The 144,179-nt window shown below is 37.0% G+C and overlaps 1 protein-coding gene and 1 long non-coding RNA gene across 3 annotated transcripts; one reads left to right on the top strand and one right to left on the bottom strand.

The window, feature by feature from the left end:
- Window positions 1-29,617: 29,617 nt before the first annotated feature.
- LOC131410670 (uncharacterized) lies at window positions 29,618-78,651 on the bottom strand. 2 transcript variants are annotated; one of them, XR_009221383.1, is made up of 6 exons: window positions 78,465-78,651; window positions 60,415-60,691; window positions 43,536-43,679; window positions 32,064-32,233; window positions 30,889-31,281; window positions 29,618-30,716 (listed from the first exon to the last, which is right to left on the bottom strand). It is a non-coding gene; the product is annotated as an uncharacterized LOC131410670 (long non-coding RNA). The 2 variants fall into 2 exon arrangements; XR_009221384.1 differs by lacking the exon at window positions 78,465-78,651 and adding an exon at window positions 67,759-68,180.
- Window positions 78,652-79,064: 413 nt separating this feature from the next.
- Window positions 79,065-140,420, top strand: ACTR3 (actin related protein 3). Its single transcript, XM_058548844.1, has 12 exons — window positions 79,065-79,233; window positions 102,837-102,892; window positions 106,230-106,354; window positions 109,885-109,995; window positions 113,465-113,560; window positions 114,953-115,060; window positions 122,199-122,342; window positions 124,127-124,300; window positions 134,153-134,245; window positions 134,431-134,556; window positions 137,975-138,058; window positions 139,187-140,420. Exons 1-12 carry the CDS (start codon window positions 79,190-79,192, stop codon window positions 139,280-139,282), a joined length of 1,257 nt encoding a protein of 418 aa, XP_058404827.1. The 5' UTR covers window positions 79,065-79,189; the 3' UTR covers window positions 139,283-140,420.
- Window positions 140,421-144,179: the final 3,759 nt, after the last annotated feature.

Below are 144,179 nucleotides of genomic sequence, written 5' to 3'. Positions count from 1 at the left end.
AAGATCTTCAACCACAGGAAATGATACAGATACTCAATATTTCTGCCTGAGAATGATAGTCCTTCCCATCCAAAATTTTATTTGCTCCTTCTTTAACATAACTCCCATCAGAAGCCACAATAAATATAGGTTTCATTTTGTTTTGTTTTTTTATAATTTTATTTATTTATTTTTCCCCCAAAGCCCCAGTAGATAGTTGTATGTCATAGTTGCACATCCTTCTAGTTGCTGTATGTGGGACGCGGCCTCAGCACGGCTGGAGAAGCGGTGCCTCGGTGCGCGCCCGGGATCTGAACCCGGGCCGCCGGCAGCGGAGCACGCACTCTTAACCACTAAGCCACGGGGCCTGCCCCACATAGGTTTCATTTTGAAATACATATTTGCAAAATAATTTTGAACAACAGCAGTGATTTGTGGTTGTCTCTTTTCACAAAACCTGAACAGGTCAGCTTACATTTTAAGTGTTTTATACTTTATATGTCTATAACTGTTACTTATAAGGTTCTCTAAGAACTTGGGAGCACGAGGATCTTTTTGGCTTTAGAAAACAATCATTTTGTATTTCAAGTGAAAGAGTAGAGCAGAAATAATGATCATTAACCAACCCCCAAAAGTGTATCTGGAGCAGCTCATTCTCCACATAACTCAAACCAAACTGTAATGTAAATATTTCCAATTTTCTGTATATTATGATGTTTTGACATCTTAAAAACCCTTTCTGACTGGGGAGAGATTGCCCTTCCCTGGGCTAGCCGGTTCTTAGAGATAGAAAGGGCCCAGCTGAGACCATGTCTTTGATATGCAAACTAACCAATTCAGAGCCATACCTTCTCTATCTGGCCTGTGCACCCCAGGAGGCAATATTCCTCTGCCTTACTCATCCCAGGGCCAGGTGACAGGCAACTGGGGACCATCCCTATAGCTTAGAGACCACCAAAATTGTTCAAATTAGCCAGTCCTACGTGTTTACCCTGCCCTGTCTTGCCTTTCCCATGGAAACCCCAATCAAGGCCATGGCCTAAACCTTCCCCTCCCTCTCGACTTCTGCCTCTTAATCACCCTGGTGGCTTTCTCATGTGGCCCTACGTGGCGAGCTATGTCTCCTGTCTCTATGACTTATGAGTAAAATAAACTTCGTTTTTTTTCCTGGGCCTCTCTTCTGTCTCCTCTTGTGTCCACACCTGACTGACCGTCTCATAAAAGAATACAAACATCACTCCCCTAAAAAGAAAAAGAGGGTACCCCGGCCCTTGATATAGAGGTCTAACTCTTTAGAATGGCAAACAAAGCCCTTCAACATTTTACTTTTTTTGCCCTATAAACTTGTTTCTTACCATATCCAAACAGCCACCCACCCAGGGACTTCAAACAAATTGCAATGTCCTAAACACGAATGCTAATTCTTTTAGGTCTTCTGCTCTCCCAGCCCTATATCCCTGGCCCAACTGGGGAAATCTCAATCCTTCTTTCTCTATTAAGCCCTCAGACACTATCTATCCCCTCTTCTCTTCCCTTCCTCCAGCTGCTCCTACTTCTGTAAAGACCTGTATTACAGCCTTGCTAACATTGTATTGCAATTCTTTGTTTACCATATGGAGGTTAAGAATTGCACCTTCAGGATTGGCCCCGTGGCCTAGTGGTTAAGTCTGGCACACTCTGCTTTGACGGCCCTGGTTCAGGTCCCAGGCGCAGACCTATACCACTTGTTGGTGGCCATGCTGTGGCGGCGACCCACAAACAAAATAGAGGAAGACTGGCACAGATGTTAGCTCAGGGCCAATCTTCCTCAAGCAAAAAGAGGAAGATTGGCAATGGATGTTAGCTCAGGGCAAATTTTCCTCAGCAAAAAAAAAAAAAGAACTGCATCTTTGTATATCAGAACCTAGCAGACAAGTCTTCAGTAAATGTTTATGGATCTAAAGGATAGTCAGCATTTGAGCTACAAAAGGTCTTCAGCATGCACCCAAATAGGGATATTATTAGCTCATCTATGCATTTACTGAGTGCCTGTTATGAGCCAATCAAGGTCCTAGGTCTTGAAACTAAAGCAGTGGAAAATAAACAAACAAACAAACAAAAAAAACAGATAAAAATCCTTACCTTTATGGTGCTTACATGGGAGTGGGGAAAGACAGCTAATAAATAAGTGCAATATATAGTTAAATGGTGATATGTGCTATGGAAAAATATAAAGCAGGGAAGATAAATAGGGTGTTTTAGAGAGAGAGTTACAATTTTAAACAAAATGGTCAAGTTAGATTAACACATAAGTATTGGTTAATAACCAAAAATTAGACAGTGAAGCATTTAATAGTGTATTCTCTGGGTTCTCCATTATATTCTGAAGAAACTCTGTACAAAATCTATTTGGAAAAAAGTTTATGAGAAATATTTCCATAAGAAATAAGGATATATTCCCAAGGCATAACCTTAGGAATATTAAAAAAAAATTTAGTACTACCACAAACACTAAGGAATGCTCGTGATTCTACTAACATTACAAAAATAAATGGAATACTGTGAATAATTTTATGCCAACAAAATAGAAAGCCTACATGAAATAGACAAATTCCTAGAAAGACACAAACCACTGAAACTCATTCAAGAAGAAATAGAAAATTGAAATAGACCTATAACAAATAAAAAAATTGAGTAAGTAATCAAAAATCTACAAACAAAGAAAAGCCCAGACCCAGACAACTTCACTGGTGGATTCTACCAAACATTTAAAGAATTAATGCCAATTCTTCACTAACTCTTCCAAAGAGAGAAGACGAAGGGCCACTGACCAATTTATTCTATGGAGCTAGTATTACCTGATCCTAAAACCAGACAAAGAAATCACAAGGAAAAAAAACTACAGACCAATATCCCTTAAAAACACAGACAAAAATCTTCAACAAATTATTAGTAAACTGAATACAGTAAATTATGAAAAGGATTGTACACTATGATCAGGTGCTATTTATTCCAGCAAGGCAAGGTTGGTTCAATACAAGAAAATCAATCAATGTAATATCCCTTAAAAGCAAAGGACAAAAACCATATGATCATCTCAATCAGCGCAGAAAAATTATTTGGTAAAATCTAGTACCCTTTCATTATGAGAATACTCAACAATCTAGTAATAGAGAGGACATCCTCAACTTGAAAAAGGGCATTCATGAAAAGAATATGGCTAATATGACACTTAGTGGTGAAAGACTGAAAAATGTTCTCCTAGGTCAGCAACCAGACAAGGATGTCCACTCTGGCCTCTTCTAGGCAACCTTGTACTAGAGATTCTAGCCAGGGCAATTAGGCAAGAAAATGAAATTAAAAGCATTCTGAATGGAAAGGAAGAAGTAAAATTATCTCTTCTTGCAGATGATGCTATCTGTAGAAAATCCTATGGAATCCACAAAAACACTATTAGAGCTAATAAACAAGTTCAGAAAGGTTGCAAAATACAGGATCAAGATATGAAAATTAGTTGTGTTTCTATACACCAGAAATGAACAATCTGAAAATGAAATTTAAAAAACAATTCCATTTATCAAAAAGACAAGAAATAAAAACTGTTTGAGAAGATTTGGAGAAAAGGAAATCCTTGTACACTATTGGTGGGAATGTAAATTGGTGCAGCCACTCCATAGTGCATGGAAACCGGTATGGTTGTTCCTCAAAAGATTAAAAATAGAACTACCATATGATTCAGCTATTCTACTTCTAGGTAATTATCCAAAGAATAAAAAAACACTAATTCAAAAAGATATATGCATGCCTATGTTCATTGCAGCATTATTTACAATAGCCAAGATATGGAAACAACCTAAGTATCCATCGATAGATGAATGGTTAAAGAATATTATTTATATATATATATATATATATATATATATATATATATATATATACACGCACAAGGGACTACTACTTAGCTATAAAAAAGAAGAAATCTTGCCATTTGTGGATGGACCTTGAGGGTATTATGCTAAGTGAAACAATTCAGATGGAGAAAGACAAATACTGTACGATTTCACTTACATATGGAATCTAAAAAACAAAACAAAGAAACAAACAAAGCAAAATAAAAACAAACTCATAGATACAGAGAACATATTGGTATTTTCCAGAGGAGAAGGGAGTTGGGGAGTGAGTGAAATGGGTGAAGGGGGTCAATTGTGTGGTGATGGATGGTAACTAGACTTATGGTGGTGATCACTTTTTAGTGAATACAAATATTGAGTTATAATGTTGTGCACTTGAAACTTATATAATGTTATATACCCATTTTACCTCAATTAAAAAAAAAGCAAACAATTCCATTTACAATAGCATCAAAAAGAATAAAGTTCTTAAGAATAAATTTAACAAAGGAAGTGCACAACTTACACACTGAACACTACAAAACATTGTTGAAAGAAATTAAAGCAGACCTAAATAAATGGAAAGTAATACCATGTTCATGGATTGGAAGACTTAATATTGTTAAGAGGGCAATACTTCCCAAACTCATGTACAGATTTCAACACAATCTTTATCAACATTTCCACTGCCTTTTTTGCAGAGTTTGTATGGAAATTTAAGGGACACGATAGCCAAAACAATCTTGAAAAATAAGAACAAAGTTGGAGAACTCATACATCTCAATTTCAAAATTTAGTACAAAGCTACAGTAATAAGACAATATGGTACTGGCATAAAGATAGACATATAAATCAATGGAATGGAATTGAGAGTTCAAAAATAAACCCTCACATTTACAGTCATCTATCTATGGTGAATTGATTTTTGACAAGGGTGCCAAGACAGTTCACTGGGGGAAAATTTAGTCTTTCAAAAAATGGTGATGAGACAACTAGATATCTATATCTAAAAGAATAAAGTTGGTTGCCATATACAAAATTTAACTCAAAATAGGTTGAAGCAAATGTAAGAAGCAAATGTAAGAAGCAAAGCTACTAAACTCTTAGAAGAAAACATAGGCTTAAATCTTCATGACCTTTGATTAGGCACTGGTTTCTTAGATATGACATCTAAAGCACAAGCAACCAAAGAAAATATAGGTAACTTGGACCTCATCAAAATTAAAAACTTCTGTCCTTCAAAGGACACTATCAAGAATGTGATCAGACCATCCACTTCAAAAGAAACCCATTAACAGAGGCTGGCCCATGGCCTAGTGGTTAAGTTTGGCATGCTCTGCTTCAGCAACCTGGGTTCAGTTCCTGGGCATGAACCTACACCACTCGTCGGTGGCCATGCTGTGGTGGCAACCCACACGTGAAATAGAGGAAGATTGACACAGATGTCAGGTCAGGGCAAATCTTCCTCAAGCAAAAAGAGGAAGACTGGCAACAGATGTTAGCTTAGGGTGAATCTTGCTCACCAAAAAAAAAAAAAAAGAAACCCACTAGCTTTTATTCCCCATTTCCTCCAAAACCTCCAGCCCCTAGGTAACCATTAATCTACATTTTTTTTCTCTATGGATTTGCCTATTTAGGGCATTTCATGTAAATGGAATCATACAATATGTGATCTTTCATGGCTTCTTGAACCACAAAACTTGCTTCTTGAACTTAGCATAATGTTTTTAAGTTTCATCCATATTATAGCATAAATTAGTATTTCATCCATTTTTATTACCAAATAATATTCCACTGTGTTGCCATATCACATTTATCAGATGATTTGGGTTGTTTCCACCTTTTGGCTAATATGAATAATGCTGCTATGAATATTTCCTTATGAGGTTTTCCCTGGACACATGTTTTCACTTTTCTTGGGTCTATACCTAGGAGTAGAATTTCTGGGTTAAAAGGCAACTCTTTTAAAGAACTTCCAGACTGTTTTCCAAAGAAGCAGCACCATTTTATATTCTCACCAGCAGTATATAAGTGTTCCAATTTCTCCACATCTTCGCTGACACTTGTTATTATCTGCGTTTTTTTTAATTATAGCCACCCTGGTGGGTGTGAAGTTACCACTCACATGGTTTTGATTTGTATTTTCCTGATGTTGACAATCCCTTCATATGCTTATTGGACATATGTATATCTTTTTTGGAAAAATGTTTATTCAAATCCTTTGCCCATTTTTAAGTTGATTTGTCATTTTACTATTGAGTTGTCAGAATTCTTTATATATTCTAGATACATGTCCCTTACCCAATATATATTTTACTCTTGTTCTGTGAATTGTCTTTTTATTTTCTTTGTGGTGTCTTTTGAAGCATAACTTTTAAAAATTTGAGGGGCCAGCCCAGTGGCATAGTGGTTAAGTTCGGCATGCTCCATTTCAGCAGCCCAGGGTTCGCAGGTTCGGATCCCAGGCGCAGACCTATACCACTCATCAAGCCATGCTGTGGCATCAACCCACATGCAAAATAGAGGAAGAATGGCACAGATGTTAGCTCAGGGCCAGTCTTCCTCACCAAAATAAAAACATTTAAATCCAATTTATTTAATTATTCTCTTGTTTCTTGTGTTTTAGGTGTTTGTCCAGAGAAACCATTGCCTAATCCAAGGACATAAAGATTTATGTCTATGTGTTCTTCTACGAGTTTGATAATTTTACTTCTTAAATTTAGGTTTTTGACCTATTCTGAGTTAATCTTTATATAAGGTGTAGGTGGTGGTCCAACTTCATTCTTTTGCATGTGGATAGTCATTGGTCCCAGCACCTAGGACAGCATTTATGATGTTTGGCTTTCTGTTGATTATTTGGTGGACTGTATGCCTCTCTGTTGGTCAAGGGTCATAATTTCTCTTTGAATCTCCTGAAAGTATGTAGAGCAGTGTTTTTTCCATTCTAAAGGGTCATGACATTAACTTAGTGACTCATAACCAGTACTTTTAAAAAAATGAAATAGTATAGGAAAATATCGGATGGTTCAACGGTAATTAGGGCAGACTGTCTTTTGAGCAAACTTAGTTTTAGTCTGACGTCTGTGTGTGAGTGTGTGTGTGTGTGCAAACATGCCTGCATGTGCATATGTAGGTGTACTGGGTTGAAATTGAAAGTGTATTTCTTACATTTTATAGTTTGTAAACCTACAATAAGTTTGAAAGACATAGATCTGGAACACAGTGTCTCCCTCAAAATAGGTAATAAATGAAAAAAAAAATAAAAGAACTATCAAAGGCTGCTTTCTGTTTGCCTTTAGGTGTTTTGCCTTTCTTAGGAATGCACTTGTTGGATCAAGGCAGCTGGAGTTCCAGATATCAGGAGTCCCAGTTTCCTCATCTTCTAAGTTTAGAGCAGAGTAAACACTCCTGTGCCTCTCTAGCAGCAGGTGATCAGGAAGATAAGAAAATGCCAACTCTCAATAGGGACATTGTCTCTCCTCTGGCTGCTTGACAAGTGTAATTCCAGTTTTAGATAGGCAGTCTGAATCAAAGACTTGGCTTCTTTGATTTGTAGGACGAATCTAGTCAATCTTCTCCCTCTGGACATAGCCTTCCAACAACAATGAACCTCCCCTAAGACGAGCAGCCCTTAAATTAGTAAAGGAACAATGAGAAACCATTTAAAGTAAATAGTAAGTATAATCATAAATATAGAAGGCCCTAGGGAAATTAAAAAATATATATATTGGATCCTATTTAACAAGTGACATTTGATACAAGAAAAATTTTAAAATTAATAGTTGCTGAGTCTGTAGTATAAATCACAAGACTTAATATGTTAGTTAAGATATATGCTAATATAATCTGTGGCATCAAATATAGATTAAGTGCACCATATCTTAGTACTCCATCCACTAAATCTTTAAGAATCTTGAATCAGAGCTAATATTCAGAAAGTAAAGCAAAGCAGAAGTCACTATCCAAAAGGTTCAATTAGCAGGAGAAAAACTTTTAGAGTGGTTTAGAGACTTGCCCAAGGTTACACACTTCACCAGTAGAGAGCAAAGCTGAAAGTAGAACCCAGCCCTCCTGACTCCTCTTCCAGTGCTCCTTCTATTTTGCTGTTCTCTCTATCTTTCCTTAAATTCATCTGAAGCGTCTTTAATGAGATCTCAGTTATTGAATCATCATTCAATCACTAAAAATGATCTTAATTCCTACTATGTGTCAGGCAGTCTTCTATGACAAAGTCCCTGCCTTTGTGAAGCTCACTTTTAGTTGAGCAACAGAAAATAAATTAATAGTGAAGTTTCTGCAAAGATTATTACAATAATGTAGCATGACTTTAGTTCTTTGGTTAATAGGAATTTATGAAAGTGATTACATCTTTCTAAATAAAAAATATAAAACTGCATGGAGTATTGAAACCAGGCGCCAACTTGCTTTAACTATACTCAGTTAGTTGTCTATTTGCAAAAGTAGTTAGAAAATGCATTACTAAAACCCAGCCTATAGATAATATCTCTCATGCCTGTGTCACCACGGTAACAGGTGCTTGAGTTTTTGAGGGACTGTGAATTGACTCCTTGCCCAGTTCAGGCTGGTTAAGACCACCAACCCATCAACTGGGCCTGTGCAGATGACTGCTAGGTGACCATTTGACCTCAAGGAGCTGAAAACTTCACCCTCAGATCATGGTAATGCTGCCATTTTGTGAACATGTGTGAAGGATCAGAATTGGCCATGCCAAAATGTGTCTCTTTGCTGTGCCTTGATTATTTTTAAGAATAAAAGACGCTAAAAGAAACTTTGACCTTCCCCCCTAACTGCCTAAAAGAATTTAAGATAAAAGCCTTGTCCCCAGGAGAGGCCACCACCATAGATAACTCTGGGTATTGGCAGACTGGGATGGTCCTTGCTAAGCCCATTCTTATCTACGAAACATTTCCTTTTCCATTTCCATGTGAATTGCTTTCCTCCCCTTTGAAGCCCCAAACCACTGCCCCCAACATCTTCCTTTGTCTTTAGCTAAAGATGATCTCTAAGGTGACAGCTTTGGCCATTGTGGTGAATTACTCAGCTTTCCTGGGTTTCTCCTATGTATATGTATACATGATATAAAGCTTTGTTTGATTTTCTCCTGTTATTCTGTCTTGAGTCAATTTAATTCACGCCCCAGACAGAAGGACCTAGAGGGTAGAGGAATTCTCTTCCTCCCCTACGCATGCATCCTATAAAGAGCCATGAAGCTTGACTATGTTTGCACGGGTCATCAATTACCTCACTTCTCCTTACCTCCAATCATCTATTCCCATTTCTGACCACCGCACTCCTTTATCCCATAAATATCCCTAATCCCCATTTTTCTGGGAGGCAGATTTGAGACTGGTTCCCCCATCTCCTCATTTGGCTGCCTTGTGAATTAAACACTTTCTCTGCTACAAACTCATCATCTTGGTGATCGACATGATCATGTGGCGGGCAAAATGAACCTGGTTTGGTAACGTTATGAAAGTCTCAATTCCAGCTCAACTCACCTTCCTCCATTCCAGGTGTTTAACCATACCCAAAGATTGGAAAACATTGAAAAGATGTAGTTTCTTCCCTGCCCTGGGGTTACTCTGTCTCCCTGAATTGAAAGATTTAGGGAAGGAAATTACATCATAGACCATGGAATGCCTCAGGGCAGCTTGAGCCAAATTGCCTCTGTTCAAGATGAGTAGATTTACCTTGTTTTTAACCCTAAAAAAAAAAAGATGTGCAGAAAAAGAAACTATTTATTTCATTTTACAATCAACAATATCAACAACTCCTAGGAAAAGGGAAAATAATGGTTAGAGATACTGCTGTTTAAAGACGTGGTAAGTAGCTCCCCTTAGAAAAAGACTCTGAGCAATTTCAATTGATGTAGAAAAGTTCAAACATGAAAAGAAACAAGCAAACAAAACAAGTTAAACAGCTTCTCCAGTCTTGAACATTTTCAGAGTTAAAGTGGTTTACTCTGTTTGTCCCAGCACCACCTCAGTGAAGTGGGGTTGCCTTCCTAAAAGGCAGATGAGTGACCTAGGAACCAAGAAGCAGATCAAAACTTAAAGTTGGAAGACCATGATCACAGAAACAGAGAGCTACCTACCTTTCTAGAGGGCTGAAATAACAGAGTGGAATGTGGTAAATATTTTAGACTCAATTGGTTAGCAAAAATCTTGGAACAGACAGAGAAAAAAATCTTCATTCCAGCCCTAAATCCAAAGATATTCCTTTGGACACAAGTTACTTAAATTTGCCAAGCATGAGATTTTTCATTTACAAAATGGAAATGATAATAATATCTGCTTCATAGATAATGGAGTAACACACATTGTTGAGTACACAGGTACTTAACACAGTACCTGGCACAGCAGTAAACAATCAATAACTTTTATCATTAGCAATCACATCAGCAGCAATAATAAAACAAATTCACAGTAGGGGAGTTGGATCATCCAAGCCGCTGGAGAGCCATGCTAGGAATGGCGCCTGGAAACCTCATGTAACTCAAAACACGTGCAAGACATCCAGACAGAGTTTTCTCTTAAGAATAAATGTAACACAAGAAATAACAGTCTCAGCACACATAAACCTAGGCCATCACAATGCTTTCCTTATATCAAATTTACTCTTTAATGCACAACAAACAATATTTAGTGTGGGGAATTCACATTATTTCAACATGTGTGCATAAAGTGAAATTATAATAATAGTTTTCACTGTTCACTGTTTCAAATTTGCTAATTCAAATTAGTGTGAAATATAACTGCACTGTTTATCCAAAGTCTGCTCAATATCAGAGAGAGGTTATTATAAGAAATGAGTCATAGGGGAGTATATTGTAGGATTTCAAGATATATACTCTAAATAGAGAGATAAACAGTAGGACTGTAAATCTTGAAACGTCTAGAATTTAAATTATTGGAATTTCTTTTACAACTGTGAAGCCTATAAAAAGATAAATTTTATCTGCAAAGAAACCTACAGAGGAATGTGAAATGATGACAAACTACCACCCCCCACTCCCAAGACACTTGCTGTGATGCAAGACAACACAAAATCCTACCAACTGCATGGGCAAAAGCCAATTTTCTAATAAAGATTTATGATTGTGCCTGCAAGATTTGGATTCATGTGCTTCCATTTCCGCCTCATGGAGTTAGACAAAGCCCTACCAGGGAACCTGGTTTCCAGATTCCACTCTGAAAGCCAGGCCTTTAATCACATACTTATTCAAAGATCATACAGAGTGATATAGCTTTACTGCCACAATTCTGATGTCAGAAACTGGAAAAGAGAGTTTTAGTTTTGTTTTTGGTTTTTATAAGGAGGAGGGATTTCTTTTAGCTTATGATTCAGGCTTAAACCTTCAGTTTTTCCCATTTCAGCTTTCAAAATGGGATGTAAACACATAATTCACATGGCGGTGAATTATATTCATGGGATAAGATCCTAAAAACCTCACATAATTCAAAACTTGCATAATTCTAGACAGATTATTCCTGCAGAAGAATCAATATATAGTCATACATCAGTTAACGTCAGGGATACGTTCTGAGAAAGGCATCATCAGGCAATTTTGTCATTGTGCGAACATCATAGAGTGTACTTACATAAAACCTAGGCGATATAGGCTACTACTCCTCTAGGCTATATGGTACTAATCTTATGGGACCACCATTATGCATGCAGTTTGTCGCTGACCAAAACTTTATATGGCGCATGACTGCAATGTAAGAAATAGCATTCTCAGAATACATAAGGCCATAACATAATAGAGAATTTCTTAGAGCAAATTTCTAAATGCTTTCTTTAAACAATAAAATTTTTATTTATAAATAATTTTCGATTTACAGGAAGTTTTGCAAAGATGGTATACAGAGTTTCCATATACCCTTTACCAAGTTTCCCTACTGTTAACATCTAATATTACCATGGTACATTTGTGAAAACTAAGAAACCAACATGGGTACTATTAACTGAATGCAGGATTTTAATTGGATTTCACTAGTTTTTCCATCAGTGCTCCTTTTGTTGTTCCAGAATCCAATCTAATTTTAAGTAATTTTTAGTTTTGGAAGGATTCACATTATTTGAAATTTGTGCAAACTAATAACATTTTTATATCATGCTCTTTCACATCTATGAACTTTAATTTAGTATGAAATATGACTGCACTGTTTATCCAAAGACTTTCCATAGGGATTAACACAAGGATGGCTGAAGAATTAATCTACTGTAGTAGTCCAGGCCAGTGTTGTTCGAATTGGAATGGTGAGGAGAAGGGAGGGAGTGAATTTTGTAGTGAGTTTCAGCTGAAGATTTCATTTGAAGAAAATCACTAGTAAGAAAATCCAGGGAAAATATTAGAATAATTTAAGGAATGCTAAAAACAAACAAACGAACAAGCCAAAAACTGGAATGGTTATGTTATAAGAAACACTCAGAAAATTGCCTAGTCAGGCACCATTTTTCATATAAATAGTTTAAACTTTTTACTGCAAAAAGCATACAAGCAAACAATGTAGCCACATATATTGCAAAATATTCCCCATTTGCTGTTACTATTATTAAAATATAAAGAACCCTTACAAATTAATAGAAAATTTGCATTTTTAAAGAATGCAAATTAAGGGGCCAGCCCGGTGGCGCAGCGGTTAATTGAGTGCGCTCCACTTCCGCGGCCCGCGCTTCACAGGTTCGGATCCCCGGCGCGCACTGATGCGCTGCTTGTCACGCCATGCTGTGGTGGCGTGCCATATAAAGTAGAGGAAGATGGGCACGGATGTTAGCCCAGGGCCAATCTTCCTCTGCAAAAAAGAGGAGGATTGGCATCGGATGTTAGCTCAGGGCTGATCTTCCTCCCAAAAAAAAAAAAGAATGCAAATTAAACTGCAACATATATTTTTTAACATCAACCTGGTGATGATAATGCACAGTGTGTGTTAATGTGCAAAGAATAATTCACTCTCATACAGTGCTAATGGGAGTCAAACTTGAAACAACTTTTTATATGGCAACTCGGCAATATATGTGTTCAGTTACCTATTGCTGACTAATAAACCATTCCAAACTGTGGTGGCTTAAATCCACAACAATGTATTATTTCTCACATTTCTGTGAGTTGGCTAAGTGGTCTTACTTTGCATATATTGTTGTCCGGGGCCACTCATGCAGGGGCACTCAACTGTGAGCTCAGCCAGGGATAGAATGCCCAAGGTTTACTTGCTTCTCTACATGGCCTTTCTTTCCACCTGGCCTTTTATCATTCAGGAGCCTAGCCTAAGGATCCTTCATGTCAACTGGATTCCATGAAAGCAAAAACGGAAGCTGACAGACCTCTGAAGAACTAGGTCTGGAAGTGGTGGTATGAGGGATCTCCATGAGAGCCAATAATGCATATCTCTTCCCAACTCCGTGTTCGGTGATATCACATTGGTAGCTTGAAATCAGCCGTGGTGGGAGTATTTACACCACAGAAAATGGCAAATGCTGTAAATCAGGGCTTTAAAGTTTTTTTTCAAAGAGCTGATTTTCCAGAACACTATTTCCTGAAACTCATACAGCTTCACATCCACCACATTCTATCCAAGCAAGTCCCAAGGGGATCTCAGAGTCCCTATGGGAGGCAAAGCAGATTTCACCTCTTGATCAGAGAAGTGGCAAAGAATTTGTGGCCATATTTAATCCACCACAGTCTGCATTCTGGCCACAAATTATTTATATTCTTTCCACATGTAAAAAACTCTCACCACCTCCTAAGATAATTCAAAGTCTCATTCCATGAAAGCGTCAGGCTCAAAGTTCAATATTTCATGATCTGCATCATATCCAGATGTGGATGCAGCTCCTCTGGATCTGGAGAGCTATGAACTGTTTTCTGCCCCTCCCCAACCTCCCCCAGCTCTTTCCCCCCCTACCAGGAACACAGTGGTGAGAAAGGGCCAGGAAAACCACCATAGACACTCCCATTCAAGAAGAGGGAGAATAGGTCTATAGCAATTGTGAAATCTACCTGGAAATATGTTGTCAGACCCTCTCCTCCCAGGAATGGGAGCCCAGCTGGGGCTGGAACATTCAGAATGACTTCTTATCCTCCTGGGCTTCTCTAGGTGACCTGTCTTCATTAAAGAGTCTAGCCCAAGTTCTTTACAACATGGTAGCTGGCTTCCAGAGGGCAAAAATAGATACTACCAGGTCTCTTAAAGGCTAGGCCTGGAACTGGAATAGTGTCATCATATCTAGTGTTGCCAGATTTAGCAAATAAAAATAAAGGATACTCAGTTAAATTTGAATGTCAAATAAATAAATAATTTTCTAGTATAAGTATGTCCCATTTTTCTGTTTATTTGACGTTCTAATTTTAGATGGCATCCCGTACTTTATCTGGGAATCCTACTTTCACCACATTATGAAGGTCAAAGCAAGTCATTCAAGGATAAGGGAAGGAGACATCATCTTTTGCTGGATTAGTGGCTTGCTTGCACAGGGAGAGGAGAAGTTAATGGTGGCCATTTTGAAGACTATCACACTATAACAAAAGCCTTGAAAACGTGCATCTTGCTATAAAACCTGTGATTCTATTTCTAGGGATTTTTCTAAGCACACGATTAAAGACGTGCCAAGGATTCAGCTATGTGAATGTTCATTGTAGAATTGCTTATAATGGTGAAAAATATGAAACAACCTAGATGTACAAAGATAAGAAATAAATATATTTATTGAGCTCCAGATATGCAAGACACTGTGTTGAGCCCTGAGGATATAGTAAACAGCACGGAAAATCTCTGGCCTAGGGGATCTAAAAGGCTAACAGGGCAAGATTGACACTAAACAGACAATCATACATTTGGCTAATTGACTATCAGTGTGCTAACTACTACAAAGAAAAACTACTGGGTGCTATGGAATCATCAAGGGACCTAATCTACCGGGGACTGGTTTAGGAGAAGGGAAAGGAAATAAAGGGAAAGGATGAGGGAAGAGAGTATTGTGCAGAGTGAACAGCAGAAGAATTCTAAATGTATACTTATTTACATGGAAAGGTGATTATAATAAACAGCTAGATGTGAGATGCTCATTAGACATCCAAATGGAGATGTTATATTGTATTTAAATATACAAGTTGGGATCCTAGGGAAGGTTAGATTTGCAGATATACATTTGAGAGTTACCAGCCTATAATCAATAGGCAGTGATATAAGAAGAAAATCAGGGAAGTAGTGTATCGTGGAAGCCAAGAAAAGAGAGTTTCAAGGAGAGAGTGGTCACTTGGGGGAAATGCCACTGAGATGTTGAGTGAAATAAAGGCAAAAAGTGACCAATGGATTTGGTGACATGGAGGACACTGATGAATCTTTTAGAGATTTCAGATGTAGTGGGGAGGACAAAGGTCTGAGTGAAATGGATTGAAGAAAGAAAATAGGTGATGTCATGAGGAAAGCCATTTATTTGAGAAGTTCTGCTATGAGGGAGCAGGAGAATGGGGCAGCAGCTAGACAGGAATGGGAGGTCAAGAGTAGGTTTGTTGACTGTTGAAAACAATCCCCCAGAAAGAGGGAAATCAATAATTCAGGAGAGAGGGGTCTGTTTGTAGGAGTAAAGTCCTTGAGAAAGTGAAAGAGGATGAGATCCAGAGCACAAGGGAAGGGTTAGCCTTAGCTAGGAGCAGGGACATTTCCTCCCATAGTAGCAGGATGAAAGACAGGGAGTGGGTCCTGATTCCAGAAGCTGCAGAGAGACAGTGGAAGGAAGAGGAGAGAGTGTTCGTTTGCTTCTATTTCTCATGAAGCATGAATCAAGGTCATCCATGAGAAAGAGAGGGAGGAAGGGGGAGATTCGAATATGTTCCCCAAGTATACTTTACATTTCATGCTGATGATGCTAATTTGAAAATTATGCATGTGTAGACTCTCACTTACCCAATAAACTCTACAGTTACTCAACGTCCTAAACAAGAAGAGTGAAAAGGGAGCCATTATAAGTATCAAGAATAATAGTACACTAATCAAGATTAATTTACTGAAGAATTTTATCTAAAAGCCTTAGGGGAATTTAATAATCATGTATTAAAATTCACCAGCTTCAATTCAGTAATCAGGAAAATTTCTAAGTCATAGAAGGAAGTACATACCCATCAAAGTGTTGTTCAGAGTCATGCATCTTAGTCAGAGTTAACAGAAACCCAATGATGTCTGTTTTAGTGACTTAACCAATGCATTAAATAGCTCATTTCCAATAGAGATTAAGTAAATAATTGGATGATGCATTTATCATGACCAAACCAGACTGGACATGAATAGACTCTTGTGAGATAAAGTCAATGTGATAAAATGCAATACACTACCGTAAATTGCATAAACTACCTAAATTGACACTAAGAGTTGATACTCCTGGGAGTGTTTGTTCAGAAGCTATTAGAAAAAAATGCATTTTGAGAAGAGCTTTTGGGTCATCAGTGCTCTATATTTATAATCCTCAAATAATTATAGATTCCAGCACTTTGTCACCAAGAGAGAAATAAAATGAGGTTACCTCTTCTTTTCACTGATGTTTTTCTTTTTTGTCGAATGCACTAGAAGTTTCTTTGATGGGACACATCTCATTCAAAGGCTTAAATATAGATGTTAGAATTTTCAGACGGAGGTAAAAATGCATTGTGACAATTAAAAATATAATAGTAACATTACTCACAATGCAATACAAATTTTTAAAAGGGCAAACACTATTAAGCACTTACATACCAAGCATTGTTCTTTGTATTTGGTGTATGCATTATCTTACATAATCTTCAAAAATCCTAAAACACCTTTATAAGGTAGGTTCTATTATTATCTACATTTTTCAAAAGAGGAAACTCTGGTTCATCAAATCCACTATAACAAAAACAGGCTCTTACTAATATCGCGTAGCTGTTCTGTGCCAAGTATATTACTGTGTTCAGGGGATATTGTGTGACAAAAATGAATGAGGTCCCCAACTCACAGCCTCCTGGAGGAGATATATGGGTAAACAGATGACCTGCATTTCAATGTGGCATGTTTTGTGAGACGATAAATAATTAAGTCTGCTTGTAGAGTCAAAAAAGTTACACAAAGGAGGGGACATCTTAGCTGGAGCTTGAAGGATGAGCAACCCTTGGGAGAAAGGCAGGGGGAACAGGTGTAAAAGTACAGCTGGGACAAGGTTCTGACCACACCGGAAACTGAGAGTTCAACGTAGCTTAAGTAGGAAGTACAAGTTAGGGAGTGGTGAGAAATAAAGCTGGAGAAATAGGTGGGAGGTAGATTGTGAGGGTCTTGTATGAGGCTGAAGAGTTTGACTGAATTCTGTAGCCACCATACCGCAGCAGAGACTTGTATGCACTGAGCCACATGGCCAACTTTGATTTTCAGGAAGACAACTCGGGCACGAGCTGTGGTGCTTATTGGAGGTACAGACTGGATGCCTGGAAAAACTTAGAGTAAGTTAATGTCCAGGTGCAAAAGGATGAGAGCCACAAAGTATTGTTAAGTGGAGAAGCCACATCTATGATGTCTTTCTGACCAAAAATATTAAACTTTGAAATTTACTTACGTATCTGTATCTATGGATTGATGCTGGCAATTACCAGGCAATATCACCGGAAGGTTTTCAGCTAACTAAACAATTACATCAGAACCGCCACCAGGCTGATAGCAATCAAAGGTGCCACCCCAATATGAGATGCATTCTGATTTCAGATATGTTAAAATGTGAGGGGAAAATGTTCATTTAGAATGGGTAAAATGGGAGCATTGTGTTAACAGTACAGTAATCAAAATCTAACCACCTCTCCCTACTTCCAGTCCACCTCCTGGTCCACGCCAACATCATCTCCTTCCTATATTAGTACAGAAGTTCCCTAGAGGGTCTGCCTGTTCCTGCCCTTAGTATTCCATCCTCCCACCTCCTAAACCTATTCTCAAGAGCTAGCTAGAGTCAAATCATGTCATTCCTCAATTCAGGTGAGACTGGGCATGTTCAGGGCGGTATGGCTTTATGTTCATTGCAGCATTATTCACAATAGCCAAGACTTAGAAGAAATCCAAGTGCCCATCAACATATGAATAGATAAAGAAGATGTGGTATACACACACACACACACACACACACACAATAGAATACTACGCAGCCATTAAAAAAGATGAAATTGTGCAATTTGTGATAACATGGATGGACCTTGAGGGTATTAACGCTAAGCAAAATAAGTCAGGTAGAGAAAGACAAATAACATATGATTTCACTCATATGTGGAAGATAAACAAACAAACACATAGATAAGGAGAATATACAGGTGGTTACCAGAGGGGAAGAGGGTGGGGGGAGGGCAAAAGGGGTAAAGGGGCACATATGTATGGTGACAGATGGAAATAAGACTTTTGGTGGTGAACATGAAGTAGTCTATACAAAAACCAAAATATAATGATGTACACCTGAAATTTACACAATGTTATAAACCAATGTGACCTCAATAAAATAATTAAAAAAAAATCTCCTGTGGCTTCTCATCGCACTCAGTGAAAAAAATCCAAAAGCTTACAGAGGCTACTAGGCCCTGCAGGATCAAGCCCCTTATTAGCAGAATTTTTTTACTTTAATGAAGTCCACCTTATCAATTATTTCTTTCATGGAGCATGCCTTTGGTGTTGTACCTAAAACGTCATCACCAAACCCAAGGTCATCTAGATTTTCTCCTATATTATCTTTTAGAGTCTTATAGTTTTGCATTTTACATTTAGATCTGTGATCTGTTTTGAGTTAATTTTTGTGAAGGGTGTAAGATCTGTGTCTAGATTCACTTTTTTGTATGTACATGTCCATTTGTTGAAAATACTATCTTTTCTCCATCATATTGCCTTTGTCCCTTTGTCAAAGATCAATTGACTATATTTTTGTGGGTCTTTTTCTGGTTCCTCTATTCTGTTCCATTGATCTGTTCATCTGTTCTTTCACCAATAGCACACTGTCTTCATTACTGTAGCTTTACAGTAAGTCTTGAAATGGAGTAGTGTCAGTCCTTCAACTTTTCCTCTCCTTCAGGATTGTGCTGGCTATTCTGGGTCTTTTCCTTCTCCGTATAAACTTTAGAATCATTTTGCTGATATCCATAAAATAACTTGCTGGGATTTTGTTGACATTGTATTGAATCTATAGATCAAGCTGGGAGGAGCTGACATCTTGACAATATTGAGCCTTCCTATCCATGAAGAAGGGATATCTCCCCATTTATTTAGTTCTTCCTTGATTCCATTCTTTAGAGTTCTATATTTTTCCTCATATAGATCTTGTACGTATTTTCTTAGATCTATACCTAAGTATTTCATTTTGGTGGGTGCTAATGTAAATAGTAATGTGTTTTTAATTTCAAATTCCACTTATTCATTGTTGGTATTTAGGAAAGTGATTGATTTTTGTGTATTAACCTATATCCTGTGACCTTGTTATTACTGCTTATTAGTTCCAGAAGGTTTTTGGTGATTCTTTTGGATTTTCTACGTAGATGATAATGTCATCTGTGAACAGTTTTATTTCCTCCTTCCCAATCTGTATACCTTTTGTTTCCTTCTCTTGTCTTAATGCATTAGCTAGGACTTTTAGTATGATATGGAAAAGCAATGGTGAAAGGGGACATCCTTGCCTTGTTCATGATCTTAGAGAGAAAGTTTCTAGATTTTCACTATTAATAGTGATGTTAGCTGTAGGTTTTTTGTTGACAGTCTTTATCAAGTTGAGGAAGTTCCCCTCTATTCCTAGATTGTTGAGTTTTTCTTAGGAATGGATGTTGGATTTTGTCAAATGCTTTTTCTGCATGTATTGATACGATCATGTGACGTTTTTTCTTGAGCCTGTTGATGTGGTGGATTACATTAATTGATTTTTGAATGTTGAACCAGCCTTGCATACCTAGGATAAATTTCACTTGGTCGTGTTGTGTAATTCTGTTTATACATTGTTAGATTCCATTTGCTAAGATTTTGTTGAGGGTTTTTGCTTTTGCTCATGAAAGATACTGGTCCATAGTTCTCTTGTCTTATAATATCTTCGTCTGGTTTTGGTATTAGGGTAACGCTGGCCTCGTAGAATAAGTTAGAAGTATTCCCTCTGCTTCAATCTTCTGAAAGAGATTGTAGAGAATTGGTATAATTTCTCCCTTAAATGTTTGGTGGAATTCACAGTAAACGATCTGTGCCTGGTGCTTTCTGATTCCTAAGTTATTAATTATTGATTCAGTTTCTTTAATAGACACAGGCCTCTTCCGTTTGTTGGTCTTTGTTTTTTACTGCTGTATTTATAACACTTAGAAAAATATCTGGCACATATTTTGTGCTCAGTAAAATTTTTTTAATAAATTAATGAGCATCTACGAAATTTAATACAATTGAGAGATTCTTGGAATAAAAGTTCTCTTCATTTAAAAATTTCATTATAGATCATTAAGCCAAAGTATTACACACAATGCCAAAAGAATCATTACAATAGATTAAAGTTTCAGATAACTCAGATATTTTACTGCCAACAACTTTATTTCTTCTTCAAACCATAGAATTATAGTTAACAGAGTCACTATTATCTAAATGGAAAAAAACATAATGGATAAAATTTTGTTTGGGGCAGCAAACAGGGAGAAACATTGTGAACTGACATTCAAAAAGAGAAGAGGTAAGATCCTACATCTTAGGTCTGGTGTTCCATTTGTCATTAGTTCACCATCTGAAGACCCCATGCAGATGGAAACAAAATCCTACCGTCCAGTATGCAGGTGGCTTTTCCTTAAGGGTTTCAGAATATCAACAGAGAAATGGAAAGCAAACTAGAGAGAAATTCCTATGAAAACTAGGGACATTTAGAATGTCGTAAGCTTTCAACCAATTGTTATTATTGTTGTTACAGTTAGAGTTTTATGTATTCAGGGTACACTCTTGCACTCTGTATGTAAGAGCGAGGAAACAAATACTGATGAACTGAAAAGCCAGTCATCTCTTCCAAGAGGTTGCTGAGCTGCCCCAAGGCTCAGGCTCTCTTGGTTCGGAGGAGTTCAGGTTCAGAGGAATTCAGCTCTAGGGGAAGTTCTTAGAGGACTGTTATCTGCTAACCTCCAGTCTGCTACTCACTGAAGGACTCCTGGATTGATGTGCTCCAAATGAAGCTTTGTCTACTATTGATGTATCAATCCCACAAGTCCCCTCTCTCTAAAAGCAGCTTCTTCATACTCTACCTTTTTCTGAGCTAGAGTAGAATGGTATGGGATCATCTGACAAGACCTCTATTAGTCTGCAGTCTGGATGAGTGATAGAATCAACGATGGATACAATTCCCTTGCATCCTCTGTCTCTCTTGAAAAGTGCCCTGGTACTTTCATGCCACCTCTAGGCACCCTAAAGTTTTCCCCAATAGGGCTCATCCATCACTCAATATTTCCAGGACTTTTCTTACTTCCTCACTACACATCCAAACTTTTTTGCTTAAAATTCTGTAATGCTTTCTAACTAAGTTGATAAACTAAATCACAGGAACTGACGGACAGGAATGGCTTAAAGAATGGTGTTTCCCAGGCAACACATTTGTCCCTATTCCTACCAGTTCCAAATGCAACAAACTAAGGTGGCAATGATGGCTAATAGGCCTCTCCTGCTTTCTAATGTCCATCCCACAGCTGATCTCACCAACCCTTTCTTGCTGACTTGCCATTGGAGGAATAATTGTATTGCATGCCTGGACTGACCAATAAGTGAAGGATCAAGGGCCAGATTGATTGGCATCCTATCAGTTCTGCAGGAACTCTAAATCTAACATATCACAAAAGTTGAGTGGAGTTCCGGGGTAGAGGATTTTGGATCTGTTTATCACCTCACTGTAGAGCACCTGGGCCAGAGGTAAGTCCCATGACAACTTTGCTGTTATCAGAAGATTAATTTATCTCAGAAGTAACAGAAAAGGGGATGCTCAATGAACCTAAACATCTATCCACCCTGCAGCTGGAAACTTAGTTCACCTATTGGTAGTTTTGGTTGTTGGTTTGTTTTGTTTTGTTTTTGCTTGATTTGACTTGGCTAAATAGAAAACAGCTTGAATAGACATTTTTCCAAAGAAGATATATAAATGACTAATAAGCACGTGAAAGGATGCTCAAAATCATTAGTCATCAGGGAAATGCAAATCAAAGCCATAATGAGGTACCACTTTACCCCCACCAAGATTCCTAAAATAAAAAATAGAGAAAATAACATCCTCTTGGTGAGGATGTTGAGAAATTTAGAACCCTCATACACTACTGGTAGGAATGTAAGATGGTGCACACGCTTTGGAAAATAGTCTGGAAGTTCCTTAAAAGATTAAATATAGTATTGCCATATGACTCAGCAATTCTACTCACAAGTATGTACTTAAAAGAATTGAAAACATATTTTCACACAAAAAATTTTGCTTGAATGTTCATAGCAACATTACTCATAATAAGCAAAAAGTGAAAACAGCAAAAATGTCCATCAATGGATGAATGGATAAACAAAATGTGGTATATGCATACAATGGAATATTATTCAGCTATAAAAAGGGGTGAAATGCTAACACATGAATGAATCTTGAAAATTTATACTAATTGAAAGAAGCCAAACTAAAAGACCCCATATCGTATGATTCCATTTATATGAAATGCCCAGAATAGGCAAATCTATAGAGACAGAAACTAGATTAGTGGTTGCCAGTGGCTGGAGGGAGGGAGGAGTGGGGAGTGGCTGCTAATAGGTACAGGGTTTCTTTTGGGATAATGAAAATGTGCTAAGATTATGCTGCAAAATTCTGGGAATACACTAAAAGCCATTGATTTGTACTCTTTAAATGAGTAAATTGTATGATATGTGAATTATATCTCAATAAAGCCGTTAAAATTTTTTTTAAAAGACAGCTCTTATTTAAATAGTAGATGGCTGAAAATGTTATTTTTCTATCTTCAGCAAATCCATCAAAGCCTTAAAGAGGAAAAAGCAACCCATGTGGTCTCTAGGGCCAGACTCTAATATTAACAATGAATCCCGGGCTGGCCCAGTGGGTGTAGTGATTAAGTTCACGTGCTCAGCTTCAGTGGCCTGGGGTTCACAGGTTCAGATCCTGAGCAGGGACGTACACACTGCTCATCAAGCCATGCTGTGGTGGCATCCCACACGCAAAATAGAGGAAGATGGGCATAGATGTTAGCTCAGGGCTGATCCTCCTCACCAAAAAAAAAAAAAGAATGAAAAAGAATGAATCCCTTAGTACCGTGGTAGCAGTTAAGAGAAGAAAGTTACACTTTTGAGAGGAAACCCTGACCCTCTATGGGCCATGAACAGATGTGGTCTCCCTGTGCCATTTTAAGGCAAACCTGGAGCCATTGAGCTGCATTTGCACATCCACAACACTTCTATTATGGTAGTCAGACCTCTGAATTCTCCAAATTTGGGTCTGTAATCTTTCAGAATTTGGCACTACCTACAACGATCAGCTTGTCCTGGTTTACTCAGAACTTTACCAATTTTAACACTGAAAGTCCCACATTCTGGTGACCTCCTTAGTGCCAGGCAAATTGGGATGATTAATCACCTTAGGACCACCAGATAGAGGAAGTGGTCCATGGAGAGCAGCTGTCTGTATTTATTCTTGTAATCAACAGGCCATAGAGAGCAGAAATTATTACAATCTCTTTTGCTACAGAAAATGGACTCTCATCTTTTCCCCTGGGGTCCTGGGACCCCTGCTGTTCTAACCCAACTTGGAAGAATGACCAGAGTTCAGAAACAATCCAAGACAGTAGATGATAATTCAAGTTGAAAAGCACCAAAAAACACATCCACTGGTGGGATTCTATCTCACTCACGTGTCAGAGCCATGCTGGAAATTCACAGCACAATTTATAGTATAAATAGAATGCTTACCAACAGCAGAAATCAAATAAATCAGAAATCTAACCTGAACTTAAAACTATCGATAAAAGGTATTCATTAATGAGGGAGTCTTTCAAGCTGCTATGTGCTTCTCTGGCTAAAAATTTTCCTAGAAGCTAATCATAGCTCTCAGAAACATCCATTTAATAAAATTTATAAACTGTACTCAAACTAAAATCTGACCTATCAGGATGAGGCAATATAACACTAAAGGATTATCATTTTATCCATCAAAACTAAACTACTTGTATTCTCCAGGGAAGAAATAACGTCTATTCATAATCAGCTACCAACATTTAAAAAAACATAGTTTCTTTTGCAATGAGAAACATTAATGTTTAGAGTTTATGAAACCTCAGGAACAAAAAACAACCATCTGAAAATAGGTCTGAAGTATACTTTTCCAGGAATTTTATTCAGGCTCCTACATACTAAACAAGAATCTGTACAGGAAATGAATAAATAGTAGAAAAGTTTTATGCAAAAGAAAGAGTAAGTTTCAATAGTAACAGCAATGATGTAGGCCTACCCAGACAGTTTCTTAGCTTCTGTGTAGTTCATCCAAGTGATGTCCTAGGATCAGTTGAAGCAGACTGTTTTACAAAAATAAACTAATATAAAAACCTTTTCTCCAATATTCAGGAGAAGAAAATTACAACTTAAGATGTAATGCCAGACTCTTCCTTTTCACATGATGACCTTGTGGTTTCTTAGCTGTTACACAAAAAAAAGGCATTTAACCAAAAATGACTCAATTTGTTATATAGTTTATAAATTTGTTAAAAGGAGGAGGAACACTCCCTTTTTCTTCCTTCCTTCCTTCCTCCCTTCCTTCCTTCCTTCCTTCCTTCCTTCCTTCCTTCCTATCTATCCATCCATCTATCAACTATTCTGACTTTCTATAAGTGTGTGTGTGTGTGTGTGTGTGTGTGTGTGTGTGTGTGTGTTTTACAACTTGGCAAAGGCCAAAGGCATTTGGCTGTCTTGGAAGTCAAACACGTGTTTGTTACTCAGCTGATAAATCCCACATGACAATCACAGGACTAGTTGGTTGTTTTTTCCAAGGTGTCACCACATCATGCTTCTCCTCTAGCTTAAAACTGCTCAGCTTCAGTGATGTCCCATTTCTTCAGCAATACACTTCTTTGTCATAATATGAAGCCGATTCCATACTACTTCTATAATGAAACCTATAATAAAATCCCAGACTTAAATGGATAGTTTTAAACATCCCTCATTTGGTAAATGAGGGAAGCAGCAGTTGAGGAAGGCAAATTGGGTAAAGGATGTGCTTCTATCATCAGCTACTACAGTCCTTGAGGCTGACACGCCTATAATCAGTCCCAGAGCCCTCTGTCTCTATTAAGTCAAAATAATAGGGCTGTCTCTTTTTCTTTCACATTCCTCTACCCAGCCTGTCCTTTAGGACTTTTTCTCCTTCAGATCTAGTCTTAGAGCTCAGACGAACCTATTATCACCCAGATATGGTTTATTTTGACCCCAACCCCAGGAAGAGTACAGGATCCTGCTTTCTCTGATGATAGACAGACCTGCATTATCTCCCAGGACAGATGCCACACTGCATGAATTTAATATCTACAATGCTGATCATTTTCAAAACTAATTTGAGGTGAAAGAAGTCCCTATAGGTTCCTTTAGCTTTCACTCCTGGGCTTAATTGGATCAATGTTTCATTATTTCTTTCTTTCTTTTTTTTTTTTTGTGAGGAAAATCAGCTCTGAGCTAACATCCATGCCAATCTTCCTCCTATTTTTTCCCTTTTTCTCCCCAAAGCCCCAGTAGATAGTTGTATGTCATAGCTGCACATCCTTCTAGTTGCTGCATGTGGGACGCAGCCTCAGCATGGCCGGACAAGCGGTGCGTCAGTGCGCGCCCGGGATCCGAACCCGGGCCGCCAGTAGCGGAGCGTGTGCACTTAACCGCTAAGCCACGGGGCCGGCCCGCTGTTTCATTATTTCAACCGTGAGTTTCTCCACCCCGGGGGAAGAAGTTCCTCTCCTCAGGAAGGGAAAGTGTGGGAATGCTCGCCTTGGAGGAGTGCCTTATTTGACCCGGGACTAGGGAGAAGGAACTGAACATGCTGAGCTTAGACCCTGTGCTGTATCTTTCTGTTTCTCTTTCTTCTCTCTCCTCCAGAATCTCTCATTCCGTTTTCTCCATGAGGTACGCTTTCTATGTCAGGATCTGGTCTTGTAATGGGGAGACTTGACGTTTGGGATGGGTAGGGTCAATTCAGAGGGGAAGCTATAAGGAAGCCTGGTTTTGACTAATATCTATGCTCCATTCTCCAAATGGGCCCTTTGAGTAATAGGACTGAGTATTTTATTCTCCAACTGTTTGATTCTTGTGTCCACTTCTCAACTGGATTTGAACTCAGAGGCTTGATAGGAAATTATCACTTCTACAGAAACAAAGAACCCCCAAATCCTAGTGGCTAAAATAACAAAGATTTATTTCTCTCTCACATTACATGTTCACCAGGGCTCTGCTCATCTGCTTTGACTGCACATGCCACACAGTGGGAGTTTAGGGTTTTTAAAAATGGGTTCAAATTTTAGCACCTCTGAGTAACTTTATTAGAAAATAGAATTAGAAAACACGTTCAGATTTGAATGCTGGAATGTAATTACAAAGACTGTGCCAGAGCGGTGTTTTCAAACTTAATTCTTTCTACTGGGGAGCTGTATTTATAATAAACAATGAAAAGAAATATCATCTACAGTTGAATAGGCCTTTTCATATCCCCCGATTTGCTGAGAATTATTTTCGGGAATACTTAATTCAGAGCTTTTCTTTCAGAGTGTTGGCACTTTCCCTTTTCGGATATGAGTTATACTAGACCGACCTCTATTATTTCTGGATTACATGTCAGCGGTGGAAAATGAATTGAGTGCTTTGAGAAGAAAAAAATCATTACCAGAAAGATGAATAGACTGATTATACTGGGTTACTAAAAGCAGGGGCTCTGGAAAGACCATTGGTTTGATTTTTCCGGGAAACATGTCTTCTTGGATACTCTTCAGAGTTGTGATAAATTCCTCCAGCAGCAGGTGCAAGGTAGGTCTATTGATATGACACATTTTCCTGGCCCCCTGACTTCAAAGAGAGGTCTTTCTTTGCTATGTGATAGTCAAATGTGAAAACTACTTTGAGCTCTCAGATCTCAGGCATTTGGAAAAGAGTCAACAGCCAGCCAAGTTTACATATTTATTGCTATTGCCGTAGGATAGAGAGATCTTTTTTCAACAGATCTTGATAGTGCTATGCGCTGATGACCCAACAGCGATCAAAACCGACATAGCCCCTACCTAACAGAGGTCTCAGTCTTGGGAGAGGGAGGTGGATCTAGATGGGTAAATAGACTACAATTCACTGTGAGAAATACCATGATGAAGACACAGAAGGTGCTATGGTAATCTTATAGCAGGGAGATCAGGGAAGACTTCCTGAAAGAAGCAAACTTGTAATTCTGAGCAGGAATAATAGTTCTCAACCAGAGAGAGAGAGAATGAGCAGAAGCCTTAAGGTTGGAGAGAACATGGCATATTTGAAGGACTGAGAGAAAGTACATGTGCAGGTGAGGGAGAGAGACATACATTTTTTAGGGAATAATTGAGTAGGAAAGGAATGAGGCATGAGGTTAAAGTGTTAAGCAAATGCAAGATCATGGAAAGTCTAGCAAAACATGTTAGGAAGCATGGCCTCTATTTCCATGGAAATAGTCATTTACTGGCGGCATGATTGGATTTGTTTCTAGAGGTCACTCTAATTGCTATGTTGAAAATGGATTGGGAGAGAAAAAGTCCAGAGATAAGAGATAGAAAGACCAGTGTAGGGGCTATGTAGGCGTCCAGGTAAGACATTGTGGTCACTTGAGATTATATGTTGGCTGTGGAATGCACAAGATGGGCAGATTTGAGAAAACTTTAGAAGGCAGAATTGACGGGACTTGATGACAGATGTGATATGAATGGTGTAGGAAAGGGAAGAATCTAGCACGACACTGAGATTATTCAACACGCTGGCTTTATCATTAGATTGATAGCGGGGTCATTTACTGAAAAAAAAATTACTTCCAGGAGGAAGAACAGATTTGGAGGTTGAAACTTTGAATTCCATTTGGGACATGTTGATCTGAGGTGTATAGTAGACACTGTTGGTGACCCACGCGTATTGGCCTGGCCTGCCATTCAAGTTGCCTACAGGCAGTTCCTACAGGCGAACACAGCTTCTGCATCTCTCTGACCGAGGTCACTCTTTGGCCACTAGGAGTGAGCTTCGCTGCAGTGCACATGTAGTCAGACCTGAAGTTCCAGGGAGTTAACTTCCAGGAGTGACCATCGATAGCAAGGGACAGGAATTGATACATAAATACCTCGGCTTTCTTGTCCCTCTGTGCGTCAGTTCCAAGGCATCTTCCACCCAGTGTCTCAGAGGGTTCCCAGTCTCATTTCTCCTTCCCTTGGAATGCCTCCTGGGATCACTTCCCTCCAAACGAAACCATTTGCACCTAAACCGGAGTATCAGAGTCTAAGAAGAAGGTGCTTGTGACAGCCAAGTGGAGGTTCCGGAAGGCAAAATGGATATGAAGCTCTGAAGGGCAGGAGCAAAGTTTGTGTCGGAGGCATCAATTTGGGAGTCGCCAATATATGTTTTCTTGTTGAGGTTGTGGATGCAGATGATTTTCAAAAGAGTGTGTAGGAGAAGAGGAGGGTCTATCATAATAAATACCACTTAGGGGACGGCAAAGGAAGCACTGACCCTAAATGAGACTGAAAAGGAAAAGCCAGAGAGGTGGGAGAAGAAGCGGCAGAGTGTGGGACCACCAAAGTCAGGGGTGGGTGAAAGTATCTCAGGACAGAGAGGTTCTCAGAAGTCCATAAGAGAAGAACTGAAAAATGGTCACTGGATTTAGCTATAAGGAGGTAACTGGTGACGTTGGAGAATGCAATTTCAATAGAACATGAAGGCAAAGTCAGGCATCATAAGTTAAGTCACAAATAAGAAGTGAGAAAGTCTGGGCAGAGAGCATAGACTATCCTTTCAAGAAATTAAGCTCTGAAGGGAAAGAAAACAATAGAGCAGTCACTGGAGATAGATACAGAGAAGAGGGTTCTTTCAGCATAACGTCTTCAAATTTCTCTCTGATCTCCACTTCTGCCTCCCTCTTCTACTTAGTGATTGCCAAGTAAGGATTGCTCACCCAGGTAATCCAGGATAATCTCAGTATCTTCAAGTCAACTCATTGGCAACTTTAATTCTACCTGCAACTTTAATTCCCCCTTGTCATGTACCATAATATATTCATAGGTTCTGGGGACTTACGGATTCTTTTTTCTTTTTTTTTTTTTGTGAGGAGATCAGCCCTGAGCTAACATCCATGCCAATCCTCCTCTTTTTTTGCTGAGGAAGACTGGCCCTGGGCTAACATCTATGCCCGTCTTCCTCCACTTTATATGGGACGCCGCCACAGCACGGCCTGACAGACAAGTGGTGCATCCGTGGGCACCCGGGATCCGAACCCGGGCCGCCAGCAGCAGAGCGCATGCACTTAACCGCTATGCCACGGGGCTGGCCCTGGATTCTTTTTTCATTCAAAGTTCCATTTTTAATACTGTGTCATTATTGTGACACACAAATTATTGTGTTGTGTCCAATTTTTCTAGGACTAACCTCTCCAATTTGTGTGATAGTCTTGTACATAATACATTGTTGCACAATAGTATATGTTTGGCAGAAAGCAGTAGTGCTGATTTTTACTTTTAATTTATAATTTATATAAGAAACACATAACTCTAATTTTCAAGTCAAATAGGAAATATGTTATGTGGTAGAAAATAAATATTTACAGGACTTTTCCCCCAGTCTTCCTAAAATTGACAAAACAGCAGCTTGAGGAATATGGGGAAGCAATAACTGTTAAACACCCACGGATTTAGTGGCCATCTAAAGTCTTCCAGAGCATGCAGCCCATCTTGACTAATTATTCTTCTCCAGGCCAAGCTCCTGAAGTTCTCCATTGACACCGTCCCTCTAAAGCTTTAATGAGCCCTGTTTCACTCTGATCCGGGAGGGAAGGGAGAGGAAAGGTAGGGAAGCAGAAAGACGGGTGTCATAAATGTGCACAAGGTCCCCGGAGCATGACAACCAGCCGCTAGTGCAAGGCAGCCAATTAATATGGAAGCCATAGCCCAGGCTGCCTGCGTGGAAAGACGTGTTACCTGAAGGCTGCTGAAAGGCCCCAGCTGCTCCCAGCTGGAAGTACACTTCTTAAGCCACGTCTCCGAGTCAGAAAGTCAATAAAGTCTAACATCTCAGTGATGATTAGTTTACCAGATTGATTGGCGGATCAGCAAAGGATATAAGGGAATGGGACACCAGCCTGGCAGGGAAGCAGGCCGAGTCACCCAAGGCATGTTGTGGGTCAACCTATGCAGAGTAAAGAAACTGGGCACCAAAAGGGCTTCAAACACCTTCCTGGAACCTCCCACCCCTTCACGACCACATACGTGAAAATGACATTAATGATCTAGCATATGCAAACAGCTCACACTTCCTGAATACACAGTCAGCGTCAGACCTTGTATAGGTGCGTTATATGCGTTATCACGTTTAATCTCATCACCAGTTCAATGAGTTCGTTTAGCACCTACCATTAACAGAGAGGACAAGGAGGCCAGAAAAGTGCAGTTACTTACTTAAGGTCACACAGCTGGTACATTTCAGAGGTGGGATTCGAATTCAAGACTTCTGACTCCAGAGCCCTCCCTTTGAACCAGGAAGTACTTTATATAGCCATCTCTTCGGCAGTTTCTTTCTTAGTGGAGAGATGATTTGAATCATGAGCCCTTCTTGCTCCAAAACAAGTGGCTTTTCCTAGGGCTATTTGGGATGAAGTCTGGGACAAATGAGTGAAATAAGTAGGCTATATAAGAATACTAGCAGGGGAAATAAATGAACGACCAGTACGTGTTTTGTTCTATCTGCATCTCCAAGAAAATAGTTGACTTTTGACCACTTAGGTGAGATGTGAGGAGAATGTGTAACAGTTCATATCAGCAAATACTTACTTCATGTCATCACCAGGAACAAAGATGACATCTGGTATTTCACACCTTGTCTTCAGGAAGGCCTGTTCGACTTGATTTTCCTCTCTACCTTGGAGAGACGTGAGGTTGCTAAGCTGCTGTGGGGAAAGGAACTTGTGCTGGAATTGCATTTCCAGATCTGACACTGTCCTAGTATCCTGGGTTCTTCACTTTTTGTTGAATCATCCTCTTACCAGCACCGAGGGTGTGTTGTGACAATGAACTGTAAAAGGGTGTTACTGGGTGTGTTGTAACCCAGTAACCAATGATCATCCACCAGTGTCCACTGCTGGGCTTGTTCACATAGGAGGGCGGTTATTGTATGTAGCTGCACTGTGTTTCTGTAAAGACGACGCTGGAATTACTCCCGTCTTTCTGAAAGAAGCATGAGGAGGGTTAGGGTTATCATGTTGAAAAAGAATAGGACAATTATGGCCACAAAATCAAATCACCAGCAAAACCTTGTTAACTCTTGATATAGAAGCAAGATTTAAATGCTAAAATTATGGACTCTAATTTGGGGCTATGTTCTTGCAAGAGCCCCCACACTTTAGTGCCTGTTCTTTTAACTTTTTAAAATTTTATTTTAAAAATTATTATACAGCAAGTTTGACTTTTTTCTTTTGATGTAAAGTTCTATGAATTTTAACACATGTATAGTTTCACTCAACTACCACCGTGATGAGGATACATAACAATTCCATCACCCCCAAAACTCCATCCTATTATACCTTTAGAGTTACTCATGCCTCACCCTTAAAAACCACTGATCAGTTCTTCCTCCCTAGAGTTCTGTCTTTGAGAATGTCATATGAATGGAATCTTATAACACGTAACCTCTTGAGACTGGCTTTTTTCAATTAGCACAATGCTTTTATGATTCATCTGAGTTGTTGCATGTATCAATACTTCCTTTCTTTTTATCTCTGAGTAGTATTCCATGGTATGGATGTGTCATCACCATTAACTTCTTAAAAATTCATTAATTTTTTAAATTGAAGTTTAATTCACACACCATAAAATTAACCATTTTACCTTAGTTTTGCAAAAAAAAAAAAAAAAAGAAAGAAAGAAATGGGTCATATGATAATTCTCACTCCATAAAAAGATAACCTTTAAGCTGGAAACAGATTTTTGGACACGCCATGTTTGCCTACCTCTCCAGTAGATTATGTCCATATTTGGAGAATTTTTCAGTACAAGTTCCCTCTCTATCTGCTTACACTCATGTTATCAACAAATGTTCACTCCTTTCAACTGATTTCGGATTGGCTCTCCAACACTCTGTATTGTCTTTATTCTTTAAATTTTTTTTGATGGGTAATGCCTGTAAATTGCACAAAACACAAAATGATATACCTTGGTAAACAAGCCTCTCTTACCCTCTGTCTTCCAGCAACCCAATCCTCTCTCCAGAGCCAACAATTTTCTCAACTTTCTTAGGCACCATTACAGAGCTAGTCTATGCATTTACAAATATATACATATATCAGTGTAGTAAAAAAAAATGTATATAAACATATATAGAAGTATACAAATATGTATATACATATAAAATACAAATAGATGCATATAAAAATCAATGCATATACATGCAAACTCGCATATATTTTCCCCACACACAAATGGAGGCATATCCTGCCCAATGTTCTATACCTTATTCTCTTAACTTTCCTTCTCTTGGAACTCTTTTCAGAAAAGTACATTTAGAGAAGTCTATTAAGTCATTTTACTCTATTGTGTGAGTATATCATATTTTACTAACACATTTCATTACTTATGGTCATATATGTTGTTTCCAAACTCTCTTCTTACAATGACTACCTGTAATGAATATACCATTTTATTTGAATCATTTCACACATATGGAACCATCTCTAGGATAATTACTTAGAAGTGGAATTTCTGGGTCAAAGGGTATGTGCATTTCTGCTTTTGAAAGATAATGCCAAATTCCTTCAGGGAAGTCACATCACTTTACATTCTATTAACAATGGATCACAGTGTTTCTACATTATCTACATTTATTTAGTGACTAATTATTTTAACATAATTTCAGACTAATGAATATTCAATTATCAATATCAGGAATTAGCATTAATAGCGTCTCAATCTTTCTTTGTTTTTACGACATTAACACTTTTGACGAGTGTAAGTCAGTTATTTTGAAGAACATCCTTCAATTTGGACCTGTCTTGTCTTTTTTTTTCCCTATACCTGACCAGGCACTTTGTTGTTATTGTTCAATAGACTTGGGGCAAAAACACGCAGCTAATAACTTCTTGCCTTCTTTTTTAATGTTACACAATACATGGAACTGTTACATAATAAAGAAAACTTAGTGATAACAACCAAATTTGTTTGATTCTTGATTCAAACTAACTGTAAAAATATATCTTTGAGACAACTGGGGAAATTTAAACATGGATTTGGTATCAAATTATATAAGAATACGTTATTATTTTTGTTAGGTACAATTTTGGCATGAATGTTTAATCAAAGTTTATTTTATGGATGGTTACTTTTTTTAATTTTATTGAGGTCATATTGACTTCTAACACTGTGTAAATTTCAGAGGCCTATCATTTCTTTAAAACAAAGCACCAGGGGCTGGCCCGGTGACGCAGTGGTTAAGTGCACGCGCTCCGCAGCCCGGGGTTCACAGGTTCCGATCCTGGGCGCACGCCGACGCACCGCTTGGCAAGCCACGCTGTGGCGGTGTCCCATGTCCCATATACAGTAGAGGAAGATGGGCATGGATGTTAGCCCAGGGCCAGTCTTCCTCAGCAAAAAAAGAGGAGGATTGGCATGGGATGTTAGCTCAGGGCCGATATTCCTCACACACACACAAAACAAAATTATAAAAAAAAAACCAAAGCACCAACCACAAATATCTCAACCCAAAAAACAAGGAAAACTTGCCAGGCATAAAAAAGAATAAGCAAAATAAATGTTTAATACATAGTTAGTAAGAATACTTATCATTTTTTTCGTTTTTTGAATACTTACCATTTTTTGAACTCTTACTACATGCCAGGCACTGAGTTAAGCACTTTTCCTGGTGATAACAGCTAACATTTATTGGACACCAAATTTGTGCCAAAGTGCTAAAGGTTTTATATGCATTATCTTATCTATTCCTCAAATAATGCTTAAAAATATATACACTCCTCCCTGGTATATTAGTCTTTACATCAACACAGTCATAAAATATGATTTGTAGTATTTTTTTTTATGGAGTCAGGGCCCACGAGGACAAAAGTGCCTCAGGCCCCCGAAAGTCATAAAGTGGTCCTTGCCATAATCATTCCCACTTAACGGGTGAAACTGAGACTCAATAGAGTTAAGAAATAAAACTTGCCACACAGCTAGGAAATGGCAGAGGTGACTTTGGGATATAGGTCTGTGGGACTCCACCAATGACCCTTTTAACTATCATGCTATACACTACAAAACATTATATAGTAAGAATCTCATACTAAGTTGAGAAAACAAGTTGGTCACACATTAACCAGTTAGAAAATACTTCAAGGAAAGAATTTAATTAAATGCTTAAATGCAGGGGTAGAGCCAGATTATGTGGAACCCAAGGCTTTAACAACTTGGAGGATCTTCTTTAAGAGAAAAATACAAAATTATAAATAAAAATTAGGTACACAGTCTTGAAGGGGGCTGTCCAAGTAGGAGGCCCTCAAATGTAACTCTCATTAGCTTCATGATAAATCACCTTGTCTAAATGTCTTTGGGCATAAAGAAGGCCAGGGAAGAAACAAATCAGTGTAAGCCAGGTGTATCAGCAAAGGTTTTAAGAAAGAAATGGGACTTTGAGGTATGGCTCTGTTTTGGGCACCCTGAGTACAAAACATGGAGGGCAAGTATGAGCATAGTTTGTTCAGGGGAGGGTAGAGAACTCCACCTGACTAAAATTACAGCGATGCTGGTGAGAGGGGAAGCATGGGGTTTGCTGAGGAAGGTGGTGCCTATTTTAAATACCAGGATTGTAAGGCTGCTGCGAGTGTTTTTATCCTCCTGGGTCTTATGTCATTCTATAATGAAAGGCAACACTAGTATGAGGAATCTGCTGCCATGGGCAGGACTCTAGGAGAGGTAGAAAGAGGCAAAGCAATCTAATTAAAGGACTAATCTGGGTGTGTTTTAACAAGCACCTAATAAATTATAGGTGGCAGGGAGAAGGGAGGAGTGAAAAAAGGGAGAGAAAAAGGAAAGAGTAAGAATCAGAAAGGATCAAACAAGCAGATATGAGGAATAGAGGGAAATAAGAGTCAGTGATAATTTTCACATTCTGAGCCTGGATAATTGAAGGGATAGTTGTGAGACTGCCAGAAATTTAGGGGTTGTTTAGGTTTGGTTCTAGAGAAGTTTAATTTAACAACAAAAAATTGCAACAACCAAGCCACGTCCATCGCCAGAGGAAGCTGAATCCCTGGGACAGGGAGGCTTCCTGGGCAGAGATAGACGAGGCTCTGCTGGCATCATTAGCCTTTGCAGTGTTTTCCGCATATTATTCCCCATCTGATCAACACACTCTTTCTCAATCATGTTAACAGCATTAAGAACCTTGCAGTCAGGTCTCACTCTTCTTGCTGACTAGGAAGCATCTTGCCTTTAACATGGTTTTAGTTAAACATTATTAAGAGATTAGTTATAATTTAACTTTAAGAGTTCCAGCCTGCCCTGCTTCCTCTCCAAGTGAGTGGTCAAGAGGACCCCTCATGACGAAAATAGAAAGAAGAGAATGGATTTGAGAAGGCATTACAGAGCTATAAAAAATAGAAAGGGATATGGAATCAGAAAGAGGGTGGAGTTTTTTAATGATTCAAAAAATATTTACTGCATACCTATTATGTGTTAGGTTCTGTGCTTGGAACAAAAGCCCTTACCATGAAAGAGATGTAGTTCCTTCCCTGAAGGTATCTGAGTTCTCAAGGATGGATATTTGGAAAAGTGACAGAGTCAGGCAGAAGATTAAGAGCAGAAGATTCTAGAGGAAGGGGAGCAGGATGATAAATTTAGTTACAGCAATGTTAAATTTGTTGTTCTGAAAATGTGAAGTGGAAATGTCCAGCACACAATTGTAAACATGGGAATGGAGTTCGGGAGAGAAGCCACGGCAAGAGATGTAGAGTATACCGACCAGCATAAAGTTAATGCTGAAAGCAAACATGGGCAATGAAAGTATTGTTTCCAAGGCTAGTAGGGTAGTATGAGTTGAGCTTCTAACAGAGCTACAGATGCTTCAAAAATCAAGGAATTATACAGAATTGGTAAAGGAAATGATAAGAGTTAAAACAAATAGACAGGTGAATATAGCATAAACAAATCAGCCAAACTGGGAGGAAGGTCAACATTAGATCTTACTTTTTGAGATATAAATTTCCTTCTAAGGAATACTTTACCTACATCCCAAAATGTTGATAGGTAGTTTGTGTTGTTGCTCATTTCTAAATATTAACTCATAAGTTATTTCAATGTAATTTCTAAATTATATCAGTTAAGATAGATAGATAGATAGATAAATAGATAGATAGATAGACAGACAGACAGATAGATTCAATTGGAGGGGAATTTAATACAGAGAATTGATTCCACGGTGGCCATGGATTGAGAAGCCAACTGGAGACATTGAGGCAATCCAGAAATTAGCAACAACAGGAAGCCTTTATCACTTCTAGGTCTGGAGAGACAATGGAAGGAGGTGGCTTTCCCCAAGCTTAAAGCTGGAGCCATATGAAGTGAATTAGAGCCAAAGTGCAGACTGCCCAACAGAAACTGGGAGCCAAGAGTGGCAATCCATAGGAAGCAGGAAACATGCCTTTTCTCCTCTGCCTCCCAATCTAAGGTCCGTGCTACCAGTGTCTCCCATTGGCAGAGCCTACAAGGATGCCAGAGCCCAAGGGAGCCTGGGAATTGTAGTTCCCTTGTATAGGAGGAAGAGTAAAGGAAAAATAACACAGAGGAGTCGACTATCTTTTTGTTACTGATCTTTAATTTTATTATATTGTGATCAAATATCGTAGTCTATATTATAATGATTAGTTGGTATTTGTTGAGACTCACTTTGTGGCCTAGGACATAGTCAAGTTGTAAATATTCCAAGTGTTGTTGAAAAGAATGTATATTCTCTATTTTTTGTATGTGTGTGCAATATTCCACATATGTCCATCAGATTTGGTTTGTTAGTTGTGTTATCCACCCAATAATGATACATCTTTATTCATATAACAATTTTGATGGCATGAAGTCAGTTTCTGAAAGAAGTTTGTTAAAAATCTCATTATACTTATAGATTTATCAAATTCACATGTTGGCTATATGGAAAATAGTCTATAAAAAACATGAATGCAAATAGTTGGAAGGCTGGCACAGTGGTCCAAGTGAGAAATGATGGTAGGTTGGCCTAAGATGTTAAGAATGTGGAAACATGAATGCAAATAGTTGGAAGGCTGGCACAGTGGTCCAAGTGAGAAATGATGGTAGGTTGGCCTAAGATGTTAAGAATGTGGAGAGAAAGAGAAAGAGAGAAATTAATGCTGATTCCTAGGTTTCTGGGTTGGGTAACTGGATGGATGGTGAAACTATTCACATACATGGACTGCCACTCAACAGTGTTTTTCTTTGAGCAAACTGCATAAACTCTCTAGACTCAGTTTTTTATTTACAGAAATGGGTTTGATAGATTATACTTCATAGGGTTATTGTGAGGGTGAAAAGATAATATATGTAAAGTACTTAGCACAACATCTAAATAACTATTCAATATAAGGTTTTATTATTACCAATAAGATATGGTTAAAAGAGGGAAAGTTTGGATTTGAGGTGAGATATCAAGCTTTTCCGTGTAGGCTCATTATGTTTGAGTTATTTTTTAAGTTATCTTTCAATAAATAGGGTCTGAGTCATCTCAGCAAATACTGCTAAGGGATGAAAGAGGGTAGAAGTGAGAAAAGACAGGGAAGGGCAAAGGCAACTTTCAAGAAGTGGCAGAATCAAGGGAAGATTTTCTCGAGATGGAGAGAGTGGGTCATGGTTTCAGGCAGAGAATAGCAGCCATTTCAGAGGAAGACAGAATAACTGCCCACATGTACCTTCCTGCTTATTTTTTTTTTTTTTTGCAGTATCACAGTGTGTTGTTGTCTGGCTTGATTCTGGGTAAGGAAACCAGTCATCCCAAAAGGCTACAGAGAAGCAGAGCTCTGGAAAAAATTACTACAATTAACAGAGCAACATTAACTTATGGAACAACATTAACTTACCTTGCGTGTGATTTATCATACAATCAGACAACAGATTCCTCTAGTGACAGGTTGTTAAGAAGCCTGTATTAAATTTTTGGTGCAAGAGGGAAAAGTGATTAACTTGACGAAGATTCATGAGCACATATGTTTCCAGCTTTGAGCTACTGTGCGGAATGAAAACTGAAATTATGAATTCCATAGCATGCACTGCCTTGGCAGATTTTAGTGTGAGATTATGCATGACTACACCTCTCCCACAAGTTTGCACAGGCTTAGGAATTTTCTTATTAAGGTTGTTATGCAATCTGCATTTTAGCAAGAGCATACAAACGCAGGGAAAGAATATTCCCAGACATATTAATCTTGATTTATAATTATGTGTCCCTTTTCGCTGGGTTAGTGCTGAATTACTTTTCCTTTTCTGTATTGTTAAGGAGGAAAGCATTGCTTTAAGCTTATTGTAATTGGAGCCATCTTTCATAAACCAGTTTTACATCTATCACAAATAAATTATAAGCTAGATTCAATTATAAAGCCCTTAACACACTTCATATAAATAGAAGATGAAAAGCAAGTTCTATGTAAAGATAGGAGATTTAAGATGCACTTCTACCTCTTGCCTTCCTGAAACCCCACTGACACGATCAGTGAAGGAGTATTTTAAGGCTTAAACCTAACAAATGGAGAGAGCTGGAAAAGAGATCATTTTGGAAGCTGGAAAGCAGATGAATACATAGTGATAGAATAAGCAGAGCTGACAAAATTGAATCCAATCAAGCAGTAGAGAAAGCTAAGAACTAATCTGCTTTACAGAATATCCAAAGACTTATAAACTAATAGCAGCAGGTCTTTGTGGAAACGAGGGTAAAAGGGGAATGGACTCAACAAGAAGAATTGTTAGGAAGTCTGTTTTAGAAGGAATTGGGTCCCTAGACTCATCCCCATATCCGTGCAGTAGCCTGGAAACTGCTCCTTCTTTAACTGGCAAAGAGGGATGGTTTATTTTCAGAATGGAGTAAAATAGATGGTTCTGCACTGGAAAAATACCAGTGCAGTTGAGGGTGAGGGAACTGTACTAACAGAAAGGGATTAAATAAATGTATGCATATCAGCTACACAGACATAACATGCCACACCCGTCTTTCTCTGCTCTGAGTCCAGGACCCTGAGAGCTAGACCTTCATCCCCCTGGCAGGATACTGGAAGAGTCTTTTCTGGGAAATATGGCTAGTCCATGATGACATGACATTGGAAAAATACCGACATCAGAAGTTTCCCCATTAAACAGCCCACCCTGATGCTCCTACAGTAAAGCCTCACATCTTTACAGTAAACCATCCCATCTGAGAGCTTTCAGTTTGTGTTTTAGTATCTCACTCTTAAATATTATCAGATAAAAAGACTATGAGATATTTGAGGAAATCTTTTAGCTTGGAAAATAGAAAATAAAATAACGAGAAAAAAAGTAATGTGGAATAAATAAAGATAAAATAAATGTCAAAAACCTCACAAACAGAAGTCATTGAAACCATGAAATAACAGGATTCTACCCAAAAATAAACAAACAAACAAATAAAAAAATGGAAAACTCCAAAAACATAAAGAAGGTCTTGGAAAATAAATATAATAGCAGAAATGAAAACTTTCAAAAGAAAAGTTGGAATATAAAGTTGATGAATTTTCCAAGCAAAAAGAAAAGGAGATGGAAAATAGGAGATAAAAAACTAAGACAATTAGAGAATTGGTCAAGGAGTATTAGCATCCAAAAAACAAAAACCCAGAGAAAATAGAGGGGAAGAGATTGTCAGTTTCCAGACTGAGACATTTACCAAGTGAAAACAGACTCAGGCTAATGCAACAATGTTGTGAAATTTCAAACATTGAAAGCAAAGAGAAGATGCTGCAAGATTTTGAATAGGAAAACAATAATCAAGTTATACACATAGGATCAGCAATTAGTGAGACTAAAAATACTCCCCAAAACTTAGGTAAAGGAGATTGTTCTGTAGTGTAACATTAAAACTGGTTTTAAACTCATTTAATGGATCAAAGGCAACTCCCCCCAGTGAACACGCCTTTGCTAGCCACCAATCAACCTCAGTCCCTCACTTCTGAACTTCGGCCAGTCAGGGATGGACTCTCTCCAATAAACACTCAAGGAACTGCCATTCTGCAGATGATGGCAACCCACTAGGGCCTCTGAAAGTCTACCAGTCCCTGAATTCCTTGCTTCCCAAAAACCTTAGATGAGCTCAGCAGTCTGCTCTGCTTGGAGAGACGGTACGTGACCACCATGTCTCTCCCTTTCTATAGCAAGCAGTAAATTCGGCTTTCTCCTTTTGTTTCAGCTATTGAGTGGTGGTCTCATCATCTTTTGACACAAATTGATTTTTAACTTCTGAACAGGAGCAGTGGAAGCTACAAAGTAATGGAGAAAGGCTTTTCAAATTTTAAAGGAAAACAATCAACCACTTAGAATTCTACTCCCAACCAACTATCATTTAAATATGAGAATAGAAAGAAAGATATTTTCAGGGCCAGCCCCATGGCTTAGCAGTTAAGTGCGCGTGCTCCACTGCTGGCGGCCCGGGTTCAGATCCCAGGTGCGCAGCAACACACCGCTACTCCGGCCATGCTGAGGCCGCGTCCCACATGCAGCAACTAGAAGGCTGTGCATCTATGACACACAACTATCTACTGGGGCTTTGGGGGAAAAAAATAAATAAATAAAAATTAAAAAAAAAAAAGAAATAAAGATATTTTCAGACATGTAAGATTGTAAACAGTTTACTTCTCTTATACCCTTTCTTGGGAAGTCACTGGAGGAAAGCAAGCAAGAGGAAGATGTGGGTTACCCGAAACAGGAGTTCCAATATAGGAAAAAAGCAAAAGACAGCCTCAGGACAACGATGTAGAGAGTCCCAGGATGGTAGTTAGACCCCAGAGCAAACCAGTCCACACTGCAGCTTGTATCAGTTATCTAGTGCTGTCTAACAAATAAAGCCAAAATGCAATGGCTTAAAACAACCATCCAACAACAATTTAGCTCACAATTTTGCTGAGCAGTTCTTCTGGCTGAACTTAACTAGCATTACTCATGCAACTGTGGTCACTTGGCAGTTTAGCTGGGGTTGGTTGGTTCCAGATGGCCTCACACATGTCTGACAGGTGGCTTGGTGGTGGCTGGGGTCATGGGGGTGACTGGGCTATGTTTCTCTCCTCATTCAGCAGGTGAGCCTTGCTCTTCACATGGCAGCAGGGCCCCAAAAGCCCAAAGCACAAGGACTTCTCAAGTGTCTACTGTGTTATGATCACTAATATTTCATTGACCTAAGCAAATCTCATGGTCTAGCTCAGTATCCAGTGGGAAGTTCACTCAAAGTTACAGAGCAAGGGAGCACCGATATAGAAAAGGGAATTATTGGCCATATTTGTTACCAATCCACCACAAAGCTCATCAGAAGGTTCCAGGAAAAAATTCTTCAGGAAGGTGAAATTGGTAAAATGTACCTAACGTGTCTGAACATGTTGCGAGAGGATTTAGACAATTGTCAAAGAGTTTGGTGTTGAATTCATGATAAATATAAAGATAACTAAGCAAAGAAAAAAATAGGCAATTATTAACTCTGAAAATAACAAAACATTGTTTAGCAGATAAAAATAACCACAGTTTGCAACAGATTTAGTGGTAATTAGTGTTTACTTAGTCATAAATCGGCCAGTTAACACTGAATATTGAACTAACAAATATTACAGTTTGGCCATATTAAAAGAAAGATGGGGGGCCAGCCCTGTGGCGTAGTGGTTAAGTGCACACACTCCACTGCTGGCTGCCCGGGTTCAGATCCCAGGTGCGCACGGATGCACCGCTTAACAGGCCATGCTGTGGCGGCGTCTCATATAAAAGTGGAGGAAGATGGGCACAGATGTTAGCCCAGGGCCAGTCTTCCTCAGCAAAAAGAGGCAGATTGGCATGGATGTTAGCTCAGGGCTGATCTTCCTCACACACACAAAAAAAGAAAGATGGGGTGCAAAAAGTGGGTAGAGACAGTGGGGCAAGAAGGATAAAAGAGAGCTGAGTCCTCCTCTTCCACTCCTCTTCCTGAATGGAAAATCAAGAGATCATATCTAAAACTAGAAAGTCAAGAAGTAACAATACAGAAATGTTATCTAGAAAAATGGAGACAAATACCAAAATAATCAGATAAAAAGAGTTGAAACTAGTGTCTCCGGGAAAGAGGAAATGATAAGAGAGGGATGAGGGCCTGCTGTGTTTCACAACAAGCCTTAGAGAACTATTGGTCTTTAAAATTATCTGCATGTTAACTTAAATAGAAATAAAAAATGAAAGAAAAAGAAAGTGATCGACGTCTTTAATGAAGACTAATATGCAATAGTCTCTGTCTAATATCAAGTGACAAAAAGCAAGATGCAGAATAGTTTGCATACTATGCTATTAAGTGTGTTTTAAAAAGGGAAGGAGTGGCAAATATAAATATATGCTGGTATATGCACAGAATCACTTATCAGCACACTCCCATGAGTCTACCTTCAGAATAAACCCTGAATCCAGCCATCTCTCACCCCCATGGCTCTTATCCTTAGGAAAGCCGGCACCTCTTGCCCACATCAGGTCGGTGGCCTTCTCACTGCTTCACTGGCCTACCTGCCTCCACCCCTCAGTCTAGTCTCCACATAGCAGCCCAAGGAATTCAGTTAAAAGAAAAATTAAATCTCATCATCCCCCTGATCAAAATCCTTAAAGTTTTTTTCCAAGAGGTCAGATAAAACCCGACTCCTCACCAGGGCTCCACAGCCTCATGTGATTTGGTTCTGAGCTCACGTTCAACTTGTTCTAGTTCATTCTTACCTCAGGGTCTTTGTAACTCATGGCCCCTGTGTCTAGAGTGCTTCTTCTAGACACTGTGAGGCTGGCCTGTCCCTCACATCTCTGCTCGGATGTCACCTCCTCACAGAGACCTTTCCTAGCCTCGCTCTCTGCACCCTCCCTCCCCACACGCCACGGCCTATCATTGTCTGTCACCACACCCAGATTTGTTTTCCTTCACAGCACTTATCACCACTTAACATTTAATTCTATATTTAATATTTAGTTGTTTATGAGCTGTCTCAGCCCACAGAATGTAAAGTCCCATGAGAGAAGCCATATTTGTCTGTTTCGTTTTTTGCATTTATCCCCAAGTGCCTAAAACAGGGGCTGGGGCATAGCTGCTATTAATAAATTTCTTTTGAATAAATTAATAAACAATGCAAAATACACACAGAAAAAAAACCCCAACTATTTATAGCAGCTGCTTTGGGGAAGGGAGCTGGGAACGTGGTGTCGGGGGTGAGAGAGCAGGAGAGACTTACTTCTCACTTCTCTAGGTCCCTGGGCCCTCAGACTCCCGCAGCGCCCAGCATGCAGGCCGGGTCTCCACCTTCCCACACACCCAACTGGAGCGCTAGGGTGGATGGAGAAGGGAAACGTGACTTCTATTTAGACTTACTTTTTTCCTGAAAGAAAGAAGGCATTATGAACATTGAATTCACAGATATTGAGTACATGTATATAATTTATAAATTAGATTTTGAATTGCATGTTCAACATTTTTTTTTTACTGACCAGGGTATAACATCAAACAAGTTTGGTCTGTAAGTCTGGTCACAAGCCTGTAGGTCTCGTAAACAGCAGACGTGTGTGATTTGTATCATGCTGTTTTAAAATTGGTTGACTCAACATTAAAATCCAGAGATTTCACATAAAATTCCACATGTCTGAGTTTTTTTGAGACACCAGAGTTGCTGGCAGCACTGGGTCAGTGATTGGTTAGATCTGCGTGAACATGGGCCCCGTGAGAAGGTGCATGTGATCTCCTGCACCAGGTTTTCCCCAGTGGCTTCCTGTGGGTTCTCACATTCAGCTCACCTCACTCCCTGCAGGCAGTTTAGTTTCTGACCCTTTTCTGACTCTGTTTCTCAACCTCAGCCAAATCATTTGTACCTGATAGCAGTGAAAGTGTTGAAATTTGCTAATAATCGACTTACAAGAACAACAACAACAGATTGAATTCGGAGCTATCCCTATCTTAACACCACACTTACTCTTTTAATCCTGTTGAGTGAGAGTAATATGGGACAGAGTAGATGTTGGCACAACCACGAGCAACTGGAGAGTGTGTCCCTGTGAATCACATTCCCTGGGGTGTGTCTAGGCTGAGAGCTGGCTGAGAACCACTGCACTGATCTGTAGTCCACGATTTTGTACCTTGATACCCTAATTACATACAATCCTTTTTTGTAACATATGTATCTACAGCCCATAGAAACTTCTAAGGACTGCTTTGTGTATAGTACTTCTGAGTTCTTCAGAGTATTTAGTATTGAGCATATTTAATAAAGACTTGTTGGTTAAGTGATTAACATAAAAAAGCACGGATACAGCCAGCACTTATAACTTATATCACCATGGTTTGCATAGTTAGATATATAGAGATAGCAAAAGAAGTGCACTCACTCGCACACGTGCACACACACACACACACACACACGCGTATGTTCATTTAGTGGAAGCAGGAAGAACATCTCAATCACTTTTGTTTTCCCGTAGTGCCAGGGAAGTGGCTGTGCTGTAATAGGTGCACTACAGCAACTGGAACAGTGGATGAATTAATGAATGAATCAAGTCCACAATAACCATCTTGATGAATACCATAGATATTATTTATTAAGCACTACCTGTGGGCTAAGTCCTTAACATCATTTTTTCATTTAATCCTCACAATAATTATATATAGGCAGCTTTTTCTTTTAATATTATAAATGAGAAAATAACCCTTAGAAAAGAGAAATAAGTAGCCCGCAGCTACACCGCTGTTAAACGGAAGATCCAGGATTCAAACCCAGGTCTGCCCAAAGCCAGGGGGCTTTACCAAACAATACCAGAAAAAAAAGAAAAAAAAATCCCTCTGGGTGGGAATATGTTGAAATTTCTCCAGCAAAATATTCCTATTTAATGACTTAGTTGTCACTGAAAATAAACTACAAAATCAGTATATTCTGCAAGAGCAGAAGTTAAAGATGTTTTTAGCCGAATTAATAGCGGGGGAAAACAAAGGCCATTCAGAATAGACCTCAGGCCGCCAGGTTTAAGTCTATGGCCAAGAGAAGTTAAAACATTCACAGTTTAAAAACTTGATCAGAAATTAGAGATAACCTTGAAAAATAGTAGAAAATTGGAAATTACTTGTTACAAAAATGGCAAGTTGCTTCTTGGCCACAACTTCTATGTATTGCAAATAAAAAGCAGTGACTGAACCAATTTTTTATTAAATACAAGATCAAAACTCCAGTTTCATTCATCCAAGAGGGACATTTCCTAATGACCAAGGCACTGTTGGGTGAAAGAGACATAAACAGGCTCAGACTCGACCCCCAAGGAGTTTATTATCCACTAGAGGAGCTGCAGAGTCTACCCAGGGCTGGAAGAGAATGCTAGGTCAAATTAAGCCCAACCTGAGGTGGCTCCTGCCAGCCAGGCAGAGAATTTTGGACTGATGGCTGTCAAATGGAGAGCTTTGGGGCAGCACAGGGTTAAGAGGGTACTCTATGCCCAGGCTGCATACACCACCACACTCTGTGCATTCACCACTGAGAAAAAGAATGTGGTAACCAGAATCCTTCATAAGATAAGATAAAAGCCTTAAATAAATTAATCAGAATTGTTCTGAACATGATAAGATAAGGAGTTTAGATGACAGAGGGTGAGGCAACTACTGAATAAGAAGAGAGAGATGTATTTCTCCAGAAGAAAAGGGTTATGCAGTTCAAGGTAGCTTATTTAATGGAAAGGAAAATATGTTAATTAGATGGAAAGTCGAGTGTCTGGCGTGTGTTTGTGTGTGTGTACATGTATGTGTGCAGAATTATAAGTGAAAAATCAATTAAGAACCCCTAAGTTGGCTGGCAGAGCATTCATGAGGGGACGTGAGAAAGGTTTTTAGTTTACTTTTTAAATTTTTCTATTTTTTTCCTAATCAAACAAATAATACATAAATATATTTTCCTTGCAAAAATTATAAAAGTTACAGATCAAAATAAATGTCCCTTGGGCCTGCCCGGTGGCGCAAGCGGTTAAGTGCGCGCGCTCCGCTGCAGCCGCCCGGGGTCCGCCAGTTCGCATCCCGGGCGCGCACCAACTCACTGCTTGGCAAGCCATGCTGCGGCGGCGGCCCATATAAAGTGGAGGAAGACGGGCACGAATGTTAGCCCAGGGCCAGTCTTCCTCAGCGAAAAAAGAGGAGGATTGGCAGATGTTAGCACAGGGCTGATCTCCTCACAAAAAAATAAATAAATAAAAAACAAATGTCCCTTTGGCCACCTCTCAATCGTCCCCTGTCCAAATCCCAACACCTTCTTAACTTATATTTTTCCGAAATTTCAAGTGCAAGCACATGTGATATTTGAGCATGACGCAAAAAAAAAAAAAAAAAAACTCTCGGTAATAATAACACTAACTCCCTTTTATTAAGCAGGTGCAGCGCTGGACTGTTTACATATAAATTATTAGCTCAATCAGCAAATGTTTTGTGAGCAATTACTAAGTGCCAAGGACTAGGAGTACAACAATGACCTCAAAGAGTTCAGAACCACCTCCAAGTTTGTCATCATTTTCCAACATAAACTGATAAGGAAAGCAAGACTCAAAGATGAAGCAACTCCCCAAGGTTACTGTGAGGTAAGTGGTAGTGTTGGGATTCAAATCCTGGTCTGTGTGTCTTCAAAGGCTGACCCACCTTCTTCTACTACTACCCAATTGTTTTCAAGAGCAGAAGTTGCTTTAAATGTTTTTAATGAAAATGAAATAAAATTATCACATCACAGCTCAATGCAGAAAAAAGATAAAAGTGGAAGCACTTTCGTTCATTCAGTGACCTACCTATAAAAATAAATTTGTTCCCATCAAGAAGACTGGATGGAATTGCTTGAGGATTGATACCTCAAAGGCCCAAGTCTCCCGCTGTTAAATAGCTTTAGAGACAACTACCACACATTAATGTTGACAGAGATTATCAGGGTTGGTGAATTCCAAACCTGAAAGTACCTGCGAATTACAGATTACTGTCACTATCCCACTGCTTGTGACCCTCCATTGCTAACCCTAAACTCACTGGGACTCTGAAATCTGGAGTTGCTAAAGCTCTCCTTTGGTGACTGATGATCAACAAGGTTTGAGAAGCAATTCCAGTACAACTCTGTTCTGTTTAGTGATCCTTCTTTACCACCTAATCTTCTACCCATTGTCCACATCTGGAAATATTTGACTAGAATTGTACAATAGGGTCACTTTCTGGGATGCCCAGCATTTGTGGATTACCATCTTGAAATGCCTTGCTTTCCCTTCTTTGCTTTGATTTTGATTTTTCCTTTCTACCTACCCTTATGTTATGAACCACATAATCCTTTCTAGAATGATGTAGGTCTGATTATTCCTAGGCCCAGTCTAATCTTTGCTTCCTAGTTACCACTTTAATTTCTCATTCATTGTTGGTGAAATTTAAAATTTTCTTTCAGGTAATACCAAGCCTATTTGTTTCAGTGCCTAGGCTTCTCTATCTGATGGCTTAGCCTTGGCAAAATCCCATGCCCCTCCCTCTGCCCTGCCCATCCCCCCAGATCAATCCTGACTTCATGAATTGGACCCAGGACACTATTGTTCTTTGCAGCAATCATTTTTAGAATATCCCCAATGAGCAATTATCCAATGTCTGTTTATTTCTAGTCATGGAGAGCTCTCTTCTTCATGAAACAGCCTGTCCATTGTTGGAGAGTAATAATGGCTTAAAAAAAGATTCCTCCAGATCTTTACCTAAAACTAGCTACCTTATACTTTCTGCCCATCGGTTCTTCCCTCTAGCATAGTGGTTCTCAGTGTGAGCTCCAGACCAGCAGGATCAGAATCACCTGGGAACTCGTTAGGAATGCAATTTCTCGGGCCCCACTACAGATATACTAAACACAAACTCTGAGGATGGGCTCAGCAATCTGTATTTTAACAAGCTCTCAGGTGATTCCGATGTACTTAGTTTTGAGAACCTCTGCATTAGAAAGCAAGACTCTTCCTGGACCAACTTGCCTGGACACATTTAGCTTGATCTGGAGTTCGTAGTTCCATTGATGCTACAACCAGCTCCTAAAAGACACTTGATTCTTTCTGATATAGTTTATTTCTTGGTCTAAGGGCATACCATTTGTTGTATCTTTTTGAGGAGGTGGAAACAAGTGAAGCTTTCAATATTTTTAATTTCTAAATATGTCTAGGTTTTCCCAGGGAGGAAATGTTCTTCAGGCAAAGTTTGACAGCCTTTGGTCAGTTATAGAAAGCAGTCAGTATATTTCTAGCATAAACAGAACATTAATTCTTGATATTTAGTATGTCCTATAAAGATTTAATTGATAGAAGGTTTGGAAAATATATGAGAGAGATGATGGTTAGTTGTGGTCAACATCTAACTTAGTTAATCAAAAAGACTTCATGAGGGACATGAGAATTATGTTGAACTTTGACAGATGGAAGAAATGCAACTTAGCAGAAATAGGGATAAGAAATAGGGCAGAAATAGGGATAAGAAAAATGTTGCAGACAGAAGGTAAGATAATAAAGGTGGTCTAGTACATTGGGTTGGAACACTGGTTTCAGAATCAAAATGCCTGGAATTCCACCCCAGCTCTGCCACTTACAAGCTATGTGACTGTGCTTCACATCTGTAAAATGGAGGTCACTGTGCTATTTCCATGTGCTGGGCAGAATTCTAAGATGGCCTCAAGATTTCTGCCCTATGTTGTGCAAGCCCCTCCTTCTGAGTATTGGGTGGCATCATTGAATGTGATGGGATATCACTCCTGCCATTAGGTTATTAACCAGTTGTCTTGGAGTTAATCAAAAGAGAGATAATCCTGGGCAAGCCTAACCTAATCAGGTAAGCCTTTAGAAAAAGGTGAAGAGTCAGGGAGATTCTCCTGCTGCCATGGAAGAAAGCAAACAGCCCATGAGAGGAGGAGCCACATGGCAAGAACCTGAAGGTGACCTCTTAGAGCTGAAAGCAATCCCCAGCTGAGAGCTAGCAAGAAAGTGGGGACCTTGGCTACCTTGCTACGAGGAATTGAACTCTGCCAACAACCAGTGAACTTGGAAGAGGACCCAAGCCTCAGATGAGATCACAGCCCCAGCCAACACCTTGGTTTCAGCCTGTGCGACCTGAGCAGAGGACTCAGATAACCTGACCTGGACTCCTGACCCACAGAATCTGTGAGAAAATAAATTAGTGTTGTTTTAAGCCACTAAGTTTGTGATAATTTGTTATAGAATTATCAGCAACAGAAAACTAATGTACTACCTCAGAGGCTTATAATGAAAGGATAAGTGCTTCTAAAGTACTTACCATAGTGCTTAACATATAGTAAATGCTAAATAAACCTTAACTTAAAAACATTAGAAATGATTTTGGATGACCAAATTTGAGAAAGTAAGGCAATGAGGACAAGGGTCCTGTTGAGAAAGAGGAAGTTAGAGGTTGCTTTGTGAGGGAGCATGGTTAGTGATGCAGATGTGGCTAGTGGGAAAAGCCCCGTGCTCTTCGGGGCTATTTGGGAATATTAGGAGAGATGTATCAAGGCCCAGTGGCAGGAGAATTGAGGCACCTGTGGAAGAAGTCTCTGGGTGAGGTGGAACCTGAGGATCTCTGCAAGGCCACACTCATTGGGCCAGGGAGGGGTTTTCCCAGTTAGGAAGATGAAATCTTGTACGTAGGTCATTGTGCCAACTGTCGACCCTGAGGGAAGTAGTCAGTAAAGAGGCCTTCTTGACCAGCTGAGCACTGTTTTAGAGTTTCTCTTTCAGACTCACCCAAGGTTCTGTCCTCTGAGTGATGATTTCTCTTGCTCCACCGACAAAACCCTGACTTGCCACTTGGGTGTGTCCTTTGCTCAGTACTCCCCTTACCAATCAAATGGACCCCATCATCTGTTCTTCAACCACCGCCTTATTAAGGACCTCATCCTGAACTGACCCCACGCAAACCCTACCAGTAATCTCAGTTGCTTCTGACCCCTATAGGGTCAACTTCAAACATGTTCTATCACTACCCTGGGCCTACCTGATTGGATTCTTATTAATCTGACTGAACAGAGCCCTTTCCCAAAGAGAACACAGTTTTAGGAATTGACTGAAAGCAATTAATTGGTGGTAAGCTTTAAGATGGTTTGAATTTAGGAGAATCTAAAGTGGGAGAACAGTGACTAAACTGTCAAACTTACTTATTGAGAACAAAGACATGCAGAGTGCTGACTATTATGGAGATTATGGAGATATTATAGAGATTCAGAGAGTGGGAGGTATGGTTCATCTTCATCTACCCCATTTGGAAAATAAAACAGAACTTAAGAAATTAACAACACAAATCACACATAATAACTTAATATGGCAAAACAAGAGATGTTACAAGAGAGCACCTGACTGATTACCAGATGGATGGTAAGGATAATAACTTCCACACAAGTTCTAGAAGGGTAATATCACTGCGGGCTTTTTGGATCAGAAAGCATCATGGAGGAGGAGAAAAATTTTGATCTGCATTTTAAAGTGTAGGCAGTGTTATGGGCTGAATTGTGTCCCCTCAAAATTCGGATGTTGAAGTCCTAATCCCCAGTACTTCAGAATGTGACTATATTTGGAGATAAGGTCTTTAAAGAGGTACTTAAGTTCAAATGAGGTCATTAGGGCAGGCCCTAATCTAATACAACTGGTGTCCCCACAAGAAGAGCAAATTAGGACACAGATACACAGAGGGAAGACCATGTGAGGACACAGGGAGAAGGTGGCCATCTGCAAGCCAAAGAGAAGCCTTAAAACAAACCAATCCTGCTGATACCCTGATCTTGGACTTCCAAAATACAGAATTGTGAGAAAATAAGTTTCTGTTGTTTAAGCCATCCAGTCATGGTACTTTATTATAGCAGCCCTAGAAAATTAGCTCAGGCAGTATCTGGTATCATTTGCCCTTTGAATGCAGGGGAATTAATGGATTTTATAGGAGAAGCAGATAAAGAGAGCAAGCGAAGACACTGAATAAAAACAAGAAGATGAATTTCAGGAAATGGTAGAGATAAAAATAAATGAATAAGAAAAAGTAGACAGTGATTGCCAAGATGAATCTTTGCTGAGGAAATAGTACCATGACTACTTGTTCCAGAAGAGACACTCTTGTTTTGAGTCAATGGAGGAGAAAAGTTCATGAGCTCAATGCCTAAGAGGCCAGGAAGAAGTGAGAGGAAAGAACTTCCATGGAAATCCATGCAGGTAAATCCCAAAGGAAATGAGAAGCATCATGGAGGGTGCTTAAACTATTGAAGACAGCAGAATATAGGCAGGGGAAGTAACATGAGTCCTGAGATTAAAGGAAGTAAAACATTAAGAATCTAAAGAAGTAAAAGCAGTGCAAAGGAAGGCTCGAGGAGCTAAAAATAAACCACACACATAGGGGCCAAGTGTTATGTAAACCAGAAACAGGTTATTGAGACAGCATTAGATCACTCAAGGTTAGAGTCACAGTTTATGGGGATCAGAAAGGAAAGAAATAGGGTACGATTTTAAAACAAGAAACAAAGTAATGTGAGAAGAAAGACTGGGTTTGGTCATTTACTTTGTTTTTTCTTTTTTTTGGTGAGGAAGATTCGCCTTGAGCTAATACCCGTGCCAATCCTCCTCTATTTTTTATGTGGGATGCCTCCACAGCATGCCTGATGAGTGGAGTAGGTCTGTGCCGGCTATCCAAACCTGTGAACCCAGGCCACCAAGGGGAGTGCCCTAAACTTTAACCACTTGGCCATGGGGCCAGCTCCTGCACATTTACTTTTTAATCCTTTCTTGGATCCTCTAAGCCAATAATTTCCCCATTTTGCACCAAGTTTGAAACCAACCAGAATAATAAAATAACTATGAATGGAGAGAAGAAGAGTGATACATTCCTTTTTGGCTGTATTGAATAGATTAGATATAATTTACCCAGGGTGTAGCTTATGGACAAGCCATTCACCATATGCCCTCTTTTGGGGAAATCACAAAGCCTGTGGCTCCTACAGAGAGGGAAGTCCTGTTCCACACCCCATGACCTCTCCTATCCTTCCCTAGTCCCTCAATACTCGGTTCTTCCACCTCAGCTGACTGGAACTAGCAACACGCATGTAACCCCAAAGCAACCAATTTTTAAATGGGTTTTTTTTTTCTTTTTTTTGTGGTGGTTTGGCATAGAACCTCTGTTCAAATAGGGTATCATCAGGTCAAGGAGACACTATCTCCTAGAAATTTGAATGGAACAGACAAATTGTGAATAAATTGAAGCTTTGAGTTATCAGAAAAGATGAGTGAGCAATTATGAACAAGCAGGAGCCACAGTAAGCTGAAACCCAAAGGTATCTCCAAGAAAGTAGAGAACTTGGTGAGGAGAAATAGGAATGGTGCAACGCAGATGGAAGGATGCTGAGTCACCGCAATTATAGGATCCCTGAACTTGCCAAAGCAACAAGATGACTCAGATCAGTGACTCCTCACTGGATGCCTCTAGTTCCTGAGTGACCGCCAATGTCCAGGAGGCCCAGCTCCGTAGCTTTTCCAGAATTCCTAGCAGGTTCCTAAAGTCCTTACTTCCCTGAATATCCTCACAATACCCCTACTTTCATCACCCAAATGAACCATCATTCTTTGTAGTGAAAGGATATTGACAAACAACTCAATATAATATTGGCTAACATTTATTTAATACGTATTATGTGACAAGCATTAGGCTGTTAACTTTACACCTTCTAGCTTACTTAATTTTTGCAATAATCTAAAAAGCATCTTATTATTCTCCCACTTCGTAGATGAAGAAAGCTAACTTAAGAGAGGTTACCTCACTTGCCCAAGGTCACACAGCGATTCTGTGGCAAAGCTGGTTCTGAATCCAGATCTGCACAACTTTAGAGGCCAAACATAAAATTATATTTAACTCCTGTCAAGTTACTCTCTTTTTTGGAGGTCATTTGGGGACTAGATAGTGGGAGTCAACTATCCCAAGTCATAAAACTTGAGGAGTAGTCATCAGAGCGAACAGGGTAAAAAAGGCTCATCATGAATACTATGTGCTATAAAATAAAATAATCATGCATCTTGCTGAAACTGCATAAAAAAGAAGTTCTGAAAAGTTCCCCCAAAGAAAGAAATGGTGATGGAAAATTAATTACTAATTTCAGATGGATAATATGTGCTAGATGTATTATTTTATTCTAATAAAATGTTTAAGGAAAACACGTTTTTTTTCCAGTTTAATTTACCTTGATTTTCCTAAACTAATTTTCCTCACAAAGTCTTAAGCTCTTTAACAATGAATTCTCTACAAAGAGGTTTTTAGAAACCAAATTTGGATATAGAAGAGAGACTACTTTGCATTAAAAAAAGAGAAATGAAACTGTAGCGCTTAAAAAATTTATATGCAAGAAAAAGAGGCTGTGAAACATAAAATGCAAGATTCCAACTCTTTTAACTATGCTGAAGTAATAACTAAGATTCATTTCCCAAAAATTGGGAAATTTAGGGGCCAGCCTGGTCGCATAGCGGTTAAGTTCGTGTACTCCGCTTCGGTGGCCTGGGGTTCGCAGGTTCGGATCCCGGGCGTGGACCGATGCACTGCTTGTCAAGCTATGCTGTGGCAGCATCCCATATATTGTAGAGGAAGATGGGCATGGATGTTAGCCCAGGGCCAGTCTTCCTCAGCAAAAAAGAAAAAAGAGGAGGATTTGTAACGGATGGTAGCTCAGGGCTAGTCTTCCTCAAAAAAAAAAAAAAAGGGAAATTTGGCAGAGGTATATGGAGGATATATCTATTTGAAAATGAATAATAATGTTCAATATGTGTTAGCTTCATGAGGGCATAGATTTTTTTGTTTCCTTCACTGATGGATTCTCAGAAGCTAGATCAGCTTCTGGCATATAGCAGTACGCAATAAAAATCTGTTAAATAAAATGAATAAATGACCCCAATTTAAGACACTACTATTATTCTCTGAATTCTGTCCCTAAATGATACATGAATTTGAGCAAGTCATTTAGCATCTTTGAGCGCAAGTTTTATTTATTTATTTGTGAGTTTTTTTGGTTTATTTATTTATTTTTTTTAAAGATATTGCAAGAAGATGGGATTTGTCCTGCCAAATGTCAAAATTAACAGCATGGTACTGGGTAAGGAACAGGCAATAAATCAATATAACAGACTAGAAAATTTGGAGACAGATTCTTGTGTGTGTGTGTGTATCTCAAGTTAGCATATATGTGTGTGTGTGTGTGTGTGTGTGTGTGTGTGTGTGTGTGTGTGTGTGTGTGTGTATTTAGTATTCCACAAAGGTAGCATACAAAATCTGAATATGAAATAAAATGAATTGGTTTGAGACAAAAGGTTATTGTTTAGGAGAGAGAATAATGTTATTCTTTCTTATACCATATACTAAGCTAAACTCCAGATAGATCAAGAACCTGAACATTTTTTAATAAAAAATAAAATTATGAAACTACTAGGAACAAAATTCACAGAAATATTTTTATGACCTTAGGATGGTAAAATCGTTTCTTAGAGTAACACTAAATCATAACTAAAAAAAGAAGACTAAAATGTGAACAATTACAATTGTTTTACATTTAAAAGTACTATAAACAAGGTTGGGAGGTGAATGGCTATATAGGAAATCATAATTATAACATAAAAAATAAGGAATCATTAGCCATGATATAGAGAGAGCTACAAATCAGTAAGAATTATAAAAAACATATAACACATAGGAGAACAGGAAAAGAGAAAAAGCAGGAAATTCAGAGAAGAAATTATATAAATGGCTACTACATATAGGAAAATCTACTAATGGTAAATATATAAATGGTCCATAAACATGAAAATTCACTAATCATTAGCATAAGTTGATATAACATTTTAGAGGCCAGCTTGGCAATATGTTTCAATAGAATTGACTTAACTAAAACTGAAAGTATAGAGGAGAGGGTACTGGTTTTGAAGTTAAACAGAAGTGGGTCTAACACTTGCCTCTGCTTTTTACTAGCTGTGTGACCGTGAGCAAGTTGCTTAACCTATCTGAGTCACAGAGTGTGCATTGAAAAGAAGAGGGTAATAGTGCCTCCTAGGCTTGAGGAAGGATTGAGGAAATGCATGTACAGATTAGACTGAGGAATGATTCAAGGCAGGAAAATCTTGCTCCCCTTTCAGGAAGTCACAGTTTGGTTAAGGAGTTTATATATATTTCAGGGAAAGCTCTCAAGGAAAGCAGCAAAGCAGTGGTATAGTGAGTGAAGAAAACAGAGCAGAAGGAGCAAACTGTAAGTAAAGATTTGGCAGCATCAAGATGAGGAAAAGAAAAATAAAAAGTCAAACAAGAATGAGAGAAACACCAAATCCAAAACTATAAATAAAACAGATTAAAAGGTGGACAATTATGCACTTCAGAGTGCACGGGAAAATAAAAAGTGTTAGGAATTAGGAGAAAAAATTAGACACGTGAAGATGGTACCCATACACTGAGGCTAATGATGTTACTTTAAAATATTTCTGAAATTATCAAAGTAAAATCACATTACCAAAACTTTAGGGAAGTAGAAGATAGAAAAAATACTCCCCAAGTATAACACAATGACTATCATTTTAGTTTATTCCCCTGTAGTATTTTTCATAGGTATACTTTTTTATTTAGACATATTTCACGTATCATAAAATTCACTCCTTTAAAGTGTACAATTCAGTCATTTTAGTATATTCACAAAGATGTGAAACCATCACCACTCTCTGGGTCCAAAATATTTTCATCACCCCAAACCCCCAAAAAATCTCATTAGCAGTTACTCTCTATTCCCCATCCCTCCAGCTCCTGGCTCTACTTTCTATCTCTATGTATTTGTCTTAGGCATGTTTTCAACCAGTTGAATTGTGGGAGCCTTCCTTGTTTCACTTAATACTCTATCAGAAACAAGGTTTCCATAAATGGATAAATAGTTTTCAAACTTTTGTATAGAAAAACCATTTCTACAATGTTTGCAGAGGGCAAAAATTAAAAGAAAGAAAAGAAACAGTTAATAAAAACAAATAAATGATAATTCCAGGATACCAACTAAAGGATGAAGATGTAAATAATTTATTAGCAAGCTGGCAACATAGCTTAAGAAGTGAATATTAACTTGATCAGATGATTGAAGAGAAAGATATTTTCTTGGATCTGATGGTTCTACTATTGTGTTATCTTTAAAAAAAAAATTTAAATCAAAGCAGTACATGTGCACATTTACAAAAAAACAACGGTGCTGAAGAGCTTATCGCAAAAGGTAAGAATGCTTTGCAGTTACATCCCAGCCCTGCCGTACCCCTTGCTTTCCACCAAAACCCTGGGCCCACATTTGAGAAGCAAGCAAACGTAACTTTTTAACAGCTACAGTTTTTAAATTCTTCTGGGTGGTCACTTCCCTATCTCTCAATAATACAGTCATATTGCCACTTCTTTATTTATCAAACGGACAGACTTTATCTGTGGACTTCCTTCCTATTCTGATAGACGAGAGCTTAGTTCACTTACACCCTCCCCCTCTCAATATGAATGTCTCACTATTTTTAATTCCTCTATTGTAATCTTAGGTAATACTTTTACTTTAGTTCCTCTTTGTAACTTTCTTAATATATGTACTTCTGTTTCCTATTCCATAAACTGTAACCTGTATCTCTCAACTCCTCATTTTGTATAGGTACCCTCCCCTTTCATTTCCAAAAGTCTCTCACTGCTATTTTCTGTAATATCTCAACGAAAACATTCAAATGACTAGCACAATGGAATAAGAAATTTTAACAATGACATTTTAAAAAATTATGAAATAGTTCATGCACACAGACAATAATAGAGACTAATATAGGAACATACAGGCATCCACCATCAGCTTTATCAAATCTTAACATTGTAACATATTTGCTTTCCTTTTAAAAAAAGAAAATATTGCCAGTCCATTGAGGGCCCCTATACTAATGACTGGTTCTATTTCTCTTCCATCCCAGTGTTTTTCATTACATCAATACCTCTCTCAGTAATTCAGTGTTTATCACTCTAATACATGATTTTATATTTTTGACACATACTGTGGCAGCCATACATATGAAATATTATATATTGATATAATATATTATATTATATAAATTATATATTATATATCATATTATATAATGATAATATATATTAACAATGACATTTTCAAAAGTAAAATGGAAGCTACTGGGAATTTGGAAGCACTAATTTTTCTAAATTCTCAGATTTTTAGGCAAATCTTACTGCAAAGCAAGCAAAAAGTTCCAGGAACATGACTCATAAGGCACAAAATATACCATAAAGGGTAAAAAATAATAGCTTGGAGCCTTAAGAGGAATTATGCGATACATCAAAGGAGAGAAACAGGAGGTGATTTTTGATTTTGCACCTAGACATATCTAAGATTGGACCATCTGAGCAAAGCAATGAAGGGCTGAAATTGCAGAGGACATTCCCTTGCAGAGTTGCCTCACTACACTCCCAGTGTAGGTAGAAAGAGAATATCAGAAACAGAAGGCAAGGCTGATCCTTGTGGTGCTCAACAGTACAGATGAGACTTCAGAGAAATGAAATTTAGGGAAGAAGGGACAGAGATTTGTGTAGTGACCCCATTTTCCACTTATGTAGAAGAAATCACCATTTATAGCTAGAAGAACTGTAGCATCTACACTTAAGCACATGCCAGAGATAAGGAAGCAAGAGTCACAAAAGAAAGTTAAAAGAATGGGAGACAAAGGAGAGCTTAATGGCATGAAGAAATAAATGTAAGGACATTCATTGTTTTTATTACTAAATAGACTTTAAATTGTTAGAAGGAATTTTTTTTTAAGTCACCCATAATTCCCATATGACTATATAGTAATTTTTTGTTTCTTCATATTCCTTTCCAATTTTATCCAGCCCCCTCTACACACGTACACACACACACGTATACAATATTTATGCAGTTTTAATCATAGTATAATATACAATTCAGTATGCCACTTTTAAAATTGAGCATTTACATTGACACAATTTCTGTCATTAGACTTACTATCCTCAATGTCTGCATCTAGGACCTATTGTTTCCAGTTGCCTATTATTGTAAATATGCTCCTACAAGCACAGTGGGTATTCTCAGCATAAATAGGGGAAAGGATGCTAAAAAATTAGAAGATAAACATTTTTAAAAGAAAAAAGTTAAGTGTGGGAGATTTAGAAGATACCTTTGGGAGCCAGACGATTCAGCAGAATTGGGTCCCTGTTTCTCATACATTAATTATGTATGCTTTAGCAGGTATGCAGTTCTGCTCAGGGAGATTCTTAATTTTTTAATTTGAAGACACTTACAAATGCAGAAAAAATAGATGATGATAAAAATACACATGTACTCACAATTAATGTTCAACATATATACAATTTTTTAATGAAAGAATATTCCTGAAAGGTTGAAGTCTCCTTTGGACCCTTTTGCAATCACATGGGTAGCCTCTTAATGGCCCCAAGGAACAACAATGCAACTTAGTCCCAAAGTAGTCCATGTAAGTGGTGATAAAGGAACGAGGGATGGGTGTGATCTATGCAGAAAGACTTTACTCTTTAATGGGTTGCTGTTTCTAGCATAATTGCAATAATACTGTACGTTTGTATAATGCATTATAGTTTGCAATGTGTTTTTGTGGCCCATATAATAGAGAGATGTGAGGAAAGCTTCAACCAAGGCTGCCCCACTCCCCAAGAGTGGGTATGGAATGATCAAGTAGCAGCAACTGGGGAGGGCGCTTACTGGGACTGCCCAGAAAGTAGAGTCTTCGGTCCAGTTAAGGAATCTTTACAGGTTACACTACTTCAAGCTCTCTTCCTGTTAAAACGTGAGCATGATAAATCCTTTCTCCTTGGATCATTGTGATTAAGAGACAGCTCAAGGAGGGACAGCTTTAGGCATGTTGAATCTGAGAGCTCCAGCAAATATGCTAGGAACAGAAAATACTCTTGAGGACTATCAAGAGAGCAGTGCAGTGCAGAGAGCATCTCCTCACAATAAAGACAGCAGCACTTTCCAAAGTGAAAGCCTATTTGGAAGCTGTAGAATTGCATGGGGCTTTGAAGGTAAGAACAGGGGCTGCACACTAAGACCACAATACTGGGCCTCTTCAGGGTTATGGGCTGCATGCTGCTGGCAAACTATATGGCAAGCATGGTGAAGAAAATACAGATCAGAAAATAAAGATGGAAGTCTTAGAAAGGAAGAAAGGAAGGTATTTTGGGGGTTAATGTCAAAAGATCAATGCATACTGGGCCAGCCCTGATGGCCTAGTGGTTCAAGTTTGGCACTCTTACCACTTCAACAGCCTGGGTTCTGTTCCCAGTCACAGAATCACACCACTCGCCTGTCAGTTGCCATGCTCTGGCCATGGCTCACAAAAAAGAACTAGGAGGACTTACAACTAGGATATACAACCATGCATTCGGGGGTTTGGGGGGAAAAAAAGAGGAAGATTGGCAACAGATGTTAGCTTAGGGTGAATCCTTCCTTGCAAAAAAAAAAGATTAATGCATACTGACTCCAGTTTCAGCTTATGTAGAAGAACTCACCATTTATATCTACAATGTAGAAGAAGCATAGCTTCAGGCATATTTAAACACTTGAACATATGCTAGAGAAGCAGAAGCAAAAGTCACAAAAGAAAGCACAATATTTCTAATACATATATGTACATACATATATATACACATACACACAGACATATGTACATATGCACACACATACACATATATACATATATATATTTGTAAAACATAAATTTATGTATAAATTGAAAAGATCATTAAGAAAAAACAAAAGAATTAGGACAGACCAGAAATGTCAATAAAATCCATAATTTATTTCATTTTCACAAAATAACTGCTAGCTAGAACCAATATGGAGATCCTAATTAGTATCAGGTTACCCCCAGTAGAGTTGACCATTCCCCCTCTATGACCCCAGAGTACTTTTCATTTTGAGTCTTTTTTAGTGTCAGTCACAATCATGATGTGTTGCACTGTGTGTTTCATTTGTCCTTCCCTGCTAGGGGGCTTTGAAGTCCTTAAGAGAGGGACCATGTTCTACTCACCTTCGTATCTCTGGCCTCTAATGCAGTATTTGGCCAATATATGTACTTAGTATGTCCTTGTTGAAACCAAGCCACTGTCTGTCACAGAGAGATCAGTTGTTTTGTTGAAGCATCTTCTTCCTACCTTCCAGTCCAGTTCTCCCAGCTTTGTTCTCTCCTTTACACAGAGAATTAACATCTACCATGTTATGTTCACAGGGGATTTCTTTCCTTTCTTCCATAGGGAATAAAGGCCAAGTCTTTTCCAAGAGGCTAAGACCCTAATTCTTCGTATGTGCTGTTAAAGAAAACATAAAGACTATTAGAGACCTAAGATAGAGTGTGGAGTGGAAAAGCAGGGAACCTGACCCAGAGAGAGGCACAGGCCTAGGAGTCCCTCACAGATGAGCTTTAGGAGAGGAGAAAGGGGGTAGATCTTTTAAAGCCAAAACACTTAAACTGTTTCTGTCCCAAAATAGCAAAGTAAAAGATCTGAGCGATGTTGGTTGGCTGGTGATATCCGTGTTTGTTGTTGCATAATTACAGAGCTGATTGGGATGGTCTTCTTTGGAATCAAGGTATGAATCTGGGCTATTTTGGGATTATAGTATATGGTGAGTATTTGGAGAGTCAAGAGAACCAACCAGCAGCACAAAATGCTCTCTATTCTGGAGGAAAGAGAAAGTGAAAACAGTGAAAGGTTGAGAGTATCGAGGGTATAAGAAACTAACTCACTATATCTAATGTTTTATTGGTTTTGGTAGTGGAAAAAGCACAATGCAAAAACATGTCATATAGAGCCAGCCCTGATGGCCTAGTGGTTAAAGTCTGGCACACTCCACTTTGGCAGCCTGGGCTTTGTTCTGGGCATGGTACCACACCACTCATCTGTCAGTAGCCATGCTGTGGCAGCGGTCCACATAGAAGAACTAGAAGGACTTACAACCAGAATATACAACTATGTACTGGGGCTTTGGGGAGGAAAAACAAAAAAAGTGGAAGATTGGCAACAGATATTAGCTCAGGGTGAATCTTTCCCAGCAAAAGCCAAAAAAAGGTTACAGTAAAATATACATTAAAAAATGTGATATAGAAAATGTCTTTTATGATAGAATTCACTGAAGTTCAAATGAGGTAATACATCTGAAAGTGCTTCAAAAGCGTGAAGTGCTAAACAACTGTGAGGGATTATTTGTACAAGAAAGCTTTTATAAGAGAAACTTGAAACATTGGTATTTTTGCCTCTCTTTTAAGAACTGGAGCATTTTTTTTTTTATACTAGGGATTAAACAGATTTTTTTTATTGGGGTAACATTGGTTTATAACATTATATATGGAGCAGTTTTGAGAGTTGCTCCTTCCTGAATAAACAACTCCATTTATTTTCTCAGTTTGGCAGGATCAGGTAGAGAACCAAATTAGCCTTCAAAAGAAACTCTCCGGGTCTATATGAGGCTCCATAATCATACCCTGAACAGTGGCCAAGAAGGTTGGGCAGTACTTTTAAAGTATTTTTAGAAAAATACATAGTGAGCCTGATAAAGCTGTGTAATCTAAATTAAACATTAATGGCTTGCCTAGAGACTTTATACTAGTGAAATATTTTTACTTAAAAAAATAAATTTTCATTCTATCCTTTGTAAATATTCCATCTGCTTCCATTTCAGTTTTTTTCTGCCCTATCACACCCTCCCCCATCATCTCTCATTCTTCTCTCTCCAGCCTGACATCTCTCATTGTACTTAGGGAAAATGTTACTTTACTATTCCTTTCTCCTAGAACTGTTTCTCTGAATCTTTGAGGTGTCTGATCCAGCACTTTCCCTGTGAGTCTGAGAGCACATTGTGCCTTCTTCCTTTCATTCTTCTCTTCTCCGTGAAGAGAAGAATGAAAGAGAAGAGTTTCATTCTTCTCTTCTCCGTGTTCCCTTAGCCCTATCCCTATCTCCTTAGAACTCCAAATTCCCACTATAATGTCAAATAAAGAATGTTGTGCTATTCTTCCCACAAGGGAGCTTAAAATGCTTCTAATTACACTCTTTTCCCCATCCCTCCTCTCCTTTGCAATTTAGATGCAATGTAGCAGTCCAGTTTGCTTGACTCTCTTCCCTGATTTGTCAAGTCATTTTGATGGATTTCTATCTTCAGTGAGTCTTGCCTAAATAATGGCCCAGCACCCCAGTGTCTAAAAGAACTGCTTCCTAGGCAAAGCAAAAGGGCCACAGAGCTGCAGTCACAATGGGCTTTGCTATTCAAACAGCACGAAGTTGCTATTCAACTCTTGGTTGAAAAATAAATTTCAGTTTTATTTGCCTAAAAGATTCCCCTCTATTTTGTAGGATTGCAAGCTCTTACTTCATTCTGAATGTGTTCACAAATGATAATGAATGTAATCATAGGGGTTAACCATTTCCATTGGTCCAGAGTAATATTCTTCAAATAAAGTGGGGTCTGTGCAACTCTCCTGGGCAGTTCAAGTTTGAGACCTACCTGAGAAGCTGTGTTGAGGAAAGAAAATGTATGTGGCAGGATAGTATTTTGAACATTAACTGATGTTTTCTTCTTTTCCCATGTTCTTTTCTGTTTTCTCTACCCCTTCCCTCACTTAACCCTCAGGCTACTAATTATTTTGCCTTTGTTGCCTTAAGAAAAGAATGAAAGAAAACGCAGAGTTGATTCTTGATTTTTTTGGCATTTCAAAATGGACTTTCAAACCATAAGCAGGGAGGTGTTTAAGAGAAGAGTCTGTTCAAGGAAAAAGATTAAGCTTTTGAAATTTCAAAGCCAATGCTTTGAAAGGACTAAAGGCTTGGAGTGTGTACAGGCATACCTCATTGTATTGCGCTTCACAGATTTTTTTTTTTTTTGCTGCAGAAGATTCACCCTGAGCTAACATCTGTGCCAATATTCCTCTATTTGGCTTGTGGGTTGCCGCCACAGCATGGCTGATGAGTGGTGTAGGTCTGTGCCCGGGATCTACACCTGCAAAGCCAAAGCGGAGGGCACGAACTTAATCACTAGGCCACAGGGACAAATTGAAATTTGAGTTGCTGATTGCTCATGTTCACAATTGAGGTCAAACAAAGTGACATTTTGCCTTCTTGTTTCAGCTCTTATATTGTAACCAAGTGTCCTTTTCGCAGTCTATTTAATGCTATGTTTTTCACATTTCTATGCTTTTTGTTATTGATTTTGCTATTTTAAAATGGCCCCCAGGCATAGTGTTGAAGTGCTATCTAGTGTTCCTAAGCACAAGAAGGCTGTGATGTCCTTATGGAGAAAATACAGTGTTAGATAAGCTTCATTCAGGCATGAGCTATATAGCACTGTTGGCCATGAGTTCAATGTTAACGTATCAACGAAATATATTAAGTAATGTGTCTTTAAACAGAAACACACATAAACCAAAGTTATGGGTTCAGTTGACAAAAATGTTGTGACGAGAGGCTGGCAGGAACCTAACCCTGCATTTCCCTTAGGAGCACTGGTTCAGTATTTGCAAATTCAGAGCTCGTAGCAACTTTATAGACTATAACTACTGCAAATAATAAGAATCAACTGTATTTTAGAGCACAACACATAAAGTCAAATTTTCCTATTTTATGTTTTAGTTATTAGTGTCAGCTTATATAAATTTTTTTTAAGTATGATAGCTGTGCTATCATTGCCCACATTCTTGAAGTAGAAAAAATAAATCTTTTATTGGGTGCAAAAATGACTCCTAAATGCAATTTTAGAAGGGATGGACTTAGAAGAAAGCCATTGTTGATTTGAGTGGTTCAAATATCTTGCTGATTTCATAGCCTTTGAACCACTTATGAAATAGATAATGTGAAAGTAGCTACCAAGTTTGCAGTTCCTTTAGGAGTGTTTATATTTTTTATTAGTGATAAAGAAGAAATTTACCGTAATCTTTAGTAAGGAATTATGAGTGCATATCATTGTATCAACAACATGGAATTCAACCTTATTTGCCATTAATAAAAAATGCAGATTTTATGTTAATTATAAGGAAAATCAAGCATTTCTTAAGAATTTTTTTCTCATAACCCCAAGTGTTGCTACTATTTATGTTAAGGGGGGAATGGGTATAATTCCCTGTGATTTGTTACAATGTAGGTATTTCTAGGAGGAACAACATATTAAACTTTATCAGTTTCTTATTGTTGCTTTATATCCTTTTGGATCGTTGTACTTTATTAATAGACAAAGACAATTTTAGCCAATTATACCTCAGTGTGAATGAGTCTACCAGATGTTTTCCTGACCACAGGTTCTGCCAGAAGACTTTGGTGGAGAGAAATGGGTATGTGGGTGTGGAAAGAAGAGTTCAGCAAGAGATGGTGAGCTAATCTGTGTAAATGACCTGTTATGGGTTGAATTTTGTCCTTCTCAAAAAGATATGTTGGAGTTCTAACCCCCTGTACCTCAAAATGTGACTTATTTTGGAGATAGGGTCTTTATAGAGGTAATAAAGTTAAAGTGAGGTCATTAGGATGGGTACTAATCCAATATGATTTGTAAGGGGAAATTTGGAAACAGAGACAGACACACACACACAGGGAGACCGCCTGTGAAGATGAAGGCAGAGCAGGATGATGATTCTGCAAGCCAAGGAACACTGAAGATGGCAAGCAAACCACTAGAAACCAGGTGAGAGGCCTGGAATGGATCCTTCCCTCATAGCACTCAGAAGGAAGCAATCCCGCCAACACCTTGATCTCAGACTTCCAGCCTCCAGAACTACAAGACAATCAATTTCTGTTGTTTAAGCCACCTAGTTTGTGGTACTTTGTTACAGCAGCGGCAGGAAACTAATAAGTGGCCCATCACTGGTTAAAGAATAAAACTAGGCCCCTTTGTGGCTTCTAGTTCTGCTCGATTTCAATAAAACCAGAAAAGGATTTACTTAGAAGCTAGACATGATGATGAACTGAATCCTACCCAAGGCTTGGGTGAATGAAACCACAGCCTCAACATTTCACAGAGGGCAAAAGTCTGATCTTGAAACCTATCTCAAAGGATGGGTCACTCCTAGGCCATTTAGGTCACTGACGACTGTCTTGGACTCTTCTATGCAATGAGTTTGATTGCTTCTGTGGCACAGGAAGGTCAAATTAATGCAGAGAGAGAGTTTCTGTGGGGAGAGCAGCAGGGGTCTTCATTGTTATTTAACATTAGCAGTGCTAAATATGTTTTGTTACCTACTCTGGGTGCTGATTACATCCTTCTTTTGTGCAGGCAAATCTACTTGGAACTATTTTGGACTCAGCGTGGGCACGATTCTTTGTTCACACTGCTCCATTCCCCACAGTTTCCCTATTGATGAGAGATTACTAATGAATGAAGATAAGAACTAAATGAAACTGGCTTTTGAGAACATTAAATGACTCTGTTTCCATTGTATTATATATTTTCAACAGCAAGTTCATCAGTTATTTTATGTCTCTGCTGGACATTTTGGGATGTGAGCCTTGCGATACCTACGTGAGTTCTTCTGTGAATATGACAATCACAACTTGCCAGGTATCATCACCTCGTGTGTGAGATGGGGTCCAGTCAGAAACCAGAGCCCAAGTGAAGTAGTTCAGTTGAGGGAATTTAACACCAGGAACTAGTTACAAAGGTATGGAAGGGCCAGAAAGCCAAATCGGGGAAGGAGAGGTACTCCAGAGAGTAGCGATAGCAGAAAGCCTCGGTCTTCTATCCCTAGGGCTGGGGAGACCAACAGAGGAGCTGGGTTAACAGGGCCCTGGAGCCATTGTCCCTGGCTGGACCTAGAATGGGAATAGAGGAGAAGTAGCCACTGTGACAGAAGCTCCCTGAATCAGAGATGGAGAAATATATCTTAATATCTTGGCTTCTCCTCTTCTTCGGCCAGTGTTCCTACTTTATCTTTTTATCTTTCATCGTCCTAATTCCCTTTCAGCATAGGCAAGTGAGTCTAGGAAATTGAGTTGGCAAGAATCAGCTTCCTTCCATACAGACACAGTAAGAAAAGGACAAGGAATGAATGGATTTGAGAGCAAGTAGGCAAATGACCAGTACATTAAGGCTAATGCAGTATTTGTATTGCGTTTGGGTAGCAAAAGGTCAAAGCAGGTCAGAGAAGCCAAAAATCAGAGGTTGGGCAGTCAGTAAGGTATGATGGAAATTGCATACAGAATACAGGATCATAAATAGGAGTTGAGTCAATATAGAGGACTAGCACATACACATAATAAATTATAAGTAGGGAAGCATAAAGTAGTCTCCTGGAGATCAGGGAAACAGAAAGTTATAGAATTTCATGATAATTAGGCCATATCAAGGGGCTAGAACATCAACACACACAGGGAAGTAACAAAGGGTCAAATAGGCTTAGAGAGGTGCAATTCGTTATCTAGATGTAGGAATTCATTCCAAATAACCAGTGTGAAATGCAGGCATTAGAATCCAAAAATACTTTTCTTGAAAAAACTAAGAGTTTCTGCCAATATCTTCACCATTTTACATTTTTTGGTTATCTGAAGTTAATTTCCACATCTGCTTGGTAATTGTACTCAGAAATCACTGATATTAGCTTGCCTACTTATCATTCTCTTTCTCATGAGAGTAGATTATAAAGAAAAGTTGTGACTATGCATTTGAGTTTTCTGTTGATTTTAAACTCTTTAAGTAGGATGTTGCTCTTAGGTACTCAGAGTACCTAAGGTACCTTAGCTACTTAGGTACTTATCTGCAAATGAGGAAGGCAAAGATAATGCAGAATAAACAAAAAAGAAATCACCCAATCAATGAATAGAACAAAGGTTATACATAAAGAGTAACACAACTTTTAAGTTAGTCTTACATTTTCTGTCCTTATATTATTTATCCTTCATGGCAGTGACTCTTTTGGGGCTTGAGAAAAGCCTCTCATTTATTCCATGTAGCACCATATGAGGAAAAGATAAATAGATACTTGAAAGCAATCATAACACTCCACTTAAAAATAATCTCTCTGGATCCATATACGCTTATTTAGATAACTGAATTGAAAATTATTCCTTGTCTATAATTAATTAGATTGAAAGTTTTTAAAATAATTTTTTATTAGTCAAGCTCTTTTTGGTGGAATCTAAATTAATATCTGTAGGAGATGCCTGTTCCACTAATTACACAGGCATCTTGCAATAATTAATGTTTGGAAGAAAGCAATGTGTTTTTCATACTCTTATTCATCATAAAAATGTACATTTTGGAAAGAAATACAAGAAGCATGTAGAATTACAGAAATACAAGTATATATAATCACATACACACACAAATGAGGGCCAAAGCCGATACAGATATAATGAGGCTATTGTAGCTGGAATTATCTAGGTAATTAGTAAAATTCACTCACCTAGAAATGTGAGCATCAAATACGTGCAGGCACAAGGCTAGGCTCTGAGAAGATAATTTCTGGCTTTAGGAAGTTTGTAACCTAGAGAAAAAGCCTAAGAGGCTGCTAGGGCTATGAGAGATGACATCTGGAAGGGACCACGGGTGGCACAAAGATGGGAGGCATCCCCAGGCGAGGAGTTGTCAGCAAGTTTTCAACCTCAGGCTTCACAGATCTAAGCCTCTGCAACTTGACCAGCTCAGTCCCAAGCCTTGGCCTCCTGCCCATGGCAAGCTCCAGCCCGGTCTCACACCTTGAGCTAACATCACGCTTCTGTACACACAGCCACGCCTGCTGCTTACCTCTTACTCCCAGTTCTCAAGGGTACCCTTTACAAACTAGAATTCCACCCAGCCGCCCCCACACACACACTTCACTTCCCACATCAAAAAGATCATCTAGCTCTGCGGATTATAGTTCTCAGAAATATCTCTGAACATTCGCCTCCTCTGCACCCCCACTGCCTCTGCTGCAGTGCAGGTGCTCGCCATTTCTTAATTTGTTCTATCACAACGGTCTCCTATCAGGTCTCTCCATCTCCCGTTTTGACCTGCTCTACTGCAACTTTCCATTGGCAAAAGAGCTATCTTTCCAAAACATGTTATTCTCTTTCCCAGTACCTCTGATGGATCCCCATTGCCCACACACAGTAGTTCTCAGACTTGGATGTGCTCCAGAATCATGTAAGCAACTTTTTTTAAAAACAGATTCCTCTTGAATGACAATTTCCAGAAGTGGGGTCTGGGCAATTTGTATTTTTAACAAGTTCTCCCAATCTCTTTCCTGTCAGCCTGGTTCTAGCTGTGGGACCAGAGTTTTAGAACTGCTAGATAAAGTCCAAACTTAGCACACAAAGTCATTCACATTGACTCTTCCGCTGTACACACCCTGTACCACAGCCACAGTGGTAACCCACTTTTGAAACTCCCAGGGTTCTTTTAAGCCTCTGTGTCACTACACATGTTATTCTCTGCAGAATTGCCTTTCACATCCTTCTCCACCCTGGAAAGCATTCCCTAAGCATTCTTCTTGAAGGCTTCTTGAAGCCTTCCCTGATCTCTCAGCTGAGTGACCTATGAGTCCTCTTCTGCTTCTAAAGCTCTGTGCAAATCCCATCTCATGGTGTCCTTTAAGTTTTACTTGTCTGTTTCCCTTATTGTACTTTGACTTCTTCAAGGGGTGGGGCTGCAGATTACTCATCTCTTTAATCTTGGTGTCCAGCCTTGTTCCTGATTCATAAGTGGCACATAACATAAATAAATGAACGAATGGACAAATGAATGAGCAGAGTTCTAGTTATGCTATGATAAAAATTGGCCATGTATAGGCCATTCTCTTTATGAACTGAATAATTATAAACCTTCCAATACAACACTATTAAGTGAAGCTAGCACAAGCTCATCAGCATTTGAGATGAAATGGAAACCAAAATGAACACATGCTACTGCAAAAATATAATGATTGCTTTCTCAGTGCAGGATTGAGGGAATGATTAAACATTTAGATTAATGTAATGTTTGGCAGATAGCCAACATTTTTATTTTTCATTTGCCTTTGTGTTCATTTATGGGCTGACAATATAAACATACCCAATGCATCTTGGTTTTTTTTTTTGGCAAAGTCAATATTTTTCAGTGTATTTCTATTTTTATGCTTTTTCAGTATCCTCTTCTTCAGTTTTTTTTTTTTTTTTTTTTTTTTTGCTGAGGAAGATTTGCCCTGAGCTAACATCCATGCCAGTCTTCCTCTATCCTGTATGTGGGTCACCACCACAGGATGGCTGCCGATGAGTGGTGTAGGTCCATACCCAGGAACTGAACCCAGGCTGCCGAAGCAGAGCATGCTGAACTTAACCACTAGCCCACTGGGCCGGCCCCAGTTTCTTTTGTTTGTTTGTTTTTTAATGAACATATCATGAACCCTCAACCACTAAGCAAGAAATTAACACTTAGTTGTATCAGTTCACAATTCAATGTAAACGTAAATGGGATTTTTAACGGACTTTGTGTTTGATTCCCTTACATTCATTACCTATCTTTGGGTAATAAACACTTATTTTTCCCTTTGTGACTACCCCTCCTCCACTTTCTGTCCATGTGGCTCTTTTGGGGGGACTGATGAAAGGAGGGCATGTGACCCAGGCTGGGCCAACTGGAGTCACAGTGAAGGGCTCAGGGAGGACACCTGATCCAAGCCAGCCAGCGAGAGTCAGACCACTGAGAAAGATGGACTCTGTGCACTGGGGTTGATAAACTGTTAGAACGTCAGCCATTTCTGCCACTGTGTGAGTAAAGCTGCCTGAGAATGAAACCAACACAGTGGCAAGCAAAGCCAAAGGAGAAAAAGGGGCAGATTCTGATATTTTTGAGCCTTTGCATCCAGCTATGCCTGAACTCAGTTAGGAATTTATGCTTGGATTTAACCCTGGGAATTTACACTTATTTGAGCTCTACTCACTCTAAAGAAAAAATTCCTTTTTATTCTTAAGCTGGTTTGAGTTTGGTTTCTCTCATTTACCACCATAAGTGTCTTGACCACAGACCCTCATGCTAGATTTTATAGCATCATTGAATTTGTTATATTACACAAGAATTGTGTGGATTTTCAATATAGCTCTTATCTTCTATGAATCTCTAGAGATATATTTAAGTAGAAGTACTCTACTAGTTTGTTGTGAGATCTTAAATAAGTCACTTAAGAGCCAGTCCTGATGGCCTAAAGTTTGGCACTCTCACTGCTTTGGCGGCCTGGGTTTGTTTCCTGGTCACGGAACCATACCACCCATCTGTCAGTTGCCATGCTGTGGCAGCGGCTCGCGCAGAAGAACTATAAGGACTTACAACTAGGATATACAACTATGCACTGGGGATTTGGGGAGGAAAAAAAAGAAGAGGAAGGTTGGGAACAGATGTTAGCTCAGGGCAAATCTTTCCCTGTCGGGGGGGAAATATGTATATCTATATCTATATATATATATATATCACTTAACTTTCTGTACCCCAGTTTTCTCATTTGCTAAACTGGGGAGTTATACTAAGTCGCTTTCACAAAATTATTACTCTATGGATAAAACACTGACACTATGTTAGAGCAGTTAACTGCTATTTAAGGATCATAATTCCCTGCACATAAATGCTACAACAGTGTTCAGTGTGTGTCAGGGGCTGGGGGTGGGAGGAGAAGGCAGGAGGAGAAAGTTTGATAAACTTCATTTTGGATGATCTCAAAACAGTCAAATAATTTATTATTTATCATATTATTATTAGCTCTTTCTATAATTGGGAAACTTGTTCCAGAAATGTGAGAATTGTCACAGGTTGTCAAATTTACCAAAGGATAAAAATAGATATGTCAGAAAAAAACGTATTCACAATCCAGTTTCTTCTCATCAAACTGGAACCAAATGCACATTTTAGATTGAGATGAGAAGCCTGAACATTTTTCGCATATGTGTTTTGAAGAGGATGGTAATGTCCAAGACAGAAGTAGAAAAAAGCAATGAATATTTAAAAATTGGAGCTCCTCTAAAACTAGAACCAATTTTGATAAAAAAACATGATATGTTAACCTAAATGCAATGTACACATTGGACCACATTGAGATTTTAAAGAAATAAGAATGTACTTCTTTTTATCTTTCATTTAAAAAATAATCAAGCTACCATTTCCTGAAACATTTTTTTCTCTAACTGGCAGGTGCATATGTTTCTAAATGACTTCCAGGTCATCAACACCTAACAAAAGTCACTGCTATCCACAAAGTATTTGGGTTTTCCCCCTCAAATCTGTATTTTCTAGTTTTAGGTATTAATATTTAAATTAATGACCTGTTCCTATGACAGACTGAACTCACTCAGACTGAATTATCCTAAAAGATTTCTACAATTATGTTGTGGCAGTTGTGCTGGATTTCCAGTCTGAGTAACTTGTCAGTAATTTTCCTTCTACCTTGTTAGATTTTTTTTAAATTACAAAATTAATGTATATTCATTGTAACAAGACAGAAAATACAGAGTTCTAATCAAAAAGTTAATCTCCCCCTTGAATCTCATCCCTTTTAGGTCTCCATTGTTTCATGTGCAAACTTCCATATAGTTTCTATGTCTACACCACATATAAATATATACACGTATAGGGCCTACTCTTCCTTCCTTTCTCCTTCTCTCACTCCTCCTTTTTTTTGGTATTTTTCCAAATATTAGATCACACTACAAATCAAATGTCACAAACTGGTGGCCCGCAGTCTACGTATAGTGGGGAAAATCTTCTGTTTGCAAAACACTGGGGAAATTTAACATGAAAAACTGGAAGATCTGGAGCCACATGCCTACATGGTAATAATATTATTGATGCTGCATGGGTTTTTCAATTTAACATGGTCCTCCCCAATTCCTATTATTTGTATCTCCACTAATCTACCTTTTTATAGTACTGGCCTATCACCTATAAGCATTTGAGTTTATATCCGTCTGATATTACTTAGGAACTTGCTTTTTGTATTTAACATTATATCATGGTATTATCAATTAGAATTAGATTTAGCTGCATATAACTGAAAATGCCAAATTACAGTGGCTTAAACACTAAGAGTTTATTTTTCTCTCATGTAAAATAAGTCTGGAAGTGGGTGGTCCAGGGCTTCTATGGCAATTCAGGGTCATAAGTGACCTGAGCTCCTTCTATTTTTCAGCTCCACCTTCCTTAGGATTTGGCTTCCAGTCTCAAGGTCAGTTAATCACCCATAATGGCTGAGGAGCTCTAGTCACTTTCTTTGTGTTTCAGGCAGTAAGAAAAGTGGCGGGCAAAAAACCAAATTGGTGCTCCTCCTGAGTCAGTCTTCTTTAAAGACATATTCCAGAAGTTCCACTCAACTACTTCCTTTTATATCTCATCAACCATAACTTAATCACACAGCTACACAGCTGCAAATGAGATTGAGAAACGTAGTCTTGTGGCTAGGCACATAGACACTGAATAAAATCCAGGTACTGTTATTAAGGAGAAAGCATAAATATCGGTCTCTGCTACGTATCTCTGCAGGTCAACAAAGACATATGGAAGAGATTGCAAGTGTCCCTCAAGATCCAGGCTCCCCTTCTTCTAAGTCAAAAAAACCCTCAGATTTACCTGGTCACAAAGGCACTTGAAATGAAGGATAATTTCTAAATCTTCAAATTTTTAAATAATTCTTGATGATCAAAATCTTCTCTCCCTCCAAAATCAGTACTTTATTTTAAGGGTCACCAAAATGAGATTCCTAAGACTAATATACACAAATTTTAAGTTTTAATAGATATTGACGGTTAACCTTGTAGGAGGTTATAGCAATTCACATTCTCAGTAACAGTGTTCGTGCATGTCCATTTTCCTATACACTTATGATCATTGGATATTTTCTCTCCTTTTAAGTGTTGTGAATGATGGATGAAAAATCGTATCCGTCATTGTTTAATCTGTAGTTTCCTTACTATCAGCAACGAAAAGCCTATGTTAATTGTGCATTTAAATTTCCTCTGTAGGGAGTTTGTGTTGATACCCTTTGCCAATGTTTCTGTTGGATTATTTGCCTTTTTCTTATCATTTTTAACTATTAGAGATATTAATCTTTGTCCCAGGTCGTGCAAATATTTTCTTCTAATCTATAATTTCTAGAAAAAACCTTTAGCCAATGGAAATATAATTGTTTATGTAACCAAATCTTTCTGTTAATGGCTGTGGGTTTCTACTTTTACTTAAGAAAGTCTCTCCCATCTTGAGATAATACAAATATTTTCCTAAATTTTCTTCCAATATATTTATAGTTTTGTTTTTATTACTTGACTCCTTCATTCAACTAATATTTGTTGAGTACTTATTATGTGCCAGGCCCTCTTCAAATTCTAGTGGGGATGTTTTCTAGTTAGGAAAGATAGACAACAATCAAATAAACCAATAAATAAACAAGGCATTTCACCAGAGAATTAAAACATGGTGACATGGTAGAGTGAGGCAGGCTATTTCAGATTGGGTGGTTAGGAAAAGCTTCTCTGAGGAGGTGAGATTTAAACTGACTTAGGAATAACTAATGATTAGAGGGGAAGTCCAGGAAGAAGATGCTGTGGGAATGGCCTTGGTGGGTGTGTGAAGAGTGAGAAGGCTGATGTGGCTAATGCGTCAGGGAGAGGAGGAGACAAGTTGGAGAGCGAGGCAGGCACCAGGTGGGCTTAGCAGGCCACATGAGGAGTACGGATTTTACTCTGCATTGAAGATTTGTAGTCCATCTGGAATTTGTTTTTATATGTAATATGATATGAGTGTGTGGGGAGGAATCTAACTTTTATTTTCTTTCAAATTGAGAGTTATATTTATATTTATATACATTTATATACAAATATTATATTTATATTTATGTAAATATTTAAATTAAAATTATATATAAAAATCATATATATGAACTTTATATAAATATATTTATATAACTAGATTATTCATTTTTTGCAGGCAGTGTGGGGGACTAGGGTGATATCCCACAGAATCTGACCTCATTTCAAACACTATACAGATATCATCACTATATGAAATATATTTTCTGCTGAAATTAAACATATGAGTATAATATTTTTTTCCAAGGCATGTGGCCATTGAATAAAATCTTTCTAGAACTTCTTTTTAGACCTATGGTCAGAAGGAATTTATCAGTCATCTATGAAAACCAGTTATATTACTTTACAGTCACACAAAGCTTTTGATCAAAAAATATAGCCTTAGTTGATCAGCCATTTTATTCATTGGGCTTGGCTCTGAAAAAATGACTTTTGGACAAATCTAAAAATCAAATCTATCCACAAAGCGCCAAGATTGGTCACCAATGAAGATATTTAAAGGAATGTGCCATGCGCTCTGACAGCAAGTCTGAAGAAGACCTTCTAAAGATATTTTGCACAATAGTAGCATTAAAATAGTAAGCATGCAGGCCCCAACATGACTTTTTTGAAGAGGAGGACACGTATTTGGATGTTTTAGTCTGTATAAGGAAGAAGCAAAAGAGTCATTATTTTATAATTAAACCATATTCCTCTTGATCTGTCTGTAAGATCATTCTATAATTTATAGTACGCTTTTGAAAAATTCAAGCTTCATAACAACCCTATAGGTTAGGTATTCCTGTCAATTTGATAGATGAAGAAACAGATTCAAAGAGCTCATACTCAAGTCTCTTGATTCCACGTTCAGTGCTCTCTCTACACACTAAGTTAGTTGTCTAAGATCACACAATTTGAGAAGGGAGAAGTCAGGGTTCACAGGATTCACAGCCACCCACTCTGATCACAAGGCTATATGGACATCTTGACCATTTATCTATCTGCTTGAATTAATGCTCTCTGTGGAACTGATTGGTCTGCCAATTTGCAAATAGTCATCCTGCAGCAAGTACCTAAGTTGATTTTTTAAAAAATAATAATGTTTCCCATTTTAAAATAATGGAGATTAAGTGACGTGAATTTCTTGGACATTTTAAGATTCAGAGCATTTGCTAAGGGGTCAGAACTGGGTTTTGGTCTGGATTCTGCTCCCTGGTTTCTCTAAGGTAGTGAGAAAATCACTTAAACTCTCTGGGCTTCTGTATCACTTAGGGTTCTTAAATTTGAAGCAAGTAGTAGAAACTGATTACTGCTAACTTAAGCAAAAGGGGATTTACTGGAAGGATATTGCAAGACTCATAAATGCTGGAAAGGTTGGGGACCAGCTTGGAAATTGACAAGAACCAAGCACCCAGTTGACCTGAACTGAGAGGAAATCAGGGTGCTATTAGGGAGGAATGGATGTAGGGCAGTCAAACAAAACCCACCCATCCACCACTGCTTTCTTTTACTATCAAACAAGGTAATCTCTAAGAGGCCTTCTAGCTCTGACATCCTCTGCTTCTCTGTATTTGGAGAAGGGTGAGCAGGAAGGGTGCATATGCAAACAGGGCGGTCGGAAATGCTTTGGCCTGATGTGCATCTGAAGGTTTTGCACAGCTGAGCAAGGCTGAGCCACCACGGCAGTTCAGAGGCTGACCAATTTGGCATGTAGCAAGCAGGAAGTGGAAAGAGTCTTAAGCAAGCAAAGAGTTTGGATCGACATATTATGAGGAACAAGCACAAATGACAGTTTAAACAAGTGTTGGAAGCATCTAAACATTTCTAACAGTCACAGCCTTTACAGACAAACGACAGTCTGACTATGCAAAAGAGACTATGGTAGAAGGTTTCTTTATGCCTCTGAAATGAGATATGGTACCTAGCACTGACATGAGCTTCATATTTGAACGCAATGCACAAGCAAAGGTTAAACACCCTCTCAGATCACAAGTTGAAAACTGGCACCCCACAGGTCAGATATAGCCTTTAAAGAATTAGTTACCAACAGATAAAAATACAGATTTCTGAAATTACTTGAAAAAACGGAGGCTCTGGCAACACTGGGCTGCATAGCAACGTTTTCTATTGTCTTCTGTCAGGATGTGGGCTCTCCACATTGCCATACCTTCCTCATGGCCCTCTTCACTCACATCATCTGCCTGGACCCTAGGAGCATTAGTTTCTGACCCTGATGTAACTACTTCCATGACAACCCACCCACCCAAGGCCAGCGTGGGGGCAGCCATCTTGAGGAGTACCACTGTGGGCTTCCCTGAGTGACCTGTTCAAGTTCCTAACCTCTGTCCTTGGGACCCCTTTGGTAGGATCCTTCTACTCCTGACTTACTACCTGAAATGCTGGAAACAACCATTTACTCTACCCCAACCAAGCCACATCTTCCTCTTCAGTCAGAACCATCTTCAGGCAAGTGCTCTCCCAAATGACCTTAAATACCTGGTGGCGGAAAAGGCAGCAAAGAATTCCCACTTAGCATCTTCTGAAATGTAGGGGAAAAAACTCTGCCTCGGATCAAAGAACCACTTCTGTGTGACTTCTTGGAAGACAATCTCTGAGGAAAGCCTTCCCCGAGGATTATTTACTTATTTATTTTCTGTGAGTAGCTGAGGATGTGCTAGGCACTAACTGATGATGATGATGATTCCCCTAAGTAAGTCTCCTCTGCACATACCTGATCCCATCTGGATGCTACTCCTCACATAATTCTATCCCTGAACTACAGCACACAGTGTATGATATACAACCATTCACCTCACTGTTTACCTGGTGGGATCCGTTGCCTACAAAGCAGTCACATCTCTTGTTGAAACCTCTTTGATGGCTTCCAAGTTGCTTTTTAGGCTAAACTTTAAGATGCTTAGAGAAGTCTGCAAATCCTTGCATTGTTCCATTCTTCCTTATCTCTCAGGCTTCACTTCCTGTTGCATCTTTCCTGGCTTACTTCACTTTGATCACTTTGGGTCTTCTTTCAATTTGTGGAAGAGGCCAAGCTCTTTCTCACCTCAGGGTCTTGACGCTTGCTGCTGTTAATTCCTGGAGGCCTCTCCTTTTTCCTCAGCCTTTCCCCTATTTCCTACTACCCTTCAGTCCTCAGCTTATTATTATTATTATTTTTTGCTGAGGAAGATTGGCCCTGAGCTAACACCTGTGTCCATCTTCCCCTATTCTGCATGTGGGATGCCAGTACAGCATAGTTTGATGAGCCGTGAGTAGGTCCATGCCTGGGATCCGAAGCTGCGAACCCCAGGCCGCGGAACACGAGCGCTTGGACTTAACCACTAACCACTGTGCCACAGGGCCGGACCCAGTCCTTAGCTTTTAAATGCCACTTTGTCAGAGAGTTTCTCTATCTTCCCCTTCCATCCCATTCTGCCACCCCCTAAGCCCCATTTCTCATAGCCTCCGGCTCTCTGCTTTCCATGGCTCTTAACACAACTTGTATGTTTCTCCACTGAACTGTAAACTGTATGAAAGCAACGACCCTATCTATTTTGTGCCTACCGAATATTCAGGGTCAGCGTAGTCCCCGCCATAACAAAGAAGGTGAGCAATACTTATCTGTCAAATGAATGAAAAACCCATATTTTATCCCCCAGGCAGGTCTAACATCACAGTGTGACCTTATGAAGTGAATTAGACATCCTTTGTTGGGAAAAATATTTTTATTTCAGTCTCATATAAGCAAATCCACGTGGTTTATCAGAAGATAAGCCTGAAGAGGAAAGCTATAAACCTGGTTTCCCCAGGTAGGGTCCCAGACCACGACCTAGGAACTTGGTAGAAATGCAAATTACCAGGCCCCACTCCAGACCACCTAATCAGAGAACTCTAGGGGTGTGGTCCATCAATCTGTGTTTTAACAAGCCTTCCATAAATTCTGATGTACACTTAAGCCTGAAAACCATTGTTTTAGGCTTTCCAGTTTTTAACCTTCCTTTTTTAAATTTTTTTGGTCCTTAATCCTTGGTATAATCCTGCTAGTAGAACAGTAGAATCTTAAACTATTCCAGAGGGAAATCTTTGCCATCATCCAAAAGCCTTGAATAAAGGCCTATTTGTGTAGACTATATTACGTAGAATATATTCCCAGGTTTGCCTTCCTTGTGGGCACAGGCCTGCCCTCTGCGGGGCCTACAATCTAAACAACGTTGTAACACTTATAATGTGCAACGTTGTAACAACGTACAAGTGTAACTGAAAAAACCTCGGCACAAAGGCAGAAGAGGCCCAGCGCAAGCCTTTGTCCGTCCGTCCCCCGACTGCTCACCCTCGGTGTGATATCGCTCTTTTCCACCCAGAAAAGCAGCCACTCAGGTTATAAGAACGGTTGTGAGCCGCTGACAACGTTTTCAATTAGGCCGTTTTCCCCTGGGCACTGGAGAAGATATTCGTGGCTGCGGGACGCGGTTCCATTCCTCCCTCAACCTAGCATAGAAGTAATTGAAACTAAAAACCCTGTGCAGCTTCAAAAGGAGAATTGGAGGCTCGGGCTGACTGCCCCGCCCCTGCCCTCTGGAAAAACCCGAAGCGGATTTCATTAACGTCGGGATGGGAGCGGCGGCCGCCGGCCGCACCTCATTGCGCATGCTCCCTCGCCCCTCCCGCTCGGAGGCGGAAGTGGGAGTGCTCGCGGCCCGGGCCTGGCCTGGCCGGGGCGTCTGCACCGGCGGCCATCTTGGCTTCCCTGGGAAAGGCGGCGTGAGGGGAAGAAGTTGTAGGGTGGGGGCAGGAGTGAGGAGGAGGGGAGACAGAAGGGGAGGAGGCCGCGGCGGGGCAGGGCGGGGACTGCCTGCCCGCCTGGGTTGCGGAAGTGGTAGCCGCTGACCGAGCCTGCTGCTTTCTCGCTACTGCTTCGGCTTCCCGGCTCCCCCCGGGACGGAGAGGGCGGCCCGGCTGTGGATGGTCAGATAGCTCCTGCCTCCCGCCGCCAATCCCTGGCCGCAAGCAGCACGGAGCAGACGGCGGCAGCGGCAACAGCAGGCGAGGAGGAAGATGGCGGGACGGCTGCCGGCCTGTGTGGTGGACTGTGGCACGGGGTATGGGGGCCGACGGGCGGGGGTGGGGAAACTGAGGCGGAGGTAGGAAAATGGCGGGGGAGAGAAGAGGCCGGGAGATGAATGGTGCGGCAAGGTGCCGCCGCCGGCGGTGTCATTCCTAGCCCCGCCGGGCTGCGAGGGGTGGGGCCCGGAGCCGGGGCCTCTCTTGTCCCCTCGCTTCACCCTCTGGCACTGGGGCGGTGGCGCGGGGCTGAGAAACCCCCTGGGGGCGGCTTTCTCCCCCGACCCCTGCCGGCCCTTCCTCCACCGCGGTGGGCAGCGCCGCCCAGGGAGATGCGGGGACGGTCGCGCGGGGGGTGGTCGCCGAGCCCGGCGCACCCGGCTCTCCTTTTGCTCCGCGCCCCTTCCTGCCCGTGGGTTTGGGGACCGGGGGTATCGAGCGCGGGGACCGGCCTGGCAGAGGAGCGAGAAAAGAGAAGGAAGCTCTCTTCTCCTTGTAGGTTTTGCAAGATTGCTGTGACAACACTCTGCCCAGGGTGTGGGTGGGGATAGGGAAGACTCGGACTCTGAAAATGGGAACCTAAATCGGGGCTTTCAGTTGACCACCCACCTCCTCTTCCTTTTCGACTCCCGGTCTTTTCCATCTCCCACTGCGTTTTTACCGGTGAACCGAGTCACATTTTAATTTGAGAGAGGAAGATGTCATGTGTTACTTCTCCTGCCTCAAAAAAGTCCCCCAGTGAGCAAGCGCGCTGCAACTTCCTTAGTTTTGTCAAAGCCGCTTCCTGCCTCCAGTCTTTTATACCCTTATAAGGTAGTTTTTCGTTTCCAACCTGAACACTTCTTATTAGAACTTTCAAAATTAAGGAGATTTCAAATAGACTGAGTTACTGGTGCTGGGTATCAATTTATGTGAAGTTAAAAATATTTATTTGTGTTCCACGGGGAGGGAGGGAGGGAAGCACCCGGGAAAATAAACTAATTTAGGTTGTACGTGTTCATTCTGGGACGGTATCTTAAAGCGAGAAGGAAGGTATAGAGTTGTAAAGGGATGTGCTTGCTTTTCGAGCAGTTGTATAGATCTATAGTGTAGTTTACGAAAATACAGAATGGCGTTCAACTGGTCTTTCCTTTTGTATTAATAGGCATTTTGGGGAGTTATAGCACACTTTGTACTTACGTAGAAAATACTGTCTATATTTTGATGTAGAATGACTGCTTTATGTTACAACATTGGAAGTGTTTTTTTTTTTTGCGTGTGCGTGTGCCCTGTGCTGATGTATTATTACATCTCTAATTCCAAAGTACTCCAATTTTTTTGGGGGGGGGGGTGATTGTGAGAGGTGAATTGCCAGCCATTTTTTTCCCCTCTTATTCAGCAAACTATTGCTACTTAAAGGATGGTATGCTCCTCACTCTATTTGCTCTCTGTGAAATTTCTCTAATCTTCATTCTCATGACTTTATGCTGGTGTGGCAGTTTCTAAAATCCTAGCCCTGCATAGGGAAACAACTGATTTATTAATATTTTACCTTAGGAGACACCAGCCTAGTTTAGCCTTGGAACTTTTGTGTATGTTTTTTGATGGACAGCTTGTTAAAGTTATTTTTTTCTTAATCCAGTCTCATTTCTCTGAACTGTTTTTTTTTTTTTCTCCTTTCTTAGTCTTAGTTTTATGTTTAGGGTCAGTTTTAAAATTACATTTGGCTTGAGAAGGACTTTTCAGGTGTGTTTTGTTAAAGTGAAAAATACTGCTACATAATTAACATTGTATGCTTCAGAAGTTATTGGGTTGTCAATAAAATTAGTGTATATAATTGTCGCTCTAATAAATAACATAGTAACGTCTTAAGCAGGATGTTACTCTTTCTCTCTTCATTTTTCCTGTTTTGAAATACAGTTTTGGTTATTTTTGAGTTAGTATACTAGGCGGTTCATTGAGGTTAACTGTCCTTAAAGAACAAGGTAACCTTGAATTTAAAACAAACGCTGAGTGACCAGAAGGTGTGGGGAGAGGGGTTCAGTCTATTAGGTCTATATTTTTGTTTTAATTCAGTCTATATTTTTGTTGTAATATTTCAGTTATTACATTTTACATTAGTTTTATTTCACAAAGAGAGGTTGTTAACTGGACACTTACTATGATTTGAACGGAACTGGTTAGAATTCCCCGTTGCCCCCCTCACTTTTACCATCTTTTGCAATCTGAAATTCCACCTTTAGAGATCCATTTATTTTGGTCTTCGAAAGGTTTTTTGGTCTTTCCTGTTGCCTATTAATGCCACTCCTGGCAAGTTACACCTTCAGCTTCATTGGCACACAGAGGGTAGCTCATTGAAATTGGGCCTTCGATAAGCATCTCTAAATAAGGCCTCAATAGGGAGTTTTATGTTCCAGAATACTGTGGTCCCCATATGCAAACTGTGCCTATAATTTGTGTTCCTTTGTGCTTTAGAGAATGTATTCATCTCTTAGGTCTCTAATTACAATTACCCACTTAATGTAAGTGAAAAATTATAACCTGAATCAGGTTGCTTATTCCATTTCATTATAAGTTAGGCAAAGGTGACTGAAGAAAGTAGCCATCTGTGAAACTTGTTGGTCTTAGATAAGAAAAGCTGTAAGAGTTAGGAAACGTGAAGCTTAATCACAAAACCTAAAATTAGAGATCCTCCAGCAAAGATCCTTTATCTCAACATAAGGTAAAGAATCACCTAAGCTCAGATTATTTAAAAAAAATTCCTTTTGAAAAGAATTTAGAAAGAAATACTTCTTTCATATTGATACCATATCTACACACTTTTTTGTTCTGTATTGGAATAGTACTGTAGAATAAAATTTGGACACAAATTCTCATTGGTAGAGCTGGGTGCTTATGAACTAAGTTCGAACTCAAACCCGCTACCAGTGGCGAGGAAAAGGGTTTTTGACAAAAGCTTTTCTTAAAACATTGTAACACTTGTAAAGTTAAGATTATCCTGTTATTTTTTGCATGTTTTCACTCAAATTTCTTCAACATTCAAGCCAAATAAAGGAACTCCTTATGTACTTTTATTATGTTGTAGCTTGGTTACAGAGCTTTGCATTGTGAAATGTCCTTTTTCTCTTTATGTCTTTTTTTCCTGATAAATACTGCATTGGTAAATTATTCTCGGTTATGTTAGCAGAGGTTAATAGAGCCTTATTGTAGAATTCTTGGATTGATTCAGATCTAGAATAAATTAAGGAATTTCTCCAGTTGACTTGAATTTCTTGGCAGTCTTAAAATGTAAGCGTAAATGTTTTGTTGGAGTCAGTGGATGAGGAGCTTATTTTATTCATCTTGTGGCTACATTCTAGCAATTAGTACAGATAGGATGATCTTGTTTGAGAGAGTGGGGAAGAGCTGAGTAAGTGGGGGAAAAGGTAAGGGGGAAGTTCATGTGTCTTACTTGAACTCTATACATAGCATTTAATAATAGTGCTCTTTTTCTAGCCATCTCCAAGGGCAGAAACATTCACAGTAACTTGTTGTTACCAAAAAACTTTCATTAAAATTCTTATTCCTTCATGGGTCATGTTTTGCCTACTGTTTGAAGTAAGTATAACAGACATGGTCCTATTGAGGAGTCCAATTCCTCGACTTACCTGAAATCTCTCTCTCCTTTCCTTTCCTGCCAATCTGTTTTCCTGCCTGCCAATTTTGTGTTGAAATATTGACTTTGGATTACCTGTATATTTTATCTAATGAACTTTCCAGCCTTATTGTAAAACACAATTCAGAAATTTTATTTTCAAGCATAGAAGGGAAAGCTCCGCTAGTGGAGGACCTGCTGGCCAGGCTTTTTATTTACGTTATCTTATTTGATCTTGTGACGGCTGTTTTTACCTCGTTTTATAAATGAGAAAACAGGATTAGAGAATTTAAATTACTTTTTTAATGTCATGTAGTTAGCGGATGACGAGAGTTGCTATTTGGACTTAAGTTTTTCTAAATACAGGAACACTGTGTTCTCTCTATTACACCATGGGGAATCCTGAGCCCTTTTTCAGAACTATGGATGTTGCTTTATTTTTATTAGTCAACTGTTATTTTATTAAACTATTATTTTAGTAAACTATACTATTTTATTAGTAAACTATTATTTTATTAGTAAACTATTTATTAGTAAACTATTCTTCTTTAAAGTAATCTTATTAAAAAAATTCTAGCCTTATGCATTTAATTTAATTAATTAGAGAAACCTTTCTATGCAGATCTTTCTCACTTGATTTAGATTTTTTTTCTGGATATGTGAATTCCTAGCCTTATTTCCTTATCACTTTGCTTAAATTTAATCTTTAGAAAAATTTACTCTCTAGTATTTATTAGGAAATACTAACAGCTAACATTTGTCAAGAATTATGTCTCAGGCTCTATGCTAAATGCTTTGTAATATTTCATTTACTTTTCACATCAGCCTGAGAAGTATTATCTGCATGTTATAGACAGGAAAATTTAAGTTTAGAAAAGTTAAGCTACCTGCCCAAGGTATTGTAGCAAATAAGTATGGTAAAGCCACTATGCTATATAATAAGTAGTCTTACATAGAGGATGAGCCTTTGACAATTTTGAATCATTTAGATATTTTTAAGAGAATTCATATATGATGTTATAAAGGCAGAAAGCAGTGTTAGTAATTTAAGGCTTGCCATATACTTAGCAGCAGGCCAAGTGCTCTCTCGGAATTATAATGAAAATGTATAATACAATCTGCTCTCAAAAATCTTAATGAGACAAGAGCTAAAAATCATTAAAAAAATTAGGATAGTAGATGACTGCATTTGATCAAATGTTAAGATACGTGCTTTTCCTACAGTATATAGCTGTTCTGTAGGTTGTAAGGAAAGAAAGAGATTATTGTGGTCAGGAAGAGTTGAGGAAGTTTTAGTGAAGTAGGATATGAGCTCTCTCTCCTTTTAAGGATTTGGATGGATGCAGGGGAAGGCAGAGCATGTACAGCAGAAAGGGGAGGGTAGCTGCTATTTCTTTTGTTGCACCGCTCTCCTAACTTATGAATTGAGGACTAGGTAATAACATAATGCGGATCTAGATTATGTAATGTGAAAAGAAACTGACATTTATTGAGCACTTACTATGTACCAGGTGTTCATTATATGTCAGCAAAGCTTTGATTCAAAATAATTTTACTTGATAGAGAATAAAAATCCTCTAGTAGAGGAGTGAAATGTTGAAAATCGGGCTTTTAGAATATTTGCAGACGGTAATTGGAGTAGGATCAAATGTAAAAGAGGTATTTGGGATGAAGTTATGGGGCCTGGCGCATATTAGAAACTCAAATCTTTGTTGAATGAATGAACAAGAATTAGGGATGTGGTTTAAAAAAACTGCATCAGAAACACTCCATACCCAGTGCTCAGAATCTCAAGGGTTGGACCTAGGAATATTCATTTAAATGGCTTCCTAGATGATTAAGCAGCCCTCTCAGCATCTTCAGCAGAAATTCTGAAATAGGGTATTGGCAGTGGGAATGGAGCAGAAGAGAGAAATTTGGGAAAGGTTGCTTCTTTTGTTTTGTTTGTACCTTTCTTCTGGCAATTACATTGTTTTGTATTGTTTGTTTATGGTTAGCAAGGGCTTTATAATCAGAGCTGTAGTTGAATTCAAGGTTTGCCATTTACTAGCTGTACGGATGACCTCGTACACTTCAAACTCTGCTGGTCTTATTTTTTCCATCTGTAATTTGGAGATCATAGTATCTACCTTATGAGTGTCTTGTTTGTGTTTTCAGATAATGCGTGAAAATGGTTCAACACAGTGCTTGGCACATAGTAAGAGCTCAATACATTGTACAGTTATCAGTTAGCTCCCTTTTTTTATTGAATTGAAGTTCTTAAGGAAAGGAACACAGTGTCTTATCTCCTGCAGTGCCTTGCCCCCCACAATTCTTTGCACGGTCAAAATGTTTTTGCTAATTTGAGAGATGGAGGTATAGTTAAGACTTGGCAGTTGATTCTAGTGGATTGTAAATAGGCATCAATGAAGATTTCAAGATTGTGAGTTTGAGTGGGACAATAAGGGGGCTGGTTTTAAGAAGCTGAGTAAAATTGGAATTTGTTATTGAATGTGGAAGCCTGATCCATGATTGGAAATGTTCTAGAGGAAGTTAAAAATATAGGAACTTTAGGAATGAAGGTGGAGATTTGATAGTCATCATTATAATTTATAAATTGAAGCTAATAAAATCACAATTTAAAGAGAAAACAAAAAGACTGAATATTAATGTTCCTTCTTTAAAAAATCTTGGATGTGTGATCTGGCTTCTTGAGCATCACATTGAGAAGAATAAGTGAGCACATGTGGCTTGAAGTGGTGAGTCATCAGCTATGCTGACAGCCAATCTCCTATCTCATCCCACTTTTTAAGAGAAAATCTTTAGGAGGAGAGTTTAGCTCAAGGTAGGGCTAAATTTCCCTCCACAGTGTTTCTCCTTGTCCAGCATGCTCCTCCTCCCCTCCAACACGTGGAAACAACTAAATGGTTGGACTAGGGGCAGAAGTGTAGAATGGTTAAAATGTAGCTTCAAGCAATATCTTTTCTGAAACAAAATTTCCCTATAATAAAGGTATTTGAATGCTTACCTGTAATTCTATTGGAACTTGTAGCTTCTTTTATGATACTACCGATCTGTGGCATAAAGAGGCAAGAGCAAAGCAGTTAAGTAATAATAACACTACATTAACATGCTTTATAGCTTATCAAGCACTTATAAATTCATGAATTATTAAGTAACAGTGCAAGATAAAGTGAGTTACTGGATTAATGCTTTAAATTTGGGTCTTCAAGATAGGATAGTGATTACTATTATTTCATGTGCTGGTGGTTTTATATCTTTATGTGGGCCTTTATATTATAAAATATATAAAAGATACCTACATAATTGATTTAAACTAGAATAAAAAGATAAATAATGTCCTAATTTTTCCAAAGGACCATTTTGTGGAATTTTAATAATTTTCTTTCAAAATTTTTTTCAAAACCTTCCCAAACTGTTGATTTAAACTCGTCATTCTTACATACTCTTTGCAACCAGGAAAGGAACAGCCTTGGATTTGTGTGGTCATATATATTCTTTTTCCCTTCTCCTCCTCCTCTCCTCCTTATCCTTAACACACACCCCAAAAGGATATTTTCTTCATCTGTTCTGATGCCGAATATTCTGCCTTTAAACATTTTTTCCTTTAAGGCTTCTTGCCCTTTGTGAAAAGGCAATACTTTTGAGAAGGGTGTCTTTAAGTCTTTTTCAGTTACAGTATTTAGTATGAATGAAAGGTTGCTTACAAGGAGAATGAAAGTTTTAAAAGGGGAAATTAGGGTTCAGAATACCTTACAGTTTAGGGTTGGTTTTGAAACTGTAGAAATATAAACTGTTTTTAGTATTGGTCTATGATAAAACACAAGTATTTGCTTACTTAACATTTTAGAGCTCAGTATAAGTGAGCTTTTCTTCTGCTATAAGCATTTTTAAAATTCAGTTACTTTGAGGCTACAAAAATAGCATTTAATGCATATTTGTGAAACTTACTTTAGTGAATTAAGGGACATGCCTGATGACTCATAGAATTATGGAGTTGAAAAAGACTTTGAGAAATAATTTAATCCACTCTTTACTTACTAATGAAACAGGAGTCCAGAGTTGAGAGATGTCTTTCAGGAGTGTTCCTAGTTATTAATTGATAGCATTGTTGAATTCTCTTAAGTTTTCTTAAGAGTTCACGTTTATGAGTTAGAGTAGTTGAAATTTCTTCTTAGTAGTTGAAATAATGTGTTATTTGTAGTTAAAGTAGTTTTGGTTGAGGCCTGGTGCAACACATGCATCAGAATTCTTCAGTGTTTCTGTTGTAATACAACACATACTATATGGCACAAATGAAAAACTGTAGTTTTATGTTCTCCAACATAACATTTTAAACCAAGTTCAAAAACCATTCTCATAAAATGAATGCTCTTTTTAAAGAAATATGCTTTTTTATTGTTTCAGGGATTTAAATCTTAGATATATTTATTTTAGTTTTTGAATTTTAAAGACTTATTACATGGGATGTGTACAAATCAGCCATTTCAAGGTGCTTTAAGAGTTTTGTTTTTGAGATAATTATTTGTAACCTTTTCAGAAACCCTATGAAATAGGTACTATTATATAATCAGCATTTTAAAGATGAGGAAACTGAGGTATAGAGAGCTTAAGTAACTTGATCAAATAAATAGTGGATACAGTTAAGTTAGTAGATCTAGAATTTGAGCCCTGAGACAGTGTAATTCAAGAGCCCACTGCTCTAATGCCCCCAGTTAGGATATATCAACAAGGGTACTTAAATTGTTAACCCAGTTTTTCAAGTGTTCAAATTTAAACATACATGTTAACAAAAGGTCTCTATTTTTAAAATGGCTAGTTTTTAGTACAAATATGAAATACATAGGGAGGTCTTAGTGATCAATTCATTGAGTTGATTAACCCGAAACACATGCAAGTTAAATGACATTGAATTATTTATTAGCTATTTGAATATTACAAGGACATATATTGTATCTAACATGATAAAGCTGACAACTGCTGATTAATTCAGGGCAGCTCAATTAAGGAAATGATGCTTAATTACGTATAACTTCAAAATGAAGATATACATATTTCTGAAGCTGCAATTTGAAAATGAATAATTGATGCACGAGAAAAGGCATTTCTCATTAATGACTGCATAAAACAAAGAAATGAAACACTTGAAGTTAAGAATAAGAACTTAAGAATATAAGACTATAAAAAAGAAGTTTTTAAATTAGACTCAGAGGACTTAATGTTTGGTATTTGACTCTGAAAATAATGAATAGATAGATTAAGGGAAACACATGGGTTACCAGAAAGTAGATTTTCTTTTTTTCTAAAATAGAATTAAGGAGATTATTTCTGGAGTATATGATGAATTTGGATGCATTTTATCTAAAAAGCACACAGAGTGTTAGTAAAAGCTTGTATATTTTCTGTTTGAAAGTTTTTTTTTTTAAATTTTGCTTCATAATAATCTAAAAAGGTAGAAGTAACAGAGCAAAGGAAAGAGACTTTCTTGGGCTTTTTTCCTGTCTTTCCTTGGTTAATTTGTTATTTGTGTAAGACTAGTTGAGAATTTATTGCTTCCAAAATGCCTTTCAAAGGGACCTGCCTTGCTTGTTTCAAGTTGTTTTACTGTCAGGAAAGTTATTTAAAAAACAAAACAAGGGGCTGGCCTGGTGGCTTAGTGGTTGAGTTTGTGTGCTCCGCTTTGGTGGCTCAGGGTTCTCCGGTTCGGATCTCTTCGAATCCTCATCAAGACTGGCACAGATGTTAGCTCAGGGTGAATCTTCTTCACAAAAAAACAAAAAACAAAAAACCCCAAAAACCAAAACTTTGATTTTTTTAAAAAAGTGCAATAAGATTTAAAATTGATAGAAAGACTCTGTGAGAAGCAGAAATGAGAGAAATGTAACTTGTGGCTATATCAGTGAGAAATCTTGGATGCAAACAACAAATAATTCTAGCTAATATAAGCAAAAAAAGGACTTATTGAATGCATATGGTGTAGATCACAAAATTGGGAGGAAGGCTGGAGAACCAGGCTGAGAAAAGCAGAGAAAAAGGGAGGCCAGGTAGCAAGAGTCTGTCACTAAAGTTGTGCTGCAGGAAGTCTGCAGGATGCTGCATCTAGACACTGCAATATGAATTCTAAACCACCTCTTCAGCTTGTAGTTATTCAGTCAAGATTCAAAGTTCTGACCTAAGCTCAAATTGGCTAGACATAGATCATGTGATGTATAGTAGTTCACCGGAGTGGGATGGGTCAGTGTTAGTTCCCTCTTTCTATAAAGGGATGTGGAATTTTGCCTCCTGCCAAGACTTAATCATTGGTAGGACTCTTAGAACAGGAATAGGGATTTGATTCTGGCAGACAAAAATGAGCGTCCACTCTAGGGGAAAAGATGGGGATGGGAAAGTATGTTGCCCATTTTTGTGTATGTTGCCTTAAATTCCTAATTTCATTTTGATAACTGCTTGATCCATTACTATCAGTTTAAGTAACACATTCTTTTCCAAAAGTGCAAATACTCTTGTGAGTTTCACACAGTGCTTAAACAAGTGCAAGAGCAGTTTTTTTTTTTTTAAAGAATAATTGATGTTGGTATGAATAATGTGGGATTTTTCATTAGAACAGAGGTATAACAGTCTAGTAATTTCGGGATTAAAATATTTTGGAAAAGTAGGACATACTTGATAATGCAGTGATATGACAGGCTATTTCTTTAAGGATTGTTTTTTTTTGAGTAGTAAACTAGAATTATAATTAAAAGAATTTGAGCTGCACTCATTTTTTTTTTTTTCAGAAGATAATGGGATATATATATAAATAAAAAAACTAGGAAGGGAGGAAATAGCTTATGTGTCTAGTTTGTTTATAGTTGAAGAAATTGGTCTTCAGTAAATGTTAGTAAGCATCATCTGTGCAAATGGATACTTTTGCGATACTTTTGTTGTAGGGAATATAGAGATGAATAGGAAATGGTGCCTGCTTTTAGGAAGCTTATTTGTACACAAGTAATTATGATAATATGGTAAATGCTCTGGCAGGTATAAATGAAACTTTTTGAAATCAAAGGTGAAGGAGAATTTACATTTTCCAGGGAAAATGAAAAAAGGCTTCCTGGTAGAGATAATAACTGAAGTAGGCCTTTAAGGATGGGTAAAGTACTGATAGGCAGAAATAAGACTAGTGTATAAGCTGAGATAACTGGAAGGAAACAAAGTGAGGTAAGAAAAGTAAAGGTTGAATTTGGATTTGTTAGGTGTGATATGTTACAAGGAAGTAGTGATGTTTAATATGGTAGAAAGAAGTAGTGAAATGTTTGATATGGTACAGGAAAGTAGTGAAAGAGTCTGATATATGGTAGGTGCTCAGTAAGTGCTTTTTGAGTCGAAGTAAATTAAAAAAGATATGTTGGAGCTGGATTATGGAGGTTTGGAAGTCCTTGAATTCTACACTAACTTTGGTATTTATGTTGTAGATAGTATGAAACCATAATCTAACATAAACCAGGCTTATGAGAGTAGGAAGTATATTTGAGGACTTGATTATGGTGATTTATGATGATAAAAATAATAGCCAGCAGTTATAGTACGTACTGTGTGCCAAGCACTGTTCTAATTGCTTTACATATAGTAATTCCTTTGATACCTAACCTTATGAGGTAGGTACTGTTACTCTCTCTTACAGATGAAACTGTGATACAGAAAGTGTAAATTATATGCCAAAGATCACATAGCTAGCATGATAAACTATACTGTTAGTTCATTCTCTGGTTTTATTTTGGATATAACCACTCATGCTTAAGGGATACGGTACAGCAGAGCATTGACTTTGGAGACTGATAGATAGGGGAGTTCAAATCTAGATTTACTGTTTCTTTGAAGTGGTTTCTTCTCTGAGCTGCAGTTTCTCGAATGTAAACAAAGATAGAACATCCATTTTGCAGGGTTGTGATAAAGATTAGAGATAATAAAGTGCATAGCAAAATAGTTGACTATAATAAACAATTAGCCAGCCCTGATGGTCTAGTGGTTAAGATTGTGTGCTCTCACCACCACGGGCCAGGTTCATTTCTGATCGGGGAACCACACTACCCATCTGTCTGTTGTCATATTGTGGTGACTGCATGTTGCTGTGATGCTGAAAGCTACGCCACTGGTATTTCAGATACTAGCAGAGTCATCTATGGTGGACAAGTTTCAGAGGAACTTCCAGACTAAGACGGATTAGGAAGAAGGACCTGGCCACCTACTCCCTGAAAACATTGGCCGTGAAAACCCAGTGAATAGCAGTGGAGCATTGTCTGATACAGCACTGGGAGGTGAGAGGATGGCACAAAAAGACCAGGCAGGGTTCTGCTCTGCTGTACACAGGGTCGCTGGGAGTTGGAATCGACAGTACTAACAACAACAAAATAAACAATTAATGGCAGCTATCATTATAATTATTATATAAGAGTATTGAAAGTTATCAATTACTTATTTTACTGTTACAGTGTTTTCAGTTCTATGCTGAACACTATAGTATATACAGAAAGCTATGGCATGATTTTATATCTGAGGCTTAAAGTTTAGTTCTAGAGGTGAAACTAATGTATGTGAAATAATTAAGGATGGCACATGAGTGTTTGTTTCGAGAGATTAATTAAGGCTGTAGTATATGGAGGATGGTTTATGAAGAAGCTGAACTTGATTAAATCCTTGGAAAAGCATAAATAGGATAATAGATGGAAGGGAAGGAAGACTTGGTCAATGTAAGATAGGTAAGCTAAACTGAAAGCTCTTTGATGGCAGGATGTCTTTTTTGTTCACTCTCTCTCCAAGTTATGGCCTCATGCATAGTATTTAATAATCCCTAGTAAATATTTTATTGATGAAGAGAAGTTAGGAAGGAGTTTGGAAATATTTGAGGGAGGGATCGGTTAGGAGATTGCCCTACCTGGAATTGAGGTATTCTGTTGGGAGCTGTGGGACAGCAAGTAGTTTATTTGTTTGTTTATATCCTGCCTTACTTCAGAAGGGTTTTAAATGGGGCACAATGGTTTGGAATTGATTTGATGGGCAGTAGATTGTGTAAATCATTAAGCAGAAGATTGATAAAAGTTAAATTTATGCATTATTTGTCTAGTATTTTATTTTATTCTATTTTAAACAGCCCTTAGATATAATTCACATACTGTAAAATTTACCCTTTTAAAGTATATAATTGTGATTTTTAGTATTTTCTCAAGGTTGTGCAACCATATCCATAATCAATTTTAGAACATTTTCATCAGCCCAAGAAGAAATAACTAGTAATGAGTTCCTTATATTGGCTATTTCTGTACTATTTCCTTTGATCAGCCTAGCTGATCTTTTCAAAGAACCAGCTAAAATGTTAGCTTGTTAATTTTCTCTGTTTGTTTTCTTTTAACTTTATTTCTGCTCTTGTACTTAGTATTTACTTCTTGTATTTATTTTGGGTTTGCTTTGCTTTCCTTTTTCTAGCTTCTTAAGTGCAATATTAGGTCATTTGTTTTAGACCTTTCTATTTTTCCTGACATAAGCACTTAAAGTTGTAAATTTCTCTCTAAGCGCTGCTTTAGCTGCATCCTGCATTTATTTTCATTGTTAATCAACTTGAAATATTTTCTAATTTCCCATGTGATTTCTTCTTTGATTCATCAATTATGGTTAGTGTTTTTTATTTATTTTTAAAAATTTGTTCTCTCTGTTCTTTTCTTTCTTCTTTCCTGCTTTTTGAATTATTTGAATATTTTTTAGAATTCCATTTTAATTTACCTTTTGACTTTTTTTTTTTTTTTTGAGGAAGATTCGCCCCCAGCTAACACCTATGCCAATCCTCCTCTACTTTTATGTGGGATGCCCCCACAGCGTGGCTGACAAGTGGAGTAGGTCCACACCTAGGATCCGAACTTGAGAACCTGTGCTGCCGAAGTGGAGGGTGTGGAACCCTAACCCCTTGGCAACGGGGCCAGCCTCACTTAGCCCTCCTTTTGGCTTTTTAACTATACCTCTTTGCATTCTTTTAGTGATTGCTTTAGGGATTACAGTATATATCTTTAAGAAAAGTTACTCCTCATTGTTTACTTAGAGTTAATAATTTAAAACTTTGTGCAAGGAGTAGAAACTCTGCATCTGTGTAGGTCTATTAACTCTTTCTGGCTTCCCTATTTGGCTGTCCTTTTATGCTATAGTTGTCATAGGTATTACATCTACATACATTATAACCCCACAAGATAATGGGATTTTTGCTTTAGATAGTCATAAGTAGGTTAAAAAATTAGGCGGAAAAAATAGTCTTTTACATTTACCTAGCTGTTTACCATTTCTGATGTTCTTCTTTAATACCTCACTTTCCCTCTGGTATCATTTCCTCTCAGCCTGAAGAACTTTTTTTAGGCTTGATGGCAATAAGTTTTCTTTTATCTGAAAAATGTCTTTATTTCACTTTCATAGTTAAAGGATATTTTTGCTCCTGCAGACTTTAAAAATGTTGTTACACTGTCTTCTGGCCTCTGTAGTTTCTCATAAGAAGGTGGTAGTAATTTGAATTTTTGTTTCCTGTTAATTTTCAGAGCCATTTTTCTCTGGTTCTTTTCAAGATTTTTTCTTTATCTTTGATTTTCAGTAGTTTCGTTGTGATGTGCCTAGGTATGGTTTTCTTTGTATTTATTCTCATTGGGTTTTCTTGAGCCTCTTAAATCCATAAACTTCTGTCTTTCACTAAATTGGGAAAGTTTTCAGTCATTATTCCTTCAGAAAAGATTTTTACTACTCTCTCTCTCTTCTTCTGGGACTTCAATATGTCACCTTTTTCATATTGTCCTCCAAGTCTCTGAAGCTCTATTCTTTTCTCTTTGTGTCTCTTTTTAAAGTTTTTTTCCCTCTCTCTTCACAGATTGGATAATTTCTAGTGATCTGCCTTCAAGTTCACTGATTATTTCCTCTGTCACCTCTATTCTGCTGTTTAGCTCATCCAGTGAATTTTTTATATCTGATATTGTATTTTTCACTTTTAGAATTTCTATTTGTTCGTTTTAGAGTTTCTGGTGATATTTACTATATTATTAGTCGTCACAAGTGTGTTTTTCTTCACTTCATTGTGTTAGTCACAGCTGCTTTCAAGTCTTTATCTGATAATTCCAACATTTGGGTCATTTTGTCTTCTGTTGAATGTCTTTTCCTTGGAGAATGGGTTACATTTTCCTGATTTTTCATATGTAGAGTAATTTTGGTTTGTATGAATATACCACTCTTGTTTATTCATTCTCTTGTTGATGAATATTTGTTTTGCATCCAGTTTTGGGCCATTGTAAATAATGCTGTTGTGAATAAATGTGTACACATCTTTGTGTGGACATGTTTTTATTTTTCTTGGGTGTATACCTAGAAGTATCATATGGTAAGTGAATGTTTAAATGTTTTCCAAACTGGCTGTATCATTTTACATTCCAACTAGGAATGTGTGAAAGTTACGTCAGTGTACTTTTTTTTTTTTTTTTTTTGGTGAGGAAGATTAGCCCTGAGCTAACATCTGTTGCCAATCCTCCTCTTTTTGCTGAGGAAGATTGGCTCTGGGCTAATGTCCATGCCCATCTTCCTCTACTCTATATGTGGACCGCTGCCACAGCATGGGTTGATAAGCGGTGTGTAGGCCTGTGGCCAGGATCCGAACCCGCGAACCCTGGGCCGTGGAAGTGGAGTGCGTGAACTTAACCACTATGCCACCCGGCTGGCCCTCAGTGTACTTTTATTTTGTGAGGAAGATCAGCCCTGAGCTAACATCCATGCCAATCCTCCTCTTTTTGCTGAGGAAGACTGGCCCTGAGCTAACATCCATGCTGATCTTCCTCCATTTTATGTGGGATGCCGCCACAGCATGGGCTGACAAGCAGTGCATTGGTGTGCACCCGAGATCCAAACCCAGGCTGCCAGCAGTGGAACGCGTGCACTTAACCACTATGCAACCAGGCTGCCCCCCCTCAGTGTACTTTTAATTTGCTTTTTTTTTAATCCCATGGAGTAGAGCTTTTTTTTTTTTTTTTTTTTGCTGAGGAAGATTTACCCCCAGCTAACATCCAATGCCAATCTTCCCCTTTTTTTCTGAGGAAGATTCACCCTGAGCTAACATCTGTAGCCAGTCTTCCTCTATTTTGTACATGAGCCACCACAGCATGGCCACTGACAGATAAGTGGTATAGGTTTGCGCCTGGGAACCAAACCCAGGCTGCTGAAGCGGAGCGCGCTGAACTTAACCACTAGGCTACAGGGCGAGCCCCCTAGAGCATCATTTTATTTATAGCCATTTCTGTTTGTTTTTCTTTGAACGGTTAATGTCTTTTGCCTTTCCTTCTTCCTTTCTTCCCTCCTTTCATCTTTATTTCCTTCCCTTGTTGTCATCACCTTCTAGGTATCCTTTATGTTTTAAGGCGATTAACTCTGTCTCTGAGTGTAGATCATTTTTCTGTATTGGTCATTTTTCTTTTGGCTACCAAGTTTGAATAGCTTTTTTTTATTGTGCTAAAATACATGCAACATAAAATTGACTATTTTAAGCTTTTTTATTTATTTATTTTATGTGTGTGAGGAAGATTAGCCCCGAGCTAACATCTGTTGCCAGTCTTCCTCTTTTTGCTGAGGGAGATTGGCACTGGGCTAACATCTGTGCCCATCTTTCTCTATTTTGTATGTGGGACGCCTGCCACAGTGTGGCCTGACGAGCGGTACGCAGGTCCGCGCCCAGGATCTGAACCTTTGAACCCCGGGCCGCCAAGGTGGAGCACGCCAACCTAACCACTATGCCACCAGGCTGGCCCCCTATTTTAACCTTTTTTAAGTGTACAGTTTAGTGACATTAGTTACATTCGTATTCTTATGAAACTATCATCACCATCCATCTTCAGAACTTTTTCGTCTTCCCAAACTGAAACTCTGTACTCACAAAACAGTAACAACCTCCGCCCCACCCCCATCCCTGGCAACCACCATCCTACTTTCTGTCTCTAGATTTGATTATTCTATGTACCTCTTATAAGTGGAATCATATAATATTTGACTTTTTGTAGTTAGCTTATTTTACTTAGCATGATGTCTTCAAGATTCATCCATGTTGTAGCATGTATTAGAATTTCCTTCCTTTTTAAGGCTAATATTCTATTGTATGTATATACCACATTTGTTTATCCATTGATCTGTCGGTGGACTCTTGAGTTTCTTCCACCTTTTGGCTATTATGCATAATGTTGCTGTGAACATTGGTGTACAAATATCTGTTCAAGTCCCTGCTTTCAATTCTTTTGGGTATATACCCAAAATAGCTTTGCTGCTGGATCATGTGGTAATTCTGTGTTTAATTTTTTGAGGAATTGCCATATTGTTTTCCACAGCAGCTGCACTATTTTACATTCCCACCAGTAATGTGCACGGGTTCCAATTTCTGCACATCCTCACCAACATTTGTTATTTTCTGAGTTTTTTTGGTAATGGCCATCTTAATGGGTGTGAAGTGGTATTTCATTTTGGTTTTGATTTGCATTTCCTTAATTATTGATGATGCTGGGCACCTTTCCATGTGCTTATTAGCCTTTTGTATATCTTCTTTGGAGAAATGTCTGCTCAAGTGCTTTGCCTGTTTTTTAATTGGGTTGTTTGTTTATTTTGTTGTTGAGTTGCAGGAGTTCTTTATATGCATATTAACCCCTTCTGATTTGCAAGTATTTCCTCCAATTCCATTGCCTTTACACTCTATTGATAGTGTCTTTTGTGCAAAAGACACTGTTAGTGTCTGTAATAATTAGTGTCATTATTAATTATTAATTACTAATTATTAATTTTGATGATGTCAAATTTATCTACTTTTTTGTTGTTGCCTGTGCTTTTAGTGTTATATCCAGGAAATCATTGCCAAATCCAATGTCATAAAGCTTTTCTCCTATGTTTTCCTCTGAGTTTTATAGTTTTAGCTCTTAATGTAGGTCTTTGATCCATTTTGAGTTAAATTTTGTATGTTGTATAAGGTAAAGTTCCAACTTAATTCATTTGCATGTGGCTGTCCAGTTTTCCCAGCACCATTTGCTGAAAAGCCTATCCTTTCCCCATTTTGAATGGTTATGGCACCCTTGTCAAAAAATCATTTTTTGGTTTTATGTATATGGGAGAGTTTATTTCTGGGCTCTCTTCTATTTCATTAGTCTGTATGTCTGTCTGAATGTCAATGCCACACTGTTTCAGTTACTGCAGCTTTTTAGTCAGTTTTGAAATCAGGAAGTGTGAGACTTCCAACTTTGTTCTTTTTCAAGATTGTTTTGGCTATCGATGGTCCCTTGAGATTCCATATGAATGTTAGGATAGATGTTTCTATTTCTGCAAAACACATTTGTTGGAATTTTTCTAGGAATTAAATGAATCTGTACATTGATTTGGGTAAATAGCTTGCAAATGTGAAAGTTTATTCTAATGCTGAATCCTACACTAAATGATGGTATCCAAATGGCAAATATAGGAAAGATCTAAGCCATTTAATCTCATGTTTAAAAGCTTAATGGGAGGAAATGTTATCAAAGTGTCTACTAACTGTCTAAAGGAAGAGTTTTTGCTGAAGGCAACTTAGAAAGATTTTTGGGTGTGTGAATGCTTCTTGGCAGATTTGTTATATAATCTGATTAAGTATTGTCTTCTGAAATTGCTTAATTATATAAATGACTCTTTTGAACACCCAAAAGAACTTAATAGAAATTGCAAGGGTTGTGGAAAAATAAATTAAAATGCACTGACAGAATTTATGAATTCAAAACGAAAACTCACTTTGGAAAAGTAAAATTAAAAATGGTTCGCTGTGATCTTTAGTCAGTATTAGTTTTAATTCTAAAGAACATTATTAAAACTAGGAGAGGAACATGTATGTATGCTTAGAGAAATTCTTAATATGAAAAAGTTTGATTGATTTGAAATCTATTTGCATTATCACAAAAAATTTGAACTTTGCATGTGTCAGTGAAAACCAAGACCTTTTAGATTAAATAAAGTGATCATATCCTTAAAAATTATAATTTAAATGGTTCAAGTTATCAAATGCCAATTAACTGTGAGAAAGGAGTTTCTTTTAGAGAAAAAGTGAGAGAAATTCCTCTGCCATCTACTTATACAGTTTCTTCTCTATGGCGACTATCAGGAATTTGGGAAGTTCATTGTAAAAATGTCTTAATCAAATTAGCCATTTCATCTGTAAAACCTGATAGAATTAAGTGAGATTAGTGGAAGCTAGTTTACATTTGAAAAGCTTTTATTTGGAAGTTTTAAACAAATTTAGTATTTAATATCTTTCCTAATAATTTATATTTTCTTTTTCTTATATGAAGAAAATTTAAATGAAGTGTTCCAGCAAACCTCTTATAGCTATACCCAAATCCTCTCCAGTTTATTTGAATATGCTCTTCGAATAGTACCATATTTTGTGTGCATTGATATGTAAAGGATTGAAAACATACTTACTATTCCAGCTCATCCTTTTAGACTCAGCGCTACAGTTCCTTCAGATCTCCTTCCTAGACTCGTTTCCTCTCATCTCTCCTTCTCTTTCTACTTAGGTGCTTTCCTTCTCTGCTCATATATGAGCATTAAAATGTGTTTTTTAAGTTTGAGAGTTCTGTAGTCCTATTCTCATTTTTTTTATTCTTGAGACATTTTTTATATACTTTCTGAACTTTGACTCTTGTGAATTTTTTTGGAGTATTTTAAAAAACAATTTAAGTTTGCTAATGGTATAAGAGAGTGATTTTAAAGAGTCAAATTCTTGTTTTGTCATCTAGCACTTTGTTGTCTCTCCACGAGAGAAAATGTGACTTTCTGAGGGTTCAATCTAACTCAGCAAGTCTTTTCCAGATTTTAGGATATGACTTTCTGTATTTTTTAGATTGTATTCTATACCACAAACGTTTTTCTTTGACCCAGGAACCAAATTAATTTTTAGAGGCTAAGCAACTTTTAAAGTTAAGTAAACTAGGACATTTCTCTTCATATTTCTTGAAAATTGGTGAAAATATTGTCCTCTGTGATAATCATCAAATACTATGATTTAGTGGTCTGTATCCGGTGTGTCCAGACTTTACATGGTTTGGTTCTTTTGGGATATTATTTAAATTTTAAATCCAAGGTGGTAGAATATAGAAAATATGTTTGGCTGTTGACCCCCCAAATTTAGAAAATTATTTTGCTATGGTGTTTTAAATATAGTAGAAATGATTAAATGTTATGATTTATTCATACAGTTGATATGTTATATGTAGTTAGTTTTGTGTTTGGGAGAGGAGCATACTTGTTTTGATTATGTATTGACTTTTGTATTAAGTTCATTAGATCCTCCTTTTGGTGTTTGTTTTGAAAGTAATTTATTGCTGAATATGCTCAAACTAGGGAATTTGGTTTTGACCAGGAATGCAGTATTGATTAATCTGGTGAACTTGTTAAATGAAGGTTTCTTAAGAGAGTTTCTACTGTAATATAGTTTCTACTTCAAATATCTTACTATCATATTTCAGAGATGGTATTTACACAGATGAGAATAACAGTGTAGGCTTGTATATATGTTCAGGAGTGGTTGAGGTAAAGAGTTTATTGAAAGAAAGAATGACTAATAGTTAAAATTTCAGGAAAGACTTCATGGAGAAGTCCTAAGTTGTGGTGAGAGCTTTTTGAGAGGGTGTGGTATAAGCACAGATAATATGTGAAGGGGAAGTGTGCAAGTCATGTAGGGGAAAATGAGTAGCAAGCCTAGTGTGCTTTGAGCTGGGTTCATGGAAGCAAACGATGGGAGACACTTATAAAGTTAAATTGGGGCTTATTATGGAGAACTTTAATATTCAGCTGAAGGAATCAGAATCATAATTTTTTTTATCTGAAAGGAACTTTAGGAGCTATTTACAACGAATCATTTTACAGAAATGGAAACAAATTTGTACTCAATCTTTTTTTTTTTTTTTTTCCCTGAGGAAGATTTGACCTGAGCTAACATCCGTTGCCAATCTTCCTCTTTTTTTTTTGCTTGAGGATGATTAGCCCTGAGCTAACATCTGTGCCAATCTTCCTCTATTTTGTATGTGGCTCGCTGCCACAGCATGGCTGACAAGTGGTATAAGTCTGCTCCTGGGATCCGAATCTGCGAACCTGAGCTGCTGAAGCAGAGCACTTGGAACTTTAACTACTCGGCCACAGGGACAACCCCTGTACTTAATTTTGTAGGCAAGAGAGAGCCTCACTTGAAGGCTCATTTTTGAATTAGGCAGTAATTTTTAGGGAGATTATTCTCTTCTCCTTTGTAGGAGTCATAGAATTGGAAGCCAGGCGTTTTGTTAGGATATTGTTATGTATGATGACTTGAGCTGCTATGGTGACAAATGGAAATAAAAGTGGAGGGATTAGAGAAGGAATAATTAAGTATTAATCCTTTCACTAAGTGTTGGTCAGACAGAAGACTTTTAGGGTGTTGTGACTCAAAGAGTTTTGTAGACTGTCCTGTTTTAAACAAGTCTTTGTTTTGATAAGGCATAGTCCCATTTGTCCACTTGGGGGCGAAGTATACTGGGCTCCCTTCTTCTCAGTGCCACTGTAGCCTCTACTTTTTCACTGTTTTAACTGATTCTACACTCTTGTTTCAAAGAGGTTACAGTTAGTTTCAATGAATTCAGTGGGAACAGGTTATTTGTATCAGTTGATGGTGGTTTTTGTGCATTTTTTTCATCTATTTTGCTCTTTATTGCTATTTCTCCATTGATTTTTTTTTAAATTTTTTGTTTATTGCAGTAACATTGGTTTATAACATTGTATAAATTTCAGGTGTACATCATTATACTTCTATTTCTGCATAGATTACATCATGTTCACCACCCAAATACTTAACAACCCATCACCACACACATGTGCCGAATTATCCCTTTCTCGTCCTCCCTCCCCCCTTCCCCTCTGGTAACCACCAATCCAATCTCTGTCTCTATGTGTTTGTTTATTGTTGTTGTTATTTACTACTTAATGAAGGAAATCATACGGTTGTGCATTTGAGTAGTAAGTTCTTTTTCTGTCTCCAGGGGAGTGGGACTGTGAGCTGTTCAATCATGCTGACCTCCATCTATCACAGGAGTTCTGTTATACCACATATGAAGGTTTTACATTAATAAGAGACTTTGATTCGGAAGAATAAAAAAAATTGGCAGTGGAAGGGTGATAAAAATATCTCAGATATAAGCTATAATCTGAAAATCTTCTGCAGACTGACTTTGGTTTATGGGTAAAGGGATAATCTGTATTATAACTATAAGCATTTTAAAGTTCGGGTATCTGTATGGCCATTATCTGATTATTGGAGGAATGGAACATTTGGAGAGAACAGATGAATAATTAGAGTTAACATGTATTGAGTGTGTACTCTGTGCCAGGTGCTGTGCTTAATGCTTTATCTTGTTCTCTTTTTTAATACTCTGAACAATCTTGAGTTACTTCTTATTATACAGATGAGGGAATTAAGACTTAGGAATTATTATTAAATAATACTTGTACTCACAAGGGCAGAGGTAATCAACTATCTGGGAGGTTATGAAAGTTTTCATGTAGAGACAGTGATACTTAACCTGAATTTTGCAGGATGAGTAAGAGTTTAGCAGTTGCATTCTGCATTGAAAAGTGAGCATCTCCTGTAATTGGAACAGTGTTAATAGTGGCTCCGTGGCATGAAATGAGTTGGTCTGTTCAGAAACTGTCAGCAGTTTTTATGGCTAGGGAGTCTGGTGTGGTATCCAGGCCACTGGGAGAGGTTGTGAGCAGCCAGATACTAAAGGGGCTCTTTTGTATGCTTTGCAAAGAAGTTTTGTTTATTTATTTTTTAAACATGGACGTTGGGGAATCTTTGAAGGGATTTATTCGGGAGAGTGTTTTGAACAGTTTATGTTTTCCCCTTATTTTTAATGATTTAGTCTATTTGGCAGTTTCAGTTCTTGAACTTAGTTTTGGGGCTAAAATATCCCTCAAAGAGAGATTTTTTACCCCACTTTTATATTAGAAAAAAATTTCTGCAGATATTATTAGAATCCAAGAACATCACAGCAGTTTACCTGCCTACTGTTTAGTGGGTTTGAATATGGAATAATGTAAAATATTTCTCTTTAAAGCCTGCTCAGGTTAACAGGTTTTCCCACATAGCCAAAAAGTGTCTGGGTCTCTCTTAAGTAACCCTCAACATGCTGCTTGTCAAAGCTCAGCTTTTATAGTTTCTAATCAACATTGTTGATATTTTGTTATTGTAAGAGTGTAGGCTGAATTCACTGTGGCAAAACATTTTAAAAATTATAGTTATTTTTGAATAGTAATACATTCAAATGGTATGAAATGATATGCAATAAAAAAACTCCTTCTTACCCCTGCCCATCACCTACCCAATTCCCTTCCCCGGAGACAACCATAATTACTGATTTCTTTATATTCTTCTGGAGATATAGGTATTCCAGAGATTGTGTAGGTAACTCTGCTGTTACCTATACAATCAAATATATTTTATATGTTCTCACCCCTTCGCTTTACTTTTGTACAAATATAGCATACTTGAAACATTGTGCTATACCTTGCTTTGTTCAATTAACAATACATTTTGGAGATTGTCTCATATCAGTACATAAAGAGCTTCTTCAATCTGTTTTTAATAGCTGCATAATATTCCATAGTATAAATTTACATATTTGACTAGTTTCTCATTTGGTGGTTATTTAGATTATTTCCAGCCTTTTGCTGTTATAAGCAAGATTGTAGCAAATGACCTTATTATATGTTATTTTATACATGTGTGGATATCCTTGTAGGATCAATTTCTAGAGGTGGAATTTCTAGTCAAAAGCTGTGGGTATTTATAATTTTGAAAGTAGAGATGTTTAAATAAATTGAAGGTATGGAATTTTGTATATTATTTACCCACAATGGACTCTCACTTCAAAACAAATGGAAAGCTAAGAATTAGACTTATAATTGCTAAGATATTAGTGAAATCCTTATATAATTCTCTTTATATTGCAGGTATACAAAACTAGGATATGCTGGAAATACAGAACCACAGTTTATCATCCCTTCCTGTAAGTATTTCTTATAAGCCACAAATAAGCTGATTTAAAGATCTTTTGCTTAATAATTAAAGTAAAAGAGAGAGTCATTTCTGACACTCTGTAAGATTTAGTCCTTGAAAAACGTAGTTTGCCTAGTTCTAAGCGTGGCCTCATTTTTGCACCTCTGAATGTTCATTCCAGCTTTCTCTTTAGCTCTTCATTTACCAAATCTACCAGGTATCTCTTTTTAAAGACAAAAATGAATGAGCTGATAATTAAACAATTTTCTGCTTTGAGGGTATTGCTGTTGACAGTGTGTGGGTGTAACTATTAAGTAGTGCACCCCCCGTTACACACCTATGAAGACTGTGCGTTGATTTGTGGATATGAGCATTGTTTGCAGGGCCTGTGCTTGTTGACATCCCTGACAAGAGCCCACGTTTCAAAATAAGGACAGCATCTCATCTTAACGAGATATTGACTTCAGCTGTTTTCTAATATCTTATAACCATACTTACAGTGTTTTGTTTATCCTATTTTTGTTAACTTCACTTTTGCTGACCATCACCTTTCAGTAGTTTGTCTTTTAATACTTTTTAAAAAATACTCTCACAATTGGTTTGTTAGTGTTCTTATTTGTTAGCATGGGTTATGTATCTGGTCCTTGATGGGCATACTTTTGTGCTTTTGACTTTCAAACAATTCACATTTTGTAGGTTATGTAGTAACACCTCTGATCTACTTGTCCTCCTGCCAAATTAAGAGTTTAGCATATCAGATGACAAGCCTTTCGAGATATTGCTTGGTGGTGCTAACTCCTAGATGGTTTAATTTTGGGAATGCCACTAGTTTTGCACAGTAGTAGTTATGTGGCTGTTTGAGGTTTTTTGTGTATTATATTCTTATTAATTTATGAAAATAAGAAGGAAATGGAAAAATAAACATGCAGAAAGTAGTGAAAACAGCTTAGGTTTCAAAATTAGTGAAGTTGAGAACAAGGTAGAAATTATTAGGCTTGTCAAAAACTGCAGATCTTTAGTCTCATTTGGGCACTCATTGGACATGGACAGGTCAATTGTTTTGTCATTTGTATAGCAAGAACAAAATTAAATGTGTGAAATATGAGAAATACACTGTCAAAATTGTACCTAAAAGAGGAGCTTTTATATATTTTTTTCACTTTTGCACTTCTGATATATTTTTGGTATACTTTTTAAGGAATTGATTATGTAAGAACTTAGGCTACTACCTAAATCTAATTCTTTAATACCCAAAATGGATTTTAGGTGACACTGATGAAATAGCTCATTTACGTGAGTATAGTGGTCTTAGTTTAGTGGTACTATTGTCTTTTTCCGTGTTTTATTCGTGCATATTTGTTGTCTACACTGAAGGACAGGTTTGCTTTTCTTTACTTTTTTCCCATACTTATATGTCAATATGTTGATAGTTTGTTGTTTATTTTGAGAACTTGATGACAAATATTGGCTCTATTGCTGACTAATATGGAAGTACTTTTGTGGACTAGTACTTGACTTTAGCTATATTTGAGTTTAGTGTTAGACCACTGTGTATGCTTGTATTAGTTTCCTAAGGTTGCCAAAACAAAGTACCAAACACTGGGTGGCTTAAAACAACAGAAACTTACAGTTCTGGTGGAGGCTAGGTCCAAAATCCAGCTATCAGCGGGGCCATGATCTTGCTGACAGCTTTAGGAGAGAAACGTTCCTTGCCTCTTCCAGCTTCTGGTGTTTGCTGACAATCCTTGGCATTCCTAGGCTTTTATATGCATCACTCTAGTCACGTGGCTGTCTTCTCCCGTGTGTCTTCACATTGTTTTCCTTCTGTGTGTGGATGTTTTTGTCCATCTTTCCCCTTTTTATAAGGACACCAGTCGTACTGAGTTAGGACCCACACTAATAACCTCATTGTAACTTGAAAGACCCTATTTCCAAATAAGGTCACATTCTGAGGTACTAAGGGTTAGGACTTCAACATATCTTTTTTGGGGGGACACAATCCAACCTGTAAAATGCTGATTTTGTAATCTCTTAATTTGTAATCTTTTATAAGGCATAATGCTGTGATTAAATGTTTATTTCAGGAGATTACTGATGTGTTAGCTTTCAGTTTTGCAAAATTTGGTTTTGCTTATGTTCTTAAGTAGCTGTGTCTTTGTTGGAGGCCCGTATAATTTTGATCTTTTGAACCTTAGAATCTCATCACCATTGTATCCATTCTCTATTTCATCTCTTTGCGAAAATATGCAGTTTTAGTTTTAATGTCTTTCTTACGAGAAGTTGCAGCATGTTAAAAATTCATTTGCACTAGATTTCTGATTTTGGAGTTTTTTTCGCCCAGCCCATTTCAGTGCTGCAGGTGCAGTGTTTATAATTAGCAGATACAGTCGTTGCCACTGATGAGCATGGATATTTGACCTGGAAAGCCTGTAGATATCGTTCAAAGTTATTTTCATATCTTTGTTTTCCAGGAAATTTATAGTGAGCCATCTGGATGTCTCTGTACATTATAAATAAGTTGCTAGAGAAGCTCTCTAACATATAGAAGGAGTAGACTGTGGATTTAGAATTTCTTTCCTTCAGTATTTTCTACCCACCTTATTAAGGGTATAATTGTTATTAAATGAAAGTGTAACAGTTGAAATGCCAGATCAACTTAGGAGCATGTAGATCGTTATTTTGAATGAAGGACTACATAACTTGAAGGATTCAGAAACGTATAGCTTAATTAAGAAATATATAATAAGTTTTAGATCTAGAACTGTACACTGGATTTCTGAAATTATTTAAGGGGATTGTTGTGGCTTTTACCTAAATATTTTGAAATTTCCTTTTGTATATGTTATTAAAGTTTAACAGATCCCTCTGCCTGTGTTATGCTTAAATTACTAGCCCATAATAGTGCAAATAGGATAGAAATATGAAGAAAGCTTTTTAAAAAAAATTCCCCTTGCAATTTTTCTATTTTTGTTTGTTAGTGTTTTTCAGTTTTTTCTTTCTGATTGTCCATCAAGCATATGTTAACTTGGTGGGATTAAGATTTTACTCAAATCAAAATAGATCTTACATAGGTTTTAAATGTATAGCTGAAACATTCCCACAGCAGTGTTTCTTTTTTTGGTGTTTTACATTTGAGGACTTGTCTCTGGGTGGAGGTTGCGATTTCATCATGTTAAATGAATTTTGTCATCGGTTTCTTAGGACCTTTGTGCTTTAGTTTGACAGTTAAATATACTAGATCATGTTTTGTTAATAACATTTTATAATGGAAGAAGTATAAGTTTAAAATTTTGCTCACTTGAAAAAAATAAATTTTTTGACATGTATAAATAACTTTTATTTTAAAGGTATTGCTATTAAGGAGTCAGCAAAAGTGGGTGATCAAGCTCAAAGGAGGGTGATGAAAGGTGTCGATGACCTAGACTTCTTTATTGGTGATGAAGCAATAGAAAAACCTACATATGCAACAAAGGTATATTTTTATGATTTTTATAAATAATATTTTCTTTCAAAAAATTAGTTTGTTCAGTGAGTGTGCCATCAAGAATTTTACTCAATTATAGGCCTAATACCCTCAATCTCTTCACAATAAAAATTCTTTATTCCCTGTGGTCCCTCCTAACCTTGTTTTAACACTACTGTTTTTTTTTCCCCAAGAGGAAAATTTTAGCCCATTAAGGGTACAGTATTTACTTTTCCATACCCACTAGATCTCAGAACCATCAATGTGGCTGGCTTTCTCTTACCTCCACATTGCCACATCTAGAGACATTTCCCTCCCGTCTTTATTCAGACCCATACCATTTCTCTCCTTTTTGAAGCTTATGCCATCTGGAAGTGCTGCTCTCTTTCTCCCTTTTTTCTTTTTCCCATTCTCATTCTCTACCCTTCTTCCTCCCTCTCCTTTTTTATTGAGGTATAATTTATATATGGTAAAATAGGTGAATCTTAATTATACAGTTAAAAAATTTTTGTGTCTAAAATCATAAAAGTTCAGGATATAGAGCAAATCTAGTAACCCAGATGATTTCCTTGTGCCTACTCCCGCAGTTACCACCCACACCCACACCAAAAGGTAAACATGACCTTTATTATCTTATTTTTAGACATTGACTTTGCCTAATTTGCAGATTTCCTCCTTTGTACCTCTTTTCATAATTTATTCATTAATGAACAACTACCCAGTGTAAAAATTTTAAAGTATTGAGAATAGAATGGTAAATAAGAATAATGGCTTCCTTGACTTCACGGTTATTATAATGTGGTGGAAAGAAAGACATTGAAGAAATAATTAGAAGTGTTATGGGGGTTAGAAAAAGGAAAGTACAGGATGCTCTGGGAATATATATCAGGAGTAGCTAACCTATTTTGTGAATTCAGAAAAGTCTTTGAGGAGCAAATCTTTTAAGCTGAGACTTGAGGAATAAAATAGGAGTTAGCTGGGTGAATTGTGTAGGCAAGTTTTTTTTAGGCAGAGACTCTAATGTTCAGGAAGGCTTTAAGTATGATGGAGCCTGGAACTGAATGACTAATATGCCTGAAGCATAGAGAATGAAGTGGAAAGAAGTGAGGAAGCTAGATAGGTAGGCCAGGACAGGATTGTTGGAAGTGTTAGGTCACGTTAAAGAATTTGAATTCTGTCCTATGGGTAACATTAATGCCTTTGACTAGAGGAATAATGTTAGTGAGTAAAAGCACAAATATTGAAGTCTGTTTCCTTGGGCTAGAGTTTTGGCTGTGCCATTTTCTAGCTTTGTGATATCATTCAGTGACTTAATCTTTCTGAGTTTCAGTTTCTTTATCTGTAAAATGAAGATATTAATACTTCAGAATTGTGGGGAAGTTTAATGAGATAATGCATATAAAACAATTGTTATGATGCTTTGAACATAGTGACTACTTAATGTGTATTGGCTGTTTTTATTATTTGGGGAAACAGCTTGATTCTTGGAAGACTAGACTATTGTAAAAGGTAAGAAACAGATGGAAATCGTGCATGTATCACACACACACACACACACACACACACACACGTGCAAACGTTTAACTTTTATCATGGAAAACTTCATATACAAAAGGAGAGAAAGGAATATAATGAACCCTCGTGTGCTCATCACAGAGCTTTATCAATCTATGGCCAACCTTATTTGGCACATTTCTCCTTGATAAATGCAGCGTTTATGTATTGTGCAATTTTTGTCTTTGTATATATCTTTTTCTGTTCTCTATCTACATATTCTTCCTTCCCCTTGCCAAGAAAACAAAATTGACAAGGTTGCTCCTTTAAGACCTTGCTTTGATATGACTTCAGTTATATAGGAATATGAGTCTTCCTGTTTTCCCTCAGAAGCCAAGTTGGTCATCTTGTCCTACATTATTTCTTTCAAAATTTACAATGTAATATTTGTATCTGTTTCTTCGCTAGACTGAGCTTCTTGTGGGCAGGATGTTCATATCCTTAGCATTTGTGGCAATGGTTCACAGTAGGTGCACAATAATAATTGATGAATAAATGAATAAATAACACTTAGAACATTGAAATATGCAAACCTCCAGTAACGTTATTAAATGAATAATGTAGTAAAATACACTTTTTCCTTCCCTAAAGCAAACTGAGGAGTAGAAATCATTTTATAGGTATAATGCCTTAAAACATATCTAAAAGGCTAGGGTGAAATGGGGATATTAGGGATTAAGAGATATGACGTTTGGTGATTGAGTAAACGACTGCAGGATGTTTACTTGTTCATTCAATAACCCATGCAGCCTCAGGGATTGAGTGTGTACTATGTGCATGGAACTATATTTGTTTCCTTTTCTGTTATATATATGCTTTAAATTTTTTGCCTAAATTTCTAATTTGCTTGTTTAAGTAATTCTTCATATATTCGGAATACTAATCTTATGTTAGGTATATGTGTTGTGGAACTATATTTTATTGCAGAGATTCACAGACTTTTTCAATGCCCTTAGTGTCTCAGTAAGATTTTTTACAATGCCACCTAGACCAAAAGAAATATCTGACAGTTCTGTTTGTTAAGTAGCTAGGTCTGAGCAACTCAGTAGCCATTTGAAAAAAGTAAGACACTTATTTGAAAGGACAATATTTTTATTTAGTTGTTAAATAATCACAGTGACTATTAGGATGCATGTGCCTGTTAGGCAGTTCACAGTTTCTCACACTTGAAATCAGATTGTACACCACCACCTTCATTTCTTATTTCACATGGATTTTTTGAGGGAGGTACTTGGTTTTTATCATAGCAACTGCTGGGAACCCAGCTTTTCAAAGAAGTGATGTTATTGAAAGGAATATAGAATGATCTAATGTTGACACTGAACTACTAGTAGGTATGCAGTGTCGAACTTATTTCTAGTATCACTTTATTTCCCTGGAAAATTTAAAATACTTTGTGGTGTCTTTGTGAATTTGCTGCAGTACCCTGGGCTCAGTTTTGGAAGCATGGTTCTAAATAAGTACAACTTTTCTTATAAAATTGTACATGCTTGATTTATGATTATTCTTGTTCTATACCTACCAACTGTGTTTTATATTAGGTACACAACAAATATATATAGGCACACAACAAATATTTGTGAAAGAGCTAATAAATTAAAGATTAAGGAAACTGTAATAAACTATAATTTTCATAGGCTTAATTTTAATGGGTTAAGTTTTCCCATTATTACAAAATTTGCAGAAATCCAGAAAGACCAGTACAGTGACCTTCCACCTCGATTTAGCAATTTTTAACATTTTGACATATTTTCATTATGTTTTTTAATTGAACCATCTGAAAATATGTTGTAGAAATAATTTTATTTATCTCTACATAGATAAGTGTTTAGCTGCTAAGAATGATCTACAGTATCGCTGTCACGCCTAAGAAATGCTATCCTTATCTATCCACTGATGATATCCCTGGGGTTTTTTTTTTAGTAGTTTTATTTATTTTTGATATTAATGAGATTTAATTTATGTTTTGTTTTTCGTTTTAATAGTGGCCAATTCGCCATGGTATAGTTGAAGATTGGGACTTGATGGAAAGGTTTATGGAGCAAGTGATTTTTAAATATTTAAGGGCAGAACCTGAAGACCATTATTTTCTTTTGGTAAGTACAAATTATAATTTCACTGAAGAAATTTTTGAAGAAACTTAATGAGAAAGTTTTCATCACGTCTGTACTTACTAGGGCATACTTTGTTTATTAAATTGTCATGTGTCTAAAAGACTTTGTTATAAAGCTGCATCATCTTTAAGACCATACAGTCCTGGGTTCCAAGAGAGTAGGAATATGTTGAAGCACCAAAGTTTAGGCACTTAAGAAGTTCTTTTGATAATTGATATGTAATCTTGATGATAGGAACAGTAAGTAAGGTTCAGAAGAAAGTTGGAAACATGGCACTTTCCTTTTTTTAATAGCTAGTGTGATTATTATTTCATTTGTAATTCTTGGTAACAAAAATGCAATATAATATAATTTTTAAATTTTTTTCTTATTTTTACCAAAGCGATGCATGTTCATAGCTTAAAAAAATCAAATGCTTTGAGATGTAAAACAAAAACAATAGCACTCTCCTTCCTCACCTCTCCCAACCATTGATTCGTATTCCTCAGAGGCAAATGCTTTAAACTTTTAAAGAGTTTTTCTTGATAATTATCTCATAAATTTAAACATGTTTCTTCTATTTCTTGGTGTTTTTTTTTTTTTTTTTTTGGTGAGAAAGATTTGCCCTAAGCTAACATTTGTTGACAATCCTCCTCCTTTAGCTTGAGGAAGATTTTCCCTGAGCTAACATCTGTGCCTATCTTCCTCTATTTTGTGTATGGAACACCACCACAGCATAGCTTGGTGAGCGGTGTGTAAGTCCACGCCTGGGATCCCAACCTGTGAACCCCGCGCTGCCGAAGCAGAGCATGCGAACTTTACTACTACGCCAGCGGGCCAGCCCCCTTGTTTGTTTTTTTAAATATTAGACACTATCTACAAACTTCCTAGTAGGAAAGATGAGAATTCTCTTCTTTTCCTTTTATCCCCCTTCTCTTAACACAAAATTCCTGTCTTCTCCCCTTCCCCGCAATATAGTTACATCATAATTTTTTGTTAAATATTCTATATTTTATTATGGTGATTTGTAAATATTGTTTATGGCTGGACCACATAAAGTTGAAAGAACTTTACAATGAACACCTGTATACCCACAACCTAAACTCAACAATTAATTTTACTATAATTGCCTTCTGACATCTATCAGGTTATCTGTCCATCACTCCATCTTATCTTTTTAATCACTTCAAAATGAGTTTCAGATGGAATCTTTTCACCCCTTGATACTTCAGCATGCATATCATCAACTAGAGTTCATTATTTGTTTACAGTTTTTTTAATATAACATTTACATGCTATAAAATACACAAATTTTAATCTTACCACTCTATAGGTTTTGAGCAGGCATTGGCAAACTTTCTCTACAGGACCAGATAGCAAATATTTTTGGCTTTTTGGGCCATATGGTCTTGGTCGTAGCTACTCAGCTCTGCTGATGTGGCAGGAAAGCAGCCATAGACAATACTTAAATAAATGGATTTGGCTGTGTTCCAATAAAATTGTATTTACAAAAACAAGTGGTGGACCGCATTTGCTCAGAATGCATGATGTAGTTTGCCCATCCCCTGTTTTAGACAGATGCATACATCTGGGTAATCTAGACCCTTATCAAGATATAGAATATTACTATCAGCCTGGAAAGTTATCTCACACCTTTTCCTGGTTAATCCCTAACTCCATGTCCTAGAGGAAATCACTGTTCTGATTTTTTCCAGCACGGGTTGGTTTTGCCTATATTTGAGTTTCATATGAATGGAGTCTTTGGGTAAGACTTCAGTCAGCATAATCCTGAGATTCATCCATGTTATTGCATATACCAGTAATTCGTTGCTTTTTGTTGCTGGGTCATATTTCATTGTATAAATATGCCTCACTATCCATTTTCCTGTTGATGATCACGTGGGCTGTTTCCACTTTTTGATTATTATATGAATATTTTGGCTCTTGTGAACATTCTTATACAAGGCTTTTTGGGGACATATGTTTTCATTTCTGTTGTGTAAATACGTAGATATGGAATTGCTGTGTGGTAGGGTAGGCGCATGATTGGTTTTACAGAAAACTTTCAGAACTTTTTCCAAGGGGTTCTACCTTTTCACACACCCACCAACAATGTGTCAGTGATCTAGTTGCTCTGCATTCTATCCAACATTTGGTGTGTCAGTTTTTCTAATTTTAGCCATTCTGGTGGGTATCTAAGATTTCTCGTTTTGGTTTTAATGTGCATTTTCCTGGTAACTGATGATGTTGAGCACTTTTTCTTGTGGTTATTAGTTACTTGTATATTTTCCTTTGTGAGGTCCTCAGATTATTGTATATAGAATTTCTGTTTATCTTGGAGTTCATAATTTAACTGCCTTGGTTTTTTAGGTTGCTTAATTTTGTATGTACCTATCACTAGTTCTTGAACACGGTTCCAAAACTCTTCTAAATAAGTTTAAACACATTTATATAGTAGTTAAGCTGTTAAAGGTTTTATATATGGAAAAAGTCTACTCCTAGTGTTTTTGTTTTTTACTTTCTTTATAGTGTCTTTTGAAATTAAAAAACATTTAGTTTGTAATGAATTCAAGTTTTATCAGTCTTTCTCTTTGTAATTTTTGCTCTTTAAATTTAAGGAATCATTCCTTACCTCAAGGTCAAAAAAATAATTCTTCTGTATTTCTTAAATTTAAAAGTTTTGCCTTTTGTGTTTAAATATTTGAGATAACACAAAGGATTGGATTGTCAAATCAGACTCATAAGAATCAGAGGTCTTACCCAGTTTCAAACTGTAATAATTTAAACAATTTAATCATGAGGCCTAGTCGAAACATGAAGTCCAGGATTGTGAGTGCTGTTCCCTAGATCCTTTCTAGGGTGTACTCTGGACCAGACTTAACCCATAGGTTTCTAAGTGATGAATATAGTCACATAACTTAAACTGAAGAGAACTGTGTAAACTTCTCCATTTTATACTCTTAACAATTATATAATGTCTATACCATTTTCCAGGAAGCTGTGCCATAAATGTGTAGAATCTTGGCTTATTTACTGTAATTGTAGACAAACCAGGTATATCCTGCTAAAAGCATTACACAGATGAGGATTCTTCCACTAGTAAATACCATTGGTATATTTGCCTAGAGGTCTGTCATTACCATGGTTTATTTTACAAGGTGATTTGACTGGGTCTTCTCCCTTTCTCCCTCCTTCTTCCCTTTCTCAAATGTTTACTCCTTAATGAGTGGTATGACATAGCAATTCAGTTTATTTTTCTTTTTTTATGTGATAACCATATTGTTTTCGTATGTGTATAGATCTGTTTGAGTTCTGTAGTTTTTCTTTGGTCTCTGTGTCTATCTTTGTACCTCTAAATTTAATGACTTTTAAATACAGTGTTTGAAATAAATTATTTCTTGCTTAAAAATTATCTATAAAGTTATCAAAATAATCTGATATTGTATATTTACAATGTTATTCAATTTAATAGACTGAACCTCCACTGAATACTCCAGAAAACAGGGAATATACTGCTGAAATAATGTTTGAGTCCTTCAATGTTCCAGGCTTGTACATTGCTGTGCAGGTAAGCAAGTTAATAAGTTAAGGTAAGCTTGACTCTTAAATTTTAATCTAGTTTAATTCACTCCTAAAATATATATATTTTTGCAACCTCAAAGCATATCATAGTTCTCTCCTGAATTGATAATTAGAAATCATATTATAGGAAATGGAGCTATTTAGTCAGTGAAAGAGAAATGTTAAAGGAAGTAAGTTAATGGTCTTTGGACATTTCAAGGCCTTTCACAGACAGAAATAAGGGAACTAATATTTATTGAGTATTTACTCCATGTCAGGAACTTACTATATACATATTCTTTTATCCTAGTAACGTTCATTGTGTCCATTTTTCATAGTGTGTTTTGATTGACTTACCTCTAGGTATTTTTGACCACCTTTTCCTTTGTGCCTCTCTGTATTCCATGTATCATAAATCCTTGTAATACTTTATTGCACTTAATTTGTATATATATATCTGTTTGGAACAGCTTCTCTGCCACCCCTTGGATCCGAACTCACCTCTTTCTTGTTTTTTTAACCCCATAGCAAATGTGATACCTGCCATATCACAAATGCTTTATAAGTATATAAACTATTGTGGTGTAGTTCTGTTAACCTACAATGATTACGGTGTGATACTGTGTTAAAAAGGATAGCCTAATATCTTTCTAGGTCCCTTTCTGCTATTATATTGTAAGTAGGTAAAATAAAGCCAGTTTAGCTCTGTTTTTAATTATTAATCATACATATTGTTTGAGGCTTGGATTGTATGAAATTTAGTTTTTTAAAAAAGAACTAGTTATGTTAATTTTTTTAATTTTCAAACTTTTTTTTAAAAAAGATTTTTCAGAGAGAAATGTTATTTCATCTTTGTTTCCTAATTAAATCATAGTATTTGGAAGTGTGCATTGGCTTTTTCTGTGGTTAAATAACTTGCTACATATTCCTAAATGCATGTCACACTTAGAAAATTTGGAGCTAATCTTATAAGAATGATACTTGCTTAGAGCAATCTGTGTATTGAATAATTCTGGTGGTTGTGTACTTCTCTACCTTACTTTCATCTTACTTTGTAACAGGCTAGCCCATAGAAACATAGTTTAAGTCTTGGCAGTCTTAGTACTGTACTATTTCATGTTTGTCTTCTACATTTTTTGTCTTTAGGAGACAAATGGCCCTCACTAAAATATGGAAAATTTATAACTAGCCCCCTAAAAGGAAATATAAGCCTATATGTTTGTCTTAATAAAATGTAGAATGTGAACAATTTTGTTGCATAACATAAATTAATTTTATGTATTTTCTTTCTGAAGATATTAAATTTAAAATTGAATGAAGCACTCCAGTAAAGTTTCTTTTCTATTAACTATTTATCTTTGTTTTTGTTTTTTGCCTATCTTATTTCTTTTTGTTCAAGGCTGTTCTTGCCTTAGCTGCATCCTGGACCTCGAGACAAGTAGGAGAACGAACGTTGACTGGTACAGTAATAGACAGTGGAGACGGTGTCACTCATGTCATTCCTGTGGTAAGGATATTTTAAAATTACTGAACAGGACATCAAATAACACATCTGGCAAAGTTAAATTTTATGAATTAATACCACTTTTTAGAAGTTTTAAAGATAACACTTTAAAAATTTGCTATAATTTGGTCATTTGGTTAGCTATAGGTATATTTTGCTCAAATTATTATTAAAATTTTATAAACATATTCCAAAATGTTTCATTTGCTATAGGTTTGTGCTGCAATTAGAAAATAATTTAAAAATTATTAGAAATAGTTTCTAATTCATAATTAAAAAATGATGAATTTCAGTATCTGAAATGGGAATATATTATGCCTTTCTTTACTTTTTTTTTTTTTTATAATTTTATTTTTTTTTTTCCCCCAAAGCCCCAGTAGATAGTTGTATGCCATAGCTGCACATTCTTCTAGTTGCTGTATGTGGGACGCGGCCTCAGCATGGCCGGAGAAGCAGTGTGTCCGTGCCGCACTGGGCCGCCAGCAGCAGAGCGTGCGCACTTAACCGCTAAGCCACAGGGCCGGCCCTGTGCCTTTCTTTTCTTAAACATGGAATTCTGTTTTCCAGTTTGGATGTGTCAGTATGTGTTAGCCTGTTGATAGTGTCTCTTATCCTTATTTAACAGATTTCAGACTGGTGCCTAGGTTACCTAAATGTTAGTCTTAAGCACATGACCATTAATGACTTTTGGGGAATTATTTTTTTGAATAAAAAGCTCAAATTATAATTGTATGTTGTGGTTTGTATTTAGTAACGTATATTAAGAAAAATGCATCAAACTGTATTATTGTCAGAGCGTTTTTCTGCCAAGGCCAATTCTTAATGACATATTAGGTTTTTTATTGTGCCTAATTCAAAATAACTACTTGAATTCATACTAATCATTATTAGGTGGATATATATAGAAAGATTTATCTTTTAAAATATTTTTTATATTATATTGATTATCGTGTAAGGATTGCAATTACTTTGAACTTTTACTTCTTCATTATTCTCATTCCTTTTTTTTTTTTTTTTGAGGAAGATTGGCCCTGCGCTAACATCTGTTGCCAATCTTCCTCTTTCTCTTTTTTCTCCCCAAAGCCTCAGTACTTGTTGTATATCATAGTTGTAGAGTTGTAGCGCTTCTGTGTGCTACCTCAGCATGGCTTGAGTTGTAGCTCTTCTATGTGCTACCTCAGCATGGCTTGATGAGCTGTGAGTAGGTTTGTGCCCAGGATCTGAACCAGCGAACCCCGGGCCACGGAAGCAGAACATGCTAACTTAACTGCTACACCACCAGGCCAGCCCCTCATTCCTATTTTTAATGCATCAGGCAACCTCTGTTGAGGATTACATCCTCAGAGTGGCTACTTTGGGATTAGATGTCATAATCCACCCTCCTGATATCATAATAGTTTTAGTAATAACTGCCCTGTTTTTAATAACAACTTTCTTGAGATATAATTCACACACCATGCAATTCACCCATTTAGAGTGTACAATTCAGCGATTTTTTTTTTTTTTTGTATATTCAGAGTGCATCCCTCACCACAGTTGATTTTAGAACATTTTTATCATTCTAAAAAGAAACCCTGTAGCCATTAGCAGTCACTCTCCCTCTGATAACCTTAGCCCATGGCAACTACTAATCTACTTTCTGTCTGTATAGATTTGCCTGTTCTGGATATTTCATATAAATGGAATCATATGCTATGTAGTCTTTTGTGGCTGGCATCATTCACTTAGCCTAACATTTTCAAGATACATCCATGTAGGATGTATTGTACTTCATTTCCTATTATTGTCAAACAATATTTCATTGTATGAATATACCACATTTTATTTAGCCATTGGGGGATAATTTAATATCTTGGAAACTAGGATGTGTCCAACGTTTGATGGCTTCTTATAGTTTAGTTGTCAGCATATTTTCCTTTCTCAGTGGTATATAGAGATTCTTAAAATTTTCATTTAAAATTCTCATTTAAACCTCAAAATCTATGATGGAGATTATTTTATCCTTTGAGGACCTCAGTTTACTCATTATAAAATGCAAATAGGTTGTGGGGCTAGAATTTGAACTGGTTCTGTCTCACCTCATCCTTTTCTTAACATCTACACAACTAAGCAGTAATATCAATATCTTGATAATATTAGAATAGATAATTTGCAAATAGAAGTTATCAACATAAAAAAGAATGAATTTTAGTAAGGATATTAAGAATTGGGTATTCCTGTTCTTTTTTCCTGCTTTCCTTTGAATTAGTGGGGTAGCTTTTATAATTCCATTTTATCTTCTTTATTGATTTATTAGCTATGCTATACTTCTTTGTTATTATCATTTGCTTGGTTTTGGTGGTGGTTTTAGGGTTTATAGTAAACATCTTTAACTTATCACAATCTAATTATAAATAATATTTTACTATTTCATAAATAAGGACTGTACAACAGTATGCTTCCCTTCTAATCTGTACTGTCGTTGTCGCTCATTTTACTTCTGTATGTTATAAACTCAATAGTACATTACTAATTTGTTTTGTTGTAAGTAGTATATTAGTTTTGCTAGGGCAGCCGTGACAAAGTACCACAGACTAAGTGGCATAAACAATAGAAAGTTAATTTTTTCACAGATATGGAGGTTAATCTGAGATCTAGGTGTTGGCAGGGTTGGTTTCTTCTGAGGCCTCTTTCTTTGGCTCGCAAATGGCCTTATTCTCCCTGTATCTTCACATGGTCTTCCCCCTGTGTCTGTGACCTAATCTTTTTTTTTTTTTTTTTGTGGTGAGGAAGATTGGCCCTGGGCTAACATCTGTGCCAGTCTTCCTCTATTTTTTGTACGTGGGATGCCACCACAGCATGACTTGATGAGTGTGCCTAGGATCCAAACCTGCGAACCCCGGGCTGCTGAAGTGGAGTGTGTGAACTTACCAGTACGCCACTGGGCCAGCCCCCCAATCTCCTTTTTTACATTAGTCATGTCAGATAAGGGCCCACTCTGATCACCTCATTTTAACTTAACTACCTGTTTAAAGACCTTATCTGCAAATACAGTCACATTCTGAGTTATTGGGGGTTAGGACTTCAACATAGGAATTTTGGGAGGGGACCGACACAAGTCAACCCATAATATATAGTCATCTTTAAAAGAGATTTTGAAAAAGAGATAAAGGTCTTTTTTTTTTTATTGATGTCATAATAGTTTATAACGTTGTGAGATTGCAGTTGTACATTATTATTTGTCAGTCACCACATAAATGTGCCCCTTCACCCCTTGTGCCCACCCCCCAACTCCCTTTCCCCTGGTAACCACCAAACTGTTCTCTCTGTCTGTGTGTTAGTTTATCTTCCACATATGAGTGAATTGTCTTTTTCTGTCTGGCTTATTTCATTTAACATAATACCCTCCAGGTCCATCCATGTTGTTGCCAATGAGACGATTTTGTCTTTTTCTTATGGCTGAGTAGTATTCCATTCTATATATATACCGCATCTTCTTTATCTAGTCATCTGTCGATGGACACTTGGGTTGCTTCCACTTCTTCGCTATAGTGAATAACGCTGCAATGAACATAGGGGTGCATAAACCTCTTTGGATTGTTGATTTCAAGTTCTTTGGATAAATACCCAGATGTGGGATAGCTGGATCATAAGGTATTTCTATTTTTAATTTTTTGAGGAATCTCCATACTGTTTTCCATAGAGGCTGCACCATTTTGCATTCCCACCAGCAGTGAATGAAGGTTCCCTTTTCTCCACATCCTTTCCAACATTTGTTATTTTTTGTTTAGTGAATATAGCCATTCTCACGGCTGTAAGGTGATATCTTAGTGTAGTTTTGGTTTGCATTTCCCTGATGATTGGTGATGTTGAACATCTTTTCATATGCCTGTTAGCCATCTGTGTATCTTCCTTGGAAAAATGTCTGTTTCATATCCTCTGCCCATTTTTTGTTCAGGTTATTTGTTTTTTTGTTGTTCAGTTGTGTGAGTTCTTTGTATATTATGGAAATTAATGCCTTGTTGGATATATGATTTTCAAATATCTTCTCCCAGCTGGTGGGTTGTCTTTTCATTTTGATCCTGGTTTCCTTTGCTTTGCAGAAGCTCTTTAGTCTGATGAAGTCCCACTTGTTTATTTTTCCTTTTGTTTCCCTTGCCCAAGTAGACGTGGAATTCGAAAAGATCCCTCTAAGACCGATGGCAAAGAGTGTTCTGCCTATATTTTCTTCTAGGAGTTTTATAATTTCAGGTCTTACCTTCAAGTCTTGAATGCGTTTGAGTTAATTTTTGTATATGGTGAAAGATAATGGTCTACTTTCATTCTTTTGCATGTGGCTGTCCAGTTTTCCCAGCACCGTTTATCGAAGAGACTTTCCTTTCTCCATTCTATGTTCTTAGCTCCTTTGTCGAAGATGTGTGGTTTTATTTCTGGATTTTTAATTCTGCTCCATTGATCTGTATGTCTGTTTTTGTACCAGTACCGTGCTATTTTGATTATTATAGCTTTGTAGTATATTTTGAAGTCAGGGATTGTGATGCCTCCAGCTTTGTTCTTTTTTCTCAGGATGGCTTTAGCTATTCGGGTTCTTTTGTTGCCCCATATGAATTTTAGGATTCTTTGTTTTATTTCCATGAAGAATGTCATTGGGATTCTGATTGGGATTGCATTGAATCTGTAGATTGCTTTAGGTAGTATGGACATTTTAACTATGTTTATTCTTCCAATCCATGTGCGTGGGATATCTTTCTATTTCTTTATGTTATTGTTGATTACTTTCAATAATGTCTTACAATTTTCATTGTATAGGTCTTTCATCTCCTTGGTTAAATTTTTTCTTAGATATTTTATTCTTTTTGTTGTGAGATAAAGTTCTTTTATATTTACTCACTTAACATTTCCATGCTCTTTATTTCTTTATGTAGGTCCAGATTTCCATCTGGCATCATTTTCTTTCTGCCTGAATGATAGCTTTTAACATTTCTTATAGTGCTGGTCTACTGGCTATGAATTCTTTCACCTTATGTAGTCTCTTGAAAAAGGCTTTATTTTGCCTTCGTTTTTGAAAGATATTTTTGCTTAGTATAGAATTTTAAGTTGACAGTTTCTTAAAGTATTTTAAAGATGTTGCCTCTACCGTTTTCTGGCTTACATTGTTTCTGAAAATAAGTCTGCTGTCATTCCTGTGTTTGTTCCTTTGAATGTAATGTTTCTTACGTGTCCAGCTGCCTTCAAGATTTTCTCTGTATATTCCTGGTTCGTTAGTTTTCAGCAATTTGATTGTGATGTATCTAAATGTGGTTTTCTTCATTTCTTCTCCTTGGGGCTTGTGCGTTTATTATATCTGTGGATTTGTACTTGTCATCATATCTGAAAAGATTTTGTCCATTATTTCTTCACATATGTTTTCTATCTCTCCTTTCCCTCCTTATCTTTGGTTTCCAGTTACATGTATATTAGGCCACTTGAAGTTGTCTCACAGTTCACTGATGCTCTGTTCATTTTTTTCTAATCTTTTCTCTCTGTCATTTTAGTTAGTTGTTATTTCTGTGCTTTTAAGTTCACTATTTTTTCTTTACTGTCTGATCTACTGTAACCACATTTAATGTATTTTTTATTTCAGATATTTTATTTTTATTCTTAGAAATTCTATTTGGGCCTTTTTGTATCTTCCATTTCTCTCCCTCTTATTTCCGTTGATCTTCTTGATCATATGGAATATACAGTAGCTGTTGTAATGTCCTTGTCTGCTAATTCTGTCATCTTTGGCATATCTGTTTCTTTCCCTATTGATCAGTTTTTCTCCTGGGCAGGTGTTGTATTTTCCTGCTTCCTTGCATGCTTATAATTTTTGACTGGATACTATATATTCACATTGTTATGTCCTGGAATTTTGGACTCCTTTAAATATTTTAAGTTTTTTTTCTGGGACACAGTTAATTTACTAGGAATCAGTTTGATCCTTTCAAGGGCTCCTTTTAAACGTTGTTAAGCAAGTCTAGAACAACCTTTTGCCTAGACCTGCTTTATCCCCACTGTTGAGGCAGTACTCTTCTATGGACTTGATGCCGTGTGTTTGAGGTCTTGCAACTCTGGCTAGTGGGAACATAAACTATTCCCAGTTATCTATGAGCTTTGGAGAGTGTTCTGCCCACTCCTTCCCAGAGGTTCTTTCTCTGGCCTTGTGTTTTCCTCACATGAATGTGATGATTCCTAGTCAGCTAAGGTGTTACTCTCTTCAGATCTCCAGAGCTCTCTGTCTGTGCAGCTCCTTCCACTTTAGTAGTCTTACTTGCAAACTGTAGCCACGTTGACCTCCCTGAAATCTGAATTCTATATCTGCAACTTAGTGAGACCACCAGACTCTGTTTGGGTTCTCCCTCCCAGTATTGCTGCCTGGCAGAGAGATGGGATGTTCATAGCACTCACCTTATTTGTGTTCCCTTCCCTTAGGGATCACTGCCCTACTCAGCCTGTTGTCTATGTCTGAAAACCTTTATTTCATATAATTTGTCCTGTTCTCTTTTTAAGGTGAGAGGATAAATCCAATTCTTAATATTCTCTCGTGACCAGATGAGGACATCCCTAATATTCTTTGTTAATGAAATTTAATTGTGCTACGTTATTTTACTCATATCAGTAAATTTCTGAGTTCTTTCTGCAGAATTTAATTATGATGATGCATGGAATGCCTCAGGCTTGTGAAATTGGTACCTACTTTATTAAGTAAAATTATAGCCAGTTTGTGCATTAATGATCAAATTTCCTACAATGCAATCAGATTTTTTACTGAAATTATAAAATATTTAAAAATAATATCTTAAGTCTGCCATCTAAAACATTTAAGATTTCTGAAATTTATTATTTCTATGTTATTGAGTCATTTCAGTTTTGGTTATATACTCTTAACGGTGGGAGAATAAATCTGTGTTTGTGGTCATTCTTGTTCATAATATCTGTACAGTGTTATGAATTCTATGATAAGTAAACTGCGAGCAATACAGTTGAAGGATAAAGACTAGAAGAATTCTCCTGGGAAAAAGCAGTGCTAGAGAATACAAATACATTAACCTGAGAAATTGGTCTTTAATGGTTAATTATTTAGGTTGTATTAATTTTTAAAACATTGAAAGTAAATTTGACACTTTTTTTTTTCATTTAGGCTGAAGGGTATGTGATTGGTAGCTGTATTAAGCACATCCCAATTGCAGGACGAGATATAACATATTTTATTCAGCAGTTGCTGAGAGACCGAGAAGTAGGAATACCTCCAGAGCAATCCTTGGAAACTGCTAAGGCAGTAAAGGTAAAAGTAACCATAAGAATGTAGTTCAGTTAGAAATTAAAATCAAATTTATAATATTAACATGAAAAATTCTTAAGTGAAGAACAGTACTTAAAAAAAAACTTGGTAGCCAGTTACAAATCACTACTCTTAATTATATTTGTGTTTTCTCTGTATTACTTGTAGAAATTATTGGAGATTATCAACCCTTTGCCTGTTCTCTCCACGTTTCACGTTTGAGAGAACTAACATGTAAGAACATTTATACCAATTGACTTGAACATATATTTTTGTGATTATTCCCTTTAGTAAAAATAATTAGTTCACTTCAGAGTCCTCACATCTCAATTTCTTCACTGAATTCTTTATTTTAATCCTAACGGTTTTCTCTTACAAAAGTTTTTTTGATATGATTGATTCATTTGGCTATTAGAATAGAGGTGATGGTTGGGTCAACTGATAGGGCAAATAGAAGAAAAATGTGAAGGCTATGTAAAGTATTTTAATAATTTGTCTGCTATATAAATCTTTATTATGTCAGTGCTTCCTGCAAACTATCAAAATACTTAGCATTGCTTTTTAAATTTATCGTTTGCCAGTATACCTAAAAAATTTCAATGGGTCTCTCACATATGTTTTGAATAAGTAAAAGCTAAACTGCCCTGGCAAAAATAACATTTATTTGCCTATCTTTGCATGATTATAGGGTTTTCTTGACTCGTCAAAGGTTAGGAATGGAAATGAATTTACTACTTCCTAGGTAGTAAAGGAATTATTAAGTGGCTGCCAAAGTCATCCCAAGTTTGTGGCATCAAAATTACACATAAAAAATTACCATGAACACTATTGTTTCAATAGCTTTGAGAAATCGGTGGGGTTTTAAAAAATAACAAAAACTCCAGAGATTTAAATCTGTTCTTGAGAATATTGATACTTAGTCTGAATGTCTTTTAAGGATCATCATTTCCATGCAGTTCCTTCTTCCAAAGTTTGGAGAAAGAAGACCTAATATAATTAAATTGTCCTTTGTTTTCCAATATTCTTTCACTTTATGTCTTTTGATTATCAGTAATAATATTTGCATCTCTCTTGGATAGAATCCTTGATGTATAAAAATATGTGAAATATATGTTTTTCTATAAAAAGCAATATGAAACTGCCAGTCAGGAATCCATAAATTGCAAATAGAATATTATAACTCATAACAGTTTTAAATTGCATTTTTGATGGAAGCTTTTACTTAGGGCATATAACCAAATATGCAACAGTTCAGTCTTGCAGGTGATATAGTGAAAATGAATATTTTATGTTTTCAACTTTTTTTCTTTCGCTCATTTACTTAGACCGTAATCACTTTTGTTCCAGATAGGTATTAATCTTAATATTTTATTAATTATTAATCTATAATATTTTTTGTGGTTGTATCAACTATTTATTCTCCAGTTCTGTGTATTTTATGCTTTCTCCTCTCTAGAATCCAAGCTTAATTAATTGCTGAAATAGTATAAAATGTTGGATGATATTAATGAATGTTTTCATGAAATAATATGAAAATAATAGAAATCAACTCTATCAAATCTTATTCTAGTCGTATGTGAAGTAAGAAGTTATGTGTAGGAGATGGGCTGCTTATTTATACTGCACATGTGATAATATCCTAACATAAAATTGTCTTCAGCTGAATTTCCTAATTTTATTTTCTGAAGATATTTTTTCGTTTGATTCTGGTTTACTGTAAATAAGCCATCCTTTTTTACTTTTCCTAAAACAGGAGGGAAAAATGACTCGTTTCTTTGTTTTTCTAGGAGCGCTATAGTTATGTCTGCCCCGATTTAGTAAAAGAATTTAACAAGTATGACACAGATGGAACAAAGTGGATTAAACAGTATACTGGCATCAATGCTATCTCAAAGAAAGAATTTTCCATTGATGTTGGTTATGAGAGATTCTTGGGACCTGAAATCTTTTTTCATCCAGAGGTAAGTGGTTTTTAGATGGAATTATTTTGAAATATTGAGCAGAAAATAACAATCAACTATAAGAAATTCAGAGAGAATTAATCTCAGGAACTTTCTTTGGTATACTAAAATACTGTAGTGACTCATATTTTTCAAGAAAAGAATGCCTTTGTTAAAACAGGCTAAACAGTTACTATTTCTCATGCATTTAGAAAATGAAACTTCTGCCTCTTTAATATTTGTGGCTTATGTAGTATCATGGAAAGGGAGGAGCTTTAACATTTATGGTCATTTAAGTAAAATATTTTGGAAAAGGTTCTAGAAAGTTGTCCTCCCCCCACCTTTTGTAAAATGATGATTTTACAAAGAACCTTCAATGGACTTTGACAAAGAACCTTCACTTGACTATCATAATAAAATATTTAACTATTAGCAAAATAGCCTTCTGTCTCCATGAAATGTTAACAACATATAGGCTGTATTAAATTAATGAAATATGTGGTTTTAATAATGAAAGATTCTTCTAGTAACTTAGTATAAGAAATTTAACTTTATTAATAGACTTAGTAACATTGAATGCCTACTCTGTTTATTTAGCATGAAGAGCAGTTATTTTTTAATATTGTTTTTTTTACTCGGCAAATAGTAAGTGAATACGGTTTTCATGGTCTCAGTTTAAGCCTTAAGTATTCAAGATGAAAAATTATTTTAATTTGATCTTACCGAGCTCAAATAATAAGAGAGATGAATATGTAAACAGGTAGAGTTGCTTTAATGAATGCATGTACCTGGTGAGGCTATAAGAACAAAGAGCATCTAAGCCTGCTTGGGAGAACCAGGGAAACTTCTTAGAAGAGATAACAGTAGAACGGAGACTTAAAGGATGAATGGGTATTCGTTAGGCTGGTATGTTAAGGGGATATATTTCTGACAGAGGAGATAAGCTAGATAGAGGTCTGGGATGTGAGAGAGCTAGATAATAAAAGTATAAAGAAAGAGAGTGGTAGTTAGATGGTCTCCAGCAAGTGTTCATGGACCAGATCATGAGGGACTAATATACTGGATTCTGTAGTGCAGAAATGTTCAGCATGGAAATGATAGAGATTTATGTATGGTATTAGAAAGGTCACTCTGGTTGCACTGGGTCAGATAGGTTGAAACAGAGATGTGAATTGTGTTGGAAACAGGTGAGTTTATTGCAGTTTTCCAGGGGAAAGATAAATAATGTCAGTAGGTCAATGAGAATGAGAAAGGAAGTGAGAGAAAGACTACAATCAACATGACTTAATCCTGATTGCTTAAATGTGAGGGGAGTAAGAATATGAAGAATCTGTGATGATTTCTAGGTTTGTAACTTGAGTAGCTAGATGTGCCATCCACTGAAATTAAGAATACTAAAGGGGAAGAATAGATGAGGTAGACACAGGAGATGAGTTTATTATGCATCTTAAAAAGGTTCAAAAATGAACATTTGGGTTCTAAAGGTTTTGAACTGAGGTTTGTGTCCTCGAGTGAGGACAGATGTGAAGTCATTACCATATATGGGGCAAAGGAAGAGGTTGGCTAGGGAAAGGAGGTGGAGTGAGAAGAAGGGGAAGAATGGAGCCCCAGTGAACACTGCACTTTATGCACAGGTGGAGTAGGAGGAACCTGCAAAGAATACAGAATACGGAAAGGGGGAAGCCAAGCCAAGGAAGGGGCTGTGGTCCTAACATTGAGAAAAGTGAATGTTTCAAGGAGGAAGGTTAAATAGTGTTAGTTGCTACAGTGAGGTAATGGAGGAAACTTGAGAGATACTCATGGGTTTGTAGCATGCAGATTATTGGTGGTCCTAGGGAAGCAATTTCAATGGAATGGTGTTAATAGAGGCAGCCTGTTGAATTAGTGAGAGGTGAAGATTTGGGAATCGACAGTGTGGGCATCCTGTGAGGTGGCTCTGAAAGAAAAACATAGTGGCTACTGGAGACTGGTAAGAAGTCAGTTGCAAGAATAAGGCTGAAGTTAGTTTTATTTTTAGGAGAGGTTATTCCAGTGACAGAGGTGAAGAGTTAAGTCTGGGTACAGGAAAATGTGGGAACAAGCTGGGAAGGGCAGCAGAACAGGCAGGTAGTTGAGGAAGTTCACCATCATAGTTCATAGTTTTATTTTTTTTCATGAAGTAGAATCAAGCTGTTGTGTTGGGGGAAGGGATTGGACATAAGGTTGAGGGCTGGGAGACAATAGTGACTTTTATAATCATTAGTGAGGGGAATTGAGTGGGTGACTAGGGAATGCATATTAATGGTAGTGGAGCACCACTGAAGTTAGATACCCAAAACTTTTAGTCATGCAATAGTATTTTTCCCCCAGGCAGTTGTGGGAAAGGAGCAAAGGATTTTGACAAGGCAGAGGTTAAAGTGTCACAACATAGAGAAGAGAGGGAATCCAGAAGGCTGAGTTACTTAGAGATAGTGAGGGATGCAGGCAGGGATTGGCGATCATGATGAATTGGCATATAGTTGGAAATTGGGAATATGCACCAGAAGGATAAGGCATTGTGGTCAGGTAAGTGTATGGGAGTTTTTAAGATTGTAGATGGCAAATTTTCTTTGCAATTTTTTAAATAAAAGTTTAAAAGGATATATGCACATAATTTTAAAAGGCAGATAACACTGACAGGCTTAAAACAAAAATGGCAGCTCCTCACCTCCTGCTCCCACTCCCTCATGCCTTTTGTGTTCGGGAGAGCAACCGCTAGCTCTTACTTAGCCATTACTCTTGATGATGACCTCCAGATTTCCAAATACTGTGCTTGTACTTCTGCTTTTTGATATATCAATATAAATAGTTTATCTACTAACCTCCTTTTTAGATTAGTTGATTTTTTTCTAGACCCTCTTTTCCCTCAGCCTGTTCGTATGTTAATATTATATGTATTTGCTTAATCAATAGTATTATAGTATTTATAGTATTATATCTATGAATGTTGTTCACTTCTGATGCAGTAATATATGATTATTTTTTCTCTAAAAATTTAGGTTTTTGCTATATTTTTGTTTTGTTTCTTCATTTGTGTCATTTTGTTTGTTCATTTATTCATTCTTCCATTTATTCATGGGAGTTGTAATTAATTGCCTGGTTGTACAAGGTCTAGAAGGGAACCTGGGAGTCTCACTGTTCCATGTAGAGAATTTTAACAATTCTTTTAAGTCTTGTTTTACCTTTCTTTGTGTGGTTTCTTTTATCTTCAGTTTCTTGGAGTTTTGAAGATTCTACAGGGTGAATTCATTTCTTACCAGTATACCCCTCTGGAAGTACTTAAGATGTAACATTCCTTTTTTGTCCTCTAAACAGGGTTGAAATATTTTATTCATTATTTCCTTGCCTCCTCTTTTTGTCCTTTGGCATTTACCTTTCCTTTTACTTTCCTTCTGTCATTTTAGTGGGTATTCAAGAGGATGGAGAGAGAGATAACCAACCTCATGTAACTGGAAGTCAGGGTAAATTTTCTCATGGGGCCATATATATGTGAGTGGCTTAAGTAGAAATGGATTAAAGGTCACTTGAGTTAAGGAACCATCAATTGTTTTGAAGTTGAGATGTTAGAAAGAGATATTAAAACCCCAAGTTGAGGACAAGATTTAGAATATTGTAGGAGATCCTGAACCCAAATCCTAGATGAAGAGGATCATTACCACAAGATAGATAATAGCATGGAAGATAGGAGATATGTTGGATTTCAAAGGAGGAAGCATTTGAGTGGAATATTCTTTAGAGATGTCCTTACCTAATGTCTTGACTGTCTTAAAAACCCTGAAACATTAGATATGTAAATAAAATGTGTTTGGTTGTGTAATATTGCTTAGGAAAAGAATAGTTGTCTGGTTGTTATCTTGCTGCTGTTTCATATATTTTTTTTTCCATTAAGTAATCTTGATTGTTTCATATACCAAGTTTTTTTCATTAAATTTTTTAAAACTTTGAAACATCTTTTACTCTCCATAGCTTTATTTTCCTTGTAAGTTATTTCTTCTATGAGAAATATGTTTTCTTTTTAAGTTATTTTTTTGAAATCAGTTATGTATATGCACATTGTTTAAAAGTCCTAGTTATTTAAATTCTAACAAAAACCAGGAGTGCTCTGCATGCTTCTCTCCCTATTTTTTATTTCTAGAGGTAAGCACTTCAAACTTTTTTAGTTGATTCTTTTGGTGATTGTCTCCATAGCTGTAAATTGCTTTGGTTATATTGCAACTTCAAATTTTTTCAGTTTTAAAAGGCATTTTCTATCAACTTCCAGCTATGGAAGAAGAAGATGGCCTTTTCTCTCCTTCTGTTCCCACCCAAAATAGTACCTTTTCAATTCCTTTTTTCCCAATAGTTACATTATAATTTCAGTTAGGTCAAAATTTGGTCCTGATATATACGTATATATATGTTGTGTGTGTGTGCGCGCGCGAGGAAGATCAGCTCTGAGCTAACATCCATGCCAATCTTCTTCTTTTTGCTGAGGAAGACTGGCCCTGAGCTAACATCTATTGCCAATCCTCCTCCTTTTTCTCCCCAAAGCCCTAGTAGATAGTTGTATGTCATAGTTGCACATCCTCCTAGTTGTTGTATGTGTACCGCCACCTCAGCATGGCCGGACAAGCGTGCGTTGGTGGTGCCCAGGATCCGAACCCGGGCTGCCAGCAGCAGAGTGCGTGTACTTAATTGCTAAGCCATGGGGCTGGCCCCTCAGTCCTTATATTTTTGTGAACACAACATTTTATTTTATTCTGATTTTATTCAGGTCTGAGCCATGTAGTTTACCATGAAATATTTTCATATCCTATATTTTGTTTTCTGTGGAGTCACTAATAAATTGCTTAGTTTTAAAATAATTATCATTAATTTACCTTTAAACTCTGTCCACCAGTTTTATAACTGTCTTCTCAGGATATTAAGATACATGCGGTTTTTAGTCAATTTAATTTTCCAGATCATCTGATATGTCCCAATCTGAACCTGTTTCCTTTAACACCTGATGTAGAGTTGTCATATTCCTTCACCATCATTCTGAGGATTCCATTTGCCTCTCTCTTGTGTTGGATCCCTCTTTTCTATATCCTGTATCTTTCTCTTTCTTGCTGTCCACTTTTTATTTTGGTGGAGATCATCTGCCAATAGGAATCCTGATAAAAAGGATACAAGGGAGATGAAAATTTTAAAATCTTGCGTGTCTGAAAGTGTGTTCATTTTATCTTCACGCTTGTTTGATAGTTTGGGTATAGAATTCTAGATTGGAAATCATTTTCCTTCAGTATTTTGAAGCTGTTGCTTGATTGCCTTCCATGATAACTTGAAGTAAAAAAACCATTCTGATTTCTAAATCTTGTATAGGACCTGTTTTTTTCTCTCCAGATGCTTATAGATCTTCTCTTTGTCCCTTAGAATTCTGATATGCTGTTTATTTTCCCTTCTAGTTGCTCTTTGTCTTTGTGGTCTAATCTCTAAGTGATTTCTTCAACTTTACCTTCTGAACCTCCTATTGGATTTTTTAGTTTTGGTAACATCTTTAATTTTCAAGAGCTTCCCCACCCCTGCTTTTGAGCGTTCTTTTTTATGCTGTTTTCTCTCCATACTTTTGGGATTATGCCTTTTAAAAAAATTCTCTTTATTGGTGCTTTTAGTAGAGTGTTGGGAGAGAGCAAGTTAAGATATGTGTGTTCAGTTTACCATGTTTTCCAAGAAAAGACCTATTTTTTTATATTGTATGAACTGTGTCCGTTCACAAGTGAATTTTAAGGTTCTTTCTCCAGTAATTTTAGGTATTTCTGTATCATAGTTCCTCTGTCATTTGAAGGATTCGCTTGTTTTTTGTTTTGGCTAGATGAAAATATAGGCATCTGAACTTGAACACTGAAGATAAAATATATGAAAGAGTAGGGAAATTTATTTTTGAACTGCTAAATTCATCACAAATACTTGAAAACTGTTTTTAGAAGGAATGGGTTTGACACTTTGATTTTTTTTTTTGAAGGAAATTAAATTTTTTTGACAAAGCTATTTGGACTACTGTCTGTACTTGGGTGTATTCTCTACTCTCTAAATTTTTCAGGTGAGAAAAAAGATATTTCTCATTTGATAGCCCTTTGCAGTAATATAAAGACCTGATCAGTAAGAGGCATGACTCATCTTTCCGCTAAAAGTGAAAGAAATAGCCTAAAAATATTCTTAATAGAGACCCTAGGTTGAGCTTGTTAGTATTAAAGTATTGAATAACCTCCAACAATTTATTGTTAATTTGTTTATTGTTAATTCTTTTTTTTTTCCCTTCATTTCTTTGCTAAATACTTGCTTGCTGCTTTACTCCATGTTATTCTACTCTTTCTTACCTGGCGTTCTGCAGCATAATAGTCCCTGAGATTTTTCAAAAGATATACTGAAGTCAGACTTCATTTCTTTCTAAATAAGAATTTCTGTGAGTGGATCCAGGGTATGTGAATATTTAAAGGTTCTGTAAATTTTTTCTTTTGTATATTCCTGATTAAAAACTATTATGAGAAGGGCACAGAGATATAGCATAGGAATGAATGACCCTATCCCTGCCTTTTACTTGCTCATGGTATAGCGGATAAACTGTCTTAAAGGTAGAGAAAGAATTATGGGAAGGTTAAGCTCTTGTGCCTGTGTGTGTGTATATTATTGTTTCAGGTAAATACTGAAGAGTATGCTAACAAAGGACAATGTAGAGAATTTGCAGGTTCTGTATTGTTGATAACACTTTTTAAAATGAAGATCATAGAACATATTTCCTATCAAATTGTTAATGTTCTCTGTCCAGATTTGGAGGATTAAATCTCTTAAGCAAATGACAGGTTCTCAGGTTGAAGTATCATTATGGAATTATAAAAGTGTAATATTTTCAGAACTGAAGTTTCCTTAAGAGATTTCATAGTCTAAAGCCTATAAAGGTTGTCCAAGATCATGAATGTAATCATGGAAAATAAAATTTTTAGGATTTCAATTCTGCTGCTCATTCCAGTTAATCATCGACTAAGCCCTTCCATGCCTGTAACCTGAGCTTGTCTGTAAATGGCATAGAGAGCAGCTAAGTTGAGCTGTATCCTGCCATTTTTTCACAGAATAGAATATGGACTACCTCGGACAGATAAAACGTACTCTAGTCTATAGGTTGGGTTGGTTATCAAGGCTCAGTGTGAACCACATTTCTATACTCACTGTATATCCCTGTTAGGGTTCCTTAATACGTTCATCAGTGTGCTGCAAAAAGGTAGATTTTGGCTGATAGTTTTCTTTTCTCTTATTATAGTAATATAGGTCAGTAGAATTTTTGTTAGAGATATTTTACTTTACTAAATTAAAATATTTTGTATCATTATGCTTTGTTTGTTTTTTTAAATCTCTTTTCATTGTATGCCCATCCTCTAAATAATTTAAAACTAATTTAAAAACTGGAAAAAAATTGATACATACTTAATAATTATCAATCAACTGATTATAGAATCAGTTTAATGAAAAAAGGAATGTTGTCGTTCCCATCCGCACAACCTAATTGTAAAAATGAGAGGACAAGAGAAGTGGTTGGCAGCCCGTTTTCTAGATAATATTTTAAATTTTATTCATTTTCAGTAAGATATACTTGTTTATTTCTGACAAATAAGAGCTAGATTTTGACCTTTAATTTTTAAGCTAGGAAAAATTCTATCTAGCATTTCCTTTCCAATTTTAAAGAGCAATACATGGACACTTAGATATATTTTTGAAAAATTTTAGTAAAATGAGATCTTTGTTTCAGAGTGCAAGTTTAATTCGGAGGTTTAGCATTTGAAAACTTGATGTTTTTCCTTTTTGTAGTTCCCCTCAGGAAATATACAGTATAATTTAGCAGGGCCATAGGCATGCATGTAAAAATAAATGATGGGGAAGAAAGGAAGCCTTTTCCTAATATTATTTCTTCTTGTATAAGGTCTCTTTGTTGTATATAATAATGTTGCCCATTAAATTAAGTTTTTAAAAATTTATTATTTTCAATTTTTCCATTTCCATAATGATTTTAATTATGAACTTTCCGTTTCAAACCTACCTACCTAACCAGTCTGTTAAAATTCTTGAAAGTATGTTGTATAATACACATGTACCTACTACCCCAAATAAACACATACTAATATTTTAACATTTCTTGTATTGAGATTTTTTTTAACAAATAAAATATTACAGAAAGAGTACCTTCCCCAGACCCTTTCCTTTCTCTCCTTCCTTTTCATCCTTTCTTCTTCCTTCTGAAGTAATCACTGTCATGAATTTAGTGTATATTCAGTCCATGTTTTTAAATGTATGTGTATCCATAAAAACACATATTTTTAAAAGATTTACATGTATGGAATCATTCAAGTTTCTCTGAAGTTAGCTCTTTTAAAAATGAATTTTTAAAATTCTTTTATTTATTTTTCTCTATTTCTTTATTTGTTTTGTTTATTGCAGTAACATTGGTTTATAACATTGTATAAATTTCAGGTGTACCTCATTATACTTCTATTTCTGCATAGATTACATCACTTTCACCACCCAAATACTAATTACAATCCATCACCACACACATGTGCCGAATCATCCCTTTTGCCTTCCTCCTTCCCCCTGCCCCTCTGGTAAACCACCAATCCATTTAAAATTCTTTTAAAATGCTTTTGAGTGTCAATTATTTGAAAATAGTTTATTTTGACTATGGTATATCATCATGTGAATATACAGCTCATTCTTGTTATTCACAGTAGGTATTCTTGTAAAGTTGCTGTGAACACTGAATTATTGACTACTGAACCATGGCTCCTAGGGGAAATACAGGGTTAGGTTCCCGAGAACCTCGGGTAACAACATTTTTGTTTACCTGTAAATACATAACCATGTTTTATATGTGTTTCTGTTTAAAGACACATTATTTGATATGTATTGTTGATTCATTAACATTGAACTCATGGCCAACAGCACAATAAGTCATGCCTGAATAAAGCTTATCCAACACGTATTTTTTCTGTAAGGCACATCATAGCCTTCTTGTGTTTAGGAACAGTAGACAGCACTTCAGCTCTATATTTGGGTGCCATTTTAAACAGCAAAATCACCCACAAAATATGAAAACTGTGGCACTAAATAGATTGTGAAAAGGACATTTATAGTATGAAAGCTGAAATGAGAAGGCAGAGCACTGCCTTGTTTGACCTCAGCTATGAATGTGCAAGTCAGCCAACTCAAACTTGCACAGATCTGCGCATGTACACACCTATGAATGACTGTGAAAGCACCATGGGTGTTGATTTTAGGCTTACAAATAAATTTTAAGGAGTAGGAAAATTTGCAAATACCAAATCTGTGAATAAGGAGGATTGACTCTACAACATTTTATGTATTTCACACTCTGTTGATGGACTTATGGGTTGCTTTTGCTCTTATAAACAAAGCTGCAGTGAATATGCGTATATGTAACAGCATAGGGGTGTGGGAGTTCCTTTGGGGTTTGTTCTAAGAAGTGGAATTTAATAGTGTTTACATTTTCAATTTTATTAGATATTGCCAAATCGTTCTCCAAAGTGGTTACATCAATGTATATTCTCAGCAGTGTAAAGAGTTCCAGTTTACCAAGATTTTTGCCAGCTCATGGTATACATGTGGTTTACATTTTTGCTATTCTGATGGTTATAAAATGGTACACATCATCATTTTAATTTCTTCTGAAATCACTGATTTCAGTGTCTTCAATTTGAATCAGAGACCAGAATATATGATTTCTAAAAGTCCTTTTGTTTTTGAACTGAAAACTTTTTAAATTTTTTATTGTGGTGTTTAAGTCAGTAGTGATCTAATCTCTATCATATATCCAACTTTACTTTTCAGTTTGCTAATCCAGACTTTACTCAGCCTATCTCAGAAGTTGTAGATGAAGTAATTCAGAATTGTCCTATTGACGTCAGACGTCCTCTCTACAAGGTCAGTTTTTACAGCAAAATTGTTATTCAAGGTCCTACTTTTAAATTTTCTTTCTATTGTTGAATATTAAATTTAAAAACACCTCTCTTCATAAGGATATAATGGTTCTTTTATCTTTAAAATTTTTCTTCTTTCTCTTTAAATAAAGGTCATGCTTATTTATTTATTTTTCTCCTTTAATACAGAATATTGTCCTCTCTGGAGGCTCAACCATGTTCAGGGACTTCGGACGTCGCTTGCAAAGAGATTTGAAAAGAACTGTAGATGCCAGGCTGAAATTAAGTGAGGAATTGAGTGGTGGTAGATTAAAGGTTGGTTTTCTCAATTATTGGTGGGAAAGTTGAAGGTGCTTTGATTATTGTAATGGGGATGGGAAATGTCTGCCAACTTTTGCTCTTATTTAGGAAGATAAGAGGAACCTATCAGCTATTCTCATGGAAAGTGGTTAATATTATAAATTTATGTCCGTGATATTCTTGGTCATTTGATTCCTCTCGGATATTAACTATATTTCTGGAAAACATCCTTAGTTACAGCTGTGAGAAAGATTTTTTTGATATTTCTCTACACAGATAACTTATATTTAGTAGATTCCTTTCATATTCCAGGGATAATATTCTTTATGGATCCACAACATTTTAAATACCCCTGTAGAAAGACAATAAAGCAGAGTTGAGAGAGAGATGTTGATGTTGGGTGGTCAAGCCTGCTTTCACAGACTGACTCTAGCTTCCCACATAGCAGCCTCATAGTGTGAAATCAAATTGGTGGTTCAGCAAAATAACCTTTTTATTATGTGTCCTGGACTTTTGGGCTTGCTGTCAAAAAATCAAAATTAATTTTAAATTCTCAGATGTCTGCTTTATATTTATGAGACAAATTTCCAGTAAATTTTATGTTTTATCCTTGTTAAATGTAGAATATTGAAGCAAAACATTGATTCAGAGGATACATTGCTAAATCAAACACATTTTATTCAACTCGGAAAATTACCAAGAATGAGGGCTCCATCAGAGGCTATCACAGTCATTCAAAATTATTTAAAAGTAAAATACAGCACTCTGGGGTTTGCTCGTTAAGAAATTGGATGACTGCTGACTGTTTTTGGCCCCTAAATTTTGATTGTCTTAAACCTATCCCATGAAGTGCAATAAAAAGTATGTTTAAGTAGTTGGTTACTTTGTAATGACTCATTACAGATTCATAAAATGAAAAAAGAAATGCTGTTTTTGTGTATAGTGGTTCAATAAAGTAAAAATGTTTTAACGTATTTTTAAGCTTCTTGTACGTTTCTAAATGAGAAACGAAGGATTTTTTTCCCCCAGTGATGTCAGCACTGTACTGACATATCTAACAATGTACAAAAAACCCTGTATACTGGAGGACTCTGCCTCCTTCCCTTTTATTTTACTCGATAGTCATTTTTATAAATCATCATAATGTCTTTATATATCTATATCTAAATCTGGCTGCTTCTCTTTCAATTTGTAATTTTTAATAGCAACCAAATAGCTTTTTTTAACAAAAACATAAGCCATATCTTTTTATGACATGTAAGTTTTTGAACTTTTTATTTTGAAATAATTTCATTCTTCAGAAAAGTGGCGGGGCTGGCCCAGTGGCACAAATGGTTAAGTGCGCGCGCTCCGCTGTGGCGGCCCGGGGTTTGCCGATTCGGATCCCGGGCATGCACCGATGCACTGCTTGGCAAGCCATGCTGTGGCAGCGTCCCATATAAAGTGGAGGAAGAAGTGCATGGATGTTAGCCCAGGGCCAGTCTTCCTCAGCAAAAAGAGGAGGATTGGCAGATGGTAGCACAGGGCTGATCTTCCTCACACAAAAAAAAGAAAAGTTGCAAAACCTCATAGAAGGAATTCCTGTGTATCATTCACCAGGATTCCCCAAATGTTAGCACTTATCGTATTTGCTTTATTATTCTATTTCTGTAAATATATACATAAATATGTACACGTAACATACACATGCAAACATTATTTCTGAACTATTTGAGACTAAGTTGCAAATATGATGGCCTATTACCCCTAAATGTTTTAGTGTGTCTTTCCTGAAAACAGGTCATTAAAATTATGAAAATCACGAAATTAGCATTGATAAAATATATTATTTAGTTATAGACCTGATTCAGATTTCACTTGTTCTCCCATTATTGTCCTTTATAGCAAAAGGAAAGAAAATACATATTTTTTCTGGTCTAGGATCCAGTCCAGGATCACATGTTTAAATTAGTTATCCTGTCCCTTCAATCTGGATCAAGTCATGAATCTCTTTTGTCTTTTATAACCTTAACGTTTTTTGAAGTGTAAAGTCCATTTATTTTGCAGAATGTTTCTCAATTTAGGGTTGTCTGGTGTTTCCTCATGATTAGGTTCAGTTTATTCACTTTTGGCAGTAATATGACAAAAGTGATGTTCTGTCTCCTTTTTAGTGCATTGTATCACCAGACAGATGATATGATTTGTCCCATATGTTAACTTTGATCATTTGGTTAAAGTTGTGTCTGCCAGGGTTCTCTACTGTAAAAGTTACCATTTTTTCCTTTATATTTAATAAGAACCTTATGGGGAGATACTTTCAGACTATGTAACTATCCTGTTTCTCATCAAGCTTTCATCCACTGGTTTTAACATCCATTTTTCTTTCCTAAAATAGTCGTTACTGTGGTAGTTGCCAAGTGGTATTTTGCAAATTTCATCATTTCTTCTATGTTTTTTATTCTTAGTTTACTGTAAGGAAGAGTTTTCCCTTCTCCTTCATTCTTTCATTCATTCAGTAATATCTGTATGAGCTCTCGATTTCTCATTTATTCTTTAAGCTATATTGTCAATATCATTGTGATATAATATCAATATATCGTTAATACTGTTAATATTATTAATTTTGATGCTCAGATTTTCTCACATTTGGCGGGTGGGAGCCATGCATGGTGGCTTTTATCCTTTTGATGTGACCCCATTATTCTTTAAGCACTTCCTTACTTTCTGGCACAGCAAGATATTCCAGTCTCATCTTGCACTTTCTCCAGTCTTGGAATCAGCAACTTTTTTTAAAGCACCTTGTTGTTTTTAGGGAGAATTCTATTAAGGAACTAAGTTTTAGACATTGGGTATATTCATTGCTACTGGGAGGTCACTGCTTCTAGGCCTTCTTGGCACATGCACACACACACATCTATGTCTAGTTCTCTATATAAATTAAAAACTATGAATTCATACTGATACTGCCAGTCCTAGCCTTCTACCTTTCCATATTTATAATGACAGTGGGAAACCCTCTGACAGTAAAAAACCTGCCTTCCATTATCTACAGTATATTTATGTTTTTGCTCAATCCAGGAATATGTATATAGTAGTTTCGGAATTGTTAATCCATACCACTGTGAGAAATAAACCTACTAACTACCGTTGCGTATTTGCTTAGTTTTTATCTTAAGCCTGAGGGCATAGTCATAATACTGTGTTCATTAGTTACGTGGGTTACTCCCTTCCCCCACTTCAGTGTGGTTATGTTTTTAAAAAAAACAAAATTGGCTTAATTTGTTTCTTTTGTATTCTGTTTTGCCTGTGCGCTTCCTGCCTCTTTTAAATTAAAGTTTTATTTATTTTTGAATATGTGAAACCTTATGTTTTTTGTGTGTGTACAATTAAGATTAAATGATACAGAAATTGATATTTGAATTTACTATTGAACTGATCTTACTGTGTCTTTTAGCCAAAACCTATTGATGTACAAGTCATTACACACCATATGCAGCGATATGCAGTTTGGTTTGGAGGATCAATGCTGGCTTCCACGGTAAGTGAGATGAAGCTTACTTTTAAAATTTGATTTTTTTTTTTTAGATGTAAGAATCTGTCAGTACTTGTACAATTTAGAATAACAAGGGAAATTTCTTTAAATTTTATCTAAATATTGCATGGGAAAGTTTTAAAATTGGATACATATGTACATAGTATTTTAAAAAATGGAAGTCATTTAGATTTAATGTTCGTATTTCTCTTTGCTTGCTAGATGTTTTTTTAGTGAGCTAAATTTAGAGCTTTTAAATTTATCTGTAGGGAGAATTCTTTTAACCCTGTGGTAATACAGATATCAGAAGGTCGTTGGTTTTTTTGTGTAAATATTTAAAAGCATTAACGTAAGAGTTACATTTCATTGCACAGGAAGTATAATGTTCTAAACTGAGTAGAGGGAATTTTTTTAAGCTCTCTCCCCAAACCAAAACATCTTAAAGCCCCTTTAAAAGATATTATAACATCATTAGCCTACTGAATATTGGTGCTTTATCCTGTAGTCCACAGAATATTGAATAAAATGAAGGAGCTTTTATCTGAATTATTGAAAACTATACAACCTTGGATTTAAAACCCTTTAAAAATAAGAGGTAGAAGTTATTTTCTTCCTTAATTTTAGTCATCTTCAGTTGTGCCATATAACCTAGTTGAGTTTGTAACTTTGCCCTTTGAGAAATGAGATGAGAGACAGCATGAAATAGTCTGTCTATCCCAGAACCTGAGTGAGGAAAGCAAGTTGATCGAAGTTTCTGTAGCATGACTAAGTGTAGTTTATCTGTACATTAGATTAATGCTGCTGCTTTAGATCATTGTTTCAGTGTATGATGTGGGAAAACCTCAGCAGAATAGTCTGGGCATTTGAGAATCAACCTTCCATTTGTCAAAATTTCAAAATCCTCAGAGAAACAGATGTTGAGGAGGGAGATGAAGGGACATGAGTTAAATGCTCCTTTTCCTTTCTGATACAGATTTATAACTGATTTTACGTCGTCGTTGCTAGAACCTCTAAGCTTTGTTCAAGTACCATGGATGGACTAATAATAAACATTTTAGGTTTAACAAATTTATTTTAAAGCATATCAAAAAGCAGTAGATTTTTGACCTTTATAAAAATGTTTTTTATTTTCAGCCTGAGTTCTACCAAGTATGCCACACCAAAAAGGATTATGAAGAAATTGGACCTAGCATTTGTCGTCACAATCCAGTGTTTGGAGTTATGTCGTAAAATTGACTTCATAGTTATTGGGGTTAGGGAGGTGGGGAAGAAATAATCTTTCTGATTACCTGTTTTGTCTGGATGGCTGGTTTTGAAGTTTTAAACCTGACTTGAAATAATAAGACCAAACATAATTATACAGGAATATTTTAATAAGTATATCAACATGCGAATGTAGAGGAGAGCCAAAATGATTTAAGTGGTTTTTTTTTTTAGATTAAATATTTGAAACTTATATGTAACAAAAAGAAGTGGGTTTTAGTTCTTTCTGTGCCCTGATATTTTGTATATTGTTGAATTATCCAAGATTTGATGGGATTTATCGGTATGTAGATAGCTCTATAATGCTTGAATTGTACACTTCTAAGTGTGCAGTGCAAGAGCTTGTTTATATTTCATACTTTTTATACTTTGAGGAAAAAAAGTCAAAGAAAAACTAGTATTTGAGGATAAAAAAGTGACCAAGTAAAGGATAAATTCAAAAAATAGCCTCATGAGACTTGGCATACACACACACTCATGGGATTCCAGTTGTTACGAATTGCTTCTATCCCCTGTACCCCCACAATGATCTTCTTTGCAAGTGCTTTTGGAACTAAGAAGCTAGTATCTTGGATTAACTGATGCCTGCTTAGTGCTTTCTGATTACTCGCATTCTGTTTCTCGCTTTAAAGGAAAAGTAAAGACAAGACTGTTGGAACAGTATTGCAGTTCTGTAGTGTCATTTCTTATTAAAAATGAATAATTTGATTACCAAAATTGGTATATTTGAAGCCTAACACCATTCTAATAAAGGCACAAATTTCTTTTTAAGACTTGTTTCAAGCTCTTTAATCTCTTTATAAGTTAACTAATAAATCTATTTTCTTCAAACCTCTGCAATAGTTCTTTAAAATCACAACAGTTGGTTAGCAAGCTGACTTTTTTATGTGCTCTAAACAAATAATTGTGAACTTTTAATATGTTGAGTGCTTTCATTTTGATAACTGGATATCCAACTGATATTTTCATTTGTATAACTCATTTGCAGTCTGGAAATTTTTTTAGTGCCGGTCCCTGACATATCATGGAAAGTTAATTTTCTTTGCATTTTAAAATATCTGGATCATGAAGAAAAAGTGATAAAAATAAATTAAAACTGAATTACCTTTTCTAATGTTTTTTTTTTAATTTTAGAAGCAGTGTCATTCTTTGTGTTTATGTATTTTATATGATTTCTATTTCTAGTAGAATAGGGGGATTCATTGAAATGTCTATAATGTGTATGGTAGAAAAGCTCTTGTGAACTTGTAATGTTGCCAGTTTGTAGAAGACTAAAATGGGAGATATTTTATTGGTTTTTCAGAACTTAGGCAATAATACCAGTGAACACTTAAACTTCATTATCCATGAAAATAACACATAGGATTAGTATACCTCTATCTAAAAGTTAAAGAACATTTAAACTGTTTTTGTTGTTTTTTTTTTAATGTAAAGGTAGAATTGGGGAGTAAACTTTAGTTTTTATTTAGAATGAATCTGGATATTTAAAATTATATTAATCATTTGTGTGAATCTTATTTCTTTGTGGGAGTAAAGAACAAATTGTATGTCCTATGGTAGTAGTAGTCTCAGTATCAAAGATCTTTTTTTACTTGAAAAAGTATTTCATGAACATTGTAAAGAAACTATTAAAACAGTACCAAAGAGTAGATAGTGAAAGTAGGTTTCTTTCTCACCCTAGCCTGTCTCATTTTCTCATTACACTGTTAGAAATGTCTTATGTGTCCTTGTAATTTTCTGTGCATATAGAAATGAATATGCCTCCCTTATTTTACACAAATAGGAGGTTACTATATATGCTGTTCTGCACTTTGTTTTTTCAAAGATCTTTTGATACAGAGCTAAATTGATAAGCGTTAAAGATTTCATCCTCCTGGCCCAATTAAGTATTATTAGCGTTGTTATAAATACGTCTTTTCCACCCAGGATAGTTGAGTAGTAAACAAATAAGCTTGAAAGACATGTTTAAAAAGCTGCAGATTACAGTCTCATGATACTTATGGAAAGATGTTCTTAACTGTTTGATATGAAAATGTGAAAGTCAAAAATTTTCCTTTAAGCTCATGCTTGTTTGGGGAAGCAAGAAGTCTCCAACCTTTTCTGTGGGTTTTCTGATATCCCTTTTGCTCTGCTTTTCTAAGAGTGAGCAATAATATGATAGAAACAGTGCCCTTATTTCTTTACATCTTTCCTGTCATTGTATATCATTTCTTCAATTTGTAGCACTTTTGGTTGTATATCGGTAGAGGATGGCCAAGGGGAATCAAAATCTGTAACACTGATTTGATGTCAGGCTGCCTGAGCATAGTATACTGAAAAATCACCAAATTGAGGCCAGTGATTGGAATTTTTATTCTGGTTCTACAAATTGATGATATGACTCCTTCAACTTTGATTTTTTTGTTATTATTGTTAAAATATGGAAAATATATTTGTATAATCTTGGAAAAATTCTTTGAACTTTCTGGACCTTATATATAATTCAATTTATAACGGTGTTATGTGGATTAACAGTGCAATTTTTATATGTTGTGAGACTATAACCTAGCTCTTTCAATTGATTCATTTGTGGTAGTAAAGATGTTATCTCATGTCTCCTTTTTAATAGGCAGGGCTTTGATCAACTGGGAAATATTAATGGGCAGAAATAAAATAGATGATGGTTATCTAACTTGATGCCTACTCTTTAGTAAGTTTTCAAGTAATTGATGGCATTAAATGACATATACTGCAAATAATCACCCTCTTCTGATCTATCTTCTTTTCTGATATGAGATAAGGCAGTTATCTATTCAGGTCTCCCAATACAATTTTTTGGTTTGTTTTCAAAGCTACGTTAACAGATTGTAATAATTGTTCTTGCAGTTATTTCTAGAAATATCTTCAGAAATAATAATCTGAACTATAGGGATAATAGGCTATATTATGTTCTTTATTCTTTACTTAATTTCTACAGAGAAGTCCTAAAGAATATAGCTATAAAAATAGAAACTTTCTTCTCTCACATAACCCTAAAGAGTAGTACCAGAGTACTTGTAACATTATTGAGGAAATTATTTGTAGTGTAAAAGTTGATTTGTACCATTGTAAGGAGTGTTGTTGTTTCTCTAAGTACTGGACTAATCTGTCAGTAGTGAAGTCCAGTGTATTTCTGTACCAGCCCAGCTTTGGCTACTGTGACCTCCTACTCCCTGATCTCTTGTATTTCATAATCACCAGGCATGAGTGCCTCAGAGAGCCCTCTGTAGTGTCTTTAACTGTCAGCACCCAGATTCCCAACTTAGGTTAATGGACACTAAACATATTAGCTAAAATATATACAAACCAAAATATGTGCAAACTCTGGGAGTGAAACATTCTCCCACTCAGATTGGAATCCTGTGTCTTAGAACGTATCTTCTTATAATAGCACTTCGTCTATACGGTTGACCAAGGATAGAGTTGTTATCGAGAAGCTATGGGAAACTTTCACAGCAAATCCTGAAAATAAGTACTTGGTTTTTGTAATTCGGTCCATACCACGGCTGAGTTGAACTTAAGCAATAATTTTTACATCTGCTGAAGGGTCTTGAATCTTTTTATACTTCAGTGCAAAAGGATTTCTGCTACTCATTGTTGATAACTCTTCAATACTGTATAAATGTTCATCCTTTTTCCACATAATTTGTTTTTCAGCATAGCAGAACTTTCATTATAACTTGCTTGGTCTTAACAAAAATAAATTAAAATCTGTCGTTGTCTTTGGTGTCCTCCATGCTATAACCCAGTTTAACTGATGCATTTGGAACTTGGGAGCTGAGAGTAAATAATACCTATTTGAATTCAGAATTGTATTAACATCGCTCCAGTGGTCATAGGAGCAGTAAAAAAGGAACAAAAATAGAAATGAGTGATTTAGAAAAAATGGCAACTTAAAAATAACTTGATAGAAGAAAATTAGAAAATTAAAAATTATAAAAATATTGTTCTGTTATTTTAATTTAGCAAATGATTATTCTTTACTGTTTTTCAGTGTTCCGTCACTTTTGGTGACTTTTATACATTACATTAAAACTAAGATGCTGAGTCAAAGTAGTTTCACTTTTATTCAAGCACTACAGCTTGTTTATGTTACCTATATACTGCATCAAGTTTTGGTCTTCCAATCCCAGAGGCCTCTCTTGACTTCGTACTGTGGTTCAATCACTGTGCGTGAAGATGAATAAAACATTCTGATCTGAGCTTATAGGCTAGAGTAATAGTAAAGACACTGTCAGAGGAGTGAGGAATATTTTGCCCAGAGATTTGAGAGACGTCTTACAAAGCTTAGAATTTCTCTTCATAAAGATAGTGGTGGTGGTGGTGGTGATTTTGAGTAAAAAAACTCAGCTGGGTAAGGTGAAATCTACAAAATAGTGTGGCTATGGCTTAAAGTTAGTCTTGTGTGCACCTGAAATTCGTACTTAAAATCATGATAAATGTTATATCCAACAATAGTTGAAGAAAGTAATTCCACAGTAGGATGTGTCTTATTCATTTGGTATTTCTAGTGCCTTACATATTGCCTGGCACATAGTAGTGGTTCAGTAAATGTGTTTGATGGATGAATGAATGAGTGAATAAAATCCATTTTTCATTTTGAAATTAAATGAATTACTTGAGTATACAACTTTTGTTCGTTTAAAAATATCCACATGTATTAAAAAAGTCAACCTGAATTATTAAATTTTTCTATTCGACTAGTTTTTACCTTAAAAATAAAACTGACATTCTGCATAAGACAGTAGGAGATTATTAAGTGATCATAAATTTTCTGAAGTAGGTCTTCAGTAGTTCTTTAACTGGATCTTTGATCATTGTGAAATCTCCGTGGTGTAAATGATAG

The sequence above is a fragment of the Diceros bicornis genome, chromosome 10 (genome assembly GCF_020826845.1).
Source record: "Diceros bicornis minor isolate mBicDic1 chromosome 10, mDicBic1.mat.cur, whole genome shotgun sequence".
In the NCBI taxonomy this organism is placed as follows: Eukaryota; Metazoa; Chordata; class Mammalia; order Perissodactyla; family Rhinocerotidae; genus Diceros; species Diceros bicornis.
Note: the sequence above shows the minus strand (reverse complement) of the source record. Positions and strands in the feature narration are given on the sequence as shown.

Coding starts and splice junctions, on each gene's coding strand:
- ACTR3 (XM_058548844.1), top strand. CDS start 79,190: ATGGCGGGACGGCTGCCGGCCTGTGTGGTGGACTGTGGCACGGG. Junction 106,355..109,884: donor AACCTACATATGCAACAAAG/GTATATTTTTAT, acceptor TCGTTTTAATAG/TGGCCAATTCGCCATGGTAT. Junction 134,557..137,974: donor TGAGTGGTGGTAGATTAAAG/GTTGGTTTTCTC, acceptor TGTGTCTTTTAG/CCAAAACCTATTGATGTACA.